At 34.8% G+C, this 131,192-nt stretch overlaps 3 protein-coding genes across 4 annotated transcripts; 1 reads left to right on the top strand and 2 right to left on the bottom strand.

Moving 5' to 3' along the window:
* The first annotated feature begins 48,752 nt into the window (after positions 1–48,752).
* On the top strand, positions 48,753–78,267 carry LOC110114555. Its single transcript, XM_020847476.2, has 5 exons — positions 48,753–48,907; positions 65,955–66,093; positions 77,332–77,419; positions 77,516–77,596; positions 77,872–78,267. The coding sequence occupies exons 1-5, from the start codon at positions 48,874–48,876 to the stop codon at positions 78,007–78,009; spliced, it is 480 nt and encodes a 159-aa protein (XP_020703135.1). The 5' UTR covers positions 48,753–48,873; the 3' UTR covers positions 78,010–78,267.
* Positions 78,268–90,573: 12,306 nt separating this feature from the next.
* Positions 90,574–107,223, bottom strand: LOC110114545 (starch synthase 2, chloroplastic/amyloplastic). Its single transcript, XM_020847462.2, has 8 exons — positions 106,764–107,223; positions 97,061–97,532; positions 96,893–96,957; positions 96,671–96,748; positions 96,453–96,563; positions 96,244–96,288; positions 92,195–92,368; positions 90,574–91,784 (listed from the first exon to the last, which is right to left on the bottom strand). Exons 1-8 carry the CDS (start codon positions 106,959–106,961, stop codon positions 90,828–90,830), a joined length of 2,100 nt encoding a protein of 699 aa, XP_020703121.1. The 5' UTR covers positions 106,962–107,223; the 3' UTR covers positions 90,574–90,827.
* Positions 107,224–110,827: 3,604 nt separating this feature from the next.
* Positions 110,828–127,821, bottom strand: LOC110114539 (beta-1,3-galactosyltransferase GALT1-like). Of its 2 annotated transcripts, XM_020847454.2 has the most exons (9): positions 127,522–127,821; positions 124,862–124,996; positions 122,846–123,777; positions 122,436–122,671; positions 122,044–122,325; positions 117,300–117,428; positions 117,027–117,206; positions 111,886–111,993; positions 110,828–111,429 (listed from the first exon to the last, which is right to left on the bottom strand). In XM_020847454.2, exons 3-9 carry the CDS (start codon positions 123,624–123,626, stop codon positions 111,220–111,222), a joined length of 1,926 nt encoding a protein of 641 aa, XP_020703113.1. In that variant the 5' UTR covers positions 123,627–123,777; positions 124,862–124,996; positions 127,522–127,821; the 3' UTR covers positions 110,828–111,219. The 2 variants fall into 2 exon arrangements, with proteins under 2 accessions (XP_020703113.1, XP_020703115.1); XM_020847456.2 differs by lacking the exon at positions 124,862–124,996.
* Positions 127,822–131,192: the final 3,371 nt, after the last annotated feature.

Consider the following 131,192-nt stretch of genomic DNA (forward strand, 5'->3'; position numbering starts at 1 on the left):
TGGATAAGCGACACATTTCTTGGGGGCTTGGTGGTGGGAACATTTTCTTTTGGCAAGACCATTGGTTTGGGGATCAATCTATTTATTATATTATTAACACTTCTTCTATTATGGTGATTAAGGTGAACAATTTTATTTTTTATAACTGTTGGAATTATGTTAAACTTGTCAATGTTATTTCTGACTTTGTCATTCAACCAATTTTGAACCTTCCCCTTAACACTGAATCTTATGATTTATTATTATGCAACTTGTCCAAAGATGGGGTTTTATATTAAAGGATGCTTGGCATGCGTTTAGATCCAGGAATGATGCTACTAATATTTTTTATATGATTTGACATAAAAGTATTCATTCTATTGTGGCTATTTTCATCTATAGAATTCTAGATAAGTTCTTTCCTATTGATGCTAACTTAATTAAAAGAGGTTTTATTTTGTTGTCCAAGTGCCAATGTTGTTATCATGTGGAGAATATGCATCATGTTTTTAACTCTGGTCCTTTAGCTGTTAAAACATGGACTTAATATGATGATATTTTCAAATTAAATTTCTTCAATGCTAAATTGTCTATTAATGCTATGATTAACTCTTCGTTTATTAAGTCTAAAGACCATATCAAAAATGTTATTTCTCCTCTTATTTTGTGGTATTTATGGTTGGATATAAATAATTCTCTTTTTAATGGTATTGGTATGAACCATCATAGGATTATTAAAAATATGAAAGACAAGGTGCTGGGTCTTTTTTCTATTAAGTTTTAAGAATTATTTATTTGTGGTTGATGATTTTGGTATTAGGTTGGAGGATGATCATCCTTCTTCTGAATCAACGTTTGTTTACTAGCTCAAACCACCTAATAATTCTTATAAGCTAAATGTTGATGGTGTTGTCATTGGTTCCACCTCCTGGTGTGTTGGGGTTATTAGGGACAGTCATGGGAATTTTATTTTTTACTTTTTGGGTCCCTTACAGAGCTGTGATGTGAACCTTGCCATCTTCTCAGCTATTACTCATGGGATTATATTATGCATTTCTTTTAAAATTCTGAACATTAGTATTGAAGTTGTTTCCAATTATAGTATTCAACGTTTAAATACTTTTGATGATATTGTGTGTAATTCTGATCTTTTTTATTAGTAAGAGATATTAAACAGTTGCTGATCTTTATGAACCACTCCTTCTCTCATGTGTATAGGAAGAGGAAGGCTTATAGTGGGTGGCTTGGTAATTTAGGGTGTGATTTGGATGGTTTTACTAAATTTTCTATTTATAACCTCACTGTTCATTTAAAAGGTTAGTTAAGACTGGATAAAATTGGTCTTCCCTATGTTAGAATTTAATGTGTTTTTCTAGTTGGAGTGCGTGGCTCTTGCAATTTTTTGTTTGGGGTTGATTATATCTGGTTAGTTTTTGGTTCGGTGGTTTTGATCTGGTTTTCATTTATTTCTTTATTTCTATACATCATAGCTTAGTGTATTATGGTTATGGGCTTGAGCAATTCTTTCACCGGTTTATATGTTGAGAATTTTCATATTTGTTGCTCTCCTACCTTCTTGTGTTGGTCTGAGACTTGGTATTGGACATGATTTTTGGATGTGAGTATTTATGGGAGCTATGTTGGCCATTCTCACTTTCTTTGTTTGGTGTTGTTTTAGGTTTGTCCTGTGGTGGGGATGCTGGGTTTCATATGGTTTCTATTTGTTGTTACTGGAGCCTCTCTATTTATATGAGCATTATACAATTGGTTGTTTGTGTTGGAGTTGGGACCAGTTGGGGGGTCTATTGGTGGCAAATGTGCCTTTCATCTTTTCATTTTTGTTGGATTGGTTCTCCGTCCAAGAGCACTTATGCCAGTGTGTGGGCTGTTTTTTGTTCCTTTTTTATGTACCTTTTTTATTATAGTTTTGGGCTCACTGTCTGGGTGTGGCTGAGTGTTTTTGGAGGTAGGATTGAGTGGCATTTGGTTTACCCAAGTGATGGCTACTTTTTTGTTACTTCTTGAGCGTTAATAGCTTGTGCCCTTATTTATGTTTTATGTGGTGGTTTGGTTCTTACGGGTTTCCTTTCATCCTAGTACTCTGGTATTATTTGATTACTGCCCTAGTTGGTACCCCGTTCCTGGGTAGTTTCGGACATTCTTGCTACCTTTTCTTCCTGGCTTTGTTGGATCTAAATTTATTTATTTTTTACTGCTATCTTAGTCATTTATCTAATATGACTGTAGTTGTGTTCAATATGGTTGACACTCTGCTAAATTTCATTATTAAGCATTATAATTTCAAATAGCATAACCCTGTTTGATTTGGTAGATTGACCTACTCCTCTGGTTATATTTCATTCCATGTTATTATACTTTGTATTTTGTTAGTGTCCTTACAGGCCTTTTTTACAAGTTTTTTGAGACTAGTACTTATTTTGTGTAGGGTCCTTTTTTGCCTGACAAGGCTGAGCTGAATGTTGACTCCTATGCCTCTTCCTTTTCAGTTTTTAGAATGTTACTAGGTCCTTTTGTGTTTTGGCTTAGTGGGGATTGCCGGCTCTCAGGTTTTGTTTTTCTTTTGTAGCTATTTTGAGGTTTAGCGGGCTAGTAATCCACTTAAGGACCTATAACCCCCTTTTTTATATCAACGCAAATGGCCCTTCTGTGGGTTTGAACAAAAAAAATCTTTCATGATACTTTGTGTATGTTGAACCTAAAATGTTAGTGATGCACATAAAAAATATGCAGTATATAAAGCGTGAAAAACTAAATTAACATCCAAAAATATTTGTAATCCTCAAAACATAAGGATCATTTCTCGTATTATAATAATCTCCCCCATGTTTATGATGAAAATATTATTAGTTAGAATTACAAGTTAAATTTAACTTTATACTAAACACCCCCTACTAAGTGATTCCTTTTAAAAGTAAGGAGAAAATTTATTTATTTTATTTATTATGATTTTTAAAATTTTAATTTTATTTTAAATGAACAAATATAAATCATATTCATAACAAGTATTAAAAGCAAATAACATAAGCTGCATTAATGAAAATGAAATAGTGCAACCAAAACTACTTAATCCCCCTTTTGAAATCTCTAAAAAGAGGAACTATAGATAAACTAAAATACAAAAATAAAATAAAAGATATAAAATTGAATAAGCAATCAAATAGACATTGCGAAAGATAAATCATCACAAACTACTCAGAAGAGGGACCCTGATTAGGTGGTAGTGGTGGTGGCTAGAAGTAACGATAAATGGATGAGAACTACTCATCAATCCAAGCACGATGTCTCATTTTTTTATCCATCTTATCCCAATACCAAAAGGACTACTCGATGTGGGTGCCTACTTTTAGCTTTAATTAGGCAAAGTTCTTTGTCCATGCATCTTGAGGATAATGATAATTAATATGAGGAGGAGGATATGTTGGTGCTCCCTTTACTTATTCTTCTTCATCAAAATCTAATGCAGCTTCTTCTATTGTGGCCATAAAGTGTTCACTATATATGATATGAAAGGAAATATTTGTGAAGAAAGTAGGCAAGTGCTCTGGTGGTGCAGGGAAGCTTATATTATATTTGGATTCTAAAACACAAGAAATAAGATATCCTATGGATAAATTCTTATTTTAGAAGGCTCGTGGATTTTTAATAAATGTGAGGTTTTCAATGTATCAAATGATCATGTTGAAAGTTCATTAGGAATGTTAAGCCGTTATAACCAAACAAAAATTCACCACAAAGAAATTTAACGTGTGGAAATTAAATGCAAAAAAAAACAGTAGTAAAGAACATAAAAATTTATAGTTGTTTGATTAACTCGACCCTATTCACTCCCCGGAGGCATCCTCCGAGTATTGCACTAAACGTAGTGACTCTCCTTTTGCTCCCACAATAAGGCGGAGAAGCCTGTACAAAACATGCTTTCCACCGACACTTGTGAGGCAGAGAACCCAACTCCTTTTGCTTCCTCCTGAAGAAAGCAGAGAACCTTGATCGATTGCTGAAGTGGACCTCTCTCAAACCTCCAAGAACAAGGGATGATGATCGGAGAAGATGACTTGGATCCTTTCTTGGACTAACCTTTGTGAAACCCCTCACAAACTCCCCCTCACAAGATCCTCTCTCTCTCTCTCCCTTTCTCTCCCTCTCCTTTAGGCTCTCTCAGGTCAAGATAGCAACAAAAGATAATCTCTTGGGTAGAAAAAGAGCTCTTAAATAGAAGAGTTTTAGAATAGCTCTTAATTTATATAAACTGACTTTATCATCCATATAATATAAATATCATCCTGGACGATCAGCACAAATTTTGCTCAATCAGCCCGGATGATTTGGGACAATTAGAAGGTTTTTGTTCATATCATCCAGGTCAATAGAATATTATCCTGTACGCTCTGTACAAATCATTGAATATTGTCCAAATAATTGCACTGAATGGATGTCTAGACGATGGAAAAATAGCTTCATTGTCCAGACCAATCTCACGATCGTCCCAGATAATTAGTTCAAATCCGTGAAGATCGTCCAGAGCATCGCCCTGAATAGCCGCTAGCCGATATTTGGTCATCTAGGAACAACTAAGGTTTGTGAACTGATTGTCCCAGCCGACCCTGCGATCATCCAGGACAATATGATTGAGCAAGAAAACCTTAATTGCTTTCCTTAATTATTAGATTAATTTAGGCATAATTATGTTACAACATCCACGACGATGTCCTGGATGATGCCCAAAAATAAACAATACCTAAATTGAACTTGCGGCTGATTCTTTTTTATTTGAGCCTATCGTCCCGGCTGATACGAATATCGTCTAGGACGATGCGCTTAATGACGTCTGCCTTAACTAGGATTGCCTAATTAGGGTTTCTATTTTTAGTTGATCAGCCAGACCGATTTGTGGATCATCTCGGACAATGTGACAAAAAATAGAGAACTCTAAAATTAGACAAAATTTTTTCCCATGTGTGTGTGCAAGATTACTTAGCATCAGGAACCACATCGTTTATAATAGACTCAAGAAAGGGAAAATTTTACAAACTGACTCGGACCTAGTATACCGAATCTTAAGCTGGTGTAAATTGTAGTTTGATCTTGTGGACCTAAAATGTTAGTAGGTAAGGTAGTCGTAGATAAATAGAAGTGTTTACTATCATCAAAATTATACTTCTTGAAAGCAGATTTGCAACACATGTCATATACGTTAAATTGCATGCCAAAAATACAAAAGTAAGTGACTAATGGAAATAAAGGAGTGATATTCACACTCTGGTACACCTCCCACACTCATCTCATGTCATTTCATATTATTTAAAGGTTTTCTTCTCTTTTTACTACTATCTCTTATGGTTGAATCATTTCTTATTCTCTTCCTACTCATGTCCTGTTTGAACATTAGTATATCTCAACCAACTCTAAAAACTCCTAAATTCTTAATGGTACCAATGGGTTCTAGATTCATCCTTTAGTCCTCTAAAACATGTAACATTTTGCTTTCATCGTATTAATCAACTAGGGAGCGTAACTTTCCATTATAGTAAATTCAGCTTCATACTACATCATGGTTGTGCCTCCCTGCTCCAATCTTATAAAAGCATCCAATATTTACTATCAGATGGATGGAGGTACAAACCAATTTTTGAAAATAGTAATAAACTACACCTAGGTAATCTCTACATTTATCATTCCCCATAATTCCTCTCACTACTATCCTCTCTATCATCTCTCTGCTTCACCATCAAACAAAAAAACTATTAGTGGTATGTTTCTACTCTCAGGGTACTACACATTGTCAAATATTTTCTTTGTTTTTAACACTAGTGTTTGCTAGTTGGGGTTCAACAACTCCCTTAAATAATAACAATTTGAATTTATGGAATATCTGAATATGTCTATCCACTTCTAGCTCTCTATGTCCAATCTACTTACTTTATACGTCACTCATTATCTATGCAACTATACTAACAAGCTATATCAAGATATCATAAATAACTAGAATTATTGTTTTACTCTATTCATTATATATATATCCTAATTAGTATGGTCCATCTATCCATTGATAAATTTTCTGTCCTAATCTAAAAAAAATCAAACCCAATACACATACACGTGTACACATGTCCAATTAATTAATCAAATATAAAGAATAAAATTTACACAATCCACTTCTACCAAACTCATAATCAATCTTATTTCTGTGGTTATAATTCAATTTTATTTCAATAACCATTGCTCTAATACCATTTTGCCACACCTCGGGATCTAAAATTGGAAGAATTGCATCTTTCATCCCTTATTTAATCTATTAAATCTTCTATTAAATCAATTATATAATTTATTCCAATCGATGTAAATCTATAAATCATATTCATCAAAATCCTTCACTATATTTATCAAAATCTAATTTATAATGACCAAGATATTACATAGAATATTCATCTATGTCAATAAACTCCTGACTATAAAAGAATAAAGTAAAATATATAAATCAAAAGAAAAACCTAAAGATATTGATAACCTCACTCTATAGTATCTTAATCCCTTCCTTGACCTAAAATCTATCAAATTGATATATTGAGCACACAAACATCAAGAAACCAAAAACCATAATTGTATTCAATATGAGGTTTCAAGAATCAATATGCATGCTTAACTCAATCAATATACAATTGGGGGTCATTGGTATAAAATTAGTTATTAATAATAATTCATCAATAAAAATTAATATTATAAGTAAAACAAAATAACCTCAAGAAGTATAAAAATCCATAAAAATTTTAATAAAAATCTATAAATAAATGTCATGTGTCATATAGTAAAATATATATTGATTATCTATCAATGATATTCATGCTACTAACTCTATCATATGTTTTCAATTAATGATATGCCATGTATACATGTCTATCAGCGTGTCATACTAATGTACTATATCAATATGCCTATCAATATCTATAAGTACATCTATTTATGCCATATAATGTTCTACATATTTCAATACTAGCTTTATTAGTTCTATCTATTGTTTAATTCATGTGATATCATGTAAATGCAATCATAAATGTGATTATGAATAATAAGGCAAAATACCTTACTTTAATGTAATGTTTTAATTCTTTTATTCGTCATCCATGAGTCATGTTAATTATTCATTATATCATTATATCATTATCATTACATCATCATAACTTATTGTTTTTAATAATTTATAAAGAGTTGCCATTCTTAGCCAATCGATGTAATTCACTTAATTAATTATATGCTAATATTTAGGAATACATCACAAGTATTTTATTTTAAGGAAAGCTCATTGGTCCACCCTCCTTCATATTGTATTATGTTTTAAGTACAAATCCTTATTAATTATAGTGTTAATAGCTAGCCTTCCTTGTTACACACAAATACCACATTTATTTTGTATCAGTCATATCATTTTCACTATACATTAAAATTCAATATTATGTATGAAGTGCACTAATCTATGAAATGTAGAAAATCTAAACACTATTTATTTACTTCAAAAAATCTTAACTATTTATCCAGCAAGCAAAATTTAATGATATTACATTCAAAATACTCATACATTCTATATCTATCATATAAAAAAAAGTTATATGGTGAAATGCAGTAAATTAGGAGAAAATATATTTTTTTATCACTTTGGGGAAAATTATATTAATCAAACTCAAAATTATTGAAAACCATAGTAGGATTCAGGTTGTCTACCATGATTATAAGAATTCTCATGATAGAACTGACATATGAAAATGCTTCAATCCCATTTTCTCTCTTTCTGTCCTCCTCCTCTCTCCCTCTCTTATTCATTACATAGCATAATCTACAAGAGGGTTGAGTGATAGAAGAATTCTGGAGTTCAATGAGAATCCTTTAGAAGTTATCAATGTATAAGATTTTGTCCATGATCGTGGAGTGGTTTCTTCAAGAGATGCTAGCTTGAAGTCAGCAAAGGTTATTAAGTAAGGTGAACCTAAGAAATATTATTATAATCATATGTCTATTGAAGTGGTATGTGCAGTCAATTATGTTTCAAATGCTAAGTATGTGGTGAAGTTTTTTTGTGAGGATTCAAAAGAGACAAACTTTGGAGTTAGTATAACTATAGGGTTGTTATCATCTGGATTGTCTAAGGAGAACATGTTGGGCCTCCCAAGATTTTGTATTGATGGCTTGAAACAGGTTCATTTCCCATCAAAGGATCAAGGTGTGAAAGTTAAATCCATGTTGTGGTTGGGTGTAATTAGCTGCCTACTGATTTGAACAGTGGGGTTAAAGGCACTTCAAGTTTTATAGGTGGTGTGGTGGTCTATCACATAGAATTGGAGAAGCTGAATGCTAGAGTAATTGTAGCAGTTGGGATTTAAGAAGATAATGGTTGAATTCCAAATTCAATATGAGAATTGCATATTGTTAGTTTAAGAAGGTAAGATGTTAGAAAGTGATAACATTTTTTTCTTTCTTATGTTTATGGACATTGTTTGCGCCATACTTTATCGTATTTGCATTTTCTTTTCCATTAGTGATTCCTCTCTCTTTTCTTTTGTAAAGGGAGAATTAGTCTCTTGCTTTGCTTTTCTTCTTGCACTTATGGTTTTCATTCCTTTATTCAGCCTGTAAAATGCTTCATGCAATTCTTCCAATAAAAAAGCTTGTTTAGTTTTATTACAATATTATTTATAAACCCAACTATACCCAACCTTTATTATTCTTTTGCTTAGCTCCATGTACTATTCTCTTTTCTCGCTTGATTATAAATTTCCTACTTTAACTTTTTTTTTGAAGTACGGTTTCAATGAAAATCATATATTATGATATGTTCTAAAAAATTTCTATCAATTTTAGTTAATTGATAATCAACCATGAAATCAATTAGATAACTTATTTTAATTAAATTATATGATCTTGGAGCTAATATTTAATAAAAAAATATTTTCTTTATATCTCCTTGGGGAGATATAGAGTTGAGCATATTAATATTCAAAACATGCAATTAATTCACATTCATAATATGGTTTGTCTCACTGCATATAGTTAAAGCCCTTCATATTAAGGATAAATAACTTTGCATTAATAACATGCCTCCTAGAATACATCATGACTTAATGATAAGATTTACTTAAATATACGTAGTGGATGTATAGCACTCTAAGTAGTGGCAGTCTTAATCTATATATAATTGTAAGTTCCAATTGAGTTGCTCACGTAGTTAATTACATCATAGGAAACTTGAGTTTTCTACAAAAAGTCTTGATTGAAATAATGACAGAAATTTTATTTTGAGATTTTTTAGTGATGTCAAAGACATGAGGCTTAAATTTTTAAATGGGATTGGATAAAATTTTGACAGTTATTTCTGGAGGTTAAGGGAAGAGAAGTAGGAGGTATTTTAGGATTCTGAAAAAAATCGAAAAATGTATCATTCTACCCTATGTTTTGGGCTTTAAATTTTGGATTGAATAGAATTTTAATTCAAATTATCATTTTCTTAGAAATGTGGGATTGTATTCCCAAAGATGAAAACTTATGATTTTGGGTATGCCCCGGATCCTAAGTTTAATTTTGGCACTAAACCATAGTGTCCCGAACCTAGCTAATATAATGTAAATAAGGACTTACCCCGTCCTAGATTGTGGCTAACCACCTAGGCATTTTAAAATCCATGAATATAGTCTATTATGAAAAATTGATAGGCCATTAATTAAGTTTTGAGGAATTAAGACCGACGTCTAAAAGAGACATAAGGCTCTTTGACTTATGTAGGGTGATTGATGCTTGAAAATAAATACAATTAAATTTTTGGATCTTTTTAATTTTTTTCTAATGTAATACATAATGATTGACTCTTGAATGCATAAAATTGATATGAATCAATTTTAAAAAGGCTTAAAAATAATTTTTTTCTTAGAGATTGCATAACATCCCCTTAACAAAATTGCATGCTAATATGTCAGATGGTTTGTCATAACTCGCATGCAGGGAGGTGCCTAATAAGAAAGATAAGAGTTAATATGATACATGCAAACTCCCGGGTCATTCTTGGGCTTACTTCTAAAAATCATTAGATTTTTATATCAGTCTAAAAATTTTTAATTTGATTTGAATAGAAAATTTTCAATCTCATCCATACTTGGTCATACTCTTTTAATTTTTAGGGTTGGGGGGCTTAGCATGCTTAGCACCTACAAAACATTCATTAATTTAACTTTGATTTTGCCCCTTTATTTTTAACCTTATATGAGCATGACCACATGCAAAAAATTATGTAAGTATCTAGATCATTCCTAACCTAAGGGTAATCTAACATCCATCAAATCAATTCATCGATTGTATTAAAATTTAAATAAATAATCAGATCAATTAATTTTAGTAACCAGCATACAGTAAAAACTACAAAAAAAAAAATTGCACATAAGAAGCCAAAAAGTAAACATCAGCCTAGCCTAAATTAGAGTTTGTTGTCCTAGCAAACCATCTAAAGTGTGTGGAGTATGTTGTGTGGCTTCGATATGCCATATATTGGGTAATTTGTTAAAGTTGTTTAATATTTTGATTTATTTAAAGGCTTAAGAGATTTTAGTTTGAGTTTAAGTATTAATATTTTAATGGTAATTTTAAAATGTACTTTAAGTGTTAATTGATTACTAACTTTATTTACATCAGGGCCACAAAGTTTATTTCACCTTTTTTGGGGCTAAGTTAATAGCCTCTTAGGCCTAGGTTACCGAGTAGTAACCAATATAAATTAATTGATTTAATTGGTTGGAATTTAAGGGGTTAATAAATTCTTAATTAAGTTAGTTGATAACTAATTTTAATGTTTGAGTTGATATTTTCTAGAATTTAAAGATAATTATTAAATTTTGGATTTTTTTAAAATTATTTAATGTATTAAATCAAGGAGTCAAAATTTGTCTTTTTTATTTAAATCTAAATCTATAATTTTGATATTTTCCATAAATAATAGACTCTAAGATGAGTAATTAGAAACTAAGTTTGATGGAATAGAATCCTTCTATATTAAATTATGAATGTTTGAAGTTTTGACTCAAATTTTAACTACAATTGCCTAAAATGTTGACTTTTTTAATTTTAACTTATTTATGGTGGCTTTGTATTTTTAATAGATATTAGGCCCTAAGTAGAGTCTAATGCCTTTACATTTTCTTAATTTAGAATTTTTTGAAATTAGTTATGAATTTTTGAAGTTTAAATATTTAATTAAAAATTTTAATTAATTTATTTAAAGAAGTTTTTTATGGTTTTAATCCACATTGATTCCAAACTTCTTGAAATCAATCCTAAGGGTTAGGAATGACCCATGGGATTTTTCTCAAGTGTTTGAGAATTATTTGGAATTTATAAATAATTTTAATAAATTAAATTATTTAAATAATATTTTAAAAAAATTAAATTATGCTCAAAATTGAAGTCTAGTCAATGGAGCTTTTATTTTTTTTTTTAAGTTAAGGAATTAATTCTAATCAATTTGATGTATTTTCCTTCTTCTTCTCCGTTCTTCCCACTCTCTCCCCGGCTCTCTAGTCCGAAATCGTCTCCCTCTCTAGAAGCCGAAGAAGATGCCTCTCACAGCTCACCCGATTCACACGACCAGAAAAGGCGAATCCCTGTTTCGCCGCCTCCATTCGCCGCAGCCACTTTGTCGCCTTTACCTGTTCGTGAACCAGGCCAAGTCCTGTTCATCTCTTCCTCACCTTTACCGACTCCTCTTGCTTCCTCAGCACCAGGTATTTCAATTAATTTCAATTCATTTCGAAGAAGAAAACGACGGCCGTCTTGAGAGCTCTGCTAGGGTTAGGGTTTTTTTGACGACTCGCTTGGTGCTTCCTTGGCATTGTGATCAGAGGGATCCGTTCCGATGGATCCCTCCAGCTTCGAGGAAGCTTTTCCTCCTCTAAAGAGTCCTCTCCTTCCTTCCACTACTGCGGGAAACAAATCTTCTCGCTCGTGGGATCGCATCCTCTCCGGACCAACTTCTAATGCATGTGAGTTTCTGATATCTCCCTTGCCAACGGAAGAGGAAATCATCAATTTCCCCTCTGAAGACATTGTTGATGCTGTTAATGAGTGGGATCTGGCTCTTGTTGGCTATTCTCTTGGTAAGAGACCTTACTATGAGGCGTTGCTGAACTCGGTTAAAAAGTTATGGAATCTTAAAGGTACTCTGAAACTTATCTCTCTTAGCGATGGATTTTTTCTGTTCAAATTTTCAAACGCGGAAGACTACGATCTTGTCTGGAGTAGAGGCGCCTGGTTTATTTTTGGAAAACCTTTTGTCTTTCAAAAATGGAACTCTCACTTTTCCCCAACACGTGAAGAACTTACTTCTGTCCCGATCTGGTTCAAGATTCATGATTTACCTTTATGTTGTTGGACCCCTGTTGGTATATCTAAAATAGCCACTAAAGTTGGTCATCCGCTTGCGGTTGACGCTCTTACTGCTTCAAAATCCAGGCTTACCTTTGCTAGGGTTTGTGTTCAAGTTGATGACAAAGCAATTTTTCCTGAAACTATTCCTATTTGTGTTGAAGGAAAACTTTTTAACTTAAAAATTCAGTATGAATGGCGTCCTACCTTTTGTGAATTTTGTGGCTCGCTCAACCACTCTTCTGCTAAATGTTCTGACAATCCCAACCCTGAAATTAACCAAACAATGGATATTAAAGATATGTTAAAATAATTTTTGTCAAAATTTTAAATTTATTTTGATTTATAATTAATAAAAAATTAATTAATTAACATATATTTAATATTTAAAATTATTTAAAATGTACAAATAATTTTTAAAAATTTAAATTTTAAATAAACGTATTTAAAATTTTGAGTAAATTGATTTATTAAATTTAATTTTTTGAGAATTTTTTTTTTATTTTTAAAAATTCTCTTAGTTAAATTATTTAAACTTAATTAAAATAAATTAAAATTCAAAATGGTAGGGCGGCAAGGGGATGTGTGGCACATTTTTATTCACAAATCCAAAATGTGCACTAATCATTGCATACAATAGCATTAAAAACTAATGATCACCGCCAGCAATCATTAGCATTTATTATGCAATAATGATGATGTCAACGAGGTTTAACTAATCTACACCAGCGCCATGCAGACACCATTGTATCAAGCATGATTTTGAATAAACCATTGAGATCGTATTGAACGATGATTCCAAATGACAAAAGAATACATGTTGTTAGATCAGACGACAAAATAACAAGATCCAAACCATTGATCAAGGAATCAATGAAACAGATTTTATGCATGCGCATGGACTATCGTTTATGCCATAGAAATGAATAAACACTTCATTCTCTCAATTCAGCCTACCAAATTAAATAAAATTTTAGACAGAGATTATAGATGTGAAAAATATTCATGGGGAAGTGAATTTATGGTATAAAATGTGCTTAATCAAAAGTTCATTTTTTTGGAAAACCCTCTTTGGGGCCTATACGTTAATATAAAAAAAATATTAAAAGGTCCTTAAAGGGAACTTTTAGCTCGCTAATGCTTGAAAGAACTACAAATAAAGTTAAAAGAAAGCCTATGATCTGATGATTTCCTATTCTAAAATTTATAAAATAACCTAGTAACATTCTTGGGTGGCTAGAGGCATGCACCCAAAAAAGGAAGAGAATAATCAAAACTTTCGGCACAATCTTCCTACAAAAAATATACATCTTGTCCACAAAATCCTCAATCCCTTGAATATACATGAGAAATAGACTACAAAAACAAACCATGTATAAAAAGATGTAGAGAAGACTATAAATTAACAAAATGAGATATCAATGGATGTTGAAATCTCTAATGGAAGCCTTCTAGAATCTACAGAACCATAGAGCAAACAATACTTAGACATGATGTAGTCCTCAATGAAATAGAATAGCACAACATTAAAGCATTGATAAATGCAAGAAATAGGACTAATAAAATGCATACACACATTCTGACCAAAGTAAGAGTGATCCGAGAGCAATAAAAGCCCATAATTCAACCACCGGTGCATGACAATGGGATCACCCAAAATTTGTAACCTGTGGAACATAATATGTAACAACATATTACCAGGAGAATGAAAAATCCCAGAGTAAATCCAACCCCAGGAAGGGTACCAGACATTAACACCATTCCCATACTAGCCATACACCCTATGACTGAAAGAAGTAAACATAACAAAATAGAGTCTGGACCCGTGACATTTCCAAAAAAAAGATAAACAAAAAAATAGCGATATAAATATGACTCGGCCCTTCAAAATGGACAATAGCAATAATAAAAGTCCAAACCATCCTGTAGATATAACAACCCAAAGGAAGTTGTAAAGAAAATAAAGCCAGCCTTAAGTAAACCCATACAATAATGATGCCCCCCCCCCCCCCCTCTCAATAGGAGGAGATAAATTTATCCAACTAATAAAAGGGCTCAACTATAAGAACATTAAGTAAAAATTAAGGAATGATGCAAACATAAAATTAAACATCTAGCAAAGGAAAAAAGTATTCAACAGAAAAAATAAAGACACCACAAGAGAGCCAAAAAGGAAAAGGCCCAAAAGAAATAATCTAAGAAACTCTAACATAAGGTATGCCTGAACAATAAAGCCTAGCTAAACCCAAAAGCCATGGCGGAAGAGAGCACCCCACAAATTCCACATAATCTAACAAGTTACAACCCAAATCAGCTAAAACATTAGCAGCATCATTTCCTTCCCTATATATGTGAGTTATAGAAAAATTGATAAGAGACAACCATTATTTAATCTCTCTAATAGTATATAAATAAGAAGGATTAGTAATGAACGTATTAGAAATATAATGGATCATAAGCATAACATCAATTTCAATTCAAATATTAGTAATCCCAAGAGAAATGCATAATTATAACCCATACTTTAAAGCTTAAATTTCATGCCATAATCACAGTGTTAATATGGGAGGGACATACAAAGCTACAATAATATGGCCATTGAAGTCTCGGCTTAGACCACCCCAACCAGCTTTCACACTTTTGAATGCTCCATCAGTATTAAGTTTGTAGCAACCCACACAAGGTTTAATCCATTTAATTAAAATGTCTTTAGAGACATGTCTATTAGCCGCAGCACCATAAATACCAAATTGCTCAACAATTTGAAAACAACTGTTAAAATAATCCAAAGTAATCAACTTAGCCAAATATAATTAACTCACTTTATCCTTAATCTTGAGGATAATGGTCGAGGATTTCATAGTAATGTTCTCATGCTTCATCTCATTCCTAGTTTTCCAAAGGAACCAATAAATAATGACGGGTAACACAATCCGAATATGCCTCTTAATAGGAACCACCCAATCATGCATGATACTATTAATGTTGGTATAGATCTTACAAAATTGAGAATTAAACATATTGTCAAAATATAACCAAACTTTAAGAGCATTATGACCATTAGTGAACATATAATTAAAATCCTCAATATGATAATAACATTGACATTTGGAAACAATATAAAAACCTTTTTTATCAAGATAGTATCAATAGGCATATAATTATTGAAAATTCTTCACACTAATATAGAGTAAGAAGCTGGGATACCTTTTGCCAAATGGAACAAAAAAATCTTAGACTTAGGTTGCAAATTCCTAATATAATGGCAAGCCTCTTTGAACACAAAGCTCCCATCATTGGATCTATTAAATAAAATGTAATCTTTCTGATCAAGTTGTAAAGGCACTTTCAAAATGATATTAATAACAAAATTAGGAACCATATCAACAAGATAATTCAAATTCTAGGTCCCATCTTAAATAAAATGAACCACTTTACAAGCACTATTAGTATGAGTATTGAGCAAATTATCTATTAAAGAGAAACCAAGCCAATTGTCTTGCCAAAAGAAAATGTCTCTACAATCCAAACCCCATTGAATGAAATTTTCAGCATCCCATTTAATCAAATAAAGCCTTTTCCAATTGAAAGAATCCCTTTTTTTTTTAAAAAAAAAGCAATTGAGATGATTCTTCCCAACATAATATTTAGTAATCATAAACTTTGACCAAAGGTTATTTTTAGACCTTAAATTAAACCAGGGTTTATAGGAAAAACTAAGAGCCATGTCACTGAAGTTCTTAAAACCCAATTTTCCTTCATCTTGGAAACTAGAACATCTATTCCAAGAGGACCATAAAATAGTAGATTTATCTTCTTTGGCCCCATAGAGGAATTTGTTAAAAATTCATTCAAGTCTAGTGAAAATATTGATGTTTAGATATAAAGTGTCAAATAATTATATAGGAATAGAGCAAAGAACACTTTTAATTAAAACTAATCTTCCCCCAAAAGAGAGAAAACTAAAGGCCTAAGTAGAAAGCTTTTGTGAATATTAGAGAAAATGTCCCCAAATAAGTGAGATATCTTGTTTACCTTTAAAAAGAGGGGTGCCTAAGTACTTAAGGGGTAATTGCTTATGTAAAGAACCAAAGTTTTTCTAAATAGAAGATATTATGGGTTGAGTTATGGATTTAGTAGTGATAAGAAGCTTTTCAGAGGATTAAAAATTAACCCACTAGCCATTTCAAAAAGACCATGAATCTTAAAAAAGGATATTAAGCATCTTCCTGGAACCATTCATAAAAATAATAAAATTATTAGCAAAACTTAAATGGGACACTAAAAACCCACCAATAATATGATACTATAAGTTAGGAGGATTTCTAAATAGATCATTAAGCCCTCTAGAAAGAAATTTAGCAGCTATAATAATCAATGCAAGGGATACAGGATCCCCTTAGCATAGACCATGAGTAGATTTAAGAAACCATGACTCCTACCTTCAATAATAATAGAAAAAAAAGTAGTGTTCAATACTATTCTTAATGATCCTGATAAAGTCTTTATTGAAACCAAATAAAAGAAGCATAATGTAAAGAAATTCCAAATTCATATCATCTTAAGCTTTGGTAATATCAATCTTAAAAATTACATTTCATCTAACAAATTTAGCCTCCTAATCATGCAAAAGTGCTTGAGCTAATAAAACATTATAAAAAATAGAATGACTGTTAACCTCATTTTTGTATGAGGTCTCTAATGGGATCCTAAAATCAATTCAAATTCAATCCCACTCAAACACTTATGATCATCCCAAATGATCATAGATGATTTGGGTAACTCAAACTTAATCATTTAAATCCAAAACCAAATTCAAATCCAAGAGTTCAAACTCAAACTCAAGGCTAAAGGTCCAAATCCTGAAAGTATTTTCCAGTGAATTTTTAAACAATTTAAAACCCTGTCAAATGACCTCTGATTCAGAGTCTCTCAGTTTCATGCCGATTGGACATGTCTCTAGAGGCAACCCTCCAAATTCGAGCCCATTCTGAGGTCCCTAACCCCAGAAACCCAATTAAAATCCAAAGGCTGTAAAATCTTCAAATATTTACAGCCCACGCCATTGGACCTTTCATCTAGTGGATCCTGACCCTGGAGCTTCCTCCAAAGCTCCCAATCACTTCCAGACCATTAATCATGACATGTTGATCAATAAACTATATTTTTTTGGATTCATTTCAGCCTCCAGTGGACCTGAGGTCAAAATGACTGAAATGCCCCTAAGGGGTGTAAATAATCATTTTGAACCAAATAACCTCCAAACTGAATGCAACCACCTCCAGCAGATTTCAAATGTCAAACCAAACCTGTTGGACCCATTCCCAGACTCTGGGTCAACCTGGTTGACCAAGTCAACATCGCTGACCTAAGAGGCCCTTTAAGAGTCCAAACAGGTGATTTGATTGAAATGACATATCTAGACCCTGGGACCACATCCAACAGCCTCTAAATGTCATTTCAAATTGATCAAACCCATTTCCAGACCCTGAACCCACCTGGTTAACCTAGTCAACTCAGGGTGACCTAAGAGACCATTTAAGGATCCAAATAGGTGATTTGATCCAAATGACCCATTTGAGCCCTTAAAACACACCTACCAGATTCCTGATATGATTTCAAATTTGTCCAGTCCAGACCCCCACCCTGAGTTAACCTGGTTGACTCAGTCAACCTAGCTTGACCCAGATGTCCCTTAAAGCCCTTAATGGGTTATTTCAATCTATTTAATCTATCTAACCCTTTCAAGTCTTCAAACCAATGTCAAAGCTTGAGTCAAATCTATTCAAGCTTATTTGGAGTCAAATCACACCAAGTTTGACTTGGTCAAACTTCAATTCTTAGTTAAAAGTCTTCCCAAATATTCAAATTCCAAAACCAAGCCATCAAATCTCCTTTGAATTGACCCAACTAGTAAACAATGCTTTCCTCATATTGACCTAAGCATAGGTTGACTGTTTGATCAGTCAAACAGTCAACAAATGCTTTGAATAAGGTTTTAAATGGTCAAACCCTATTAAATCTTCATTTCCTTTGCTTCGGCATTGAGTCTAATGTACCCAAACAGCTCACTAGACCCCTTGGCTTCCACCTCAGCAATCAACTTTTATTTTGACCAGTCAACACATGGTCAAATCCTTTCAAAATCCCTTCCAATTCATCAAAACTTCAATCTTTAAGCATTAAATTCTCTTCAAGTCCTAAATCCAGCACCCAAAGCCCCTTTCCATGCCACCTCAGCTTCCATGTGGCATGGGGACTAGTCAAACAGTTAAACCAAGGTTTTATATGAGTCAACCTTAGTCAAATGACCCCTTAAACCTAATCCACCTTAACTCAAATCATTCCAGCTGTTCAAAACTCTCTCTAGAACCTTCCTGCATTTAATCTAGACCCTTAGATCAAGATCTAATGGCTCGTAATCAATTGCACATGGCATAGAGGACAAAACCCACTTTACACATGGGATGTCCTTATTTCCTTGATTCCCTCTGCTCCTACCTACTCCTAGGGACACATGGAAGCATCTGGGAGTCCAGCCATTTGATCCCAACCGTCCAATTCACCTGAGGATGTTTGAATAGGGCAAAACCTCTCAAATGGCTCGGATATTGCAACCCTAAATTTCTCTCACTATCCAGATCCTCTCAAACTTGGTTCCCTGTTCCATTGAGCTCCCTAGAGACTCTTTCATACTTCCCAAGTTGAATCCAGCCTGTCAAAGTGGTGGCCGACCATCTTCCGGCGAGATCTAGCTTAATCCGTTCAAGAAGCTTTTCCGTCTGATCCAAGCGATACCAGTTCGTATAGTCTTCTACAAATTGGAGTGTGGACAAACTACAACTGCAACCGAATCAAGAAATCCAAAATCTATCGGTTAGATATTCTTAAAACCCAAACCCTAGTTTAAATCACTTAGGCTAAACATCTTTTTATTAAATGCATATTAAGTCATTAGAACACTTCCCCATTGTTTATGTTCATTAACCCTACCTATGTTTAAATTTTTAAGTCAAACCATTGAGTAGATTAGGAGAACGAGCTCAAAAACTTGTTCTAGGGTTCGGTTTATGTAACCCGCCAGTTACGTAAGATCAGAACTGTTGATCTTATGGCCAACGGTTCATATCCAGCCCATCAGCGGCTTAGGAAAACCGCGAATAATATCCCGTGGCTAGTCTCTGGTTTAGGTTTAATCTGGGTCATCCGTTAGAAACCACGGAATCAAAGTTGGCCGTCCGATCTCTCTTTGCGAGATCAGATCACATCATCTAATCTGAGCCCTTGGTTTCAAATCATGGGATATCCAACGGCTCGGTGTGAAGTTGCATTGGATAAGTGAGCGGGCCCACTTGACCTCCGCCATCTGATGATTGGTAATCATTGCCGGCCGCCGCCGCCGCGGTTTGAATCGCCAATCAGAGCCCGCCACGTGGTCGCCGGCGCCGCCATACTTTATTTAATTAAAATAAATAATTTTAAATACTTTTAAATAACATAAACTTCAAAAAATTGTAATAAATAAAATATAAACCCAAAAAAATGAGTATAATAGCTCATTCTTCTCAGTTTTTCATCCCCTTTATTTTAAAAATAAAATTAGATAAAAAAGTGAACATTCATTTCTTTAGATATAGTGCACTATGCTCATGATTGCTTTATGGTTTGATTGTAATTAGTGTCCAAGGGTTAGAAGAAATTGATTGTATCCTATAACCTAGTGACATGTAAGGACAATAATTAAGGACCTAATCTTAGCTAAACTTAGTCAAATCTAAGGAGAACTACACACATCCCTTTTGGGATTAAACAGAAACTTAGAAAACTAGTGACATAGCCCCTTGATCAAATACACACTGATTTGACATTAATCAATTTCAAAACAACTAGTAGATTAAGGATCCTTTCTTTTTGTTTTAACAAGCCTAAATAAGTCTAATGAAATTCCTAAAATTCTAAAATCAATCTTAATCAATTCTAACTAGTCTAAGATCAAACTTACAATCATGTAAAACCAAAACAAAAATTCAAATCTCACTGATTTTATTAAATCTGTAATTAACCTTTAATTAAGCCATTAAAACTTCTAAAAAAATGTAGTAAATCAAATTTAAATCTAAAAAATACAAATAACCCCTCTAACTGACCAAAATTCAATCCTTAATTAATGAAAAATAAAACCAATTTGATTTGACAGTAGATTGAAGTTTAATTTAATTTTAAGAGAAATTCAATATTTAATTAATTTAAATAATTAATAATAATTAAAAATTCCAATAAATTCTCAAACACTTGGGAATCCCTCCTTAGGTCATTCCTGACCTTTGGAGCTGATTTCAAGGAATTAGGAACTCATTTGGAGCAAAACCATAAAAAAGGCCCTTTAACTAAATAATTTCAAAAATTCATTAAATACCTCAAACTTCAAAAATTCATAACTAATTCAACAAAAATCCAAATCAATCAAACTCAGTTGCATTCAACTCATAATAATGTCTATTATTTATTAAAAATATTAAATTTCCAGAAAATCATTAAATTCAAAAAGTTAACATATTGGTCAATAGTAAGTTAAAAACTAGTTCAAAACTTCAAACCTTCATAACTAAATCCAAAAAATCCAATTTCAGCATACTTACCTTCTAACTGGTCGTCTTAAGGTCTAATATTTTAATAAAATGCTAAATTTCCAGGATACACCCTTAAATAAAAAGTCAATTTTGGACCCCTTTAATTAAATGATTAAAATAATAAAAAAATTTCAAGAAATTCAAATTTGTTTTAAAACTCCAGAAATGTCTAACTAACTCCTAAAACCAACAATCAAACACTTATTAATAAAATTCGTTAACTCTCAAACCTTAATCAACTTAAGCTACTTAATTATACCTGGTACCACTAGGTAACCCAGGCTAATAGCCCCAAGGAAGGTGAAATAAACTTCACGGCCTCTGTGAGAAACAAAGGTGATATCCAACCAACAATTAAAATCAACCTTAAAATCAAATTCAAATCATTAAATATTCAATAAATAATTCAAGATTCTAAATATTATAATAAAATTCATTAAAAATTAAATTAAATTTTGATTCATCTAAACTAAGTTAATTTAATAATTTGATTGATTAAAATAAAATTTATTTTAATCAATCAAATTTGATTATTAATTTAGATTAAGTGAATCAAGGCTTCTATGCCTAAAGCCCGATTCCTTTTGTAGAGCTTTAGGCATTTTGATTTAAAGAAGCCTTTAATACACATAAATAACAAAGAGATCTCCTATGTGTTGTGCATGACTCCTTTTAGGAAGGCACTAAAACATTTGGATTTGGAGATCTTCAAACAAATATAATAATACACCGACCTTATACGACGTGCTAGATTCCTTCGAGAGGGCACGTAGTATTGCATTCATAAGGTCCCTCTCTCTCTCTAATAAAATTTTAGGGACTCAGATGAATACCTATCTTCCATATAAGATGGGTGTTAAAAGAAATAATCTAAGAAGCTCTAACATAAGGTATGCCCGAACAATAAAGCCTAGCTAAACCCAAAAGCCTTGGTGGAAGAGAGGACCCCACAAATTCCACATAATCCAACAGGTTACAACCCAAATCAGCTAAAAAATTAGCATCATCATTTCCTTCCCTATATATGTGAGTTATAGAAAAATTGATAAGAGACAACCATTATTTAATCTCTCTAATAGTATATAAATAAGAAGGATTAGTAATGAAAGTATTAGAAATATTATGGATCATAAGCATAACATCAGTTTCAATTAAAATATTAGTAATCCCAAGATAAATGCATAATTATAACCCATACTTTAAAGCTTAAATTTCATGCCATAATCACAATGTTGATATGGGAGGGACCTGCAAAGCTACAATAATATGGCCATTGAAGTCTCGGAACCCACACAAGGTTTAATCCATTTAACTAAAATGTCTTTAGAGACATGTCTATTAGCCGCAGCACCATAAATACCAAATTGCTCAACAATTTGAAAACAGCTGTTAAAATAATCCAAATTAATCAACTTAGCCAAATATAATTAACTCACTTTATCCTTAATATTGAGGATAATGCTCGAGGATTTCATACTAATGTTCTCATGCTTCATCTCATTCCTACTTTTCCAAAGGAACCAATAAATAATGACGGGTAACACAATCCGAATATGCCTCTTAATAGTAACCGCCCCATCATGCATGATACTATTAATGTTGGTATAGATCTTACAAAATTGAGAATTAAACAGATTGTCAAAATATAACCAAACTATAAGAGCATTAGGACCATTAGTGAAGATATAATTAAAATCCTCAATATGATAATAACATTGACATTTAGAAATAATATAAAAACCTTTTTCATCAAGATAGTATCAATAGGCATATAGTTATTGAAAATTCTTCACACTAATATATAGTAAAAAGCTGGGATACCTTTTTCCAAATGGAACAAAAAATCTTAGACTTAGGTTGCAAATTCCTAATATAATGGAAAACCTCTTTGAACACAAAGCTCCCATCATTATATTTATTAAATAAAATGTAATCTTTCTGATCAAGTTGTAAAGGTACTTTCAAAATGATATTAATAACAAAATTAGGAACCATATCAAAAAGATAATTCAAATTCTAGGTCCCCTCTTAAATAAAATTAACCACTTTACAAGCACTATTAGTATGAGTATTGAGCAAATTATTTGTAGAAGAGAAACCAAGCCAATTGTCTTGCCAAAAGAAAATGTCTCCACAATCCAAACCCCATTGAATGAAATTTTCAGCATCCCATTTAATCGAATAAAGCCTTTTCCAATTGAAAGAATCCCTTTTTTTTTTTGAAAAAAGCAATTAAGAGGATGCTTCCTAACATAATATTTAGTAATCATAAACTTCGACCAAAGGCTATTTCTAGACCTTAAATTAAACCAGGGTTTATAGGAAAAACTAAGAGCCATGTCACTGAAGTTCTTAAAATCCAATTTTCCTTCATCCTGGAAACCAGAACATGTATTCCAAGAGGACCATAAAATAGCAGATTTATCTTCTTTGGCCCCATAGAGGAATTTGTTAAAAATTCATTCAAGTCTAGTGCAAATATTGATGTTCAGATATAAAGTGTCAAATAATTATATAGGAATAGAGCAAAGAACACTTTTAATTAAAACTAATCTTCCCCAAAAGAGAGAAAATCAAATGCCCAAGTAGAAAGCTTTTAATGTGAATATTAGAGAAAATGTCCCCAAATAAGTGAGATATCTTGTTTACCTTTAAAAAGAGGGATGCCTAAGTACTTAAGGGGTAATTGCTTATGTAAAAAACCAAAGTTTTCCTAAATAGAAGATATTATGGGTTGAGTTATGGATTTAGTAGTGATAAAGCAGCTTTTCAGAGGATTAAAAATTAACCCACTATCCATTTGAAAAAGACCATGAATCTTAAAAAGGATATTAAGCATCTTCCTAGAACCATTCAAAAAAATAATAAAATCATTAGAAAAACTTAAATGGGAAACTAAAAAACCACCAATAATATGATACTATAAGTTAGGAGGATTTCTAAATAGATCATTAAGCCCTCTAGAAAGAAATTCAGCAGCTATAATAATCAATGCAGGGGATACAGGATCCCCTTACCATAGACCATGAGTAGATTTAAGAAACCATGACTCCTACCTTTAATAATAACAAAAAAAAAAAGTAGTGTTCAATACTATTCTTAATGATCCTGATAAAGTCTTTATTGAAACCAAATAAATGAAGCATAATGTAAGGAAATTCCCAATTCAAATCATCTTAAGCTTTGGTAATATCAATCTTAAAAATTACATTTCATCTAACAATTTTAGCCTCCTAATCATGCAAAAGTGCTTGAGCTAATAAAACATTATAAAAAATAGAATGACCTTTAGCAAAACCATTTTTTTCAAGAGAGTTATTATTAGGGAGAATTAAATCTAAAATGGACATTATTAATTTAGTAATAAGCTTGGTGAAAAAAGAGCATAGACTAATAGGGCGTCACTCCCAAAATTAGTAACATTACTCTTGGGAATTAAAATAATAGCTGTAGAGGTAAATAATTTAGGGTAAGGATTACCTTTAAATAAATCAAGAACAACATTAACTAAATCCTCGTTAATGATATGCCAAGTTTTTGGAATAAATTAATTGTAAAACCATCCGGACCATCGATAGAGTCAGAATTCATCTCTTTAATAATTAACCAAATCTCCTCAGACAAAATTCTAGTGAGCATAATTTTATCCTCTACTGACACAAATGACGGAACAAAAGAAAAATCCAAATATAAAGCAAGAATAAAGTTTTGTTAAATACATTCTTAAAATACTTAACACCAGAGTAAGAAACCAAATCAGAAGAATCAACATGAGAACCCTCAGTAGTGGAAATCTTGTGGATGTAACTAGCAACTTTTTTATGATTGGCAATATTGTGAAAAAATGTAGTATTTCTATCCCCCTCAACTAAGAATTTGCAGGCAACTTTTTGTTTCCAATAGGCTTCTTCTTACTCTTGAAGATTCACTAAGAAGTCTTTAGCCTTAGTCAAAAAAGCAAGGTTATCCGCAGAAGGAAGATTCATGTAAATATTATCAGTCAAATCAACTTCTTTCTCAGCTTCCATAATATCAGCAAATAAATTCTTAAAAACATATTTATTCCACTATTTTAAGTTTTGTTTGAGTCGCTTGAGCTTAATACAAAGTTGAATCATACCAACACAATTATTAGTGGGAAATAACGGATCGTGCCAATTGGCTTCAACATTACTAAGAAATGAATCATGCAAAAGCCACATATTTTGAAATTTAAATGGAGAAAAAGTGGATTTGTCATTCAAAGTAATATTCAAAAGCAAAGGGGAATGATCAGAGAGAGTTCTAGATAAATGCTCAATATGGGTATTCTGGTACTTAGAAACCCAAACACTACTGAAAAGAATATGATATAAACGTTGCCACATAGTAGCTTGATTCCACATAAATGCTTTGCCAGAAAAGCCATTATCATGTAAGTTAGAAACCAATAAGATATCATAAAAGTCCTCCACAGCTTGGAAATTTGGAGGTTTCCCCCCAACTCTCTTTGAAGCATTAGTGATAGTATTAAATTCACCACCAACCATCCAATATTTGAAAATATTATAAGAAAAATCCAAAATTTAATTCCATAAAATCCTCATATCAAATCTAGAATAGTAAGCATAAACAAAAGATGCAAAATAAGAAAAAATTAAGATAATTAATATTAGTATACACAATTTGAGGGAAATCATTAAGAATATTTAAAGAAATCAAATGTTTCAAGAATATCAAAATTTTATTCAAGAAATTACTAAAAGAGCAATCAAAACCAAGTTTAGTACGCATCAAGAAAATCTTGGAATCAGAAATTAAAGGTTTAAGCAAGACCAAAACATTAATATTATAAATTATACATAAATTCTTCACGCTATCCCTAGAAGGAGGGTTACCCACACCCCTAATGTTCCAAATAAGGGCATTAACCATTGGAAGAAGAAATATGAGAAGCTCGTGCAACTCTTGAAGATTGACCTTTAGAGAGTTTATTATTTTTAAATTTCTTCTTTACCACTTTGGTATAATCCTCTTTAGTATTATTAGCATGTAGTTTTTGAGGAGTGGAAAACATATAAACATCACTCATACCTTCAAATTTTCATAATAAAGACCCATCCTTGTTAGAAACAAATTCTCCTTCCTCCCTATGCACCTCCTCATCACCTTTCTCATTCTTCAATTGATCACCATTACTTAGATTTAAAATACAATTTTTATGTATCGCATCACCACAAACACTAACAATGGGAGGATCATTATCTCCATTTTCAATTTGGACTAATTCCTTCAAAGATGATCTTGTAGAATATGTCGGTTCCTCTGTTGTGTTTAGATCAACCAATCCATCTGTTTAGGGTACTACATGAGATTCCTTTAAAGGATGATTTCCATCTTTAGCTTCCACATCAATACTAGGATTATCTGAAGGTATTGTAACAATGTTGTCTTAAACAACCATATTGAAATTATTCACCTCTATAGGGATGTGAACCTCATTATAAATAAAATCATTCTTAACAGAATGATTCACATTTTTTCCCTCTTTGATCCTTTTTTTAAATTCGAGTGAGCCATAAAGCATTCACTAAATAAATGTCCATGAACTTTACAATGGGAACAACAATTTGGTAGGTTTTCAAAATCAAACTTTTGCAAATAACCTAAAATTTTTAATCCAAGACATACCTCACGCGGATGCTTTTTTGTAATGTCCAATTCCACCAAAATCCGGGCAATAGAAGGCTAAGATCTTGAAGCAGTGGCCTGATCAGATTGAAGAGCTCTTCTAAATATGGATCCCAAAGCGTGAAGAACATGTACACTAAAGAAATGTAATCTGCACATTCCTCTTTAATATGAAAGTAAGGAGTCCACTTCAAAAGTCTCACTTGATAGTTATTAATGTAATAAGATCGCCTCACAAAAATCTGACTATAATCCAAATCATTAGATAGTTGAATCACTATATGATGAGTATCAAGTAATCTAATTGAGAAAATACTAGATATTTTAAGGGCACCATAAGGAATGACCTAATCGAATCAAGATTAGGGCACCATAAGGAAAACTTCCCTACCAATATAAATTGATAGGGAGAAGAAAGTTTCATAATATTTTCTTCAAAAATCAACAAAGCAGAAAAACCTTTAACTGATGACTTAGTAAAAGAAGAACCAGATTCGTTCGATGATACATCACCCATGATAACATCAAAAAAGAGCAATATTTAGGGTTAGAATTGTTACTAACAAAACCAAAAAAACCTTTATGTTAACCACCAATACCAAAGGTGGATTGCCCCAAGGAGAGGGCTTTGAAGAAGATGGACCAGCCGCCATGATGAAAAATCTGAAGGAAAACTAAAGGTGGAATGGCCTTAGGTCACCAAAAAAGGAAAAATAGGATCGCAAAATTGAAAGTAGTAACCAAAACCATAAAATCTATAATAGAACGCACGAGCTACAATATAAGAAACCTGATTTCTAGAGCAAGAATGTGAAGAGGAGAAAGAATGTATACATGGTTTCGTTTCTATCTTGATTTAATGGATGGTTTAGACTATTTAGGATATGTCTGAGCTTGTTGATTGTCCATGCTTATCTTCCTTGAAGAAATTATGGTCTGAAATACACTTGATTAGGAGTTCTTTGAGTTGGACAGATTAGTTGCTTGGGTGGCTAGAGGATCATTATCGACAACCTTTTAACAGTTAGATTTTACTGGAGATGTTTGAAGGAAGATATGGGGAGATCAAATGAAAAAAGAGTTGGCTGGGAGAATTTGAGTGTTGTGAGGGAAGGCTAGGTCAAGAGTGAGCTCATTTTGGTCTTCTTGGCTCAATTCAAACTCCCTGAGCTGATTGGATGGTAAAGATTCCTCTAGAAGCTTGCTATAATGATTGACAGTGGTCCACAGGTGGATAAGAAGGTTGGATGAAGGATAGTAGGGTACAATGAGGTGTAAAGGTCATTTTATCTTCACATGGAGATGGGGCACCATCTAGTTAGCTAAGACTTTAATCTAATGGTTAAGGATAGTTTAGTGGTGTTTAAGAAGACTCTAGAAGGAGTTTAGATAGCTAGGTTTAGAAGACTTTGGAGGGAAAATGGCTTGACCAAGTGGTTTGACCATATGAAGTATTTTAACCATTTGTTGACTAGTTTGACTAGTCAGTCAATCAAGGTGGATGAGGTGGCACATTAGGAGGTTTAATGAGCTGGTGAGGTGAAATACCATATGTTTATAGCTATGGAATTGGATTTTGAGCAAGGGTATGAGAATATAATGGGGTTTGACAAAATTTTTTGTGAGTTTACTAAGATAACTTAATGATAGTTTGACCCATGATGACTTTGTATGTGTTTGAATCATACATTTATGGTGATCTTGATATATTAAAAGGCTTGGTTCAAGTGTATGCAAAGAGTGGGTTCAATTTGACCTAGGTTTGATTAAATATAGGTCCAGCTGACCAGGTAACTGATGATTGAGCTAGGGTGACCAGTAAGGTCCATTTCACCAGGAGAATTGTTCAAGTGAATTTAACTAAAGTCAAAGTTGATTTAAGGTTGTATTGAGGTAGAAGGGGTTGATGATTAATTGGTTTAGCATGATCTATCTCAATTGAGTTAATTTAGGTCGATATTAATTGAGGAGCTAGTGATGATTGGTTTTATGTCTAAAGCTTTGAATGAAATGGTTTTGGATATAATTAAGGTTATAGGAGTTAATGTATTGAACTAAATAGTATACTAAACTCAAAAGATTGAATTTGTCAACCAAAATTAACCGGGTCAACTTGGTCAGACCAAGAATTTGGTTTGGGTCCAACATGTCTAAAATGGTACTTTGGACTAAATGGAGGTGATCCCAAGCAACGGTATAATCATTAGGGTTGAAATGACTATTTAAGTCCTAAAGGACAATTAGGTCAAAATATGGTGACTTAGTCAACTATGCATGAACAAGGCCTGGATTTAAGTTCAATACACTCCAAATGGTGTTTTGGATGTATTAGAAGAGGTTACATTATTTGATTTGACTTGGTTGTGTTGAAGTTTGAATGAAACTTCAATTTTTCCCTTAAGGGACATTTTGGTCATTTAGGCCCCTAGTCAACTGTGTGTTACAAATCTACTTTTGCATGTCGTATGTTTTGATGATTGACAAACACCGTTTCTCTTGTACTACTTGTTGCTTCTAACTTTTCAGGAATCGAAGATCGGACGATCAAGAGGAAGCCAAGTCCAGGATCCCATAAATTTAGGGTTGAGTCAGTCTGTAACTTTATTTTTCACCTTTTGAGTCTTCTTGTAATAATCAAAAAGACTGATGCTAAGTAACCCTTCACACACACACTTGAGAGGCTTAGAAATTCTAAACCAAGTTTAGTACGCATCAAGAAAATCTTGGAATCAGAAATTAAAGGTTTAAGCAAGACCAAAACATTAATATTATAAATTATACATAAATTCTTCACGCTATCCCTAGAAGGAGGGTTACCCACACCCCTAATGTTCCAAATAAGGGCATTAACCATTGGAAGAAGAAATATGAGAAGCTCGTGCAACTCTTGAAGATTGACCTTTAGAGAGTTTATTATTTTTAAATTTCTTCTTTACCACTTTGGTATAATCCTCTTTAGTATTATTAGCATGTAGTTTTTGAGGAGTGGAAAACATATAAACATCACTCATACCTTCAAATTTTCATAATAAAGACCCATCCTTGTTAGAAACAAATTCTCCTTCCTCCCTATGCACCTCCTCATCACCTTTCTCATTCTTCAATTGATCACCATTACTTAGATTTAAAATACAATTTTTATGTATCGCATCACTGCAAACACTAACAATGGGAGGATCATTATCTCCATTTTCAATTTGGACTAATTCCTTCAAAGATGATCTTGTAGAATATGTAGGTTCCTCTGTTGTGTTTAGATCAACCAATCCATCCTTTTGGGGTACTACATGAGATTCATTTAAAGGATGATTTCCATCTTTAGCTTCCACATCAATACTAGGATTATCTAAAGGAATTGTAACAATGTTGTCTTGAACAACCATATTGACATTATTCACCTCTATAGGGTTGTGAACCTCATTATCAATAAAATCATCCTTAATAGAATGATTCACATTTTTTCCCTCTTTGATCCCTTTTTTAAATTCGAGTGAGCCACAAAGCATTCACTAAGTAAATGTCCATGAACTTTACAATGGGAACAACAATTTGGTAGGTTTTCAAAATCAAACTTTTGCAAATAACCTAATTTTTTTAATCCAAGACATACCTCACGTGGATGCTTTTTGGTAATGTCCAATTCCACCAAAATCTGGGCAATAGAAGGCCAAGATCTTGAAGCAGTGGCCCGATCAGATTGAAGAGCTCTTTTAAATATGGATCCCAAAGCGTAAAGAACATGTAGACTAAAGAAATGTAATCTCAAATTCGGGAAAGAGATCAAAATAAGGACAATAGGAGGCTCCTCTTTAATATGAAAGTAAGGAGTCCACTTCAAAAGTCTCATTTGATAGTTATTAATGTAATAAGATCGCCTCACAAAAATCTGACTATAATCCAAATCATTAGATAGTTGAATCGCTATATGATGAGTATCAAGTAATCCAATTGAGAAAATACTAGATATTTTGAGGTTACCAAAGAAGGACTTAATCAAATCAAGATTAGGGCGCCATAAGGGAAACTTACCTACCAATATAAATTGATAGGGAGAAGCAAGTTTCATAATATTTTCTTCAAAAATAAAAAAAACAGGAAAACCTTTAACCGATGACTTAGTAAAGTAGAACCAGATTCTTTCGAAGATACATCACCCATGATAACATCAAAAAAAGAGCAAGATTTAGAGTTAGAATTGTTACTAACAAAACCAAAAAAAACCTTTATGTTAACCACCAATACCAAAGGTGGATTACCCCAAGGAGAGGGCTTTGAAGAAGATGGACCAGCCGCCATGATGAAAAATCTGAAGGAAAGCTAAAGGTCGAAAGGCCTTAGGTCACCAAAAAAGGAAAAATAGGATGGCAAAATTGAAAGTAGTAACCAAAACCATAAAATCTATAATAGAACGCACGAGCTACAATAGAAGAAACCTGATTGCTAGAGCAAGAATGCAAAGAAGAGAAAGAATGTATGCATGGTTTCATTTATATCTTGATTTAATGGATGGTTTGGACAATTTAGGATATGTTTGAGTTTGTTGACTGTCCACGCTTACCTTCCTAGAAGAAATTACGGTCTCAAATACACTTGATTGGGAGTTCTTTGAGTTGGATTGATTAGTTGCTTGGGTGGCTAGAGGATCATTATCGACAACTTTTTAATAGTTAGATTTTACTAGAGATGTTTGAAGGAGGATATGGAGAGATCGAATGAAACAAGAGTTGGCTGGGAGAATTTGAGTGTAGTGAGGGAAGGCTAGGTCAAGAGTGAGCTCATTTTGGTCTTATTGGCTCAATTCAAACTTCCTAAGCTGATTGGATGGTGAAGATTCCTCTAGAAGCTTGTTATAATGATTGACAGTGGTCCACGGGTGGATAAGAAGGTTGGATGAAGGATAGTAGGGTACAATGAGGTGTAAAGGTCATTTTAACTTCACATGGGGATAGGGGACCATCTAGTTAGCTTAGACTTTAATCTAATGGTTAAGGCTAGTTTAGAGGTGTTTAAGAAGATTTTTGAAGGAGTTTAGATAGCTAGGTTTAGAAGACTTTGGAGGGAAAATGGCTTGACCAAGTGGTTTGACCATATGAAGTATTTTAACCATTTGTTGACTAGTTTGACCAATCAGCCGGTCAAGGTGGATGAGGTGGAACATGAGGAGGTTTAATGAGTCGGTGAGGTGAAATACCATATGTTTATAGCTATGGAATTGGATTTTGAGCAAAGGTATGAGAATATAATGGGGTTTGACCAAATTTTTTGTGAGTTTACTAAGTTAACCTAAGGATAGTTTGACCCATGGTGACTTTGTATGTTATTTGAATCATACATTTATGGTGATCTTGATATATTAAAAGGCTTGATTCGAGTGTATGCAAAAAGTGGGTTCAATTTGACCTAGGTTTGATTAAATATAGGTCCAGTTGACCAGGTAATTGATGATTGAGCTAGGGTGACCAGTAAGGTCCATTTCACCAGGAGAATTGTTCAAGTGAATTGAACTAATGTCAAAGTTGATTTAAGGATGTATTGAGGTTAAAGGGGTTGATGATCAATTGGTTTAGCATGACCTATCTCAATTGAGTTAATTTAGGTCGATATTAATTGAGGAGCTAGTGATGATTGGTTTTATGTCTGAAGCTCTTAATGAAATGGTTTTGGATATGATTAAGGTTATAGGAGTTGATGTACTGAACTAAATAGTATACTAAACTCAAAAGATTGAATTTGTCAACCAAAGTTAACCTGGTCAGCTAGATCAAACCAAGAATTAGAATTGGGTCCAACATGTCCAAAATGGTAATTTGGACTAAATGGAGGTGATCCCAAGTAAAGGTATGATCATTAGGGTTGAAATGACTATTTAAGTCCAAAAGGACAATTTGGTCAAAATATGCTGACTTAGTCAACTATGCATGAACAAGGCTTGGATTTAAGTTCAATACACTCCAAATGGTGTTTTGGATGTATTAGAAGAGGTTGCATTATTTGATTTGACTTGGTTGTATTGAAGTTTGAATGAAACTTCAATTTTGCCCTTAAGGGACATTTTGGTCATTTAGGCCCCTAGTCAACTGTGGGTCAACCTTGGTCAAACAAAATGTAGTCTAGTGCTCAATATATCATAACAAAGGCTATGGATATGATCAAGGGTCTTTGGGAAAGTCCCAAGGTCAAATTTCATAAAGTGGCTTTCTAGTGGTATATGGTGTAAATATTTAAAGATTTTGAAGCCTTAGGATTTCAATTCAGCTGGGGCTAGAGGTCTCAGATTGAGCTCAAATTTAAAGGGTTAACCCTAGGGACATTTCTAATCAAATGAAACTAATAGATTATGAATTAAGTATCATTTGACTAGATTTTGAAGTGATTAAAACACTCAAAATGGTTTCAAAATAAGGGCCCTTCACCCTAAATTTTGCTCTAGAATTCTAGATTTGAGCTAGATTCTAGATTTGGTTAATTAAATTTGAATTATATACATCAATAACAATCAGTTGGACGATTATTGATGATTGGATATGATTGAAGCTTGATTAAAAATTGATTGAGGGTTGGATTAGAGTTTAATTAAAGATTGGATTAAGGTTTGAAGTAAATTTTAAATTGAAGTTTCTATTTAAGTCTAGTTTTAGGTCTAGATTGAGCTCTGGATTGAAGTTTAGGTTGAAGTCTGGATTCAAGACTTCATTGAAGTTTGGATTGAAGTCTAGATTAAAGCCTGAATTGAAGTCTTAATTTAAGTATGCATTGAAGTCTAGATTGAAGTTTAGATTAAAATCAAGATTAAGTCTTAAATGATTGATAATTGGACGATTGTAGACCACCAAATCAATAAGAAGGGGTTTGGAATGGTCTTGATGACCTCTTACATAAATGAGGTCAATAAAGGGATCCCTAATATGTGTAGTGGCTTAAAGTTATACTGCACATATTTGCATTGACCAAATAGAAAGGTAAAATCTATAATTTTTTTATTCCAATGAATGGAAAGACCTCACCTTAGAAGATTAAGATTGAATTGATATTAGGGTTGTACAATGAAGGGCGTACTCTTTCACTAGTGGGTCTAATTATAAGGCAATGAAGTATGGAGACTCATACCTAAACTTATGAGCAAGAAGGCTAGATTCTAAAATTGAAATTGAAATTAGGATGGTGCCATAAAGGGCTAGCTCCATCACTAGGACGTCTAATCCTAAGGCAAGAAAATATGATGACTCACATCTAATCTTAGCAAGAAGAAAATTGGACGATCGTGTGGGAAGAAAGCATTCCTCTCCATAGAGGATCAGATCTAGATTTTGAAATTAGGATGGTGCCATATAGAGGGTTCTCCACTACTAGGATGTTTAATCATAAGGTAACAAAGCACAATGACTTACATCTAACCTTAAGGAGAAGAAAATTGATGATCATATGAAAAGGAAGCATTGCTTCCCATAGAGGATTAGATATTTATTTTGAAACTAGGTTGGTACCATAAAGGGTGTTCTCCATCACTAGTGGATGATCATATGGGGAGGAAGCTTGCTCCATAAAAAAGATCAAAACTGGATTAAAACTAGAATGGTGCCACATAGCACGTGCTCCATCACTAGTTGATGATCATGTGGGGAAGAAGCTTACTCCACATAGAGGATCGAAACTAGATTCAAACTAGGATGGTGTCATAGAGGGTATTCTCCATTACTAGTGGATCTAATCCTAAAGAAAGGAAGCTTTGGGACTCACACTTAACCTTAATGAAAAGGGGGATGGATTTTTATTTTGGATAAATATTTGAATTTGGAGGACTTCTGAATTTGATTTGATTTTGATTTTTGAATTTGATGAGATTTGAATTCAAAATTTTTTAATTTGAAGAATTTCCTTTGATGTTAAATTTGATATTCATCAGGAATGGTACTTCTTGAATATTACTAATGATTGTGTTACCGATAATCATTAGAATTTAATATGAGGTGGTGGTGGGGTATACATAATTTAACTAATCCATGTTAGGGCCACATGGACACTGTTGGATAGAGCGGGGTTTTGAATAAATCACTAAGAATGTGTTGGACAATGATTTAAAATTATAGAAGCATGGATGCGGTTGAATCAGATGGAAAAAAGGAAAGATCTAAATCATTGATCAAGAAATTAAAGGCTCATATTATATGCATGTGCATGGAGTACCATTTATGCCTTAGAAACAAATAAGCACTTCGTTCTCTCAATCCATCCAAACAAATTAAATGAAATTTTAGATAGAGATTATAGAAGTGATAAGCCTTCATGGGGAAGTGATTTTATAGTCTAAAATGCACTTAATAAAAAGTTATTTAACACTTAAGTGTCCTAGGTTAGGGTTTCATTTTTACCTTGATTTAATGATTGGTTTGGACTGTTTAGGATATATTTGAGCTTGTTAATTGTACACGTTTATCTTCCTTAAAGAAACTACTATATGAAATGTACTAAATTAAGATGATGAATGCCTATATAATTGGTGATGAAGAAGAGGCATTGGCCTTGATGCACATTAGTAGACATCGTTCTTAGTAGCAATGAAAAACATGAGCATTATTATCAATGGCAAACATATCTCCCATTTGTGATGGTGAGATAGATGTTCACAACAGGAAAACAAGTTGTTACCAGTAGACAAAATCCACCGGTAACATGCAAAATTTGCTAGAAAATTCTTATTTCTGGCAAATTTCTGTCAAAACATCTCTGATGGTAATTTGCACCTCGAAAAATCGATACCATTTTTGCCAGAAAATTTTCTGCATATTTTTCTACGAGTTACCTGCACAAAATTTGTGGAACCAACATTTTTTATATTAGCACATTCTGGCATTTTCCTCCGTCGGTATTTCTGGAAAATATGGTATGTCGAAATAACCAGCGGATAATCCACCAACCTATCATCGCACTATTATCGGTGACATTACCAATGGATAGGCCAGCGGAAAGGCCGGCAAAAATGTACACCATAAATAATGATTAAGTATTGTCATATCGTGTTGCCAGTGGTGTTTCTGATGGTTAATCCACCAAAAACCTACAGCATATACAAAAAAAACATATGACTTCTAAAACTGATTTTCCACAAACCTGAATAGACAAAAAAATAATATTATATACATTCAAACATCCGTCTCTAATCAAGAACATCACTAAACATGTACTCAATAAAAAAATAAGAATAATATCATCAACAAACATCAATAAATATCTAACAATAAAGAAGTGCATATGCCCATAAGAAAAACAAATAAACATGTCCACAAATACATAATAACATATTTCCACAACATTAAAATAAACATCTACTCTGATTCAGTCTCCTCCTCTACTGATGCAATTGTATTCTGCCCACTTAACTTCTCCCTCATTTTTCACATTTCCTCAAACATTTGAGTTTGCTGTAACTGCACCTGAGTGTGCTGCATCTCCATATGTTTCTAAATCTACATGTGCCAATCAGCTTGTGCTTTCCATACCTCCTCTAGCTCAACTGTAAGGGAAACTACTTGTTGGTTATATAAAGACTCTTGGGTATTTACTGAGAAGCTAAAGCCACCATATGTCAGAACCTCATAGGCATAGGCTTGTGAGCCTAAACTGTATACTCTATCATATTGCATTTCTCCTTGTCATTGGCCTCCCCCTCCTATTCCCAACCGCCACCCCCTTCCCTCTCTCCCAAACCACCAGCCAACCCTCCTCCTGAAACTGCTGGTCAAACACCCCCCAATTTTAAAAAATTTCCTTATTCAATTCACAATTAATTTGAATTACAAAGGAGAGATTTGTGCCTAAGAAGATCCATTATCTTCCACCATCTCTTTCCTAATCAATCCATTTCCTTATTCAATCCACATTTATCTTCAACCATCTCTTTCCTAATCAAGTTTGCCAAGATTGGAAACCACTTTAATCCCAAATCAATTACCACTCTTGTGCCTAGTGAGAACATCCGTTACAAAAGCAAAAGCAGACACTAAGATTCATTCTCTTGAAAATTTATAGAGAGAACATTCATACAAAAACCAAAATGCATACATCAAGATACCTTCTCTTGAAATTGTCTAGTTAGAACATCCAAAATTAAGGAAATGAGATAATACCTTCTCTTATCAGTGGAGTTCAGTGTAGCTTTGGCAAAAGTCAGACAACAAACTCTCAGACAATCAGCGTCGGTCAGAGTCAAAGCAGCTGTCGGACGACGAGCGAAGTGGGTTTGGCCGGGGAAGCTATCAGATGCGAGAGAGGAAAAGAAAGCGAACAAGTTCTAAATGAGAACTCAGACAATGGATGGGTCGAAATAGTGCATGTACCGGCATCTTTTCGACAGATTATTCATCGGTTAGGTTATCGACGGATAATGCGTCAATAATGTTTAGTTGAGTTTAAGTATGCCGGCTCAATATTCGTCGGTAATTCCGCCAATAATTATCGGTGATAAAATGTGTATGAAACCTTTAAAATACCAGTGAATATTCGGCAGAATGTGCATCGGTGATTCAATGAAGGAAATTGCGTTGGATAATTCTCTGTTAAGTTTCCAGCGAGTAATCCGCCAATAAAACTGCCGATTTTACCAACGTAACTATGTCAGTCAGAACTTTCGACGATAATAGAGCATTTTCTTGTGGTGGTTGTTAGAAATGACAAGCATTAATGTCTCTGATGATGACAAACATTAGCCTTTGTGATGACAATGATCATTGAGTTTTGGCATGCAAATCTCTGAACTCATTATCTAGAATTCTTCTTTTGGCCTCATCTCAAACTCCCAAAATGTATGAAAGTATGATATATTCATAGATAACTTGAGAGGGATATTTTAGTCATTTCAACTATAAATTAAAATACTCAATTGGATGATAATATATTATTTTAGACATTTTACTGCCTTAATAATTTTAGAATTCTATGATCATGTGCTCAATGGATATATTTGCCAAGGAATTTGTTCGATTATAAGAACATAAGAATCCTAGGGTACCTGGTAGCTAAAATACTCTTAGAAAATTTTTAATAATGCTTCTAAGTACTTTATTTAGGTCCATTTGAACATGAATCAATACATGTTTATTTTGGGGTTTTCTCATATAAAATTATATTTTAACTATAAGTTTGTTGAAAATGAAATTCATATGGTTCCAAAGTTGGTTAAAAAATATTCTAAGTTAAATATTTGGGTGCATTGATATATATATATATATATATATATATATATATATATATATTCCTCCTATTTTTTGACATTAAAATATTTAAGTATAAAAATAATTTGAATCTTAAAATTTTGGGATGTGAAATCATAATTTTGAAAAACATTGAGGCATGATCACTCTCTTGAGTTTGGGCCCTAATATAAATCTTCACTTGAAGAAATGAATTAAATAATTATCAAATGATCATAGTAAAAATACAAGCATGTATAAAGAATTAGAAATAAAAAAAATATATATAAAATGCATGTCGAGCACACATCAAAATTGCTTCAAAGTGATGATGGGCATTATCATCACTAGTAGGGCTAAAAGCCGACCCTACTCACCTACGTAGATTCTAGCCTTGGTAGAATTTTTAATATTTCATAATCAATTTTGATACTTTTAACAAACAATAAACCTTCTCTCTAACTAACTTTAGGTAATTGTGATTCTAGCCCTGGTAGAATTTTTTAATATTTCATAATCAATTTTGATACTTTTAACAAACAATAAACCTTCTCTCTAAGTAACTTTAGGTAATTGTGGGAAGTTTAGAGATAAAGCTTTGATAATTTTTGTTAGAAAGAACATACAATTTTAACAAATTGAGATGATATAATTGAGGGATACTAATTTAGTTTGCTGCCACATAAGAGATTCACCTTAACATCTAAGATGTGGTTGTGGCTGATAATGTTCCCTAAAATTTGATTTCATGCCTAATTTTTTTGAGAATCCAAAATATGGAAAAATTCATCAAATTAAGCAAATATTTTTATGCATTTTAATCAAGAACTTCATGAATGGGCAAAAAGACTATGTTAACTCTTTTTTAGCAAAAAATAGTTAAAATAAAAATATTGATGAGATGGACCTAACAATACTATGAATGATTCAATTAAAATACAAACAAATTTAAATTAAGCACTTAAAAAAAAATTAAAACTTTATGGGATTATTTTATGGGCAAATGTCCTTTAATTCTCACATTCTTATAGTTGAAGCAAGCATCTTGATGAGACAAAGCCAATGAGCTCAATATTAGTCATTTTTTATATAATTAAGGAATTTAAGGTGTATAAAATATATTTTATGATTAAGAAGAGTCAACACAAACAGAATAACAAAGTATTTTTAATTATGGTAAAAAAAGAATAAAATATCTATCATTAGAAATCTATAAATAAACTATACTTTTATACATTTGGAGAGGTTGATGAGTACACAAAAATAATTCTATAGGAGATAATTCAAAGCTTTACCATTCAATAACTGATGCCCACCATTATTGCCACTAAGGTTGATGAACGCCATCGACATTAATACCAAGACCTTACATTCACCATCATGGTCAACACCAACTATCATTTGTCATCACCACTAATGCCGATGCCTACCTTTAACAACATTGACACCTACCATTACCAATAAGGTTGATGTCTGTTGTGACAAACATTGCTAACTTTGTCATCACTTCAAAGGTTGACACACATTCTTTCCATCAAAGTTCAAGCTTGGATCACCAAAAACTCCAATTCCCAATGTTTTCAACAAAGGTAACCTCAACAGTCACTAATAAGATAGATACACATCATTTACACTTGTTGTCACTACCAAGCTAATGCTCATCATCAACACTAATATCATTGCCTGTCATAAACACTAATGCCAAAACACACGATCTCTAACTAAACAAATTCTCACCATTAGCATTAATATTGATGTCTATCACTAACAATAAGATATACACTTATCATTGGCAATGATACAAATATCTATCACTATATACCAAGATCACCCCTCGCCTTATTTGTTAATAGTCTCCTCACCTATAAAGAAAATGCTCGAACTAATCACTAATCATCTGTTGATGATAATTGCAAAACCTTAAAACTAATCCTAGTATCATGTATAACAAGTTAAAAAGGAAGGAATGTTTCAAGTGTCCTAAAGATGTCTTGATGTATGTTATTAGAGAGGAAGAAAAATTTTTGAAGTCTCAGGTTGATGCAAAACTCAAACATATTTCCAATGAACTAGAATAAAGTGTTTTGGATGGTATGATCTCACTTCCTATGAGTATGGCATTTTATGACAATGCCTCTTGCATTCTAGCACAAACCTTGCAAGAAATGATGAATTTGTGGTTCTAGTGCTTCCCTAGATTGCTTTAGATGATAACATTACTTGATAACATGCAAGAATTTTTCTCACCCAAAGATCTTTCGAAGTGGATGAGGGACATAACAAATGAGATTCACAAGTTTGATATACGATCGACATTTAAATTGTAACAAAAAAAATATATGATAATTACTTATATAGTTTGAAGAGTGTTCCATGTCATATTTGTAGTGAAAAATGAGGAGCGTAACCACTACAATACATAATCTATTGGGTTTCAAAGAAAAATCTTTTAAAATTTACACTGGAACACATACAATTATACACAGACCATCTATGTAAACCTATTTTTGTATCAATGTAAATCCATAGGTTCATTGGTAGATAGAAATAAAAGATTAAATTTGAAATTCTGAATAGGTTGTTATACCTAAAGCAATTGTCCCAATGCTAACTAAGAGGGAGGTGAATTGGTTATTTAAAAATTTCTTGGAATTTCTTAAAACCTTTTCTAGAAAATTAAATCTCTAAACTTTAAAATATGCAGTTATTTGAATATGATTTTCACAAAAGATTTTTCAACCACAAAACATTAAAGTGCGTAAAATAAAAATGCAAAAAATAAAAGAGAATAGAAGAACACCAAATTTTATAGTGGTTCGGTCCAACTAAACCTACATCCACTCCCTGAAGACTCATTCTTTAGGTATTTCACTAAACAATATTGACTCTCCTTTTGCTCCTGCAGTAACGCAGAGAAGTCCTTACAAACTCTCTCCCACCAATCCGGTGCGATAGAGAATAGTTATCCTTTTTCACCCTCCCTCTTGAAGATTGAGAACAGTCATCCTTTTTCACCCTCCTAGTGAAGGTAGATATCCGTCTTTCTTTTTTACCCTATTGGTGAAGGCAGAGATACGACCAATGTTGAAGAACTTTACTTAAGAGCCTCCAAAGGAGATGGGCAGAAACTTGAAGGAGACAAAGAGATCATCATTTGCTTGATCTCTCACACTTCACTCTCACAATCTCTTTCAATTACTCACACTCAATGGCCACTCTCAAGAGAAATTCACAAAGAAGGTGTTTAGTAACAGTTTTTATTACTCCTTATATAGAAATGACATGAAAATCGTCTAAAAATTGAAATTTTCAATAAAATTATCATACGACCGTACTGTACGATCGCATATAGTCCCATACAATCCGTCCATATGAACGTATGACATCCCATACAAACGTATAACATCCCATACGAACATTTCAAATTTGTATGTACGAATGGGTATGAACTCAATTTTGTCATATGTACGAAATGTATATGTCCCGTACGAACATTTCACAAATCCATGAACGATCCTATATGTGCTTAATTTCGTACTCTGTCAACTGTCTGTACGAACTGATATCGTATTGTACAAACAGTTCAAAAAATGAATAAGCTTGTCCAGCATGATTATGTACGACCCAATTTCATACTTTATGAGTCGTCTGTACGAACTAGGGGTGTAAGTGAGCCGAGCCGGTTCGTGAGCCGGCTCGAACTCGACTCGTTAAAGAGCTCGCTAGCCGAGCTTATCGAGCTTTGAGCTCGAGCCTACAATCGAGCTCGTATGATAAACGAGCCCGAGTTCGAGCTCAACCCGACTCGACTCGAAAGCTTATCAAGCTACTCGATATAATCTTATATATATTATAATATTGTATTTTTTTTTATAATATTTGAAAGCTTATTTTATAAAAAAAAACTTATTCGCAGCTACAGTTTTTCAATCGATCTCGATCTCGAGCTCGAGCTTTCGAGTTGAGCTCGAGCTTGGTATTTCCTAAACGAGTCGAGCTCAATCCCACTTATTGAGCTCGAGCTCGAGCTCATTAAGGATTAAACGAGCCGGGCTTGATAAGGCAAATACTCGACTCGACTCGACTCGACTCATTTACACCCCTAGTAAGAACCATACATCGTACAGTACAAACTTTTTAAGCAAATATAAAGTTTCGTCTCACTCCCCTAGTATGTGTATGCACCATTACCCAATTACAATTACACTCTCTCATATTCAAGAAAAATAAAAAAATTACAAACTTCATTACAATAAACCCTAATCTAATCTGTCTTAAAGTCTTTGGCAGTCTGGTGTATGATTTTCCTGAAATGTTAATATACATACAAAACAAGTTTAGAATGAAAAATACTATGAAATATAAAGATGTGAGCCATAATGTTTATTATCATCAAAAATATAAACTCGTGAGCTCGAGTCGCAACAAAATTATTTTATAAAGACATTTGTTTCCTTTTTTTGTTTGGATAGTTATTGCATTGCACTCTATTATGCTATAATTGTTAGATTGCACTATGTTAGTTCTATCTTATAATATAATATATTCTACTATTGTGATTGCAATTTGTAGTATCAACCTTATTGTATGTCATGTGAAAATTGTTTGATTGAATTATGTTACATCTACCGTAAGGTAAATCATGTTTAATTTTATTTGTTTGAATCATATTAGGACTTTGTTCATGTCATTTTCAAACTATGTTAGAACTATGTTCAAATCACATTCAAATCATATTCCAACAACGAGTTCGAACATTGTTTGAATAAAATTCAAATGCGATTCTTTGAAATAAGATTTGAATACAAATTAGTTCAAATCCATTTTTATTCTCAGCTAGCTTCGAATAAATAGTTTTCGGTTCAATGGAGCATTTAAGTCTTACATGTATATTTCTCTTAAATATATTTGAAAAATCATAACAATTATGAGATAAAAAAGTCAAAATTTTCTAAGGGGCTTCTTGGCAATGGGATTTAGGCAAGATTTGAGTAGGATTTAAAATAAATCATATCAATCCGAACTTAAGAATCCTGTAAATCACACGGAGAGATAAATCTACCGTTACCCAATTGTTAGCATAAATCCCGAATTTACTGAATCCTAGGGTTTGGCAAATTTATGTGATTTGGTTGAAGTGTGATAAAGGGAGAAAGATTGTTAACAAACACTAAGCAAACTCTTGTTTTCTTCGAAAAAGGTGAAGAACGTTGTCGAACAGGACGAAGGAACTACAATGAAGGAAGCAGGCGATGTTGAACGAAGAAGTGGAGAAGAGGAAAAGAAGGCGAAGTCGAATGAAGCAAAAGTGAACTCATGTTGTCGTCGAAGTCGAACAAAGGAGGCGAAGTGGAGAAGAGGAAAATAACGTTTAAATAATTAATTAGAAAAATATCTAGTAGTATAGGTAATAATTAAGTAAATAATTAATTTTAATAATAATTAAATAGATAATTAGTAATTAAATGATAATTAAAATAACATCTAAATAAATAATAAGATAATTAGTATTATAATTAATAATTTAATTATTAACTATATAAAAACTTAATTAAATAATTAATAATGTAAGTAACAGTTAAAATAAAATTGGTATGAGTAATTAGATAATTAATTTATTTAATAATTAAATTAGCATCTAATTATATTATTTATATTATCATTTATTAATAATATTCAAAATAAGAATTAAAAAGTAATTATTATTTTATTATAATTAAATTTGAATTTTTAATGACTTAATCATCTTAAATCATGAATAACATTATTAAACCATTTCATAAAATTTAACAGTACAATAAACTCCGGGTAAGGTACAAAAGTTGAACCTGAAACTTTAGTGCGTACCTAATCGGTAGGTGCATACTTAGGTATTTTTGAGGATTCTGCTTCTATTTGCAGGCCATGCCCTGTTCGCACGTCAAGCTCCAACCGTGAGCTCACACCCAACACTCGCCCATGTTCGGAGGCCCAATTCACATTCAAATGCCCCGCCTCATTCACACGCTGAGCTCCATCCACAACCTTACACCCACTCTATCCATGTCCTAAGGCCCAGTCTTCGTCCAAACACCCCGCCCCATCTGCGACCTTGCACCCATCTACATACGCGGCCTCATGCCCAGCACAGTCCACACGCTCAATTATGATCTCTCACCTATCTTTTGGAAGATGTTGAAAAAGCCAAATAAAAAATTATTGAATTAGTCCCAATGATGTGAGATCATCTCGAAGCCTAGCAAGACAAATCCTCCTAGTAAGTGTGCTATGGCACGAAAGCATGGCATGAGTGAATGCTCCATTTGGAAGGTGTGGTATAGTAGAGAGAAGATCCTTGAATGCTCTAAATTGATGTCTGAAGAACCAACAACAAAAAAAAAACATTTTGATCGTTTGTTGGTTGATTCACAAAGGTTGAAGATATGCTATTCATTTGGATTGATAGTATGCACCTTGTTAATTTATTTATACCGCCCTCTCTCACCATTGCCAAAGTGAAAAATATTGCCTCAACTCTTTCAATTTAAAATGCAGATTTTAAAGCATCTTGGCAATGATTGAGCCAATTCAGAGCACATCAATGTTTGCAAACGATGCTCCTTCATGGAGAGGGAGAAAAAGTCAACAATGATGATTGGAGTTGTTGGCAATGTTAAAGGATTTATACATGATTATTGAGCAATATGATCCTGAGAATGTTATGTGAAAATTGCCTGGGATTCAATAGCGCCAAGTTGATAAAAAATTCATTTATCAAGGTAGAGATAATGACACTAGAAGCAGATATTGATGCGGGTGATAAAGATGATGATTTGTGCACCAATATTCTTCAAGCCATGGAAAATTTAAATATTTCTATGGATCATACAAAATTGGAAGATTTCATTTATGTCGATAATGAAAATAATGAAGAATGCGCTGCTACCATATTGGAAGATATTGAAGAATTTTTGGAGTCAATGAAAATTATTGAGATTGCTAGTTCAAAAAATATTGTTGCAATTCAGGGCTTTAAGTCTTTCCATAATCAAGTTTTTAACTTAGAGGAACAACTGCTCTACCCTGAGGTACAAGAAGACGGTGGAGAAACTTTTGATGATCTTAGAAAATAATTTGAATGGTTTTAGAGAAATATGCAGGCGAAAACCCTCATTGTAAGATGTAAGAAATTACAAAACTTACGTCAAATGACCATTCATAAAAAGTTTAAGTTATAAATGTTGAACCCTATATTTTTGCTAAAATTTTGTATACTTAACTAGGATGCGTACTTAAACGGGTGTGTACTTAAGTTGAGGTTATTGTATTTAATAGCTATTTGTAAAATTATTTTCAAAATTTAACACATTTATGTTTAACTAAATTTTAATTTATAAAATTTCAAAAATCCTATTAAAATTAAATCCTAGCCAAACCACCCTAAGGGGCTATTTGGTATCGGATTTTCGTCAGATTTATAATAAATCATGCCAAATAATTATCGAGGGCTCCGTAAATCCTGATCCTTAATAAATCCTAGATTTACAAAATTATGATGTAAATATGGGATTTAGTAAATTCCTATGTTAAGCAAATTCAACAAGATTTATGCTCGCAAGAACTCTCTCCCATGACACCTCGTGTCGTGGAGTAGCTGTGAACGCCCTCATCTTGCTTCTCAATTTCTCGATTGAAAGTTCGAATATGTTGTTAGACCTAAAGATTTGCCCCAAGGCTAACTAAGAGGGGAGTGAATTGGTAATTTAATCAATTCTCTTAGAAATTTAGAAAAATCGATTTTAGATTTTTTCACAATGACAAATTTTCTCAAAAATATTTTTCCAACCACAAAATTAAAACTTGCATAAAATAGAAATGCAGAAAAAGTAAAGATAGAAAAATACATAATTTTATAGTGGTTCGATACAACTAGACCAATGCCCACTTCTTGAAGATTCAAGTATTATGCTATACCATATTGACTCTCTTTTTTCTTCCATAGTATGGTAGAGAAGCCCTTACAATAACATCTCTTCCACCAAACCCTAGTGCGGCAGAGTATTGTCATCCTTTCTCACCCTCCTAGTGACAACAGAGAACCGTCATTCTTTCACACCCTCTTGGTGTCGACAAAGTACTGGCATCCTTTCACATTCTCCTGATGTCGGTAGAGTACCATCATCCTTTTCACACCCTCATGGTATTGACAGAGTACCGACGTCCTTTCACACCCTCTTAGTATCGGTAGAGTACTGGATCTTCTCCAAAGATCTTCTCTCAAGAGACTTCAAAGAAGTAGAGAAGAGATTCAAACTTACAAAGAGATCCTCAGCTTTGGGCAACCTTATGAACCTTTCACAATTTCCACTAGTTAGATCTCTCAATCATCACTCACAAACTCTCCCAAAGCAATCTCACTCTCACTCCCAAGAGAAAATTCGCAAAAGAAATATGTTCAGTTAGTTTTTAGGACCCTTGTAGAGAAAGGACATGAAAAATAGTATAGAAAACTGAAATTTCAATTTGACCGCCTTGGATCATATAGTACAATCATACTTCATACATACGAACAGTTCAAAAAAATCCTTGTACTAACCTGGACGAACTGATTTCGTACCCTATCAGTCGTTTGTATTAACTGACATCATATAGTACAAATAATTCAAAATTGAACAAGTTCGACCAGTACAATTTCGTACGAACTCATTTCTTACTCTGATCATCGTCTGTACGAGCCCAACATCATATAATATGAATTGTTTATATCAAATCATGCTTCGTATGGTACGAACATGGACGAGTCCATTTCATACTATGGACGTCATTTATACGAAACCAATTTCGTACAATATGAACATTTCAAAAAATTTACCTGTTCGTAATGGACGAATTGGCACACACCTATTTCATATTCTGGACGTCGTCTATATGAAACTCATTTCGTACAGTACGATTAGTTCATAAAATGATGAGTTCGTTCAAGATGAACTGATACATATCCATTCCGTACTCTAAACATCGTTTGTACGAACCAATGTTCGTACAATACGAACAGTACAAAAGAATTTTTCAAGGCATGATTCGATTAATTTCTTTATAGAGGAACACTTAGGACAAATCTCTAGTATGCTTCAAGAATCGTATATTATGATTATTTTTAAAAATATAAATTTTGACTTACTCCCCCAATGTGTGCACGGCTACCCAATTACAATCACATTCTCTCAGACTCAAGAGAAGAGAAAAAGTACATACTTCATTTACAAGAAACTCTAATCTAATATGTCTTGAAGTCTTCGGCAGTCTGAAATATGATTTCTCTAAAACATTAATACACACAAACAACACAAACAAAATTTTCCCAACATGTGTTAGGAGAAACAGTAATCAACACAATAATATTTTGGTATCATAAAAAACTCACATGATATAAAAGCATAGATTTGAAAACTAAGTCGCAACATTGACTGCCACCCCAATGTCTTCCTCTGTGATTCATCTTCATCCGTAGTCGCTGTGAGCAGGGTTTTCTTGTCGCATAGGTAATGTGAAGAATTATGTTGGTCTAAAATGGGCAGTTTAGTTTGGATACATAATTTATTGACACCTCTAGTTAAAACTTTCAACCAACAGATCAAGAAGAGTTGCATATAAGAATTGAGCTTTTATTGAATACTTGAGCTCTGACCGATAGTAGGAATTACCTATAAGATATGAAGCTTAATACATGGAGTGAAAACAATAAGATTAAGCCTTACACGAGAAAATATTAGAAGTTATGTGAAATATGGTAATAGTAATCAGACTTTAATTCTTAAGATATTGAAATATATGTGAATTATCTAAAATAATAGCAGACAAGCATGGCAAAGAAAAGGGATCAAATTCACTATCAATAAGGCATACAAATATATAAATGAGTCTAACAAGAAACTACCTTAAATTTAAGTAGTACATCTAATCTAATTAGAAATAAGAAATTTAAAATCTCGGATGTTAAATAAATATAGAGTTTTATGAAAATTTTCAAAAATACAAACGATGTCAAATAATGATATTGAAATTTTACTAAAATATCTTCATTTGATGCAACCCAAAGAAACTTCTTCTTTAGGTTGATCTCTATTTCTAAGGTTTTATTCGGGATGACTTTTCTATTGTTTCTTAAATCATATTTTTAATAAATTTTTTTAATTTTTTAACTAAAAAATAGTTTTAAAATTATAAGAAAGCTGTTTCAAACGAAGGCTTCGTTTGAGACAGTTTTTTTTTGCTTCTTAAAGCAGCTTTCTAGTATAAAATTAAAAATATATCTAATTAACTTAAATGATATAATTTGAAATATAAATAAATAATTAGATAGTTAGTAATGTAAATATTAATGAATTAATTAATAATGGAATGTTAAAGTGATTAATGAGATAATTAATATTATAAAATTTTATTAAAATAACACTTAAAATTCATTAAAGAATTAATAGTGTAAGTAGTAGTTAAATAATTATTTTTTTTAATAATGATTAAATAATTACCATTGCAATTAATATTCAACTTGAATTTATGATATTATATGCACTTATCTTGCATTTATAGCTATTATATTGATGCAATTAAACATAGCTTTTTTATATTTAAATCTCTAAGTGTCATAAATTTTAAAATATATTATCAAATAATTTATCAAAATTTAACATTTTATCATACCAAATAATTTTTGGAATTTAACACCCTTTTAAATTTAAAAAATCTAAATTTAATTAAATTTACTAAATCCCACCCAAATTAAATCCATGCCAAACAGCTCCTAAATGCGACTGAAATCTTGTTTGAACCCACTAAGAAAAGTCATATCGGGCGGGTCCGACTAAGTTCAATACTCGAACTAAAAATTGGAGGGCAAATTAGGAAATGTGAGTTAGAACCGTTCAGCTTCCTCACAAGGAGGCAGGAGGAGCTTTCATTACACGCCTTACTCCCGTGAGCTCTTCCATTCCTCGAGGCATCTTTTCCTCGTTACAATGGCGGCTTCTTCCACGGTCTTCTCCCTCGCAGGTGAAATTTTTCTTCATTCAAATTTTTATAACATTTCGGCTGCATGCCTGATTTTTAGGGTTTCTATGTTCAACTCCGTTTTCCAATCGCATGTACTGGAAACCCTATTTGATTCATTGTTCTTACTACATTTTCTGTGACTTCGCCCCTTTTGGAAACATTAGTAAGTGGATGTGGAAGCTGGCTTCTTTTTGAGTATACAGAAGCTGATGCCAACTCGTATATTCTTGTACGAAACTGGCTGACAAAGATGCGTTTATATGGCCGAAAATTGCAATTTTTATTTTATTTATTTATTTTAAAAATAAGCGGCCATCTTGGGCTCAAGGGATCAGGGGTGGACCTTGTGTATTGATGAGGGTGGGCACTCAATTGCTCACCCTCAAAATTTTAATAAATTAATTTTCATAGAGGTATTTTAGGTATTTGAGAGAAGGTAACCTTGTTATTTTACCCTAAAGTCTAAAAAAACCCACGGTCCGCCTTTTTTGTGATTTGCTATTGGCATACGATTTGCAAATGAAGTCGTTGGGCACTGGGTGAGGCCGAGGCCGAGGCGATCGCTCCCTCAGTCTCTTTCCGTGTTTATCGGCTGCCTTCTCTCCACACCCGCTGAGCTTTGTTCCCACCATCCCACATCCAGCAGGTGTTGGATTGTCGCCTGCCGCAGCCGGAGCCTGCGAAGTGTGGCGAGGAGCTTTTAAGGTATGACTGCTTTTTTTTTTTTTCAGTGATTATAAATATTCTTATTTTTACTATTTTGATATCTATATCATTTTAAAAATATATAACTCTTAATGTTAGAGATGAGAAGCAAATTTGCTATGGAGAGAAGGCAGCCGATGTTAGAGATGAGATGTTTTGTGATTTTTCAATTTTGTGAAAAATCAATAATTGCTTATCTCGAAAATGCAATTTTTTGTAATTTTTCACTTTTGTGATGTTTCATTTCAATGTTAGAGATGAGATGTTTTGATATCTATATCATTTTAGAAATTAGTATGTAGTTAAATTATTATTATTCTATTAGTGTCATATATAAATTGTTTGATTGAAATAAATTAAATCTTTGAGAATTCTATTAATGTCTTAATGCTCATTATATTTAGCATACAATAGATGAATCGATATTTGAAGAGAAATGAACATGTTGAGGTTGATGTTGATAATTTTCCTGTCGACCTTAGGCTTTGACCTTCAATATGGATTTATGATATAAATGAGAGTGATAGTGTTCCTATAACATATTTGGTGAATAGACCTTATCAACCTAAAAATTATAATTTCCCACAAACAATAATGAGAAATATTAATCGTAGGTTTTAATTCTAAATTATTTGAATAATATCCAAAATGATATAAGTATAGTACACACAAAAATATTGCGTTTTATTTATAATATCACCTATTTAATCCTCAGGAACAGACAAGCATAAGTCAAGGCGGTGGTGATTCATTCGTTGAAAGATTTAAAAACTGGAATGAAAGATAAAAATTATTATCTCATATTAGGAAACATAGTAGTGCGCACAACAAAGCAAAAAATGTAAATGTTTAATAAATTTTAAATTATAGTGTTTCTTTTTTATGGCTCTTAAAGATGATAAAAATAAAAAAAAGTATCAGATCCTATTGATTACTGTTGTTGATTATGTAAATTTCTTTTAAAACAAGATTTATCATTTCATGATCACGATGAGACACTTGATTCGAATAATCAAGGTAATTATTTAGAGTTATTTCATTTTCTTACTGATTATAATGAATAAATTAAGAATATAAATTTTGAAAATGCTAGTACAAAATTGAAGTTGATATCACCTAAAGTTCATAAAAAAATTTGTTGTGTAATGTCGGCTGAAACATTGATTTGTATAATTAATTTTATATTGATAATTCTTTTTTGATCATTCTAATAGATGAAACTCATGATATAACAACGAAGGAGCAGTTAGCAGTGGTTGTGAGATATGTGGATATAAAATAATAGATTATTGAAATATTTATTGATATTATATATATTATTTCAACTAGTGCTGTGATACTTAAAATATCAGTTGAAGAAATGCTTGCCAAGCATTCATTGAGTTTATATGAGATATGTGGGTAAGATTATGATGGGGCATCTAATATGCGAGGGAAATTTAATGGTTTAAAGACACTTATTCTTAATGATAATTCTCAAATATTTTATATTCATTGTTTCCCTCATCAACTTCAATTATGCTTGACAGCAGTGGCAAAAAATCATTGGCAAGTTAAATATTCTTTTGAGTTTACTTTCAAAATTATAAATACTCTTAGGGTTTTCTGTAAGGGATCAGATGCTATGAAAACTATTCAACATGAGAAAATATTTTCACAGCTTAAAACTGACAATCTAATACGCGATAGAGATTTAAATTAAGAGATTAATTTATAAAGATCTAGTGATATTTCATGGAGTTCATATTTTTATACTTTAATTAGTCTCATGAGAATGTACGCTTCTGTAATCGAGGTGTTTGAGATTATTAAAAAAGATGTATATGATCAACAATCAGTCAAAGTATGTGCTTTGACAAATGTGATAAAATTTTGATTTTATTTTCATAATACATTTGATGATTGATATCTTGGGGATTACAAATGAGTTATCACAATCATTACAAAGAAAAGACCAATATATTGAAAATACAATAAAATTGGTGCAAATATCTAAATATTGTCTATAAATAGTACGGGAGAGCGATGGAGTGTTTTTGATGTAAAACGTACATGCACGAATGATTCAATTAAGGAAGTTTGCACGTTTAATTTTAGAAGCTACAATAATTATATCTTTTATATTTGGTTTTAAATGACAAAATAAAACACAAAGAGCGGTAAGACAAGTTTAGGCTAAATCACATGCATAGGAGTTAAGATTGCAAACTAGTCAATTAATGTGATGTTGCATACAGGATTGGTTTTCAACCATAAATCCCACTGCTAACAATAAGACTAGTCACTACGAGGAGATCCTTCACTCAACTCTTCTAATTACTAGGCTTTAACGGGGAAGAATTAGCAAGATTGTCGTGAATCAACATATAACCACAAGTAGTAAGTGCACTAGAAAGATAAGAGAGTTTGGAGGGAGAGTTTACCCACAAGATGCAGAGGACACGAAGCTTTGATGTCGCTGATGGCTGTTTTTTTTTTGTAGTGGGACAACAATCGGGGCCTTTTTACAACCCCGAATAGCTCCTAGGAGGGAATGGGAGTTCTTGGACAGCAGTTCGGTTGGATAGATAGCATCAGAGAGGTTCAGGATCCTCTGGACAACGATCTTGGCACTTTGGAAAACTCTGGACAGCAACCCCGCAGTTTCCAAAAAATCTGGACAGCAAATAGAGGCCTTCCGGATGGCGACACAGCATTAGGAACCTGCTGGAACCTTTGGACAGCAGCTGTGGATCTTCAGGACAGCATATCAGAGGTTCTAGGGGAGCCGAAAATTTCTTGGGCAGCAGCTACGAACTTTCAGGACAGCAAGCAGGAGATTTTTGGCGAGCAGGACAACTGTTTGGCCTGCTGAAGCCTCCTGGACAACACCTAGGAATTTCAAGAATTGTGGGGAAAACTGTGTGGGAGGGTTTGGGGTTGAGGGGAAAAGAAGGGAAATCAGGACTCTAAATTTTAATTCAGATTTTTGATTGGTTTTGGGAAGGAGTTAATTTGAAAATTCAAATTTATTCCTTAATGGAGGGAGGGCGGTAATTAGGAGAGGATTTGGGCTGATTTAGTGGGGGATTTGGGGGCTTTATTTGGGGAGAAATTAAGGGGAATGGGGCCGGCCATATGGGGATGGGAGAGCGGGGAAGTTATGTTAAGTATGTGGGCCCCAATGAAATCAATTAGTGATTTAATCAAATTTGAATTATATTTCAGATTTAATTCAATTAGGAAAATTTTCTAATTTAAGTTTGAGCTTGAGGAAAGTATTTGAATCCCAATATTTGATTGAGATCCAATTTGGAAACTTTCCTAATTAACTAGAACTCATTTTAGGCAGGGAAATAACCACCTTGGGAATTTCGAATTTCAAAATTTGTTGGAACGAAGAGGGGGCGGCGGCTAGAATAGTGGAGAGAATAGGTAAGAGGTGGAGGCCGGCGACTGCTGGGGTGGTGGCCGGCGGTTGGAGAGGCTAAGGAGACGGATGGTTAGGGGTTTTGAGGGAATACCTTGGAGAAGGCCGGCGGCTCAAGGTGGTGGCGATGACCCAAGGAGAGGAAGGGGGTGGGTGGCTTTGACCTGCGGCTAGAAGGCTTGAAGTGGCTGGCGGGTGGGGAATTTGGGGAGGTGGAGCTGGTGGGTGTAGGGAGATGGGGAAGAAGAAAATACTACGAATACTAACCGCGAGTCCCGGAATCCACCGGCTGCTGACGGGTGATGCGTGGCCCTCTCCTAGGGTTTCTCCTCTTAAGAACTCACAAAGAGATCCATAAGAAAATTGAAATTTATTTCATAATCATCATCCCCTCTCCAAGAGGAGGGAGAAGGCTTAAATAGCCAAATACATGAAGGAAAATAAAAAAATATAATTGCCCTAGGGCAAACATAAGACAAAGCCCTCAAGTGAGGGTAGAAAGGGAAAAAGAACAATAATAAATTAAATACATAAAATATATCAAAATAAATAGACACGATCGTAACCGTTGATCTTCGATGTCCTCATCATTCTCCCCGGGTAGGAAAAAACTCGACTCCGTTGAGTGGATGTCTCAAGAATTCTCGGGCATCTGGGTCGATCTGCCATAGCTCCTCGCGCTCTGACCATGTATCCTTTGACTCTGGTTTACTTCTCCACCTTATCAGATATCTTCTTCGTCTACCCTCTTTTGTAGGGATAATGTCATCACTCAGAATCATGTCATCCTTCTCCACTATAGGTATTTTGGGAATATTTTGGGAGTGGAGGTAGGCTTGGGGTTCTCACAAGGTGGGGTCATATAAGGCTTAATTTGAAATGTATGTGGGGTTTAAACTCTGGACCTTCATAGGCTACTACATCTTCTATGTTAGAAAAGGAATGAATATTGAACTCTGCAAGCAGATCCACCATGTAAGCGTTGTCATTGATTTCTTCGACTATTTTACATGATCCTGCACTTCTAGCATGTAATTCCCGGACAAGTCCGCACAATCACTGAATTACCAACCTCAAAAGTTTTACATTGTCATTTAAATTCAGCATGAAGCCTATAATTATTATTGTTCGGTTCAATTAGGCGTGCAATTTTCTTAAGTAGTTCATGCATATGCAATGTAAATGCGATATGTTTTATGCGAAATCATGTGTCCAAAATTCAAAACTCAACAAGATAAATGATATAGGAAAAATGTGATGCAAGAGATTTGATATGCAGGATGAATGAATTGTGGATCCACACACAAATTTAAAATAGAGGAAAATTTTGGAAGACAACATACTACAAAAACACACATAAGCACACTAACTCACAAGTACACATAGATATGAACAAAGATGGACCCGTCACAAAATGAGAGGACATAAAATTTTTGTATTTAAGGGAACTAGTGTAGTAGGAGCAATGAAGACATCCTTAGCTAAAAGGGAATCTCCATAGGGAGTCTCAGCTAGGGTCACAGACAGTCTTCTAGCGACGGTAGGGTAATCTAACAAAGTCATCCAACTAGGAGAGAGATGATCCTTAACAGGGAAGGACAAGGATATCGAGGGCATAATGTAGGAATTAAGAATATGATAAGATGATGGGTCATGACTCACTACCATAGTAGGATAGCCTAAAGAGTCACTAGCGGGTATGGGACTCAAGAAATGGGGTAGGGTATCATAACAGAATTGGGCACAACAGTTAGAAATGTGACATGAAAGTATGGGCTAAGACTCTTTCTAACACTAAGGTCGGTGAGATAAGTCCAATCAAGAGAGGTACACCCTGTCAAATGTAAATTTAAAGGAGCAACTCCTAAAATAGACTCCAATAAGACAAGAGGATGTTTATTGTTCAAATTAGGCTCAGAATCTTTCAAATTCAAATTACTATCTTCCAAACTCATATTACTATCCTCAAGGATCAGGTTTGGTTATAACCCTAAGATCAATGGATTCGGGGTCACTTAAATCAGGATTTAATTTAGGTAGGAACTTCATTTGACTCACTTCCAATTTGAAATTATCCACATTGCCATCAGAATTATTCAAAATTAAATCAGAATTATTTGGAGCCATCTCAGTAATTAAATCAGAATCTTCCGATTTTAATTTCAGTGTGTTCAAGGTCAGATCAGTTTCTTTCAAGATCAAATTAATATCGTCCAGGCAGACCTTATCCAAAGGGATATCATTAATGAGATTAGACTCCAGATGGGCTAAGGTATCAAGGTTAAAAGGTTCTAGACCTCCTAAATTAGGGTTTAAATCAGACAGAGAGTCTAATTCAATCACTTCAGTTTCATCCTCAAAGAAGTCCTCGTTATCAGTAATATCATTAGCATCCACGAAATGGATGCACTCAGTTTTAGGTTCAGAGGACTTTTTCTTGTTAATGCATTTCTTTATTAAAATCAGACTTGTAGGGTTAAGGACTGGGGAGGCTAAAGGTTGACTGGGATGACGAGAAGTCGGTCAAAGTGGGGAGTCATATGAGATTGATCAAACAGAAGACCCAATAACGGGTCAGCCATCAAGGCTAGGAGAAAACCTACGGGGTGTGGTAGCATCCCTTATGTTACTAAAGGAAGGGTGGTCTCGACCACAGTAATGTCCACGGTTTGTTCCAACAAAAGAGGTAGGGTGGTGCTCTAGATGGCGATCACTAGTAGAGGGTCAGTATTTTAAATTAAGTTCTCACCTCATGTCTTTCCAAATAGGATACTCACCGCGAGATTCTTTATGATCTTCCAATCTCATCCAAAATTATAGAGCACTACCGCTCAGGTGTGACCTAGCAATGCTAAACTGGCGGGACTTAGGGATATCATGCGATTCAAAATAGCCTCTAATTGTCTAACCCATTTTCTAAAGTAGTAAGGGTCCAAGGAACCATCAAAGGTGGGTAGACGGTCATGTGATTCTAGTCGTTGTGGCTTAAACTCAGGTCTAGGTTGATAAGCAGAGTGCGGCACGTACTTAGAGTGGGGATAGTCAACAGGTTTCTTTGTCATAATTCTAGTCATAGTGCCCACTAGATTAACGATGTCATCTAACCTCTTTTGAAGTCTTATCGGGTCCATTAGAAAGCGCTTGGAAACTCTTAGGGATGAATCTAGATAGGGGATAACACCTAAAGCGAAGCTAGACTCTCCAAATTTTCTCTAGAAGGTGCACTAAAGATGTGGACAGCAAACCCCATTAGTGGATAAAATAGTCCACGTGACTAGGAAGGGTACTGGGTCAAGGGCAGCACCTAAATGCTAAGGAAATATGCTCCTAAAACTTCTAAATGATTCTAAAATGAACAAGACAGCAAACTACAACAAAGATCTAAGTTTTGTAAGTGTTTTGGAGGGCTTCTAGAGTGTGGACAGCACTTAAACACAAGCTTAGACTCACCTAAATGCCACTAATTGGTGCTGGAAAGATTGGGACAACAAGCTGAAATGTTTGTCTAAGCAACCTAAGCAATTAGGGATGTTGTTGTGAGAAGGACAACACTTAGACAATGAAGTAGACTTGCTTACAATGATGAAAACGATGCAGAAATTTAGAGGGCAGCAAGCAAAAAACAGTGAATAAAATTACTATGCGGTGGTATGCATGCAAACAAGCTTAAGAAAAGGTTAATATAGACTCCTAGGAACTTCTAGCACATGTGAAGCATGCTAGCCATGCTCTGATACCAAGATGATGTAAAACGTACATGCACGAATGATTAGATTAATGAAGTTTGCACGCTTAATTTTAGAAGTCACAATAATTATATTTTTTATATTTGATTTTAAACGACACAATAAAACACACAGATCGGTAAGACAAGTTTAGGCTAAACCACATGGATAGGTGTTAAGATTGCAAACCAGTCAATTAATGTGACGTTGCATACATGATTAGTTTTCAACCATAAATCCCAATGCTAACAATAAGACTAGTCACTACGAGGAGATCCCTCACTCAACTCTTCTTATTACTAGGCTTTAACGGGGAAGAATTAGCAAGATTGTTATGAATCAACATATAACCACGAATAGTAAGTGCACTAGGAAGATAAAAGAGTTTGGAGGGAGAGTTTACCCACAAGATGCATAGGACACGAAGCTTTGATGTCGATGATGGCTGGTTTTTTTTTTTGTAGTGGGACAACAATCGGGGCCTTTTCAGAACCCCGAATAGCTCCTAGGAGGGACTGGGAGTTCTTGGACAGCAGTTCGGCTGGATAGATATCATCAGAGAGGTTCAATATCCTCTGGACAGCGATCTTGACACTTTGGAAAACTCTGGACAACAACCCCGCAGTTTCCAGAAAATCTGGACAGCAAATAGAGGCCTTCCGGATGGCGACACAGCATTAGGAACCTGTTGAAACCTTTGTACAGCAGCTGTGGATCTTCAGGACAGCAAACCGGAGGTTCTAGGGGAGCAGGACAATAGCTCATCTTGCCGAAAATTTCCTATGCAGCAGTTACGAACTTTCAGGACAGCAAGTAGGAGATTTTTGGCAAGCACGACAGCTGTTTGGCTTGCCAAAGCCTCCTTGATTACACCTAGGAATTTCAAGAATTGGTGGGAAAACTGTGTGGGAGGGTTTGGGGTTGAGGCAGCTAAGGTTGAGGGGAAAAGGAGGGAAATCAGGACTCTGAATTTTAATTCAGATTTTTGATTGGTTTTGGGAAGGAATTAATTTGAAAATTCAAATTTATTCCTTAATGGAGGGAGGGCGGTAATTAGGAGAGGATTTAGGCTGATTTAGTGGGGGATATGGGGGCTTCATTTGGGGAGAAATTAAGTGGAAGGGGGCCCCAACCATATGGGGATGGGAGAGAGGGGAAGTTATGTTAAGTATGTGTGCCCCAACGAAATCAATTAGTGATTTAATCAAATATGAATTATATTTCAGATTTAATTCAATTAGGAAATTTCCTAATTTAAGTTTGAGCATGAGGAAAGTATTTGAATCCCAATATTTGATTGAGATCCAATTTGGAAACTTTCCTAATTAACTAGAACTCATTTTAGGTAGGGAAATAACCACCTTGGGAATTTCGAATTTCAAAATTTGTTGGAGGCAAGAGGGGGTGGCAGCTAGACTAGTGGAGAGAATAGGTAAGAGGTGGAGGTCGGCGACTGCTGGGGTGGTGGCCGGCGGTTGGAGAGGCTAAGGAGGTCGGCGGTTAGGGGTTTTGAGGGAATACCTTGGAGAAGGCCGGCTGCTCAAGGTGGTGGCGATGACCTAAGGAGAGGAAGGGGGTGGGTGGCTTTGACCGGTGGCTAGAAGGTTGAAGTGGCCGGCGGGTGTAGGGAGATGGGGAAGAAGAAAATACTACGAATACTAACCGCTAGTCCTGAAATCCACCGGCGGCTGACGGGTGATGCGTGGCCTTCTCTTAGGGTTTCTCCTCTCAAGAGCTCTCAAAGAGATCCATAAGAAAATTGAAATTTATTTCATAATCATCATCCCCTCTCCAAGAGGAGGGAGGAAAATAAAAAGACACAATTGCCCCTAGGGCAAACATAAGACAAAGCTCTCAAGGGTAGAGAGGGAAAAAGAACAATGACAAATCAAATACATAAAATATATCAAAATAAATAAACACAATTGTAGCCGTTGATCTTCGATGTCCTCATCAGTTTTACTAGATGAAGTTTTTCATTTTCGTATTGTTTTAAAAATTGATATTTTTAATATAAATGCTACATATAAAACTCATCATTGAGCAGTATGAAGATGTGAACAAATGACAAACCTACATCATTATCGTGTTGAGCTGTTTTATATTGTAATCTACTACTAAGTTGCTTCTTTGTATGATATGTTTAAACCCAATTGATATCTTCCATGCTTATGATGATAGAAAATTGATACGTTTGACAGAGTTATATCCAACTGATTTTTTTACAATTTAGATTTTGACTCTTAAAAGTCAATTATCAAATTATATTATTGATATGCATACTAGTGATGAGTTATTATCTCTAAATAGTATTGTTGATCTTTTAAAACAAATTGTTAAGTTCAAGAAGAATGGTATGTATTATTTGGTTTACAGACTCATTAGTTTATAAGGCTTTAGCATTAACTTTAACAGTTGCTACTGCTACAATGGAGAGAACATTTTCTACAATGAGAATAGTCAAAACATCGATTACGTAGTATAATGAATGATGATTAACTCAATGACTGTTTGATGCTTTATATTTAAAAAGATGTGTTCAATTTGATTACTAAAAATTAACATCTTATTAAGATGAACTTCTTGTTAAGATGAATTAAATAATCATATAAGCTTATGCGTCTTTTTTTAGAATCATATTTACAAAAATTCGCATCTTATTAAGATGAACTTTTTGATGAAATATAATCCTATGATAGTTTTATTTTCCATAGTTTAAAAGTTTCTGAGTAGGGGTGAAACCATCCTTTCATTTTAGGGTGGACAAATTTTGCATATAAATAGACTAATATTAAAAAATAAAATAAAATGAGAACATGATTTAAAGCAAAATTATTACGATTGATAAATTGAAAATTAGTATCAGCTTAATAATCTATTTTGTATTTTTTTAATGATGCTGCATTACAACTTCATTGAGAATTAAATCGAACATATTTTTTTCAATATAAGGCACCAGACAATCATTGAGTCATTCATCACTTATTCTACTATGTAATCGATGTTTGATAATCCTCATTATAGAAAATACTATTTCCACTATAGTAGCAACAACTAATGAAGTTAATGTTAAAATAATGAGTCTGCAAACCAAAGAATACAAACTTTTTTCTTGAACTTAACAATTTGCTTTGAAGATTAATAATACTGTTTATAGAAGATAACTCATCACTAGTACATATATCAATAATATAAGATTTTTAAGCGTCAAAATTTCAATTGTAAAAAAATTACTTCGAAATAATTATGTTAGACAACAATTTCTTCTCATCATAAACTTGGAAAGTATCAGTTGGGTTTAAGCATGCTATACAAAGAAATAAATTAGTAGTAGATTCAGAAAAATTATTATTTAGCTCTTAAAGTTGTATATCAATTACAGTATAAAATAACTCTACATGTTAATGATATAGGTTTGTTATTTTTTTACTTCTTTATACTGTTCGACGACGAGTTTTATATGTAGCATTCATATTGGGAACATCAACTTCAAAAATACTACAAAAATAATAAACTTTATCTAGTAAAATACTACATCCACACTCTCTCAATATTTGTAGCCAATATTTAAATATTTGCACTAATTTCATTATATTTTTTAATGTCCTTATCTTTTCTTTATAATGATTGTGATAACTTATTTATAATTTTCAAAATATCAATTATCAAATATATTATAAAAATAAAATTAAAAGACTCCATCATATTAATCAGAGCATCTGCTTCGACTGATTGTTGATTATATACACATTTTTTAATAATCTCAAGCATCTTGATTATAGAAGCATATATTTTCATGAGACTAATCAAAATATAAAAATGTGAACTCTATCGAGTATCACTGGATTTTTATAAATTAATCTCTTGATTTAAACATCTACTATTTATTAGATTGCTAACTTTAAGATGTAAAAGTATTTTCTCAAGTTGAATAGCATTTATAGCGTCTGATCTCTTACACGAAGCTCCAACAATATTTATAATTTTGAAAGTGAATTCAAAAAGATGTTTAACTTGTCAATAATTTTTTACCACAACTAATAAGTATAATTAAACTTGATGAGCGAAGCAGTGAATATAAAATGTTTGAGGATTATCATTAAAAATAAGTACCTTTAAATCATGAAATTTCCCTCGCATATTAGATACTCCATTATAACCTTGTCAATGTATCCTATATAAACTCAATGAATGCTTGACAAACATTTCTTCAACTGATGCTTTAAGTATCATAGCTTTAGTTGAAGCAATATGTTTAATACAAATAAATTTTTTTATAACCTACCATTTTATATCCACATATCTCACAACAACTATCAATTGCTCATTCGTTGATACATCATTAGTCTCATCTACTAGAATGACAAAATAAAAATTGCCAATAAAATTAATGATAGAAATTAATATTTCAGCCGATGCTGCACAACAAATTTCTTTCTAAATTTTGTGTCAAATTAACTTCAATTTTGCTCTAGTATTTTCAAAATTAAATTTCTTGATTTATTCATTATGATTAGCAAGAAAATGGAATAACTCTAAATAATTCTCTTTATTATCTGAATCAGGTGTCTCATCGTGATCATAGAATGATAAATATTGCTTTAAAAAAAATCTAACACACTCAACATCAGCAGTCAATAGGACTTTATATTTTTTTTTATTCTTATCATCTTTACTGAATTATAAAGTAAGAACACTCTGTAATTTAAGATTTATTAAATCTTCATATTTTATTCTTGCGTTATTGTGCGTACTATTATGTTCCCCGACATGAGATAATAACTTTTTTGTTCTCTTCCAATTTTTAAATCCTTCACCAACAAATGAATCACCATTACCTTGACTTATACTCGTCTATTCTCGAGGTTTGAATAGGTAACTATAAATAAAAAGCAGAATCGTTGTGTATACTATATACTCCAACCATTTTGATATTCTTCAAACCATTTAGAATTAAACTTTCGAGCAATATTTCCCATTATTGTTTGAGAAAAAATATAATTTTTAGGCTGATAAGGTCCCTTCACCAAATATGCTCGAACTCTATCCCTCTCATTTATATCATAACTCCATATTGTAGGTCGAAGCCCAGGGTCAATATGAAAATTATCAATATCAACCTCAACACATACCTTTCTCTTCAAATATCGATCCATCTATTGTATGCTGAATATAATGAACATTAAGGCATTAATAGCATTATCAAAGATTTAATTTGCTTCACTCAAACAAATCGTACATAACACTAACAGAACAATAATAATCTAATCACATCTCTGTTTAAAATTGCGCAATGAGTGGCGCGCCTCTGTGCAATTTTGAGGAAAAACGCCTCAAGTCTTAAGCTTTTTTGGGGTTCCATGAGGCGTACGCCTCGTGCAATGTGAGGTGCGCCTTTGAGGCTGAATTGCGCAATTCAGCCTGAGGTGCACGCCTCTAATTTCGGGCCCCACTCACTTAAGTTTCAATGAAATAAAATTTCATTCCTCCCCTCCCCTGTCAGCCATACCCGAACTCGAGCAGGAAAAAAGCCGCAGCATGCTTGTTCGTTTGCACGCCGCTCGGCCTCCCTTCCCGCCGCCTCTCCCGCCGGCGCCGCCTAACTCCGGCCATCTTGAAGTGTTCGGCCGCCCTATAGGAGGAGTCCACAACCGAGTTTAGGTAATTTTTTAAAGTTTAACCTAAGATTTTTCAAGTGAAAGAAAACTTAGGGTTTATGATTTTTAGAATTTTTTTGTTTGTTTTTGGATTTTTACATTAGGAAACATGGTTAGAGGCAAGGAAAAGGCAATTACGTCATTGCGGCGTGACCCTTCATGGAAATATAGTATGCAAGTTGATGTAAGAGGCGGCGAGAAGACTTATGTTTATTTAAAATGCAATTTTTATGATAAGGTGGTGAAGGGAGGAGTAACTCGCATGAAGGATCACTTATCCGGCTCACACAAGAATGTAGCACCTTGTGCGAATGTTCCAGATAACGTGAAGGAGGAAATTACAGCTTATATGAAAAAGTCTACGACGGCCAAACATTTACAACAAGAGCAATTTGATGAAAGGGTCGAACATGGTGCTTACTTTGAAAGCGAGAGTTGAAAGGGCTCTTCCTCCACTATACATAATAGAGGTGTACGGGGTCTTATGGACCAGTACATGACTACTCCAGGAGAGGATAGAGGACTAGCCCAGATGATGCCTGCGGCTGGTACTAGAGAGGGTCGACGGCAAGTTTGCATGGATATTGGTAGATTTTTTTTGAGAATGCCATACCGTTTAATGTTGCGACATCGCCGGCCTACTTCAACATGCTGCGGTCTGTAGGGTTGTATGGGAGAGGGTTGAAGGCACCTTCCATGTACGAGTTGCGAACATGGATTTTGAAGGAGCTGCAGAATACAGAGCGGAGCATTGATGAGATTAAACGGACATGGATTGAGACTGATGTTACCATTATGTCAGATGGATGGTCTGACATGAAGAGCAGGAGCTTAATTAACATCCTTGTCAACAATCCCTACGACACGGTGTTTTTACGATTAGTTGAAGCTTCAGATGAGGTTAAAAATGCTGCATTCATTTTCAATTTACTAGATAGGTTATTGAGAAAATTGGGGAGAAATTGGTTGTTCAGGTGGTGACTGACAATGCTAGTGCATACAAAGCAGCTGGTCAGATATTGATGGAGAAGAGGAAACACTTATATTGGAGCCCCTGCACAGCACATTATATCGACCTCATATTGGAGGAACTTGGTGATTTACCTCAGCACAAGAGCGCTCTTTCTAGGGCGAAGATCACAAAGTTCATCTATAACCACTTATGGGTTTAGCCTTGATGAGAAAGTTTTCTAAGGAAATCATTCGTCCTGCAACTACGAGGTATGTTCTTACATTTGTGCACTACAAATCATTATCAATTCCTACTGTATGTTCTTACATTTGTGCATTGCAAATCTACAGGTTTGCCACATCTTATTTGACACTACAGAGTCTGTTAGATGTGAGGCAATCTTTGGAAGCAATGTTTACATCAGCAGAATGGATTAACTCTGAGTGGGGGAAGAAAAGTGAGGGGAAGGAAATAATAAAAATAATTCTAAATGATAAATTTTGGGCTACTGTGACCTATGCCATATTGAGCACGAGATCCTTAGTGCAAGTTCTACGTTTAGTGGATGCCGAGAAGAAACCAGCCATAGGTTTTTATTATAATCTTATGGATGAGGCCAATGAGTTGATTGCATACAACTTGAGAGGAGAGGAGATAAGTTATAGAGAGATTTGGGATATCATTGATGCTCGATGGGAGGTACAGTTACACCGTCATCTACATGCAGCAGCATATTATCTCAATCCTCAATTTTAATATTCAGAGAAGAAATCTTCAAACCCAGAGGTGAAGCTTGGTTTGTATCATTGCATGAAACAACTCATACCGGGTGTGAGCGAAACTGGAGTACATATAGTCAAGTGTAAACAAAGAGAAGAAATCAGCTTTCAACACTCAGAATGAACTCCCTTGTATATATTATGCACAACAAGATGTTAAGAGATAGGAGATTAAGAAATAAGGGGTTGAAGGATGATGAAGACCCGTTGGTGTGTGATGATGTGTCATCTGATAATGAGTGGTTCATAGATGATGAGACAGATTTGCCATTATCAGACTTACAGCTAGAGGAACTAAGCGTGAATGTCTTGAGGGGCGAAGCAGATCAAGTGAGCACATCCACTAGTACTACACCACACACATCCACTAGCTCTGTAGCACAACAATCAAATAAAAATATTGCACAACTTCTTATATGCTATTGCATTATATTTATATCAAGTGAGCAATTAACATGATAATTATCTTTTCTCTTATTGAACAGGGAAGAGAAAAGTGAGTCATATTGAAGATGATGATGATATGACATTCATAGATATAATTGGAGAAGAAGATTCCCTTGAAGACCCATTTAGTGATGGGATATGATTGGATTTTATATGTTCTTTGTACTTTGAGAGTTTTGTTAAACTAATATTTTGTGATTTTGTACTTTGGGACATGATTTTATTGCATCTATTTTCTTACTTTCTACTATTTTCATATATCATTTAGATGTTTTTATTGTATAATAGAATATTGCTATTATTTACCTGCCAAAACCCTTAAATTCTCCTTTACGCAATTCTGCGTCTGTGAGTCTTACGCCTGAGACCGCCTCGAGGCTTACGCCTCATGGACGAAAATTGCCTCGAGGCTTATTTACACAATTTTAAACCTTAAATCACATACTAATTTCCAAAATGATATAGATATCAAAACATCTCATCTCTAATATTAAGATGAAAAATCACAAAAAATTGCATTTTGGAGAGAAGCAATTTATTGTTTTTTCACAAAACTGAAAAATTAGGCAATCTGGCACCGGCTTGATGTGCGACAGCGGGAACAAAGCTCGGCGAGTGTGGAGAGAAGGCAGCCGGTGAACGTGGAGAGAGACTCTAGGAGCGATCGCTTTGGCCTCGGCCTCCCCCAGTGCCTAGCGACTTTGTTCGCAAATCCAAAGTGGTTCGCAAATCGCACAAAAGGCAGACCGTGGTTTTTTTTTTTGGTCATTTGGGTAAAATAACAAGTCTGCCTTCTCTCAAATACCTAAAATATCCCTAATAAAATTAACATATTAAAATTGTGATGGTGGGCATCAATACACAGGTCTGCCCCTGTTTCCAAGGTCACTTGATCAGGAAATAAGTATAGAGTATTATGTTAAATTAGCAATAAGTTGTATAATAATCATGAATGTATGGTGCATGCTAGGACTTAGTAAGAGTTGCTAACAAATTCCATGTGGTAGAAGTCTATGACCTTTTAAGAAGTGCTACTCATTACGACAAAGAAATCCATTGTTGTTGGGTGAATCTAGTGAGCTGATAAGACATGCAAGAAAATTACTACGCAAAATCTTGAAAATTTTATAGATATTTTTTCCGTTATATTTTATGCACCTGAATTGAGTTTGAATGACATTGATGTTGATGACGCCTGATAAATATTTCTCCAATAGCTTTATGCTTTTCCTTTCCTTTTTCTGGAAAATATATCCATCACCTTGATGAACCATTTAATCTTCTGCTTCAAGATAATAAAACTTTCAGCTTTCTGCATGATCTATTTTTGTTAACCTTTGAATACACTGCATTCATCTGTTTGAATAATTTAGGTGGAGTTCATATCAACACATGTAGTCTCCATTCAAATAAACTCAAAACGTTGGGTGGTTACCATTTACAATTGGAAAAGCTTCAGAGCTCAAAGCAGTCAAATCGTTTGCAAAGGTTTCCTATTCATGCTGAATATGGGTAAGGAATCCATCTTCATCAAAGAAGTTTTTCTTATATCTTCACAAATATCAATAGATGAATTTTCTCCACTCATGGAGATGAAATGCACTTGCCTATTTATAATTAAAAAGGCTTGTTATTGCCTTTGAGGAGATCCCCTCAAATATTAAAACAACTTTTGTTGCTGAACAAAAAAAAAGAAGAGTTTACAAGGGCAGAAAAGAATCACTATAATCTTAACTTTTCTAGACTAACGATTATGGGAAATTATTTGGGTTTTTGTTTCTCTTTGGAACCTAGATCACCAACACTAATATTTGCCCATACCTTGTAGATTTTGCATGGTTAAAAAAAGGTGAAATCAAGAATTGAGGTGTTTTACCTTAACAATGCGAGCTGTAGTCTTGGGGGTGGATCTAGTTATAACCCTTAAAAAATAATAAAAAAAATGACAAAAAATAACTACAATTTTAATATATTTACTCGATACATCATCATAAAGATACAAATTACAAATCTCAATATTAAATGTTATTACAAAATAAAAAATTGAAATGAGATTCATGGTAAGCATTCACTTTAAATTTAAATATGCCAAGAGAATCAAGATTCATGACAACGTCGTCCAAACTTTCATATTAGAATATCTATAATGAAATAACTCTATCATCCTTACATTCTGTCTTATAATCATCATCAAAATCTTTTTCAATTATAATATTTTTTCTCTTACTCTATTTATATGAATTTTTATTTGATTCAATATAATTTCATGTAAAACAATAAATTAATAATACAACAAAGTAATTCATTATAATTAAATTATTTTTGATTTTTTTGAAACTCTAACCATCTTTGCTTCTTTTTTTTAAATGATTGTAAAGTAGAAGCTACTCTCAATTCAGTAGTTTTTAATATTAGCATTAATATTTTCATTCTTCTCCACTTTAAAACCATTCCATTATCTTCAAGTTCAAATCTTTCATTATTTTTTTATGTTCATCATGAAATAATATATCATTAATAACAAAAGGATCCATTTCATTATCACCAATTATTTGTATTTGTACTTTCAGGTGTTTATATTTTAACTTTTTATTAAATATAACATAAACAATTCTTCATATAGTTAATTAGTTACTTCTTTTTATATAATTAAATGAAATAATAATAATAATAATAATAATAATAATAATAATAATAAACAAATTTGACTAAATTTAACTTAAATGAGGCGTCGCCTCAAAATTTCTCAAGGTGTATGCATATTTAAAGAAGTTGTAAGACTCACTGGCACCAATGAGCTCAAGCTTTGAGGTGCTACTTGTATTGCTTAATTTGAGTCGCCCCTCAAATGATTTTTTAAGCCATGAGATTTTATTTTTTAGTTTTTTTTTTATCTTATCAGGAAAATGGATGCCATAATTGTCATTTTGCTAAATAGGTTTATATAATATGTGTAATTAAAATTAGATATTTATAAATATTTTTATTTTAGGAATATAACTGTAGTTTTTTATTAGATTGATTTAGGCTTCATTTGAGATAGTTTTCTTATTGGTTTTTAAAGTAGCTTTCTAGTAAAAAAAATTTAGTTTAAATAAAATTTATACTAAAAAACTATTTAAAGTAGCAGTAAAAAAATCATCTCAAATGAAGCCTTAATTGCTTGAATCACTCAAGTATTTTCTTGTGTAATATTGTTTACTATTTATTTCATGAGCATAACCCTTGATGTGAAGGCAGGTAGTCCAATTAACTTAGTGTCAGGATAATGATCTAGTCTTCATCTCCGCCTTGTATTGGCCAAGTCCTAGATCTCGCAATGCTCTTCTTCTAGGATTGATCTCATACAATCCTAAGTCGATTTGTATTGGGCTTGGAAACACTAGCTCTCTACTTCTATTGCTCATCTGCCTGTGAAATCTGACATCTTCATCCCGGTCTCTTGTCTTGCTCGTGTTTTACTCTATCCCCCCATCTCCATCCCATGCTGATCTTAATTATGCTCACACATCTGTTCTGCTCATGTCGTCTTCGTCACATTAGTCTGAACATCTTGTATGGTTTTCTCAATGTATTAGGACTACTCTTCTAGTGCTCGGATCGACGCTGTCTTAAAAACACTCATGCATTCCCACGGTCGTCTTATAAAATCCTAGAATGGTTGTCTCTCGAGAGTGTAGGTGATCTCTTGTATCTCTTGCCAAGATTATTCATCCTCTATCTCAAAAATGTTCGCTCTTCGATCTCTCTTCAAGTTATTTTTAAATTGGTCTGGAGCTTGTTAAATTGGGCTAAATGTCTTTGAACTACATATGTGAGCGCAATTTTCTTTTTTCTTCCCAAAAATATTGTAAAGTTGAACTATTTCCAATTATATATATATGATTATCTCTTTTGGTAGTTATGCAAATCCATCCTTCCATCTGTGTTGCGGTAGCCCTCAGATTTCACATTGCTTTATCGTGCCTAGACCATTTATATCTTAAATAATTGGATTTTATGTGTATTTTTATGAAGTATAAGTACTAGTACTATTTAATTTGTAAATTGAAATAAAAAACATTTGATTTTAACAAAATTGTGATCCTGAATTAAATTTAATACAATTATCTTATATTCTTTAGGAATTAAATTACAAGATTAAAGAATTGTTGTAAATATTGGACGACTAAAGAAGTTGATAAGGTGGTAGTAGAATTTCATGAAGGATTTTATGATGCACACCAATCCGGTCCCAAAATGGCAGTCAAAATCATGATGATGGGTTATTATTGGCCAGTACTAGTAATAGATTGCATTTATCATGCTAAGAGGTGTCATTAGTGTCAGATCCACAGTGATGTTATATATCAGCTGCCAAATTCGCCGCACCCTACAGTTACATACTGAAAATTGAATGTTGGGGCACAAATATAATATGGTCGATATATTCGCCGTCATCAGTTTGACACCGCTTCATACTGGGAGCAACAGACTACGTTTCTAAGTGGCAAAAATGGCTCCATTCAAAAAAGTCACATCTGAACACAAGGTCAACCTCATTACCCATAACATTGTTTATAGATTTGGCATACTGCGCCATATAATTCAGAAAACAGTACAACATTCATGAGTACCAAAATCCACAAATTGATTGATCGACATAAAATTGTTTGGCATTATTTATCCATATACAACCCAAGAGCAAATAGCCTCGTAAAGGACTTAAAAAAACTCTAGTGAAGTTATTCAAGAAGATCCTTACAAAGAACAAAAGAGAGTGGCACACCGAGATGGTGGAAGTGCTTGAGCGTATCATACAATTTATATGATGCCAACCAAAGCTACATCTTGCACTAGTGTTTGGGGTTGAAGCAGTGCTGTCACTAGAAATTGAGCTACCATCACTTAGGGTAGTTGCTTAGCATGATCTTACTCAGGAGCAAAATGCTCTCCTGAGAATGGAAGAGCTCGACACATTATAGATGAGATGAGATTGCTAGTTCAGCAAAATCTAGAGATTTATTGAGCAAGGATGGCCAAATCCTTTGATTGGATGGTGCGTGATCGAGCATTCCAAGAATGAGAGTTGGTCTTGGTGCTGAGAAGGCCAATCACCCCATCTAAAAATTGGTGGTAAATTCGTATCCAACTGGAAAGTCCCTTTCGTCATCGAGAAGTTGTATTAGGGAGGAGCCTACCAGCTTATCGATATCAACGATCAAAGGCCCATGCCGTCGAGTAACTGTCGATATTTGAAGAAGTATCACACATAATTTATTCAAGAAAATTCTGTTTAATGTACTATGCATTTTATATATGTTTATCAATATATGCATTTTACATTCTTGAAATTCTCTTGTATTATAAGAAAGTATTTCAAGTATTCTTGCAAAAATCCCACTGCAAGAATGGCATTTTTTTTAGTTTTCTAATTAAAACTTGTTTAAAATTCTCCCACAAGATGAGAGATTCTAAATATTTTTTTGGGCCAACATCCTGCTACACGCCAAGATCCTCAAATAAAAATTTAAAATCATAAAATAGAAAAAAATTGACTGACCCTTCCCCGCAAGATGGAACATTTAACTATTTATTTAGGTCGATATTAAGCTTCGCGTTGAGATCACCAAATAATTATTTAAAATCATAACACAAACATCTCTTCAAACAAGGGGATATGACAAATTCTCTTGTGATATATATATATATATATATATAGACACACACACACAGGTGATTCCCTAAAACCCAGTACATTGCCTTCTTCAACTTACAAAAACTCTAAAAGTAGTTATTGACGTCGGACAAGTGGGTCTCAATGACTATTCGTTGGCGATCCGATAACTGTAGCCGAGCACAACTCCAATAATTCCTTCTTGGGGAAAGATACCACCACCTGAATCTATTTCAGGATACATAATAGAAACAAAACTAAACTCAAATCTTATTCATCCCCCATATTACAAGTATTATCTACATATTTATAAACAAAGGTAGCAACATAATAGGCTACATCCAACATTAGAAAACACTACTCCTATATAGCCATACAAACTACCGTATGAATTACTCTAGCCTAAAGTTAACAGGATTAAGCAGCTAAGCTCCGACGTCATTTTACTGGGGTAGGAAGAACTTTAGGCTAGTAGTAAGATGTCTGATTGGCCATAATAAGGAGACATGTTTGGTTGGCTAAATCGGCCTGGATATTTCCACTCGGTGTCATTCTCCCCATCTAGGAGAGACTTCAACATAAGCTATAGTCGATGACAAATGAGATAGTTGACAAACTCTGAGTACTTCTTTATTAGCACATTCAAATGGTACTCTTCAAGAGTTGATTTGAACCCAACACCAAATTGATCAACCATGTAAATATCGACAGTCACAGTCACAGCGAGCGCCTCCAAGAATTTTGTGTCGGAATGCGTGAATTTACCAAGATGGTTGTCATGGTCAAGTTTGGTCATACCAATTTCACGATCAATGATAGTGAGTATATTTGCTGGCTTATCAAGAATGCTATGAATGACTAACTCTGACGATTCATCCATCTTGCTCCGATCATCATCATCTTGCTCTGGTCATCGTCATACACGGGCTTATCAAAATCAAGAACTTCAAAAAACATGTTGTCATTATACACATCATACAAGGGCTCATCATAAACAGGTAAAGGCTAAGATTTCGTCAACAGATCTTTAAAACCATCAGAGCTGGACTCGATCGAAGGTGCGGAGAAAGACATTCAGTTTGGCTCTTCAAACACGTCTTCGTAGGAAGAAGGGTTCTGATGAATGTCTTCTCCTTTTTTTTTGACGTTCACCCGCTTGTCTTTGCTCAAGCCTTGCTAATCTTTGTTGCAGCTGTTGTATCTCCCGTTGCAGATCTTTCACGAGTAAATCTTTTATGGATCTTTGTTGATTTCTCCGAGGCGGCATCTTTACCGGCTCTTCTCGTTGGATGAAGATGTTGCAGGAAGAAGTCTTGATAGCTGGAAGAAGAACAATAGCTCCCAGAATTTCTTGGAATGAATCTGCCCTTCCCGCAAAGATCGTCCAGCTGGTTTAGACAATGGAGAAAACAATTGTCCTGCTGCCTGGAACGAAACACTTGCCCTGTTTCACGGATGAATCACACACGCGGATTTAAAACACACCCAGCTCTCTCCCTGGACGGACAATATGGCTGTTTGGCAGTCATAAAACAAAAAGATTGTTGGGCTTATTGAACTGGATGGTGGACTGCAGCTTCTGGAGTGAATCTTGTTGAAGATAGTTCAAGATTGCCTTGCAACCATCAGCAAGTTGGAACAGTAGTTTGGCTGGCTGATTTCCTTGTGGCGGTTAGTCAAAGCTCGGTTAACATTGTCTTGGATGATGGCTGGAACCTAAGGGAAACCTATTTCTTGAAGGTGGGCTAGTTGGAAACTGACCTAGAACCTAAGGGAAACTTGTTTCTTGAAGATGGGATGGCTAGAAACAGACAAAATGAGCCTTGACCGAGATTCCAAGGACTGAACAGTGGCTGTGGTGGTTGGAAAGATAAGATGACAAATGAGAGAGAAGAAATATGGTGGGCGATTGATGTTGGCAAAGTCCTAGACTCCCATACAACCCCTCCTCTTTCCTTCCTGTCCTCTTAAGATTTAGGGGAAATCTACCCCAAAGAATGTGATCTCTCCCTCCCTCTCAGATTTTCAAATTCTGAAATAAAGAATTCAAAAACTCTCTCTGCCCTGTCGGCAACACTAGTATCTTTTCGGCTCTGATACCAAATGACGCCGGACAAGTGGGTTTCGATGACTGCTCATTGATGATCCAGTGACCGTAGTCGAGCTCAAATCCAAGAATTCCTTCTTGGGAAAAGGGACCACCTGAATCTATTTTAGGATACAAAAATAGAAACAAAACTAAACTCAAATCTTATTCATCCATCATATTGCAAGCATTACTACATATTTATAGAGAAAGATAGCAATATAATAGGCTACACCCAACATACAAACTACTGTATGAATTACTCTAGCCTAAAGTTAACAGGATTAAGTAGCTTAGCTCTGGCGTCAGTTATGGCCCGAGAAATTCTCATAATTGATTGGAGAGTCAATATTACATTGGGTTTGAATGAGTCTCAATCAAGACAACTGATGAATGTGCGTAAGCTCTGAGATCTCGAACTGCGAAGGATGACTTCAAATCTGCAAAATTCACAAAATTTGGCTTGGGGAGCATGTTTTTCCATAGCTCAAGTCTAGAGACAGAAGAGCATATGATGTTGGACTCTATAAGCCAAGATATGGCTGAAACGTTGACAGCTCCGTCTACTCAATAAGTCATTAGAAGGATAGTAATAGAGGAACCCCCATTTCAGCAGTCAGATGATTAAGTGCTGTTAAATTCTAGCTCACTCAACCTGATCAGTTCAAGTGACTGAAATTGAAGTTTTCTTGGATGGTTAAGGGTCAAAGTATTAGCTACATTTGATACTATCGATGAAACCCGCATGATAAATAAAATAATGATGCATGATAAATAAAGTTAAAAATATAGTAAAGATGTACCTGAAGAACCTTCAAGAGGAATGGCTCTCTAGGAAGGATGCTGCGGCTACCGGGGCTAACTCTAAAACTTTCGGTGTGTATGACGGTACATCAACACCTGTACTGGTTAAGCTGTACCAGCCCCAGACGACTCATCGGGCCAAAGTGACCCATAAGGGTCTACTGGAAAAATGAAATCTGTGGAGCGATCTACCGTGTCATACCCGATGAAATTCGACATCCTCGCACCCTGGAAGCTCTCTCCAAGACCTTTGAAAGAAGAGCGTGGACATCTGAGCATCCATCGATGCCTCCTCTGGAGTCAGAGGGCATCGTGGTGCAGGGCTAGCTGTCTAGTCCGTAGAAGCACGAGGAGGCGTAGTGTGCTGAGAACTTGTATGTCCACGTGAAGATCGGGGTACCTCTTTGTGATGTAGATGAGGCTCTACATCTTGCAATATGACAGGGAAACATGTAGTACCCTCAGTAGTAGTATAACTCCCAGCATGTCCCCCTACATCGAAGATGAAGAAGATATAAATCCAAATTGCAAGGGAAATGTCAACAAATCAACTACTAACAAAAGGAAAGGGGGAAGGGGTAGGAAAGTTACCTCAGTTGTCTCTGACCTATGAAGAGTCCCATTGAGGTCTCTAGCCCTTGATACTCCCAGTGCCCTCACCTGCACTCATACTTTTGGGCACCTTGCTCCAAAGAAGAGGCAAAAGACAGCCGCACCTAAGTCAGACGTGTGTAACTTGCTTTTGTCTGGTTGAACGGAGGAGCCAAGCAAAAATTAGAGCAAATACTAAGTCTGAACAGGTGTAACCATGCTACAATAGCTACATAAAATCTGGTCTCCTAAGGAATGACATCCATGTGTCGGACATCTGCTAGCCCAGGAATAAATAACCGCCCGTCATAAGCTGTACCTGAAAGAACCCAAACTAACGAGCCACCCTGTTGGGCTGGTATCCCCCGAATGTCACAACGATGTCTGAACGGTGACATAGCCAGCTTAGGCGGCATGCTAATGAAATACTCAGCCACCCTCAAAGTATGTCTCCCACACATCAAAGCACATATATCATTTTGGTCGAGCCCATCAATAACAATTGTCTCTCAGGTGAGGTGGTAAACAAACAATGCTGGTTGGTGGACTAGAGAAAAATGGTCTACAACTAGGTGTGGAGCGAAGAAAAAGTGTCATACTCGCTCTGACTTTAGGGTAGAAGAGGTCTGTGATAGTTGATTGACCGCAGGGTATCCTCTCTCTATGAACTATGCAGGACACTCTAAGCAAGAAAAGCATCATGGATATGCAAATGAATACATCTGTATAAATAGTGACATGGTAAGACTAGTTTCCACAGCTTAAGAAAGCTTGCCTCAAGAAGCTATGCTCAGAGCTCTGTATGTCCTAGCAAGTATAGACGAAGCCAAAGAGAGATGTTACCCTTGTGAAAACTAGCTGGCCGCTAAAAGAATACTACACCCCACAGACCCTGCTCTGAATGGAAGCACAAAAGTATTAGAGCTAAGTAACCAAAAACCCCGGAAGAAAAAGATCCTTGCCAATACCCGGTAGTGTGTGAGAAATGTAGCCAGAAGAAGAAGGCGGCTCGATAGTCTCCTCTGACAATGGAGCCCCGCGTTGCAAGCCATAACTAGAAGGGTTATACAGTGACACAGTAGCAAAGGACAGGTAGTCTCTCTGATGGAAGATGCAGACCCAAATGTCCACATGCATGGCAACTCAAGAACGTGTTGATAGACTCGACGATCTGTATGTTTGATGGTACTGACGAAGAGGTGTAGGGTATACCTTTGACAGAACTAGTCTCCCTCGTCAATGCCCATTTGTTGAAGGCACTCTATGACTAAGCTCTTCATTAGGATGATTACACTCCTCGAAGCAGTGGATGAAGACAGGTAACCCAGATACCACCTACAGATCCAAAAGTGTAACTGTCTGCTCATCTAGCTCAATCCAACAGGTGTTGTTTCCAGCATCCCAAAACTCAACTAAACCACGAGCCCACGAAGGGGGAATGTGCCCGAAGTAAAACAGTGAAGCATACACTGCCTTATAAATCTATGCCTTCTATAAAGTGTCTATGTGGGCTTGTAATACATATCTAGCCCATTGAACATATCCACCAGCTAGACTTTGGATTTGTCTAATTGACGAATCTCTTGGCCACTCTAAAGATGTCGACTATAGCTGATGGTGGCTAAGTAACCTCGATTGCCCTATTTGCTTTGCTATATCCGTTGTGGGCACTAAGATGTCACACATGCCACAACTTATCTGATCAACGGTACTGTCCAACGGGATATACATTTCTCACTTCAGTCTGATGCTGCTCACCCAGTCACTGTGGTCCTCAAACTCAAGAGAATATACAGGGCATGTCGGAAGTAGAGGGGAGCGAGCAAAGAAGCCGTGAAAGATATCATGCTCTCATAGCATGTCCTGATGCTCATCGATCCTATCAAAGGCATCAGCGCCTCCTTAAGGATCTTGCTGGTCTATAACATCCTAAATAGCAAACTCATTAGGCTCACTGAGAGGCAAGTCATCAGGCATACCTGTTAACGGCGAATGGCGCACCATGGCGCAAATGTTCATTTAGAGCCATGGCGCATAACGCACGGTGCGGCGCGCGCTATTTTGAACATGACGCAAGCTATATAAAAAATAATAAGCATTAAATATGAAATATTATTAAAAATGAAAGACAAGCTATCATAATAATAAAAGACAACCATAACATATATAAATTCGACTAAGTAACATCCAAATATCTCATAATTTAAATATTACAATCTTTTTTTAAAAGATCAAATATGAATTTAATCTACTCTTCTTGGGAATCATCATCATCAGCAAATGTTAAAAAAGCTTCATTATCTTCTTCAGCATTGTCTCTTACTTCATAATCCTCTTCATCACCCTCCTCATCATCATTCTCAATAGCAACATCATGCCTAATTGAAGATTCTTTCTCTTTCCCTTTAGATATTTCCCGAATATTATAGCTTTTATCATAAACACCAGTAGCTTTAGCAACACTTGTCTAAGTTAAATCTTCCTCTCCAACAATAAAGTCATTTTCTTCATCAGACTCATCATCTAATTTTTTTGTTAGCCATTCATTTGCATCATCTATCTCAGTCAAAGAAATAGGATCAATGACATCACGATGATTGAATCTCCGAATCAGTGCTCTATTATATTTAACATAACTAAATGCTTTAAGTGACCATGATCCAATTTGCTTCTTCGTTTGCTATGAAGATGCAATTAAAATATTATTACATTACTATATTATGAACATATATAAAAAATCAACACATACATTGTAAAATACTTACATGTTCAAAAATACTCCAATTGCATTTCAAATCATTGAGTAATAAATCAATAGAATATGACCGATAGGGCACAAAACCCTCTATTAGCTAAGGTGGATTCAAAATTATCCCCTTACATAAATATTCACTCTAGGTCTACGAGATACTCTTGGACGAAACAACTCATGGCTGGGGTTGACTACCTCCTTTGACTTAGTAGACCAGTGTCATGATGACTCGGGACGACGGAACCATGGTATCTTGATCAGGTCTATCATCATTCCTCCCACCATCCGCTTTAAGTGCAATGTGGTAAATTTTCATTTTAAATATCAAAATTTTAAAATATCAAATCATGTTGGTACAATATGCCAGATACTCTGTATTTATTTGACAACTTGCCTTAATCGAAAGTTCTTTCTCGTTACTGAAGGGGTAATTAACTATAGGGGCTTGCATCTATAGAAAACCTGAACTCAAATCATAAAGTCATCGTAAAATGAGGGCGAAACCTCTAGGTAATATCTTATTCAAAACCCAAATTGCCTTCTGAAAGTTGCTGCGGAACTTTCTTGTTAAAACTCTCCTCGATGACCCTAAAAAGAGAAAGGGGCCGTGGCGAGGCCAGGCCATGAATTTTCGGAGCCGGCAGATGTCTTCTGAGCTGATCTTTTGTTTGCCTCTAGTCTCTTTGCATGGCAACATATGACCTACTTTTTTTTTCTTGCTTGTTGTAATATTGGTCCTGGCAGGCCTTGACTCTCAATTGAGATGTTTTTTAATAAATTGTCTTTATTCTGATTTCAAGTGGATGTCATCTATCTTCAAACATTTTATGCTAACTAACTTAAAACTGTGTCCGGAGGTAGTTCTCGAGGAGGGGGTGGTGATTTTATTGCTGGTTTCCTTCTAGGAGGGGCTGTGTTTGGAACTTTGGCTTATGTCTTCGCTCCACAGGTGATCATTCCGGGCAAGCTTTGGTAGTTCACCTTTTTTGTTTTAACACTTTCTTCACTATAGTCTATTTCAATCTTCACCTGGTTACATGTGCAGATAAGGAGATCATTGTTGAATGAAGATGAATCCGGGTTTCAAAGAGCTCGGCGGCCAATATATTCTGACAATGGCCTTGAGGTAACCAACTTTCATTTCCATATTCATTTTACTATAGTACTAATTATTCTGTGTTCTCATCTGTTTGTTTGAAATTAGAAAAATCTTTTAAAAAAGTATAGAAATATAGTAAAGTATCATTTGATTGGATATAGTTAGAAACCAATGTCTAATAATCTTATTTTCACACAATGAGTGGAAACAAAATCACCATTTTTCTTAAAACATGCTTTTCTGTACTTGCAACCAAACGAGCCCTGAGAAGAAACTTAACTTCTATAAATAATTCAATGCAGAAAACTCGTCAAACTCTGAATACAAAGATTAGCCAACTGAATTCAGCCATAGACAATGTTTCTTCACGTTTGAGGGGTGGAAATAACTCTGCTTCTGATCTCGTTGAAGCCGACTCTGAATTAGAAACAAACCGTTAGGGCTGTTTCTTCTTTGCATCAATGCTATTTTAGATTAAGAAGTCTTAACTTTGAAATCCACCGTTATGTTGATTGATACTTAAGCAACAAGCTATGATACAGTTGGAGAGAAAAGTCCTCTGCGCCACAGATAGTGATGAAATCTTGTTGTTTTTCAGTAATTATACTGTTGATGATATTAATTAAGTAATTATATTTTGGCAGATTTGTTATTCAAACTTTGAACAGTTTTGAATAGTCTTTTTTAACTGGTCTCAACTCAATTGAGCGCAAATGTTGCTTTAACGTATACTTTTTACTTGTTGGTATCATTAAAATTAAATATCAAGAACTTTCCATCAACATTTTTTTTCCATATTTTTTTAGCGTGGAATATATGCTAAGACTTGGTTTTTGTTAGATTTAGGTTTTGTTTGGGACGGTATTTTTACTGTTTTTTAAAGTAATTTTTAGTATAGAAATTAAAATTTTTGTATTAAAAAGATGCTTTAAAAAGAGGTAAAAAAACCTAATGATTTAAAATTACCATCACTCCAAACTTAAAATAAAAAAGATTAATGATGTCATGGTTGACCACATCACCTTAGAATTCAAGCATGGAAACTCCATCTTTCTTTCAAAGCTAGGTGTCCTATGCACATTCAAAGAAAAAAAAAAAAAAAAAACTCAAAACTCTTTCCAAGTCCCCTTATTTTGGCCCTCCTTAAATGGACATGATGATTCATTGCAATTGGAATTATTTTCCTTTCTTTTATGGCACGATTAACAAAATACTTATTTTTAACACCATCATTAGAGCAATGCACGTAACAAATAATTAGTAATTAATCACAAAGTTTTTCAAGTCGTCGTTGGGATCAACCAGCATGGATTATTGCTGCTCAAAAATGTGTTTATCACTCGCACCATAGCCTTCCACTAGAATCAAGACATTCACAAGAATGAAGCTAGCAAGCTCATGTGGCTCTTCACAGAGAGAGAGAGAGAGAGAGAGAGAGAGAGAGAGAGAGAGAGAGAGATGAGCTTGTCACTCTTCTCTGTCTTCTTCTTGGTGATACTTTTGGCTCCTTAAAATGGATGTAAGCCAACATGATCAAACTAGTTAAATATGTCCTACTCTCTTTAGCTTAATTATTATTATTTATTCACTAGCCCCTTTCTTAAAGAACAAAAGCTCTTCAACAGTGGAGTAACCCAATTCAAAGAGAATTATTTGTAGCCATGTTTATGCATCAATATTTAGTGCTCCCATTGAGATTATTTTGAGTTGGTTGAAGAAAGCTTAATGTATAATCATCCTACTAATTGGGGATATTTCTTATCCATTTGGCATCCTTGCATGTGACAGAAACCAAAAATAGTGTGTAGGGCTCCTAACAAGGGAGCTATGTTAGCATGGCTTTGTTTGTTAAGCTTTCCAAGAAAATGGATGCCCTACTACAGACACTTTCCAGCTGCTCCATGCCTTCTCCCTCGGTTCTCATTAATACCACATTTCATGTGACTCCTGTTTGCTATAAGGGGTGTCATCATCATGAGCAATTATTACGTCCGGTCACCGAATGCGTTCAGAGACCAATAATCACGCACCATATCACTTAAAACTCGGTATTGAGGACTCGATATTGCTCGGCATACATTCGGATTTCACCGGACGTAATAATTATTCCATCATCACCTCCAACAACAACAATCAGTCAAGCCATTATTGTTGATTGGTCATCTCTTGATGACATAGGCATATCCACATTGATGTCAGGGTGGGCAAATGTCCACCCTAAAAAAAATAATTAATGTATTAGTGGGGTCTTTTTGGTATTTTGCCCTCCCTCAAGAATACTTTTTTGCTCTAATTTTTATCATCCCAAATGTCCTTGCCCATCCCATAAGTTTGCATCCCGTAAAATTATTAAGCATCGATTGCATAGCAAAATGGCTGATGTATGGCTCAATGAGTGTCTAATACCATATATTAAGAAAGAAGTATTTGATTATGTTCCGAACAAAATTATTATGCAATATTATCAGAAAATGTAAAGTATAATGCAAAATTTGTACTTTTTTATTTCATAAATTATAATGAAATACAATGTTTACTTAGAATTTTGCTAATGAAGAAATATACATAATTTTTTATATTTATTAGTATAGAGAATGCAAAAAGATCCAAAATAGTCCAATTCATCTTTTATTGATAGAGACTTGTTTTGATTGAAAAAAATATATATAGTTTTGAAAAATGATTAATTTTCTTTGGGAATATTAAATTTTTTGAATTTTGAAATTGAACACGTCATTATGAACAGTATATCACCTCAAAAGACGAACATATTGTTCTCTAATGGGTTCAAATTTAAGAATTTTAAATTTATTCGGATTAATATCATAGTCAAACTCAGGAAAGAATCACATTTGACCTTGGAGGGTCAAAATGGTATTTAATCGAGTGTTTGACTATGTTAATCTGGATAAAATATCATTAATTTCATAATCAAAACCACGGCAATAATTTATATATCTCTCCGAAAAAAGAAGATATCAATCACTATCGATCGTTTAAAAATGACGATAATGATCATCGGGTTTGATTTTCCCAAAGAGAATTAATTGAGGTTTTGAAGAATTGATTTTGAAAATCTGGTATGGGCTTCTAAATCTCTTACGAGCGCAAGCCCTCATAGTTAATTACATCGTAGGAAAATTAGAATTTTCCTATGAATACTCTCGATTAAAATAACGGTATGAATTTTATTTAGATTTTCAAAGCTTGATGTCAAATGAAGTAAATGTTGGAAATTTCAGGTAGGATTGGTTCAAGGTTGAGCATTTTATTTTTAGAGTCAAAGGAGGAGGAGTAGGGAGTGTTTTAAGATTCTGAAATGATTTAGAAAACACTTTAGCCTATCATATGTGTTGGGTTTGAATTTGATTGAAAGAGATTTTTTTATTTTAGCAATCAATTTTATTAGAAAGTTGGAATTCAATTCTCGGAGTTTGAGGTCTTATAGCCCGATCCTGCCTCAGAACTTAAGTCTAAATTAGGTACTGAAAAGTGACCCGAACCTAGCTAATGCAGTGCAAATCCGGACTTACCCCGGCTAGGATTGGGGAGCGAGCTAACCACATAATTGATTTAAAATAAATGAATCCGGTCTTTTATGAAAGAGTGGTAAGGACATTTTATTTAATGTTTTGAAGAGTTGGGGCTGACATCTAGAGATTTTCTTAATTGGCCCCTTTGACTTTATGTTGGGTGCAAAATGCTAAAAACTAACGCAATTAAAATTTTTACTCTTTTAAATCTATTTCTAATGCAATACATGCTAGTTAACAACCTCATATCAAGTATGCTTGAAAGTTAAAAACAGTCTTAGAAAATAATTTTTTAGAAAACTGGACTTCCCCAGGTCCGACACCTCGTCCTCATAGGTCAGACCTTCCGGACTCTACCCGCAGGCAGAGAAGGGTCTAAAACAAGGAGAGAAGAAGTATAGAAATATGCATGCGACCGCGGAGTCGATCCATGGCTAATTCCCTAAATTTGTTATCTTTCTATGTTGTTTAGACCCGCTAAAATCTTAAACTTTAAAGTTATGAGTATAAAAATTTTTATACCCTTACGAGTCTCACGAGTCCAGGTAAAACTAAAAGCGGCATATAAACGCCAAAAAAACTATGAAAAGCAGGTAATTTTATACGCAATCACATCAAACATCAAATATAAATGAATTAATTAATAAATGTCTATAGGCAAAGTTGCCTTGCATATTACAAACCAGGGTCTGCTGAAAGTAAAGTGGCCGGGAAGCACTGACAAAAACCCGGGTTTCTAATCCTAAGACTCAAGTGACTTTGAGATTTGGGATTCTTCCCGTTATCCACTTCTTTATCTTCTCACGAGCATCTTAATTCGTCGGTTCCGGATATCCAAATGAAAAGAAACTCCCCCTTGAACGGGGTGTCATCTTTCCTCTTTGGATATTTGAAGAGCATCCAAACTTGATCTTCCAAATTAACGAAAAATCTCCCCTTTAGGGATGTCTTCTCCTCTTTGGTATTCAAGTTGGATCTAAACATCTAAACTCAAATCACTTTAAGTATAACTCAAATTATATCAAATTAAATTAATCAAAATTAAAAAATCTAGACTTGATCTTGTAGGGTTATCATAATAATCAGTAGTTATATATAATCCCAAGCAGTTATAATTGAACTCAAGCAATTTATATATTTGAAATTTAAATGCTCAACAGAGTGTAATAAATAAATAAACAGACAGTCAATCAATTCAAAGCTAACAACTAGCATGCAGTGAAAGCTCGAAAACCAGGCACACAGCAGAAAAGTAAACACCAGCCTATCCTAAAATTAGAATTGGTTGTCTTAACAAATCATCTAAAGTGTGTGACGTAGGCCGTGTGGTTTGGATATGTCCTATGGTGGGCAATTTGTTAAAGTTGTTTGAAGTTCTGGTTGGTTGAAAGGCTTAAGGGAAGATTTAAATTTGATTTTAAGTATTAATGATTTGAAATTGATTTTAAGGTTGATTAAGGATTTCTAGAGTTTTAAGACAATTTTCTAAATTTATGAATTTTCTGGATTATTTTAATAATTTAATTAAGGGTTCAAAAATTAACTTTTTGATTAAGAATGTTTTCTGGAAAATTAATATTTTATTAAAATATTAGACCTTAATGCGATCAGTTAGACAGTAAGTACGCTAAAATTAGATTTCTGAATTTTATTATGAATGTTTGAAGTTTTGAACTAATTTTGACTTAGGTTGACCAAAATGTTGACTTTTCAAATTTAATGGTTTTCTAGAATTTTTATATTTTTAATAAATATTAGACATCATTATGAGTTGAATGCAAGTGAGTTTGGTTAATTTGGATTTTTCTGCATTTAGTTATGAAATTTTGAAGTTTGATGTATTATTAAATTTTGAAATTATTTAATTAGAAGGGTTCTCTTTATTTTGCTCCAAATGAATTCTCAACTCCTTGAAATCAACTCCAAAGGTCAAGATTGACCTAAGGAGTGATTCCCAAGTATTTGTGATTTTTTTGGAATTTTTATCTATTTTTAAGTAATTAAATTTTTTAAATATTCAATTTCACTTGAAATTAAATTAAATCCAGATTTGCTGTCAAGTCAACTTGGTTTTATTTTCATTGATTAAGAGTTTGATTCTGGTCAGTTTAAGGGTTTTTTTTTGTATTTTTTGGATTTAAACTTGATTTATTGTAATTTTTGGAAGTTTTAAAGTTCTTAATAAGGCTGATTTTTGATTTGCTTAATTTTCAAACTTAATGACCTCCAAATTAGGTGAAATTTGAACCTAAGGTTTAAAATGTCACAATGTTTAATGTGTTCAAGTTTCACCCCTATTTTCGGTGTGTATAATGCCCTAGGAATTTTCTAAGTTTTATAGATATTTTCTTAAATATTTTTCCTAGGTGTCTCTACTATTCAAATTGCCCTGAAATTTGGTGTATCTAGCCCTGGTGCACACATTCACACCACAGAAATTTCACAGCAAAACACTAAGAGTTTAGAGAGTTATGAATTTTCAAAATTTAGGGTCCAAAATGGACCCTTTACCTTTAAAATTCACATCATAGAAATCCATTGGGTATCTGACCCAAAAAAAATTAGTGAACATGTCTAGGATACCCAATAATCTTTCACCAAAATTTGGGGCTCAATTGACCACTGGATTATGAGAAATTCATAAAACATTTATTTTAAATAATCAACCATATCTCATAACATAGTGACCAAATTAACATAATTTTAATTTTAATAAATACTACATAAAATTTCCTTTCCAACGAACCCAAGAAAGTCAAATTTGGTAAAAAATTAAATTTCTATGAATTTTGGAAGATACGGGCATTTTTCTGAATTTATTTACCATTTCTGGTCAAACTGACTACCGGCGCCAACTGGATTGGTGGTGCCCAATGGGAACGCACCACGTGGCGGGCTGGGGCCTGCCACTTAACCACGTTAGACGGCATCCAGCCGTCCGATTGACCGCAGGAGGAACCGATGGTCCAAATTAAGACATGTCAGCACTCGCGGTACGAAACAAAGAGGGTTAGAACCCTGGGGAAGGAACACGTGGTCGGAGAGGGGTGACGTGGCGGTTTTTGGGCCGTCCGATCGTGCTGAAGGTGCGATCGGACGGCTCTGGTTGAGCCAGACTTAATAATTTTAAAATGCCAATAACTTTCAAAATACTCAACAAAATTGCACAAAATTTGAACTGTAGCAATAGGGCATTGTGATCTAATAATGCATGGAGTTTCGAGGATCCATACATTGTAGATTTTCCACAGTTTCAAATTGAAATTTAATTTTTGAATGAGCATAACTTACAATCCAACTGTCGGATTGTCGACTTCTTAGGCTTGTTGGAAATCTACTAAGATCCTCTTTAACTTTGTAGAAGACCTCAGGAGGTGGATCTGGCTGGATTGGAGTTTATTCTTGAATAACCAGATTCTCTCTCTAGATTCCTCTCTCTTCACCAAACAAGGCCTTGGAGGCTAGATTTTGGTGGGGGAAGGCTTGGAAGGGCTAGGGAAAGGCTTGGAGAAGGTTTTTGAGGGTTTTGGAGGTTGGAATAGCTTTTTGTATGAGAGGGATTGAGTGAGAGAGGGCTTAAGGTTAACCTTGGCTTAATTAAGATATTTTTCCCTAATCAAGCCTTCTTGATGCATTTGGATGGATGAGATTAAATGGCTGAGCTCCTACATGGTTGCCAAGTGCCCATGGAGTTGATGGGAGCAAGGAATCAAAGGACCAAAAGGATAATGAGGTGTAAAGGGATTTGTCCTTTGGCACACATGGGGAGGAAAGATCAAAGCTGTTTGATCCTAATCCAAGGGTTGAAAATAGCCTAGGAATGTTATAGATGGAGTCTTAACATTTGGGATTAACTAGGATTTCAATTTAACTAGTTTGATTAAGGGTTTTAACCATTTAGAAGCTCCTTTTACCACCCATTGACAGTTTGACCAGTCAATGGGTCAATATATGCTGAGGTGGAAGCTAGAGTGGCTAAAGGAGCTAGTTGAGTGAGTTGGAAGGGATCTAATATTTGAGGATTAAAATTTGAGAAAGCTAAAGAGGGTTTTGACTGAGTATATTAAGTTGACTTGGTCAATGCCACTTGGATTTGATTGGCCATGATTTAAGGCATGATTAGGCTATATTTTAGAGTTGATTTGAATCTTGAAAGGGGTATGGGTTGAATAGGTTAAAATAACCTATTTAAACATTAAAGGGCATTTAGGTCAACATAGGTTGACTTAGTCAACTAGGTTGGCCAGGGACCCAAATTTTGGCTCAACAAGTTTGGTTTGATGTTTTGAGTCTATTGGAGGTGGTTCTAAGGTCTGGGAAGTCAAACCAGTCAAAATACCTATTTTGAACCTTAAGGGTCTGATTGGTCAACCTAGGTTGACTTGGTAAACTAGGTTGACCCTGGGAAGGATTGGCCCTAGTGACCTCATACAGAAATGAGGTCAATAGGATTCAAGAGCTATAAAAAGGCTGAATTTGTAAAATGAATAAAAAGTACAAGTTTGTTGACCTTCATTGTATACCTAAAGAAAAAATGCATACAAGCGGAAATCCATCGGGTCTGTGAATCCTTGCCGAAATCATGCCGATTCGATGTCGTTCGAGTCGCATCCCGTGATTCATGCTCAGAACTGGCCTCGGACAAGCATCCGCAGAGGTCGTTAAATAGCGAAGGAATGAAGGCTTCTAACTGCTCTGCTGCCACACTTGATCCCAAGCTCCTCCCTCTCCCGTTCGCTACTTCTCTGTCCGAGCTCCTTTTCATTCTTCTAAGCCGAAGCCAGTCCCAAGCTCCCACCTCATCTCCCTCTCTAATCAACCCCCATAGTCAAGCTAGGACTGATCTCCTTCCCTATCGCAGATCCCAAACTCCTGCTTGCTACTGATCCCATCCCAATCTCCATCAAACCCAACGACCCCATCTGACCCTTGCCTTCCTCCTCCTGTATCCTCTACCTTAGCTCCCGCAGTTGCCTCCCAATCCTCAGAGAGAGAGAGAGAGAGAGAGAGAGAGAGAGAGAGAGAGAGAGTCTACAAAAAAACCCTTAAACGCTCACGTAGTGGGTAGGGATAAAAAAAATACATTTTCATGGTGTCATTTTTGACACCTACCTGAGGCGCTCACGTAGCATTGAGGGGAAGGTTGCCTCTTGGTTTTTCCTCTAAACTGGGGAGACGCCGGGAGGCTGCCAAAATTTAGATTAAAAATCCAAGGACTTTAAAAAATATTGAATCTCATTTGGACATCATTTGAACTAAAATCAAACTTGGATAAATAAGGAAAGGGCTTAAGCAAAACTCAAACAAGAACTTGATTGAACTCAAATGAACATGAACTTGAGTTGAACAAGCTCACTTGAAACTTATGAACTTGGTTTGAACCAAGTGAGGACTTAGACTTGCCATATGAACGAACAAAAGTGAACCTGAATGTGGACGGAAGCTGACAAAGAACTCAAAACAAGATATGGACTACTTGAACTCAAAGGAGATTGGTGGAATGAGTTTTGAAGTTGAACTTGAACAATGGACTATGCTTGGACTTAGACTCAAGCTTGAACTTGATTTGGACCACAAGAAATTTGGACTTGATTCGACATAATTAAATGATTTAGAACACAAATTAAAATAAAACTTGTGATTTGTCAAGTTAACCACTTCGATTGGATTACAAATGAATAATGATGTTGAGATTCCTCACACACAATGAACTACCTTTAAAGATGAGGACTTGCAAGCACAACATGCTTACAAGTAACAAGAAGAAGTCAAAAGATATGTTGTGGTTACAAATTCATGGCCTAAAATACTTTGGAAGGAGCTCCAATGGGTGTCATAATTGACCCATGAAAGCTACCCTAGTAAAAAAATGCAAATCTCTGATCGAGCATAATACTAATGAGTGCCATTGGCTATGTGATAAGATATCTATATTGTGTATCAATAGTTGTTGGTGAGTGATGGAAAGGGATACACCAACAATATATACATGAAGAAGTTGATGGCGAGATATAACTCGATCGGTGGTTAATGACAAGTCATAGATGATGCAATTGATGGAGAAAAGAGAAATGTTGCTGAAGCCATAATTTCTAATGCTTGTAAATATTTATAAGAAATGAATGATATTGAATATACAACATGTCTATAGAAAAGCAGGGTGGTTGTAAAGAAGATAATTCACCTCTGCTCGCAATGTCACTTAACTGTATGTGAAAATACATGCTTCCTTAAAAGTATACACAAGAATCATGCAATGAAAGATAAATATTTTTATGAGCAAGATATGAAGGGTATTTAGCAGATGAAGCAACTGCTCTACAACACTCAGGTAATCGACGACAGAACACAAACAACCATGTTTAACCTTGCAAGTGATGAAATAGGAGAGGGTGTATGATTTAGCTGCGAACTCCTATGAATCACTATCGGAGACTTGTTACATACACAAAGTTCCATCTACGAGTAAATATAAAAAGAGAGTTGCAACACATATGAGCTCCCATGGGCTACTGTAGAAGACATCTATACATTCAATGTACCACTCACAAGCAAAACATAAATATTGCAAAATACCCCCACACATACACTGCAGTTTATATACACATAGGTACACTAAAACGGTTAAAAATAATCATAAAACCCGCAAGGGCCCCGGCGAGTGTGTTATTGGTATACACATGACGTCTAAGGATGCTGCGTGGGTTATTAAATTTGGATCCAATTTTCCTAAGCAGATAAAAAGAGTGGACAGGGTTCAATTATAAAATGCCCCCAAATAACCGCAAGGGCCCCGACGAACGTGTTATTGGTACACACGTGACGTCTAGGGATGCTGCACGGGTTAACAAGTTAATTCAAGTTCAATCTGATCCTTTTATACAGATCAATAGAAGTCGACATGATTCGAACCATCAAACAAATACATGGTTGTGGTGACCGATTTATTTGTTTTAATACATTCATATTAGGCCTTTAAGGCCTATAATCAAGAGAATTCACTAATAAAGGCACAAAGCCTACAAAACCTGATCATCTATAGACAGCTAGATATAATCGACAAGGTTCAATCAACAAAAGAGAAATGACCTCGAACACCCCGATGATGGCCGTGTTGAATGCATATCTCAACCGGAGCGGTTCCCAAATATTTTCAAATGTCTCCTAAATATCTAAAGTTCATTTCAAATATTCCAAAGATCCACCCAAAATACCCATAAAAATCCAAATACTCCACAAAAATCCTAAAATCCCAAAAATATTTAAAAATGAAACTATCTATCCCAACGCTTAAAGAAAAATTCATCCACCCTTCACAATAGTTTGCCGAGGTGGATAAATTTAAAACTACTTAAGCTCACAAAGAGCCAAATGCCTGGTCAAAAATATTACTAGGATCCATTCTAAATAGTCTCCCATCGATAAGAGCATGGTACGTGTCCTCTAACCGACGGTCTGCCACCAAATGGCACCGCAGGATAAACTGTTATTACGACCCGGGGCCCTCTGAACCTAGTGGTTTTGCCACCAAATGGTACCACGATATACCGATTATGGCCAGAGCCAATATGCTCCTTAGTGGCATCAAATACTTGAGATATGAATCAATAGGATATAATCGATAGGGCATAAAGCCCTCTGTCAGCTAACGTGGATTCAAATTTGTCCCATTAGGTAAACATTCAACCCAGGTCTAGAAGGTCCCCTTGGACGAAGCAACCCATGGCTGCCGATAAGGATCCTTTTGTCAGGTTGGGTTGACTACCTCCTCTGACTAAGTAGACCAGGGACCACGATGGCCCGGGACGACGGAACCATGGGATCTTGATTGGGTCCATCATCCAGTCCCCCACCATCCGCTTTAAGTGCAAGATGGTGAAAATTTCTATTTTAAATATTAAACCTACAAACTCTTCAATATCCAAACCTTTCAAATCCTAATCCCAATGCTGCTACTATATGCCAGATAACACGTATCTCTACGTATCTGATTGAAGACTAGCCTTAATCAAAAGTTCTCTCTCGTGATCGGGAGGGGTAATTAGCTATAGGGGCTTGCACCTATAGGAAACCAAAACTTAGATCATAAAGTTCTCGCAAAATGAGGGCGAAATCTCTAGGTAGTGTATTATCTACAAACCCATCTGCCTTCCAAATATTACCTCGGAACTTATTCAGTTAAAACCCCCTCGCCGAATAAAAAGAAAAAGCGGGCGGAGGCCTTTGAATGGAAAGATGTCGTAGCATTCATTGCAAGTTAATGTGAGCGGTTAGGTGGGCTACATTCATCACTGATCTCCCCACATTTGTTGGTTGGCATGTTATTGTATTCACTTGCAAATCTTGTATACACACTTGTAGGCTCCTTGTAGCGGCTTGTGAATGAACTGTTGTGTGTGTCATAAAATCACACTCATGCTTGTAAGCCAATTATCCTGTTCACTACATGTCTACTGCCTACACCCATGAGGGTTCATGTTCGTTGTAGGTTCTTGGTCTTTGCTTGTAGATAGTGTGCGCGCTTATATCCACAGGGGACCCATCATACTTATGGCATATCCACTTTTGTTATTTACAAATAGATCCATCAGTCATCGTCACACACAGGGAATGATTGTAATTGTCTACAAGTGAACTGACATTGATTGTAGGGATATCACAACATTAACGTATGCTATTTTTTATCATCCATATACAGACTATGGGGTCTTCGAGGGTGCATACTTGAAATACACAATTCTTTTCCCGCATGCATGATGACACATACACGAGTACTTAAAGCCGTCCCCGCCACGCTAGAGAAAAGCGTGTATATGGCTTACCTGCCTCGACGTAAGCTTCACACTGGATTCCCTCCCACCATGCTACAGAAAATCGTGTATATGTGATTTTCTTGTGCACCGCGAGCGCATAAAGTGAGGTTTGAGGATTTTGGGAATTTTGAGACATTTTTGATGTGACGACAACGACGACAAAATTGCACAAAAAAATCCCCTTTTTTCTTCTTTTTAAACTCTTTTCTTTTTTTTTATAATTCTTTTCTTTTTTTTTTGGAGTAAATAATAATAATAATAAAGAGAGAGAATTTCTCTCTATTAAATGCTATTGGAATTTTACGAGAAGACTGTTTGGATTTGGGAAGAAGAAATAGAAAAGGCTGCTATTTGGATTTTATAAGTGGAGTTTGGTGCTGGATTCAGTGTATAGAAGGCGTGGAGAGTGACTGAAAGAGCTGTTATTGGGTTTGGTAGTTGTTGGATGCAGCTGCTCCGAATAACTCAAAATAAAATTGCAATCAAGATGTTTTCATTTTTTATACTAACTCAAATTAAGAGTATTAAACAAATTTAAATTGAATTAATTTGAAGCAATTAAGCAAATAGAAAATAATATTTACTTGTTATTCCTTTATGAATCCTACTTAAAACTTGTTAACAGTAAAAATAAAAATAAATCACGAACACTATTCCATTGGTTCGCTCTTCAATTTATTGGTTATCCCTTCATACCAAATAATAAAAAACACAAAGAAGTTGTAAGAAGACGTTTTAGCAGGAAGCCAGCAGGATCACTGAACTTAATACAACTTATCATACAATATACAGCATAAATTCCTGCTCTATCTAATATCTAATGGAACAAGAAACTGCTTTCAGAAAAGCTGCAATAACATACAAAAAATACAGCATCTCTGTTCATCAGCTTAAGAAAGAACGGTCTGAAACTCACCATTGATACTTGGCAGCCACAAGAACTTCCTCATAAATCTTAGCAGCATTGTCCCAGCTGAGATCCTGCGTCATTCCTCGCATCTGAAGACCCTCCCAGCTACTTTCATAGTTCCAGTAAGTATTCAAACAATTACCCAGTGCATTTGTGAGCTTCCCAGCCTCAGCTCTATCGAAGGTCCATCCATGCCCAGTTTCCTTAAAAGGATCATACTGAGTGACAGTATCCCTCAATCCTCCCACGGCATGCACCACTGGAACAGTTCCATAGGTCATCGCATAGAGCTGGTTCAGTCCACAAGGCTCGAATCTCGATGGCATGAGTAGAATGTCAGCCCCTGCAGTGATTCGGTGCGCCATTTTCACAGAAAAACCAACCCATCCTCTCACCTTGTCATGGTACTGTTCCTGAAACCTTCTCAACATGTCTTCAAGGTCTGGTCTTCCTGATCCTAGCATGATTAGCTGCACATCTTGACTAGCAATCCATGGCATAGCATCTCCTATGAGGTCCACTCCTTTCTGATGATCCAATCTCCCAATGAAAGCAATGACTGGAACCTTGGGGCGGAGAGGTAGACTTAATTCTTTCTGCAAGGCAGCCTTGCATTTGGGTTTGCCGGTTTTAAGTGTTTTGAGGGAGTAGTTGGTGTAACCATCGGATTGGAGGTAAACGTCGAACTTCGGGTTCCAATCGTTGGTGTCGATCCCATTCACGATACCTCGAAATTTCCAGTCATTGTGGTTGATGATCTCATGGAGGCCCCAGCCACCTTCAGAGGTCTTCAGCTCCCATGCATAGCCATGGCTGACGGTAACCACCCGGTCAGCGGTTTTCAGGCCAGCTGCAAATATGTTGAAGTGATCACCACCAACTGGATCATAGAGCTTGAAAAGGTCCAGGTACTGTTCTGGAAGATCCACATGGAAAAAGTTTTCCACAGGACCGCGACCCTGATTACATAATTTACTGTTAGAAACTCTGAAAATAATACCTATTAAGATCTTGGAGGATAAAACTCAGTTATTGCCATATATGTATGGAATGTAAAAGGCTTCAGACAATATGACATTATTCCTATGAAACTATAAGGAAGATGCGTTATCAAACATGGCTAAAGTCATCTAAAAGTTAAGAAAAACATTTGGGCTTCGTTGGCTTGAAGGAACTGAAAGGGGGTAATAAATTGAATCGAAATTAGTAAATCCAACAAAATACGAATGACCTGTTTAGGACCTTTTTTTTTTTTTGTTATTGTTTTTTGTTTTCACTTCTATTTTTAAAAATATTTTTGTTTTTTTTTAAATAACAAATAGACATATGTTGGATCACACAAAAACTCTAAAACATAGAGAACACAAACCTGATGAGCTATGTTGTGTACGACCAAAACAGATCGAGCATACTTCATCACTCCATGGTCACGGTAATAGGCTTTCAGATAAACGGGTAATAGTGCGGTGTGCCAATCATTAGCAATAAAAACTAGATTTCCATCTCCATAACAGACACCTCCACATGGAACATGCCAGGGAACCTAAAAAACATGAAAATTATCCATCTTAAGCAGCATATAAGATCAAGTTCAAGAAAACTTAATTAAAACATTTTCTGAAGCTCTAAAGCACATAGAAATATAACTTCTAATGATTCTTAGAACCATAATCCTGTCTTGATATGTAACATTGAAACATCGGACATATGGAAGGATGCAACTTTAGCGTGTATTAGAGATAATTTTTTCACAACTTTCTTTTCCATATCGTTATTGTTGAATCCATAAATGTGCATGAAACACACCCAAATATATTAAGAATATTGAGTGAAAAAGATTATATAGAAATGGAGAAAGAAAGAAGAATACTTAAGAAAAAAAAAAGCTATGAGATTTATATAAAATAAACTTGAGTACAGGATATAACATCTTAAAGGAAAATTGCATAAAATTATACAACTTAAGCTCACCTCTTGATCCCATATTTATAGATTTGAGTTGGGATTTGAGCATTATAAAATAAGCTATATATATGACTATATAAAAAATAAGAAAAAAATATATAATAGTTGTATATTTTGATCAAAATCTCTAACTTGATGAAGTTTTCCGACGAGTTCCTTTGATGTTGCTGGCTTAGCGTGTATTGATAGTAAAATAGTCGACTAGCCGATCAATGGTGTCTTGGAAAGTCATCTTTCCTTGAGTAGTCGCGACGGATGACTTCATAACTAGTAGTTGCTCGGGCTAACTAATTGGTCAATACTCTTTTAACTAAGAAGAGTTATTAGATCATAGTTGCTTTCTCGAGGAAAATTCTCTTATAGACTAGCAAGTCTCTTTTGGGCTGAGACCAAATATAATGAATTAACATGGCTTCAACCTGCTTGATTTAGCTTTAACTAGCTGACTTGACTTGAACCCTCTTTTCTATTTGGATGTGTATTTAGTTCCCTGATTCGAAAATATTTTTGAAAATTTACTAAAAAAGAATATATATATATATATATATATATATATATATAATTATAAAACCTTCATAAAAGTTTATTTTAATGTTGAATCTTGGTCAATCAATTTGATGTTTACTACTGATATTGACCTTTCGTCCATATCATCAGTACTTAGCTTATAAATATGAGATATCATTTGTCATTCAAATGCTTCTTCTACATCGCTTACTTTCTTTTCACCCTGCGATCACCTATCCTTGTAAAAGATAGAAGTTACTAAGGATAAAATAAACATTTTCGAAGATGATATCATTTCAAGCCTATTTGGCAAATGAATGAAAGATAGAACTTCTAAGAAGAAAAAAAAAGTGGGTGAAAACAAAAGAGATGAAGTCAAAAAGCAAGATCCAGAACTCGCTGCCTCTTCAAAGTCTTTTAGTTGATCAACACTGTTTCTCTCTTGCGAATATTAAAAAAGATGTTCCAAACAATTATTGCTTTCTCTCTCTCTAATTGAAGTTGAAATCAGAAGAGATGGTAAAAATAAAAAAAAATAAAAAATAGAAAAAACTAGCTTAATAAATTGTGCAAGTTTAATTAATGTCAATTTTTTTTCTCAGAGGATCTTAAGGGAGATGCTAACTATTGAACCTCCAACTAGCCAAGAGTTTATTAACGAAAGAGTATAAATCAGCTAAATGATGGTTCTTTTAAAAAGAGATATTACTCAGCTTCCAATTGAGATAGATGAGGATTGTGGGCTTCGAAGATTCATGCCCCAGCCTCCCCTCTCTTTTGGGAAAGTTTTAACGGATTAAGTTTCGAGGTAAATTTTCAGAAGGCAAATTGGGACTTTAGATAAGACACACCCAAAGATTTTTCCCTCATTTTGCGAGGACTTTATGATTTGAGTTCTGATTTCCTATAGGTGCAAGCCCTTAAAGTTAATTACCCCAACCGATAACGAGAGAGAACTTTCGATTAAGGCTAGTCGTCAATCAAATATGTAAAGATATGTATAACTGGCATATAGTAGCAACACGAGTTTAGGTGTTTGGAAGTTTGATATTTAAAATTAAAAATTTCACCATCTTTGCACTTAAAGTGGATGGTGGGGGAATGGATGATGGACCTGGTCAAGATCCCATGATTTCGTCGTCCAAAACCTTCATGATTCCTTGTCTACTTAGTCAAAGGAGATAGTCAACCCAGCCTGATAGAAGAATCCTTGTCGGAAACTATGGGTTGCTTCGTCCAAGGGTACCTTGTAGACATGAGGGGAGTATTTATCTAAGGGGATAAATTTGAATCCACATTAGTTGACATACATTGAAGGCCTAATATAAACATATTTAAAATAGATATCTCGATCGACACCTTGACCGTATATTTGTTCAATAGCTCAAGTCATGTTGACTCCTATCTACTTGCATAGAAGGATCGAGCTCAAGCTTAGCTTCATTATTTGAACCGCACGGCATCTATAGATGTCACGTGTGTACCCATAACACGCTCGTCAAGGCTCATGCGGGTGTATGATTGCATATGCATTTCTTTGTGTTTGTCTGTATACATATTATAGTGTATGTGTGGGGGCATTTTTTGCTATTTGACGTATTTTCTAAGGTAGCTTGTAGAGGTTCTTATATGTTGTGTTTGTCATTGCCCTTCTATATTTGCCTACCGGTGACGTGTTGAGTACACAACAGGTCTTCTATAGCGGCCCGTAGGAGCTTTTATCTGCTGCATATTATCCAGTGTTTGCTTGCATATAGCATGTAGTGCTTATGACAGGTATCCTACAACATCGTAGATATTTGCACTTTGCTATGCATCATCTACTCTTGCTTGTAGGGAGCCGATGTATTCAACTGATGTTAGATAATCGTTGGTTGTGAAAGTTTTATAGTGTCTTTGCTACAACGACTGATAGGTACTTTGAATATGTTGCGGACATGTTGTCTTTGCCTGCATGAGGGTCGGTATATTCGACTGTCATTGTATGATTTGTTGAATACGAGAGTGTTGTAACAACTCGTTGGTGCCTCGCATACATGTACTGTAGATAGCCTTGTAGATAGCCTTTGACTACATAAGACGTATTGTATATACATCTGCATCTTGATGTTCATTGCAAGGTGTTGTTATGGTTTCCTTAGATGTGTTGGTAGGATAATTGTCATATCTGCGATACATCTAACATTATCACTTCTAGAGAAACTAGGAGAATTGATGTGTCCCTTGAAGTTGAATCATTGGTGATTACAATTAGGAGACACTAGTCATATGCAGGTGTATCAATCATCTTTATTCATGGATGTTGCATTGCATTCATCGCCTCTTCTCCCCATTTTGCTTATGAGCATATCACTACATATTTCTCGCTACAATTCATGCATATTTTAGTGATTGTGTTACCATTGATATGCCTATTGCTCTTGCTCATAGACGATGCAATTATCACTGGTTGTATGCAATGAGTCTTTGTTTGCTCATTGATGCTTCTATCTTAGTTAACATGTAACCTCTTGATATTGATTAAAAAAATTGTATTAATAATTGCAAGCATGGCATTATATTTTCATCTGATTATTACTTGTAAGTGAGCAAAGTCTAAGGCTCTTTATTTATCACAAGTTCCATATTTGCTTGTTTGTATTTGATTACTCATCATTTGACAAATCATGGATTCATTTTGTACTAAAAAACTGTTTTAGAAAGCAATGAAAAAGCTATCCCAAACAAAGCCTAAGTGAGAAGTTACAATTAAATAATAAGCTCAACATGATTTATGGATATTATGTATAAAGTAGATTTGAGACCGCAAGGGCAAGAAAAACATTTCATGAATTTTTATTTCTATATACAGATATTAAATGAGAAGAATCATGAAAGTATGCGCAGAGCTTTCATCTTGCATGAAATAAATTAGATATATTGAACAAACAAAACATGCAAGATTACCTCTACAGCTGCTTTACAAAACAAAATCATCCGTTTCAGTATCTCCTGCACGTGAGGAGAGTGGAAAGTTATAAAATGACTACCCAAGTAACAAAGTTTTGGTCAAAGTGAGAAGCCTGATAATGATGAACAGAATAAATCTCAATGAAAAGGCTCATTCTTGCAAAGTTCGATACAGGTCAGTATATACAAAGAGTTCAACAGCTTACCAGCCTATCTCCACCATATATGTTATGCTGACAGTGCCTAAACAGCGAACACTCAAGAAATACAAAATCTACCCCATCAATGTAGGCATGGTAATAGGATACTTCAATATCCTGTGTCACACATTTTGCAGCAACAGATAAACTACACCATAGTCTGCTACGCTGCAGGAATAATCTCTTGCAATCTGCATCTACTTCATTCAGATTAAAGTTCTTACCTGTCCATCAACCTTATACCTTTTGCGCACTCCTGTGTTTTCTGGTTCAGGATAGTCACCATACATTGGTACCACAACCTAAAATGTAAAATCATAAATATATGTGAATTGTTGCCAACAATATTCATTTAGTTTATGTTTCAGATGGATCAAATTGGTCCAGTTTATGCACTTAATATCATAATAATCTCATTTTCATCCCAACTGAGGAAAACACAGTACCATCACCCGATGGCCTCGCCTAGCTAAAGCCTTTGGCAAAGCTCCAGCAACATCTCCAAGCCCTCCTATGATATATAAAAATGAATAATTGATGAGCGCACAGTGATACAGATATGTAAACACAAATTGGATGAGACGCCAATGAAAATGATTGTGAAATTTCCTCACCTGTTTTGGACCAAGGACCACATTCTGCAGCTACAAATAGGATATTCATGACATTGACCCCAGCCAAAGGAAGAGAAGGCTTGTTATCTTCCTCTGGGGCTAAATCATTCCCAAAACCTAAACTAATGGCATGTGGTTCTATCAGGTCCTCCAATTTTACATCTTCTGTCTCATACTTTTCACTAACTTGTAGCTTAGATTCCTGAGGTGGTGCTACAGATTTGGGGGTCAAATTGGCCTGTTTGAGTAATCCAATATCTCCTACAGAAGCCTTTCCATCTGGTAACCCACCATCAAGTTCATTTGATTTATCACGAAAGTTTCTAGAGGCACCAAGAAATGGAATTTCTGATGGTTTGGCTTCTGTTGCATCTATATGCACGTTGAAGCTGGAATGAATGTCAAAAAGTTCTTGCTGCACCGAGCTAATAGAAGAGCCAGCTTCCCCTTCTTCAGCAATTTGCGGAAAGCTCTAAAAACCAGTCACCACAATGTCAGTCAATTCATAATTTTAGCATTGTGATGGAATTAAAAACAATCTAGCTATATGTGACAGAACTACTTGAAACTAAGATGTTTTTTAATGAATCAATCTATGGCAAAAGTAATATTCAAGGCCTCAATATGAAACTTCAAGTAACTTTCAAAAGTTTTAGAAATGCTTGTCCCAGTGTCATCTTATGCAGAGAGGAGTTGAAAATAAAAGCCATTTCATATGATGCTATAGACAGATATACTAAGCTCCATTCATATCTACCTTTCTAGTGAATAGGTACTGACACAACATGAATACAATGGCAATTATAATGATACATTAAAGGCAAGAGAAACTGACACTCAGCCAAACTCAGAAAATCTTACATGCATAGAATGCCATGTAATGGTATGATTGCAAGATAATTTTATTACTACCTATCAATGATGTCAATTACCGCTACAAACTGTCAATGAAAAATACCAAAATATATCATAATCAAACGGTTCCAACAAAAGACATTCACTGTATAAAACAGCACTGTTTCCCTGTTTATTTCTTTCCTGCAACATAGGCATTATCATTCTCCACTAACGCCCCCAAGTGTCGTTCTGAACTATATTTTAGAGAGCCAATAAATATTAGTTTACACTATTAGAAATCACAAATAAAAAAGTTCACCATCCAAGATACTATCATGGTATTGGCATTGTATAAGTCCATCTTCTGCATGTAAATTCTTTACATTAAGAAATAATGAGCATGTTGCAATACTCATAAAAAAGTTCAGAATGAAGGGTGGAAAAGCTGTTGGACCTGATGATATTCCAATAGAGGTGTGGAAATGCTTAGGAGATGAAGGGATTTCTTGGCTTACTAAACTTTTTAATACTATTTTGAAGACTAAAAAGATGCCAGATGAGTGGAGAATGAGTGTGTTAATTCTTATTTTTAAGAATAAAGGTCAGGTGGATGAGTGGCTTTACCCTTAGAGATAGGATACGAAATGAGCATATACGTGAAAAGGTTGGAGTAGCTCTAGTAGAAGATAATATTAGAGAAAGTCGCCTAAAATGGTTTGGTCACATAAAACGGAGGCCTTCCAATGACTCGGTTAGGAGAGTAGAGGTATTAGATTTGACTTATGTTAAGAAAAGTAGAGGCAGATTACAAGTTCGTTGATCGGCACAAAATAACTTGGCGGTATTCCTCTATATACTATCCCAGAGCAAATGGACTGGCAGAAGTCTTCAACAAGATGCTGATGAAATTATTGAAGAAGATCCTTACCAAGAACAAAATAGAGTGGCATACAAAGATAGCAGAAGCGTTATGGGCGTATCGTATAACCTATAAAACGCCAACCAAAGCCACTCCTTACTCTCTAGTGTTTGGAGTTGAAGCAGTGTTGCCACTAGAAGTTGAACTCCCATCTCTTCGAGTTGCCATCCAGAATGAGATTACTCAAGAACAAAATGCTCGCCTAAGAATGGAGGAGCTTGATGCACTCGATAAACTCAGGTTGCAAGCTTAGCAGAACCTAGAGATCTATCGAGCAAGAATGACAAAATCTTTTGATCGAATGGTGCGTCCTCGATCATTTCAAGAAGGGGAAAAAAAGGGGAATTGGTCCTGCTGCAGAGAAGGTCAATCATCCCACATAGAAAAATCGGTGGTAAATTCATATCCAACTAAGAAGGAGCTTTCGTCATCGAGAAGGTATTTCAAGGAGAAGCCTATCAACTCATCGATCTGAATGGTCAAAGGCCCATGCCGCTGACCAATGGCTGATACCTGAAGAAATACTATGCATGAAATTGCCTAGAGAAATGTTATGTTTAATATGCTATACATTTTCATATATGATTTAGCATATACATTTCATATTTTGAAATTCTCCTGTATTATGAGAATGTATTTCAAAATCCCCCATCAGATTGGGGGCATTTTAAATATTTGTTCGGGTCGACATCGCGCTGCATGCCGAGATCCCCAAACAAATATTTAAAATCTCAAGAATTCAATTCTATTCTATTCTGAAATGTCCCTGCGAGACAGGGGGCATTTTAAATATTTATTCGGGTCGACATCGCGCTGCATGCCGAGATCCCCGAATAAATATTTAAAATTATCAATTCAATTGTTCTTTTGTGCTAAAGAATACAAATACTTATTTTTCAAAGCCTATGCAGGTGATCTTTCGAAATTTAGAGACACCACCTTCTCCAACAAACCAAGACTCAAAAGTCAAGAAAGAGACTTTTGTGGCTACACACTCCTACAAAATTGAACCGAAAAAGCTCGAAGTCTTTCGACAGCCTGAGCTTAAGGTTCTAATGGGTGTAAAAAGTCGGATCCAACAAGCCCACCGGATCGCTGGCAGCTCCATCTACTCAACAAGCCATAAGAAAGGCCGTAGTAGCGAAACCCCCACTTCGTTAACCCGTTAGTAGGGACTGTAGAAAGTACAAAGGCAAATTTGACTCGACAAGTTCAAGTGATCGTAGTCTACCAAGTTCTCCTAAATGATTGGATAATCAAAGTTCCAGTGGAATGATGAGTCTCGAACAACCATCGAATGTTCGTAGGCTCCAAAATCTTCAACCACAAAGGATGACTCCAAATCTACTAACTTCAGTAAAATCAGCATTGGAAAGCGCAATTCCCATAGCTCAAGTTTGAAGCCTGAATGGGTGTAAGAGGTCGGATCCAACAAGCTCAAATATGGCCAAATCGCTGGCAGCTCCATCTACTCAACAAGCTATAAGAAAGGCCGTAGTAGAGGAACCCCTATCTCAGCAACCAGAGGATAAAGAGCTGTCAAATCCTAGCTCTCCCGATCTAATGAACTCAAGTGACTCAGATTAAAGTCTCCTCAAGTGGTTAAGGATCAAGATACTACCCGCGTTCGGTACTATCAACTGAATCAAGAACCTGGAAATCTTTAAACAAATCCTTCAAGCACAAAGCGAGAATCGAAACAACTTTTCTTCAAGTCCGTCAAAGTACAAAGCAAATAACAGAAGAAAATTATCCCAAAGTTCGTGAAAAGACTATGGCTGAACTAAGTGGATTTCGTCATCAACAAGTCCGCTATGCACAAAGCTCTGGACAGATGACTTCTTGCCACCGACCTAGTATAAACTTAAAGGGTTTAGGTCACCGGCATCTACCCCTTCAACAAGCCCGCCAAAGCTAGAAGCAGTGGGCAGAAGGCATACAAATCTTCTGACAAGTCAGTAAAGACAAATCCGATAACCCTTCAGCAATGTCTGCAGCATAAAGGACAGGACAAAAGGAATCAAAATCTCAGGACTCAAGCAAAAGCTGTAGAATGAGCACCCTGAATGATATCTACAAATATCTCTAAAGATTATGAGCATTTTAAATATTTATTTGGGTCGACATTGCGCTGCGTACCAAGATCCCCAAATAAATATTTAAATTTTCATCAAGATACAACCAGATGATAGAATACTATTGAACATATACATAAGAGCTATAAGCTAAAGTGATTCTGGTGACTAAAGAAAGCAAATGGTGGCGATGTTATCCGCTAGTGTCAACCTACAAAGACAATACATCAGCCGTCTATGCATACATCTAAAAGAGCCGTGAAGAAGGAAAGAATAGTGTGACATTCAAATAAACTTTTGAAAATCCACTAAAAGAAAGTAGTGTGACATCCAAACAAGTTTTGAAGATCTGCTAAAAGATAACCCTTGTGTGACATCTAGAACAAATATCTAGAGATCCACATGGTCAATCAGCATGCAATAAACATGGCTCGCTTCAAGCGCGTACCACATTTGTTGAGGGCATTTGTCGACCTGTACAGATTAAAAAAAAATCAAATCAAAATAAAATCTCATACCTGCTCTGCCCTTCGCACGTCGTCGTTGCTCTTCCCACGATCTTCGTGTAAGGCTCGCACGACTCGACGTCGCATCCGCCACTTGCGTCGTTAAATTACCGAAGGAACGAGGCCTTCGGCCTCTTCTTTTCCTCGCATTCACTCACACCCGATCTCTCCTCTCCCGAGCGCTGCTGTCACTCCCGCTCTCGCTCTCTTCTTCTTGTGAGATCAGAAGTTACGACATCTTGACCGGAAGCAAGGAACATGAGCTCGCCAATTGTGAAGTTAACTTTCTGCCTTCCGCTGCTCCTTCAACTCCTCCGTGGACATTCGACTTCGTTCCTCCTCCGGCGTTGTTCCTCCGACGCCGCCTCCTACCTAACGGATCGAAAGTTAAGACACTCTGGTTGGACGGAACAAGGGGAGCTCGCCGCCTCCTGTGTCGCCGTTCGGCTTCGCTCGATCGTCCGATGTTCCCTTCCGATGGATCAAAAGTTACAACATTTTGACATGAAGTAAGAACGGGAACCCGTAATTAAATATGTTTAATTATATTTAATTATTTTTCAATTATAATTAATTAATTAAGTAAAAATAATAAAAAATGCTTCTTTCCCTCTCTTGCCTCGACAAGCGTGTCGAGCCGGCGGACCACCTATGCATGCCTTTATTGAGCGTGGTAGGAGGAAACCCGGTGCGATACCTACGACGAGATAAGCGAGCGACCCCTTGCCCTCTTACCTCGACAAGCGTGTTGAGCCGGCGAACCACCTACGCACGTCTTTGTTGAGCATGGTAGGAGGAAACACGGTGCGACACCTATGACGGGGTAGGCGAGCAACCTTTCGGCCCCCAAAGTCCTGTCCTCTGTGTGTGTGCCGAGCCGGCTAACCACCTATGCACGTCTTTGTTAAGCGTGATAGGAGGGAACCCGGTGCTACGCACACAACGATACCAGGTAAGCCTGGTACACGCTTTTATTAGTGTGGTCAGGACAACCTTTAAGTACCCGTATGCGGCTCTATACCTGCGGGGAAACAACTGCTTTCTTCTCTTGCAACAGGTACCGAAGACCGCATGCACGCCTTTGTTGCGCATGGTGGGGACAAAGACTTTACACGACCGTGGTGTCCTTGCAAGAGGGCACCTACCATGCACGCCTTTGTTGCGCGTGGTGGGAAAGGCCCAGTTTTCTCATAGTTTTCCCCTAAACGGGGGAGACGCCGGGGGGCTGCAGAAATTTCGGGTGAATGTACGATCACACTCGGACATGTTTGAACTCAAAAGAACAAGCATTGAGACTCAAATGGACAACAGTTGACTCATATTTGTGGACCTTTGAACTTGATTGAACACGAGCAGGGGACCTAAACAAAACTCAAATGATTAATAAAGGCCTGAACCAAATAAAATAAAATCAAAGTTGGAACCAAATTCAAGTCAATCTGAACATAAAATTGTACCTGCAAAAACTCCAGAAAACTTTGAACAGTCATTTGAACATACACTCGGGCTCAAATTCAAATATACTAAGTGTGGAAGACACTAAAATTGAACAAGACTTAGACTGCAGAGGACTTATACTTGGACTTGCATCCTGGACTCAAATTGAACATTAATGACTTGAGCAATTCGAACTCATGTGAGAACTTGAGTCGGACTACAGGGGACATAAAACTGAGCTTGCACATTAAGCTTATGAACCTGATTTAAATTGGTCCTGAAAGGACTTGAACTTGAGCCTGGTTTGAGCATCATTTCCCTCTCACGCTCGATGCCAATCAAACTACAACACCTTTCACGGATGTGTTCAATGAAGCTTACAACGAATGTAAATGCCCGCCAGTGTCAACAATCATCCGATCGAAGACAAATACACATGTCCCTTGCAACTAGAAGGTAGTTGATTAGCAGACTAAGTGCAAATGTCTACGAATGTGAAGTGACAACAATAAAGTGTAAATCTCCTTACAAACAAATGTCTATTGATTGAAGAAGGCAAACCCGTCATTTGGCAGCGGAAGACTCACCCCTATAAGCAAGTGCAATCATCGACCCACCTGAGATTGGTGAAAGGTGGATATGATGCAACAACAACGAATATTCTACGAACATCTCTAGGAGCTCGTAGTGGATTCAACAATTCCCTGCAAATAGATACTTGTGGATAACAACAATGTATTGTAAGTACATAGAATCACTGTGAACATAAATACAGATATCACCTACGACAGTGGTGATCAAGATCTTCAAGTACGACGGGTATAAAGGAAACTCGATGTATGAAAAAGTACAACCCCTAGCAGAATCGGAAAAGAAGTTTGAACAAATTAGAATTAAACTTCCTGCTGTTCTAAAGTTTCTTTCAACCCTATATTTAAGAAGAAAATAATGCTTGCATCTACAAATATCAGAAATAAATCTACTACACTACACTAAAGACCCTGAAATTAATTCTTTTCAAAGCAACGATCTCTGACTTCAAATTCCAGAAAAAACCTTCCCCGGTGAATGAGAAAGGGGCAGTCAACATCAAAACGCAACGCCACCGGATCTGCAATACTTATACAAGCAGACATAAGGCATCTACAATCTACAACGCACCGCCATCGGATCTGTAACACTCGTACTAGCAGACAGAAGGCGTCTATAGACTCTCAAATGAAATGTTATGCATTCAAATGACAATTATCCGCACAACCAAAATATGATAAAATACTCCTGCACGTGCACCATAAATTGTATACACATAAGTACACTAAAGGGTATATAAAAATCACCCGCATGGGCCCCGGCAAGCGTGTTATTGGTATACATGTGACACCTGGGGATGTTACAAGGTCAATAAGTAAATTCTAGTTCGAACCTGATCCTTCTATACGGATCAATAGAAGTCGGCAAGGTTCGAACCTTCAAATAAGTACACAGTTGTGGGAACCTGTGTATTTGTTTTAATACATTCATATTAGACCTTCAAGGCCTAAAATCAAAAGAATTCACCAAACAAAGGCATGAAATCTACGAAACCCGATCCTCCTAGGCAGATAAATAAGAGTAGACAGGGTTCGAATCATCAGATAAATATGTGGTCATGAAATTGACCGGAATATTTATTTTGTACATTCATATCAGGCCTTCAAAGTCTTTATCAAAGAAAATTCATAAACAAAGGCATGAAGCCTACGAAACCCGATCCTCTATCAGCAAGTTGATAGGGTCGACAAGGTTCAATCAATAAATGAAAATGACCCCAAACATCCTGATGATGGCCGTGTTGAATGCTAATCTCAACCGGAGGGATTCAAAAATATTTTTAAATGTCTCTCAAAAATTCACATAAAATCCAAACTCTACGAAGTCCAAAACCCAACAAATCTCAAATGCCAAGATATTTAAATTCAAAATCATCCATTAACACTTAAAGCAAAATCCATCCATCCTCCGCAACAGTTTTTCGGGGTGGACAAATCAAAAACTACTTCAGCTCACAAAGAGTCAAATGCCCAGTCAAAAATATCACTAGGATCATTTCTTAAATAATCTCCTGCCAGTAAGGACGTGGTACGTGTCATCTAACCGGCAGTTTTGCCGTCAAATGGCACCGCAGGATAAACGGTTATGACCCGGGGCCCTCTGAACCGAGTGATTTTGCAGCCAAATGGCGCCATGAAATACCAGTTATGGCCAGAGCCAATATGTTCCTTAGTGGCATCAAATCCTTGGGATATGAATCAATAGGATATGATCGATAGGGCACAAAGCCCTCTGCTAGCTAAGGTTGATTCAAATTTGTCCCCTCAGACAAATATTCACCCCTAGTCTACAAGGTCCCCTTGGACGAAGCAACTCATGGCTGCCGACAAGGATCCTTCTGTCAGGTTGGGTCGACTACCTCCTCTGACTAAGTAGACCAGGGACCATGATGGCCCGGGACGACGGAATCATGGGATCTTGATCGGGTCCATCATTCATTCCCCCACCATCCGCTTTAAGTGCAAGATGGTGCAATTTCTATTTAAATATCAAATCTTCCAACCCAAATTCCAAATCCAAAAACCCAACTTTTCAATTCTCAAATCCAAACTTTTCAAATTCCTATGCCCATTGCTACTACTATATGCCATATAACATGTATTCTCTACGTATCAGATTGATGACTAGCCTTAATTGAAAGTTCTCTCTCGTGATCGGGAGGGGTAATTAACTATAGGGGCTTGCGCCTATAGGAAACCAGAACTCAGATCATAAAGTCCTCGCAAAATGAGGGCGAAAACTCTGGGTAGTGTCTTATCTACAAACCCATCTGCCTTCCAAAATTTACCCCGGAACTTACTACATTAAAACTCCCTCGCCTAAAAAAAAACAATCAAATTTGCGTCGTGCGGGGGGGAGGCCGGGGCCGAATTTTCGGAGCCCACACGAACATAATAGAACTAGATATTAAAAATTGGCCTCACGTGGTGCCCAATAGGAATGAATGGAAATGAGGAACCACAAAGCCAACCATGAATAGTTGGAATAAGCCCAACCACGATAATGATGACAACTAACAAAAAATATCTTCTATACACACCAGCATAAAGACATAAAGCTTAGTAGAGGTAATATAATGGAATCCTTAATTAACATCCATATGATATGCAATCATTTTCGCCAATTGTCCATATCTTAGTAGAATTGCAATAACAAACTTGATCACCTCCATAAATGAATTGCTTTCCCAATCTTTCTTTTATTTTCATTTTCTTTTCCCATTAATACCCCTATAGAATCCTCAGCATGCATAAGCAGTCCTATGGTTCTTGAAGAACGCCAAATTTCAAAAGAGACAGAAAACAAGTGCATATTAGTATTTGCCACAAATCCTTGTTGATCAATTCTATTTGTGCTCACAGTCACACTTTGTCTATGTATGATGAGCAAAAAAGTTGGCTGATGCCGGTCTCCGGACTGCGTTATACCCACATTTCTGGAGCAATCAGGTAACACAGACTACCTTCGCCCCAAAAGTAAAATATGTACCCCTTCCCCGCTCAAATTTTCTAACTTAATGCATATACAGAAAAGATTCATAACCTAAGCTATGTGTCACTGACCCCAATGGAAGGAAAAACTATTGCTAAATAGCCTGGAAATGGAAGGCATTCAAAAGAAATGAGAATAAATGATTATTAGATAAATTAAACTAAAAAGGAGCTCAAGGTCAAAGGTAAGGCTTCCTAGTACAAAGCTAGCTTCAAATTCCCAAGCCAAACCACAACGAAAGGTTCCCAAGAAACCAGATTCCAACTTGAATCAACTGAAACCAATATCCCCCAAAGAGATTAATGACAAAACAATAGAATCGCACCACAAAAAACAAATAAAAACACCTTCTGAACAAGCTTCCTTTGCAGTGACGAAACCTCAAAACCCTCCTCACCCGCACCGCAGCTGACCGAGAACTGACGATTTTCAGCTTTCAAAGACCTAACTTTCAGGACGCCCCCGCTAAAATATGAGATCCTCTGCTCGGCTTTGTACAACGGGTAGACGTCCAAAACCAAAGAGAGAGTCCCCAAAGACGCCATTTCCCTCACTAGATGACGTCAAGGATCTCAAGCGATGAGTTAAACTAACCCACAAGGAGAAATGTGGAACGTTAGAGAAAAAGAGGAAGAGTTCGAGATTGGAGAAACAGCCAATGAGCAAAGTTGGAGCTTTTGAAGAAGTGTGTCCATGGAGAGGGAGATGAGGGACAACGCACACAATGGAGTAGCTCAGATTTGGATTTGCTGTCGTGGCTATTGATTAGTGTGTGCCAGATGATATGCGAGGTTTCCTCGTCTCTGTACAAAAATGCTTTTTTTTTTAAGCCCTCATATTTCCCCGAGAAAAAATGTAATTGTTTTAGTGGTCCATGAAGAAAACGTGGAGACATTGTGTGGTCTGCATTTACCTAGAATAGTATAATTTAAATTAATAATAATCGATGTAAAAATACTCTTTTTTTTTTTCCTTTGAGATTCGCCTACTTTTGTTTTTCCTGAATTCCGGACGCTTCGGGTGGCAGCAGCCTCTCCGCAGTGTTTTACTGTTTTTTTAAGAGAAAAATAAAAAATGTTTAGATTTTATATTATTCTGAATTTTGTTATATATTATTACATAATGAATAATTTGTGATATTTAATATTCTGTAAATATATATATAATGTGTAAAATATTTTTAAAAATTAATATATTGTTTTATGGATCTTTCTTCGTGTGACTTTAGCTCTATGCCTTTATGTTGTATTTTGTTTTAGATAATATTTTATTGTGTTTATTAAAATATTTAAATAATAATATATTAATATAGAGCTAGAAACTATATAAGTAACTTCGCATCATCACTCATTTTTATATTAAGTTGTGTATATAAATATTCATATATAGTATATGTTTATATTAAAAAATTTTCAATAGAAATTTATTTGCCTAAAAAAATCACTTGATAAATGTGCATTTTAATGAAATATTTATATTAAAAATTTTCAAAATAAAATACAAAATCATCCGCGGTTCAATTTTAATAACTTACAATCAAATTGAGAATATTAATTAGATGATTCCAACGACATCAAATGAAATCAGAACTGATTCCAAATAAGTCAAAATCAAGCAGTTGAAAGATAGTCAAAATTTTTGGGATATTAATTGGAGGACGAAGCACTGAATCTTGCATGCTTATAGTCGAGCGGCTTGATGTGTGAATTAAAGTACCTATAATCACTCTATTTTGAATTCATTAAAGTACTTAAATATTGAATAAATAATTTACAAGCAAACGATTTAATATGAGCAACCCAACGAAAATTTGGCAAAAATCATAAAAATGTCCATTTTAAAATAACTATAAATAGACCTACATCTCCACATAAAAAATGAACTTTGAGTTTAGAGAGCTTAGAGATTTGAAGAAATATAAATCTCTTCATGACATTAGACAGTGATGATCATTGCCAAACATCATGTCACCTTTTTTTTATTATCTAAGCTAAATCGCCTCACTGGTATCATGCTATTGTTGTCTCTTGACCATTATCGTTTTAATGTCCTTGTTTGACTACCATCACATAACAGCCATCATCTAATTGTCATCTCCTGACCACATCACCTAACGTCCATTATCTGATTGTCAATTCTTGACTCTCATCATCTGATCTTAGTCTCCTAATTTGTCGTCTCCTCATCATCGTCATGATCTGATTATCACATGTTCATTGTCATCACTCGATTGTCATCATTTGACAGTAGTCTTCCAATTGTCATCTTGCAATCACCATTGCCTGATCACTATAATCAATTTTGTCAAAACCCAACCATAATATGACAGGTCCTATCGTGTTGAGCTGTGACAGGTAAATCTCAAAATCTAGTTTTGGAATTCAAAATTTTCTGCAAATATTCATTGAAATATACTACATAGTATAGAACTACTAAAACATTCAAAAATGAATATCTGACGGTTCCAAAAATCTAACTTGAACCAATATGTGTCAATTTCTTAAAAAATTTCACCAGTGGCCAAAAATTATGAAAACATAGGATAATTAAAACACTACACTATAAATATTCTGGCGAAGACATTTTGTGATTTCGATTTATAATAACTCCTAAAATAATTATTGACTCTTCTAAAATGATTTCTAAAATTTTTAAGGGTTTTCACAAATTCAACATCACCAAACTATTATCATCAAACTATCATAACTTGTAATCTCATGTTCTCCAATTGAGAGGAAGAGTGAACTCTTATAACATATCTACATATTGATCATTTTATATGCGTCAAGCCTCATGATTTTTTTCCTTTTAGATTTTTCATATAAAACTTATAACCCCTACTATATTATTTATTATTATATGTGTACTGGATCATTATGAAAAACTTAGGCATAAAACTTCTATGTTCATCACAATCAATTTTTTCACAGCAACAAAAATAAATAAATAATCATGACTTTCTTATATAAATTTAATTTAAAAATACCTTATATAATTTTTTTTATTGCAAAAAAACTAGATAGTCATTAGTCAATTATTAATTTAGTTTATTTAGAAAATCATAAGAGCACAATCATTTTCAAACTATGATCGAATTTATTTGAAGGTATAGCACTACTTTTAGGATATTAGACTGTTTTGCCAAATTGGAATATTTGCATACTTGTCATTATAGTACTCATTGCACATGATAGTTCTTCCTAGTGATACAATAAGGATAACTATTTCTTAGATTTTATTTGGGACAGCTTTTTTATAGCTTTTTAAAGTAATTTTTTAATACAAATTTTTTTTAAACTAATACAAAAAACTTCTTGAAAAAGCAATAAAAAAACTATCACAAACTAAGGCTTCATTTAGGACAGTTTTTTTGCTGCTCTAAAACTGTTTTTAGTACAAAAATTTCTAAGCAGCAAAGCTGTCCCGAACGAAGCCTAAACCTTAATCTATAACAAAGTTCTTATTATTTGATAGCTCGGTAGGCAAAACATTTACAATTGGATGAGTAAACGCCACGACAAACTTCTAGAATTCTTTTTTCCTTGTCTATTTTGAATATATGTGCAACATCATACATTACAAATATTGACTAGGGAAATAGGATTGTTATTCTTTTACCAACTAATACTAAAATAGCTTACTTGATACTTAGTGACATGATAGCTGACACCTCAGCAATAATTTCATTTAAGAACAAATCCAAGACAGTTCATTTTGCGTATTTGGATTGATGGCCTCTTCCAGACAATTTTCTTACTGTTTTATTTTTCAGATCATAATTATAATTTTTATTTGATTATACATTTCCATTTTTTAATAAATTTATGTGCTGAAAATTTATTTTTTATAATAACTTTCAAAAAAAAATATTTTCTCTACAACAATTATAACTATCTTAAATAAAAAAGCTAAAGCTATTCCAAACGGATCCTGAATATGATTACCAAAGTAAAGCCAAGAATATAAAGCAAAAGAATTCCTGGCTTATCTTTCGAGAAATCTTTTCACTACACTGATTTCCTTTTCTTTTTTGTCCTCTATGCGATTGAAGACAGCTCGACTATGACATCAGATGTAAACGTTTTAGCTACCTAATTACCTCAGTTATCCGTATGAATGCAATTCTTCAAGATTTAGATTTCAAACCTCAAATTGTAGAGATAATTCCCACTAACAACCTTGCAGTCTGTACTAATTTTGATCCTTTAGAATCATGATGCAACATAGGTTTCATTTGGGACGGCTTTTTTTCTGCTTCTTAAAGCATCTTTTTATTACAAAAATTTTAATTTTGTACTTAAAATCTATCTTGATCAACAATCCTCAGTAATATTGAAGAATAAGTACTGCAAATTAAATATCTTAATTTGAATGAAATGATATAAACAGTAATCACCTTACTGTGGCTTCTCATCTTTAGAATTTGATTTACAAAACTTCACAGAAAATTTTTCAGATAAAAAAAAAAAAAGGAAAAGCAATCAAATTTCACATAACATCATAACATTTCTTCTGATAAACCATATTTACAATAGGGTTGCTTCTGTACACTCTTAAGCCTAACCATCATATACCAGTAAACACAAGCCTCTTGGCATGAACACTCCATAACACATCTAATTCTAAAATCCTAACGATAGCCAACAAATGGGAAAACAAAAAGGAGTACTGGTTAGTCCAATCGGTTCACTGTCATCAATTTCATCGATTCTTCGTATTTGGTCAGAATATCCGGCATCAGTTTGCAGCAATGAAGCCCGTACGTGTCGAAAACGGTTAAGTGAGTTCTACTTGCTGATTTCATTATTCGCCACAGCAACTCGCCCGGTTCGTCTCCTGGAGCTTCTGCCAGAGGCACAGCATTTCTCTTGGCTGCTGGTAATGGGCAACAACATACCCAGTCTCACACCCTTCAATCAGAATCCTGCCATCATTGACATATTTAATATCCATCCCTCTTTTCTTCATATTATTTGTCCATATGCCCATTGCCACATCTTCTAATTTGAACATCTGCACATCACTATACAGTTCAGTTTTCTTACAGGAAAAAAATGGAATGCAATGGAAAGATTTGATGCTAGGAATGTAATTCTGAATAATTCAGATAGGTGAAAAGCAGAAGATGAACAAGTCTGCTTCAGGCTTCGTTTGAAACAACTTTCTCATTGTTTTTTAAAACAGTTTTTTTTTTAAACAAAAAATTCTAATTCAAGAAATTTTTTAACTAAAACATCGTTTTAGAAAGCATTAGAAAAACTGTCCCAAACAAACCCTCAGTAAGAATAAATAGTATGCTATCAGAGGCAGTCAATTTCTTTTGAATTTTGTTACATTATGTCCTTGGTGAGGGTAAGAAATGGTTGAAAATAGTAATTAAATATATAAAAGAGAGCAGTTCATGTTAAGCTAAAAGGAAAACCAATTATGAAAAGAAACACATATAAGAGAAAGAGTTAGGCATCTAACCTTTAATCTACCTTTCTTATGTTGCTTGTAGACAGCTTTTGCTATGTCTCTGGACACCACATAGCCCGGTCCATGAGCCCATGGAGGATAAGTTTGACCAGGCCATTCCTTTAAAAATTAGCTATCATTAGATCCTGGACTCTTAAATTGCAGGTTAAACTAAAATCAATCGTATTTCAAAAGGAAAATGACAACAGACAACTTCTAAATTTAAATCCACATGTAAGCAGTATAACATCTGTTTTTGGAGATACTGTATAGGGAGAAATTTTGGGTTAGGATATTATGACTTAAATTTGATCATAATGATCTTTATAGGCTTATAGCCATTATATTTGTATTCAAATGAGTGCAATATGTGAATAAATAATAAAAATATGTATTGCACTCATATAAAGTAAATTTTATGATTATTGATACATCGCCAAAAATCGAATTGACCAAGAATCTGGATGCATATTTGAATTGAAAACTTTCAACATTAAATTCAGGAGCCATCCGAACTTTAATCTCAACAAACTTATAGTCAAACTGAACATCTTGGCAAGACAAACCCAATAACACCAAAATTGTTCCAATTCGAGCCCAAATAGGCTCAAATCAATGGCCTGAAGTATATTTGGAAGCTTCAACATACTAATTGGATGATCAAACGATCTCTAAATGTGGCATGCTTATAGTCGAATCGAGCGGCTTGACGAGACGAATCCAACAAGCCCAAGATTGCTTAATTCTGATGTCATTAAGGCACTTAAATACTGAACGAACACTATGATCAATGGATCAATATGAGTCATTCGATGGAGCACTCCGAATTTGTCACGGATCTTTTCCATATTTACAAAACATGTGACTCTCAAAATCTATAAATATACCTCTACTCCCTACATAAGGTGAGGAGGTTTGGAGGCTTGGATATTTTGCTAGAGATTGGAGAGGGTTTTGAAGCTCCAAGTATCCTAGAGCTCCACCCAAGCACCACCGCCATCAAACGTTTGTCAGCTGGTCATCATAGCTAGACCTCCCCCGGGCCATCAATCAATGTCAAACCACCACCAGCAAACCTTCTCTGCTTACTTCTATTGATTCTCTAATTCATGATATATAGAAGCTGGAGTTAGAAATCACGAGATCCATGGACTCATATTCACATTTCACGCACATTATTTCAAATGATTATTCAACCTACTCTATAAGAGAAGATTCAAGAAGCTTAGAAATAAGATATAGAGTATCTAAAGTTGATTGAGTAGATTAAATCGGGTAAAAAAATTGCACTGCGCATATCAAATTCAGGTGTTATTTTTTGCAAGAATAGATTGTGGGTTCCTATTATTGGAGATCTGAATATCGAGATTCTGCATGAGGCACATTATTCAAGTAATACGACTCATCTAGGAAATAGCAAGATGTAAGACAATCTGAAAGGTATGTTTTGGTGGCCCGAATTAAAGAGAGATATAGTGGATTTTGTTTTGAAATGTGAAGCTTATCAATTAGTGAAAACAGAGCCTCAACAACTAGGTGGTCTTCTGCAATCATTACCTATTCCAGAGTGGAAATGGGAGGAAGTAACAATGAACTTTGCTAAGAGTTTTTTTTTAGGACTAGGTAAGACCATGATGCTTTATGGATCGTGGTAGATTGTCTAATAAAATCTTCACATTTCATTTCGATCAGACAGACATATTATGTAGACAGTTTAGCTCAGATCTATAAACGGGGCATTATTCGGCTGCACTGTATTCCAAGGTTATCATTTCCGATCTTGATGGCCAGTTTACCTCCAAATTATGGGGAGGCATTCAGCAATGTTTGAGTATGAGATTGCACTTCAATACAACTTTTTATTCATAGACTAATAGACAATCTGACAACACTATTCAAATATTGGAGGACCTTCTGAGGTTGTGTATTCTGCATTTTGATGGAAGCTGGGAGGATACATTCCTTTGATTGAGTTTGCCTATAGTAATAGCTTTCAGTTAAATATAGGTATGACTCTTTACGAAGCTCTATATGGTAGAAATGCATGACACCTTTGTCTTGGACAAAGATGGTAGAAAGACAATTGTTAGGTCCAGCTTTGGTGGATGATGCTACAACAAAGGTCTGTCTCTCCAAGATAGATTATCAGCTGTGCATGATAGGCAGAAAAAATATTATGATTTGAAGCACTGTTCTATGAAGTTTTTAGTATGTGATTTTGTGTATGTTAAAGTTAACCCAATAAAGGATGTCAACAGATTTGGAAGAATCAATAAGTTAAGTCTAAGGTATATTGGACCTATTGAGGTTATTAAAATGATTAGTAGTTATGCTTACAAGTTATTGTTGTCTAACCATATGTTTAACATACACAATGATATTTCATGTGTCTTCTCTGAGGAAGTGGATATCTAATTCAGGGAACATATTATTTGCATATGAGCTTGAGGGACGTTCAAATCTGAGCTACAAGGAAGAACCAGAAATGATTCTAGCATATGATGTTAGAAAATTAAAAAATAAGCAAATTACAATGTTCAAGTTGCAGTGGAAGCACAGATCTGAAAGAGAAGCCACTTAAGAGAACGAATCTGAGATGAGGAAGTTATATACTAATCTGTTCCATTTATCTGAATCCTAAAATGTCGAGGAGAATATTTTTCTGAGGGAAGAATTGTAACACCTACTAAATTATGATATAATTGCACCTGTTATGACTTGATTTGAAAAAAAAAGGTAACTCACTAGATATCTACATTTGAACCTATCTGCATGTGTTTGAAAAAGTTTTGTATGCATGTGTTCTGAAATGAGTTCCGAGAGTCTGTGCGCATGTTTGTAAAATCTAAATTTTTTTCTCCTAGGGCACCACAACGCCTGAGTAGGCAACGCTGCGGCACTGAGCTCTCTGAAATTTTGCAAATAAATTTATGTTGAGGCACCGGGGGTGGCGCAACGGCGAGCATGATTTGTCACTGCGACGCTCGGCCTAATTTTTTTTATTAAAAATATATATTTCCATTAAATCAAGCCATTTCACCCAATCAAAGTAGTCGATTAGAGAGAGAAGGATTTATAGAGAGAGAAAAAAGTTTTGGGTTGCTTCAAATCATTTTTTGATGACAGCTCAATTCTGAAAGTTATTTGGCTTGAGATAAGTTGTATTTTGCATATCTTAGTTTTTAATAATTCGACAATTTTGAGATTTTCCTAATTTAAAATATAAATTTTTATTGTTCAATTTGAGATAGCTTTTAAATGGGAAAACTTTCACCGCGTAACTTTTGATATATTGTAGAAAATGTAGTTCTGGACATTTAAGTATTTTTCTACAAAATTTCGGCCGAGTAATTTTGTGATAATGCTTTTCTATAATTATAGAAAAATAATAAGACACTGGAAAATATTACACCAGAACAATTAAAGTCCCAAAACATAGTTCTTCACAATTACTGATAATTTAGTAGAATTCTGAGTCCGTAAAATTTAGCTGCACTGTGTTGGGTCTGACTGCTAAAATGTTGTCCATGGGGCAAATCTCTGAAATTCTATAAATAGTCCAATTTATGTTCTTAACTGTAATGTCACAAGAAATAACTTATATATTGTGCATTTTTTAATGATATTTTGTATGTATCAGAGGAGTTTTGAGGGAGTTTTATTTAGAGTTCTATTATATATCCACGAAATTCTGTTGCGAAAATTCTAAATGTGCTGAGAGCACTTGAAGGCCTGAGGGCCAAAACTTCTGAATGGGAGGCCAAAGGGTCTGGAGTTTTAAATGAGAGACATAAGGGATGGAGTTTTGTTACTTTATGTTATGCATTGTATGCTTATTTATATTCCGTTCAACATACTTTACATAATATTCTGTAACATGACTAGTTATCGATCCTTTATTGTAAGGTTACTATTAAGCTAGGAATAATTGCTTTATTTTAAGTTATTGATTTTATAGTTATTAAAAAATGATTTGGGTAATGTAACCTGCTAAGCTATTGTATCTCATTCTGTATTTTGCATTTCATTTTCAGGTTAGGGTAGGGGAAAAGGGCAGATTGTGTAGCTAAGATCGATTTTCTATGTTAACTGGGGTATAGATACCTTTTCTATTTTTGTTTTAGACTTTTTTTTTATAGTCCTGACACTTTTGTATGTCTTGCCTCGTGTATGTCCATTGCAAGGAACTGTTCTAGCAAGAATCTATACTGTATATTTTTGTAGATAAATAACAAGAGAAATTTTTGAAGATGAGTAAATTTCTGTATAGTAGAAAAAAATTTAGAAGTTCGGGTGTCTAATATCTAATATTTCTTCAAATCAAGATTTTGGTTTGTTCTATTCCGCCTCTGTTCTGTCACCATCCAAAACGTTGTGACCTGTATTTGTGCCCGCGTCATATGGGGTTGGATTGTGACACCACCATCGCCAGACTACATTCATTCAACCTTTGTCGCCCATCGACTATAGTCCTTCCAACTTCTGTCGCTCATCGACTATGGTCCCTCCGACCACCGTCACCCGACTATGGTCCTATCGACCAAATGAATATGCCAACATTCTATTTAGAATATCTCTCATGTCATTGGATTCTTATTAACTCCAACCATGTAATTTGCCTTATACGACGTACATTTGCTAGAGTAAGTCAACACCTTCCCCGAGGAAGAGCATCATTTGTAATCAACAACAACCACTAGTGGAATAATTTTAATTGGGCAAGAGCCTGCGGTTTTTACCTTTCCTGAGTTTTTCACGTAAAAATTCGATGTCTCTTATGATTATTGTACCTCTTTCTCTTATCTGTGTGTGCGTGAATCTTTGTACAAAGGAAGAATGATAAATACTCTCTACCGTCGTGAATGTTCCAGCACACAACAATTATAAAGATCATTCTGATCAAGTCAAGTTAACCTTACATAAAATTTTCCTTTATATGATGCTAATAATGTCATAACCAAAGGCATCTACCGCAACCTAGGTTCTATGCATAGAACATAAATTTCTTGAAGGCCAGAGAAAGTTTTAGCAACACGATGTCAAGCAGCTAAAAATTGCATAACTTTGGTGGAGAACTTGTTTCAAAGATTTTCAATCAGAATTCAGAAATATTATCTATGCTTAATAATACCGTCGTCGGTAAGAAAAGCTACCTCGGGGCTTATATACCACTTGCTGTCGGGGTCTCTATTAGGTTGATCATCGTTGTTGATCTTACCATATAACAGCCCGCGAGTGACATTCGTACTATTCAAAGAAGAAAGCACTTCATCGATGCGGACAAAAGCATCATCATCTGTCTTCATAACATACTTGGCTGATACAATATTTATCTACACTAAGAAACATGAAGGGTATTCAGGAAGATTGAATATTGGAAAACCAAACAAAATAATTTAATTCGGATGTAGGATAGAGAGATTTACCCCGTAAAGGCATATGGCTACAGTTTTTAATGTAATCAAGCTGTAATAATCAACAAAAGGCATCAACTGAATGTCTCCATAAGTGCGCGCTTCATTCCATAGTTGCTCATTCACCAGTTGGTTTTTATGCTGTAAGAAATCAGAAATTTATCTTTCGATCCGAGCTTTAAAGCTAGTTCTTCGACCACAAAACTTGAATTTGCGGAGATCTTTATTTAGTTTTCAAAGTTACAAGGCTAAAATAATTCTCATGTTGACAAAAAAGAACCATAAAAGATGTGCGGCTGTATTGTTAACAAAGTCGTTTCCTATAAGGCTGGCATGTTATTTTTGATGCAGAGTGTTTGCGTGAGTTAATACTACTCTTTGTAAATTATATTGAGCAACATCTATTACAAGTCGCAAAGAATGAGCTTGGAGAATAAAAAAGAAAGGTCCAAATAATAAAAAAAAAAATTGATGATGAAAAAAAAATATTAAATAAAAAATAAAAAAAGAAGTTTTGTCGGGCCACATCTTGTAAAATAGTAAAATCATACGGTAACAATGAATCAATAAAATGTATTTTAGTAGTCACACTAAACAAGTAAGATGTCTTAGTTTAAGCAGTGTTTTACCAATAAGCAATAATCTGTATCAATATCCCGTTGGCTTAATAAACAAAGTCGTCACTCTTTGCTCATTTGCACAGTAATTATCTCCTTATAACTCTAAATCACTATACATGAATCAATATAGAATACACCAAATTACAGTATTTAAAGGAAAGTCTGTCGGCCCGCATCTTATACAGGTCAATCAGTCTCCAACCAACATCAATGAAATCAGCTTTTATTTGTCCTCACGCGTGTCAAGGATAATCAATACAATAAAATACAAAAAAATGTGCGGTGAAGTTCAATAAATCCAAGGAAAAAGTAATAAAATTAGTTCTATGGGGAATCAAAGTTAAAATTAAAGTCTTTGAAGATAGAGACAGAATTAGAATCACCTACAGTGATCTGAGCATTTTCTACAAAAGAGATATTATAATAATAATAACAGTCGACTATTACTCAACTACATATCCACATTTATTTCTAATGTTTATATTAACAGTATGCTTATAGTAAAAATATTAGTTATTTAATCAATAAAAATAGTACAAACTATAGTAAATTTCATTTTACCATGTGAAATTCAATAAATGTTATAGTTAAAATGTCAAGGATAATCAATACAATAAAATAAAAAAATTGTGCGGTGAAGTTCAATAAATCCAAGGAAAAAGTAATAAAATTAGTTCTATGGGGAATCAAAGTTAAAATTAAAGTCTTTGAAGATAGAGACAAAATTAGAATCACCTACAGTGATCTGAGCATTTTCTACAAAAGAGGCAAAGCGACCCGACCGCTAAAAAACGGCTTTTTCTGTTTCTCTCCACTACGCTGCAATTCAAGCATGAATTCAGATTTTTTTTTTAATTCTAATTATTTTTAGAAATTCATATTGTTACAATCTAAAACGTGTACTCTCTTCAATGACTTGATCATCAAAAGTCAAAATCCCCCCACTAGATCTATTACTAATAAAATTATACTCCATGATTTTAAATTTACTCAAACAAAAACCTTTAAACTCTACGATTGACCACCATAATTCAAGTTTTTCTTCAACTCCCTCTCTAGTCTTATCAATAAGAACAACAAGAAGAATATCATAAGCAAAAAATAATTCATCAAGGTACATCCTCTTATAAATGTCTAGAAAGAATATCCATGATTAAAGCAAAAAGATATGGGCGTAAAGCTAATCCTTGACGTAATCCAACTAAAATAGGAAAATACTTGATCAAACCACCATGTGTTTCAATACAAGTAACAACTCTTGCATATATTTCCTTAATGACTTGAATATAAGTATTTTTAAACCTTTTTTTTCTAGAACTATCTAGAGAACTTATTTTGGGATTTTATCATATGTTTTCTCTAAATCAATAAATATCATATGTAGATCTTCCTTATACTATCTAAACTTCTCCATCAAATCTCCTAATAAATGTATAACTTCCATAGTAGATCTACCCGACATGAATCCAAATTAATTTTAAGAAATATTAACATCACGTCATAACATATGCTCAATTACTCTCTTCCATAATTTTAATGTATGACACATTAACTTAATTCCTTTATTGCATCATCTTTATTCTTAAAAATAAAAACTAACACACTCGTTCTCCAATTATCTGACATCTTTTTAGTCTTCAAAATAACATTAAAAAATTTTGTAAGTCAAGAAATTTCTTCAACTTCTAAATATTTTCAGACCTCTATTAGAATATCAATCGTTCCAATTTCTTTTCAACAATTATTTTTAAATATTTAATAGTTCGATGATAAAAACAAAAGTTTTTATTTTTATTTAGGATACTAAGGTCATTAAAGTCAGTTGTATTCTCACAATCTTTATTAAAAAATTTATTGAAATATCACATCCACCTATGTTGACTATCTATTCCTAATAAAAAGACTTTTTAATCTTCATCCTAATGCACTCCACTTAAACTAGATTTTTACTTCTCCTGTCTCTTTATTTGGCTATCTAATCTATTATATAAATCATTAAAAACTAAATTATTTGCATCACATATTGCTTTCTTAGACTCTTTTCGGGCCCCTCTAGATCTATTTGAATTTTTAAAATTTTTGCAACGAAACAAATTTTTATAATAAAGCTTTTTTTTCTCTTGTATGTTTTGATTCCACCAACTACTTGTACTATTAGAAGCCCTTCATTTTGATGCTACAAGCACATAGTTTGCAATACTCTTAATATCTTTTGCTAATTTTTCTCACATAATATTAGTCTCGTCATACACAATCAAAATCTTAAGACCTTGAACATTACTCTCAAAAACATTTTTATTGGCATTCTTTTAATGTCCACATCTAATCTTAAGATAGTCTTTTATTTTATTTTTTATATTCTGTCTCTTTATCTCAAAAGTCCAAAACTAATAAACAATGATGGTACATAAATTTTCACACATAATGACTTTACAATCTTTGCAATCTAAAAGATCTATTTTTTATAATGAAATAATCAATATGAGTTTTACTATATTCATTATTATAAGTGATGAGATGCTCCTCTCTTTTATTAAACTAAGTATTAGTAACTACATAATTATAAGCTAGAACAAAATCTAATAGAGTCCTTCATTAGTCGCTCCAAACTTATAGTCATCATAAATACTTTTAAAATCATCTACTACTCTACAACAATTTAAATCTCCTCCAAAAAAAGATGTATCATTTGTATTAATTCTTCTAAATCATTCTAAAATTTTAATTTTAAGCGCATATCCAAACATACTAGATAAGCATAAGCCTTTGTAATATAAATAATTTTAGCATCAACAACAATCTTTAAAATTATAATTCAATCTTCAATTCTATTAATTTTTATAATATTATCCTTCAAACTCTTATCATAATCACACCTATATTATTTATAGCACGACTCCTACCTAAAAATCATACTTTAAATCCTAACTTATCAATCTCCTTGGTCATCTCTTCGACCCATTAAATTTTCTGAATGCATAGAATATTTATTTTTCCATAAATCATTATATTTATTAATTTTATTAATTTACCTGTAAGAGAACTTATATTTTAAAATCGTATCTTAATTCTAATTTAAATGACTAGCTTATTTGCCCACATTCACTTATGATGTGAAATTTCTTGCTTATTTAATACTGCATTGGGCGTCGGTGCAATGACCCTTGCACAGTTCTTGTTGTATTCAGACCATAAAATGTGTTGTTTCCATGGGACTCCCTAGTTTAATACAAAGTATTAAATGATTTATGTCATGATTGTTTGACAAGTTTTATGCCGGTTGTCGGCTGCCTAAGCAATCCTTTATTTTTTCCATCCACGATTTGCTACCCAACAATGGCAGTGTTTTATTTAACCATAAAATATTTAAAAAAAAAAAATATTTAAGCTTGTTTGATTACTTAATCAAACTATCACAAATGAGCTATAATCAAGCCAAGCCACGAGTAGCTTATTGAACCTTAGTTTATTTATAGCCTTATCTAAATATTAGCCATTAGAAGATAAGCATAAAATTGAGTTAAGTGTTGCAGAGATGAGGATGGTCATGTGGATGAGTGGCTTTACACTTAGAGACAAAATGCGGAATGAGTATATACGTGAAAAAGTTGGAGTAGCTCCAGCAACAGATAAGATTAGAGAGAGTAGCCTTAGATGGTTTGGTCACACAAGACGTTGGCCTTTCAATGATCCTACTAGGAGAGTAGATATATCATATCTAAGAAAGTCAAGGTAGACCTAAAAAGACTTGGTTATGAAGTATTAAAAATATTTTTTTTATTAAATTTAAATGAGAATTTGAATGATTTACATAACCAACCTCACATTTGTTAACATCTATTCATGTATATTATGTCTTACGTCTATTATTTTCCTTCTTAATCCTTTGACACTAATTTTAACTACAAATCTAATGAGTGCATGTTCTATACTTAATTGTACTGGTCCAAACAATCTAAGTTTAAGTTTATTTATAAAACAAGCATAAATTAATGAAATGAATTCAATTTTAAAATGCGAGTCAAAATCTAAAATAATCCGCAACCAGCTAAATGAAGATGTTACATAAAATGAGAACTGGAATTTCATCAAGTAATGATAATAAAGTAGACACAAGAACATCACTAATTGCTTACCAGACCAACAAAAAAACGTACAGCAACAGCTCTAGATCGCACAGCATCATATTGCATCCAAGTTCTCCTAACAGCCATTCTCCGCATGAAATTATTTGCAGTGGAAAATACACCAATGAAGAGATCTATGCCTTTATGAATCGGCAAAATAACAGACTTGAGAGACTCCAAGTCAGCAACATGCTCAAAATCCTCAGAAGTTGGCAAACCACTTGCAAGGATAGAGAGCAGTTTAATGTCACCTGAAATCCTTGCTTCATTAACAAGCCATGGCTCCAATGTCTACTTTCACAGAAGGAAACAGAAAAAAGAACCAATTCACCAAGGGCAGAGTTAGAAAGAGCTCTCAGATTTTGAAGCTTTGAAAAAGAGCATTGTGGCGCTGAAAATACCTCACGAAAAGCAAAAGAAGTTATATGCTTCCCATTAACACTCATCTGGATCCCTTCAGCCCCTATTCTCAGGGTAGAGACAGCAAGATACCCTTGCTTAAAGGGAAAATATCTTCTAGGTTTAACAACTTTCTTTTTAGAAGGGTTCACTGCTGAAGAATTAGAAGATATTTTTGATGCAAAGATGTGCTCATCATCTTCACCCACAGCTTTACTGCATTGATGTAAATCATCCACTGTCATAAAGAACTGATTCATGAGTGAAGACGTACTTTACAAATATAAAATGTAACAAGAATCTAGAACTAATATATCTTACAGGAATAGAGTACTTTAGATGTTTGAAGAAATAAGCTCTGTCCAATCATTTTAAACAAACCAAACGTGCAGATCATACTTATAGATAGTACCTTTTTGGTTATTTTCAGTATCTGGAAAAGGGCAACGCTCCTCCAGACCCCAATCATGAGCTGAAGTCCAAGTATTTTGAACAATTACTGGATCCTCTGTGATTTTATCACCATGAAGCCGGACATTGTAATGCAGGATTATGGGAGGATCTTGTTCACCTGGTATAGCCGTTCCCAACAGATCAATCTTGAAATTTCCTAGAATTCCATCAGGCGTGCCAATGATAGTCAGGGAAGACCCCTGAACCAGTCCGCAAGGAATCCTTAGCCTGAAATCACTATTTGAAATTTCTGAAACATTCATCCTTATAATAAAATAGGGACACTGCTGCTCTTTCCGCCCTTTGCTTTTACTTCTATTACCTGACCTTTCTAATTTTTCATCTTCAATTGATCCCCTGAGATCTTCCCATGCAGTAACAGCTTCCTTGACAGCCTCAACTGCCTGAGGTAAGCCTTTAGACTGATTGACCAAGTGTGCCATATGTTTCCATGTCTGCAGAGAAACCTCTTCTTCATTTGAAAGATTATGTGGTATGGAAAGTTGTGACATTAAGGAACCAGTTGAGACTACTTCGGATTCATTCTTTGGATTCTGAGAAACCAGCACATTTCCTCCACCAGTCATCCAATAAAGATGTTCAGAGTTATTTCGATGGTAAGGGCTCGGAAACGAAATTTCTACTAATGGGTTTTTCACAATGACATATCTCAACAGCAGGAATGTAAAGATGGCAAAGAAGGATGTTAGAATAATGAGACCTCTGAAACATTTCTTCATGTTTCATGAACTCTCTTTTACCAGTACTTTGAGGTTGAAACTGAGCTTCAAGCACTCAGGTTTAATGACTGATCAATAGCCATCAGCAAGGCAGTTGGAATTGGAAAATATGCAATAAGGTATGCCAAAAAACTCATCGTTGAATGTCACACTGCAAATTCAGCAAGAAAACAATAATATCAGTATGATAGATCACTCTAATTCAAGCAAAAGAAATTTCAAAAATGATTTACTTTGTGAGAAGACAAATGCATCATTCAGACTGTACAAAGATTCAAGGATTAAGAATAGAAAAACAAACACACACACACACATTTTATATATATGATGTAAAATGCCTATTTTGAATCCAAAATTTGCAACTCTTTTCATCGTGTGCTTGTTAGGCCGGCACTTGAACCGGCTGGACCGGTCCAAACCGGACCGGTCCACACCTACTCGAGGCGGAAACCAACAGGGCGGGCGGAACCGAGCGGAGCGAGCTCATTCGACGGGGGCCAAGGAGGAGTTTTGGGAGGGAAATTTTGGATATATTGATGTCATTTCCAGCCTAAATAAGATAAAACTTAATCAGCTCTAACTGATTGTTTTATTTAATTGCATGTCATCCCATTCAACTAAAGGATGTCGACTCATGGAGCCTAATTTTTTACTAGAAATACACCTTGTGCAATCTTAACATTAGATAGACTTTCACAGTAAGGTTGTTGTGGGTTTGGGAACCACCCTCTTTGGGTTTCGGGGCTTGAGTCCATCAAAGATTTTCAATATTCTAAAGTACTTTATTAATGGTATTTTGGATATTTTACTATTTCCTAAACATTTTTTTTATAAAAGGGGTCTTCAATCTTCATCTTTAGTTGTTATTGGTGTGATTAGGCCGTAAATGCAACAACCAAGAGCACTACATCACTAGAAGGAATGCCAAAATAAGGGGAAAAAATCTACAAATCATCTTTTCAAGGCATTAGAATTTTTTAAATCCAGATTTTAAAAAATTTTGAAGCTTAGTTTGCCTCCCTCTCTTTATAAGCATCGCTGAAAAAAAAAAAGGTCCACACGGAGTGGTTCTAGAAGTCATGCATGTGGCTGACCAACTACTTAATTATCATTTCTAGTACTTAGTTTGGCCACTTAAAGCATCATATATGAGAATATAAATATAAGGCCATCTGTATGAGCAAGTAAAAACAAGGATAGGCCAATTTTTTAGATATTTTAAAGGGTCATTTTACATCATTTTGAAAAATCAAAGCAGCTTCTGACTTGTCCAGGGCCTCGTAGACTTCCAATAAATCTTAGTACTGTTGAGGGGCCCCTTTTTAGACCATAATCAAGGTGATTAGTCAAGTTCCCAACACACTCAAGCACTGCAAGATGAAGATGGTACGAAGGTCAACAAAGAAAAAAAAGAAGAGAAGAAAGAAAAAAAAAAATAGTTGATAAGCAATTTTCATACTCGAACAAAGACATTATTTCTTGTGCAATACTCCAAGCAACACGTGATTAAGGATTATAATCTCAAAAAATGAAAAATTATTTACGCATTCAAAGAAAGATTTTACCAAGCACTCATTGTTCTTTTACATTTTAAAAATTATTTACGCATTCAAAGAAAGATTTTCTTTCATTAATTGATATTTCACAATAAAATGGGCTGTTTTTCTTTGATTTTTCCTCTACTTGTTGAGTATTCTAGCTAATTTCGTCAAGATCGTTATGTTTCACTTGAGATCTTCAAGTGTTTCCTATCAGATAATTAACTATAGGAGTTTGCGCATATGAAAAACCAAACCTCATATCATAGGTATTGGTTTGAATTATAATCATAGTGATAACATCAACAAATAACCCCTTACAGAGTAACTGTGTCATGTTGTTCAATTAATTTAAATTAATATGCATGAACTATTCTGTTTCAAAATCACAGAAATTTAGATTCTAACACAAATTTGGTTCATATATGAGCTCATATTAAATTCAACTTCAAATTCAAAATATTAATACTTGTTTAATCATATATGTAAGTACACAATAAGTTTTGGTGTTGACTCTAGTGAATATTTAGAATTATAATTTAAAAACTTTGGTTTACAAAATACCATACAAAAGCATGAATCTTGAGGACAACCAACACAAATCTTAATATGAACACTACAATAATCTAAAGAATTTGTTGAATGACAATCATTCCCTGTTAAACCCTGCAAATATGACTCTTGGCCGAGCTCAGACATCATCTTTTTCAAGAACTTCAGCTAGTGTTTTCCAACAGTATCATAACCAACAATCATGGGGCTACACTAAGGCTATAAATGGCACGATCAACAACGAAAGGCGCAGGCCACGTTTATTGTTGGTGTGCCTTCAATTACTTGCAAGCAATAAAAAAGACTTCTCGAAACTATAACAAAACCTTCAAATTGCTTTTGTAAAACTAGGCAAAATCTAATATCTTTTAGGGAGCAAGAGAGTCTGTATTTACAAGATTTGAATAAGTTAATGACACTCATTTTAAAAAATTATCTGTTGATCCAATGCATGAAATTTCGAACTATCACTATGAGGATATAACGATGCGCCTAATTTCCAGCATTCTCTTTTATGTGTTAGAAGCTACTGTGGTACCAAGGGAAGCTAATCACCATTGGCCTCTTCACAATTCCCAAATGAGAATTGAGCACCTTTAACAAGTAGCACCTTTTTGAATAAAATGGACGAAGGGTCCTGAGGCATTCCATAATTACTCTACTAATTATTTTAACAAATTTGTTAGGTGTGATCACAATCAACTGTTTTAGATAAGTATCATTCAACTTTTTTCCATATTAAAAAAGAGCGACTAATCAAATCTTGAATTAAGCCTTAAAGTCGATTATTTTGGTTTTTTAGTCTTTCTTGTTCATGAAGAGAGCTTTGGAAATTTGAGGAGAGCCACCAATTGCCAAAGACTTCCCCTTTGAATCATTGAAATTTGTCTCCAACCTTCAAGACCCCCCTTAGTTATCAGTATTATTAATCAAAGACCTATTCTCGAACCGAACAGCATTACCAAGCCCAAGCTACTGAATTGAGTTTCGAAGGGTTTGCTCGAGTTGAAAATCTTTGGGATGGCCATTGAGCCCTAGATTTTGGTCGCTGGTGTGCAGAACTTGGCTTCAAGCAAAGAAACTTTCACCATTAGAACCTTGCTGTCAACTACATTCCCTCCAAGCACGCAACAGAAACTAAGAGAAATTGAACACAGAAAGGAATACATGCAAAAACTAATAAATGTTTCTAATTATAGCAAGTTAGCAACTGCAGTATTTTAACCATGAAACCCCTCCTTCCAGCCTTCGTCTTTCTCCACAGAATTTTCAGACCTAAAAAAATTAAAAACACCAAAACTAACCCAGAAAACAAAAATCCAAGAAAAAGACTACGCCCAAACACCAGATTTACTGCCATTTCAAACTTAAAACCTTATTACTTCATCCCTACACAATCCAACTTGGACTGTAAACCACAGATTCAACCAGAAGACCCAGTTCCCAGATCTTTCTATGTAAAACCCTAATTTGACCTAAATAAAAAAAAGAAATTTTGACTAAGCACTTACTAATTCCAAAAAGAACCAACAGTTCCAAAGTTTCCAGAATAATAATCTTCAAGCATTCCAAGATTAGAGTAAACAAAATAAACATGGACAAAACATAAATTAGAACTATATTTCCAATTTCAAAAATACAATAACATCATTTATTTCTCGGACAGAAGACGTAAACATGGAGATATATAAGATGAGCAAAACGCTACAAGCCCACGAAGTTAATTAAGAATACCCCCTCATGTGTGCCGAGAGAAGGCAAAACAGAAACAGAACAAAATAGCCGAAATGCCGAACGAAATCTACCTCAAAATGCCGCCTTTGTTTAGAAAAACCAAAGCATAAGAAACAAAGCCAATGCCGCTTCAGATCCACACCGCATTTCTGTACGAATTCCTGTGTCTTGTGTTTGTCCGTCTCTGTGAGAGAGAGAGAGAGTGAGGAAAAGGAGTAAGCTTTGATCCACTTCAATCAAGAGAGAGATGGACGAAGAATAACTTGAACTCTACGCCATAGCAGGGAGAGTGAAAAAGTTAGCGCAATAAATTTGTCTCATTGAAGATCAAGCTTTTGAGCTTTTCCTTTCAAAGTTTAACCGAGCGGTTGCAATCTAATCTCCCCGGCAGTTGACTGGCAATAAACTTACCCGGTTATTTTTCCTCTATTAAGCGCTTCCCATTATTTTCAAAATTTTCTGCTATTTTTTTTCATTTTTTGCCGGCTAATCCCAGTCAAGATGAGCCTCGTTGAATAATTATAATTAATACTTATTGTAGGCGCCTAAGCTGCTATAGTATTAGACTCTTAGGTAAGGAACTTTTATTTCGTTCGGTTGACCGGATGCAAGAAATATCCGATCGTAGGTAAAAAAAGCGCGGTACCGAGGTATACCGAGTTTTTCAAAAAACTCGGTACACCTCGGTACCGAGTTTTGTTTGCCTACGAATAACGGCTCCTTAGGTAAGAGGGTAAAACACTGTTAATTTTTTGGTTGAGAAAATAAGAAGTAAAAATCTTTCAAAAGCAAATTTTAGAAAAAAAAAATACTAATATTTTTTTAATAGAGTACTACTACACAGATGCATATAATTTCATATTTTTTATAAATAAATTTTCAACAAAAAGCGCCTAAGCTGCTATAGTATTAGACTCTTAGGTAAGAGGGTAAAAAACTGTAATTTTTTTGGTTGAGGAAATAAGAAGTAAAAATCTTTCAAAAGCAAATTTTAGAAAAAAAAAATACTAATATTTTTTTAATAGAGTACTACTACACACATGCATATAATTTCATATTTTTTATAAATAAATTTTAAACAAAAATTATTGTTGCGTCCTAGAATATTCGTAGAGGTAGAGAAATATGTAGTTTAACGTCTTAATGTTATACGAAGATCCAGCACACAATCAGATAATAGAGAGGGTGTAGCGTTCATAAGAGACACCAGAATTTTTACGTTAAAACCCCTGAAAAAGGGGAAAATCATGAGGTCTAACCCAGTTTGAATGAATCCACTAGTATTTGTTGTCGATTACAAATGAGACTCCTCTTAGGGAGAAGGCCTTGGTTTGATGTCACAAATGTACATTATATAGAGCGCATTACATGATGGGAGTTACAATAATCAACATAAGCATGTTTGTTTGGTCGGCAGGACCATAGTTGATAGGATAAAGGTCGGAAAGACCGTAGTAGGCAGGAGATCGGGGTCAGAAAGATGATTGTCCGACGATGTAGGCCGGAAGGACCGTAGTATGCAGGAGAACGAGGTCAGAGAGATCATTGTCTGGCAATATCGGTCGGAAGGACCGTAGTAGGTGACAGAGGCCGGAAAGACCATAATCGGTAAGAAACAGGGGTCCAAAAGACCATAGTTGGCCAGAGATTGGGGTCAAAAAGACTATTGTAGTAGGTCAGCACTCTGGTAAAACTCTAGGCATCAGGTGGTGGCCTGACAAAATTCTAAGCCTCAGGTGGTGGTCCGGCAGAAGTCCAGGCCTCACAAGGTGGCCCGGCAGAATTCTGGGCTTCACGTGGTGGTCTGGGGGAGAAGTTTGGGCATCAGGTGGTGGTCTGGCAAAAGTTTGGAGCTCAGGTGGTGGTCCGATAGAAGTCCGGGTGTCAGGTGGTGGTCTGGTAGAAGTCCAGGCCTCAAGTAGTGGTCCGGCAGAAGTTCGAGTGTCAGGTGGTGGTCTGAGAGAAGTTCCGGCCTTAGGTGGTGGTCCGGTAGAAGTCCGGGTGTCACGTGGTGGTCCGGGAGAAGTCTGGGCATCAGGTGGTGGTCTACTAGAAGTCCGGGCCTCAGGTAGTGGTTCGGCAAGAGTTCGGGTGTTAGGTGGTGGTCCGGGAAAAGTTCGGGGCTTAGATCGTGATACGGCAGAAGTTCAGGCATCAGGTGGTGGTCCGGCAGAAGTCAGGGCCTCAGGACGTGGTCCAGCAGAAGTCTGACGGTGGTCGAGGAGGAGCGAGGAGGCAAGAGCGATCTTCAATCTTTCTCTTGCTCTCTTGCTTGGAGCCCCCTATTTTCAAGAGGAATGAGAGGTCTATTTATATATTTTTAAAGTGGCATGGCTCGTAAATAGGTGGGAGATCAAGGGCAAATGGGGAGTGGTTGGATGGACGGGTGATGTTGAACCATTTGATCGTAGAACATTTGATGGACATTTGAATATCTTAGTGATGTCGGAATTCAGTGATTTTAGGCTCGTTGGATTCCTCTCGTCGAGCCGCTCAATTCGACTATAATCACTTTATGTTTGGAAACCGTTTTGTAATCCAAATTGTGGTTCGAACCCTCCAACAACGCTTCAGACCCTTGATTTGGACCCATTTGGGCCCGAATTGGGTTGAATTTGGTGTCGTTGGGTTCATATTCTTGAGACATTTAGTTGGAGTATAAGTTAGTTGAAATCGGAGTTCAATGATCCCAATTTTAATTTCGGAAGTTTCCAACTTCATTTTGCCTCGAGATTCGTGCCCAATCAAGATAATTTTTCGAGGAAGTATCAATTATAATTAATTAAGGATCTTTGATCGATATAATTTGCTTCCATTGATATTGTAATTCAAATATTACGGATTGAACTTTCTTCTTCTACGTATAATTAGGTTGGATGGAGGAGTCTTTTTCTGATTAATAGCTCAGTTCATTTTATAGATGTTCAGTTTGGTCTGACCATATTATCTTCTTTGGTTCTTATTTTGTACAAAAATGATGAATTTAAAAATAATCGTATCAATAAAAAAAATTAGAGCGACTTCTGCTAAATTTAAGATTTTAATTTTATTTAGGATGATTTTTTTATTCCTTCTTAAAGTAGATTTCAATATTTAAAAAAGTTGTTTTAAGAAGTAGTATGAGATGGCTTTTTTAGTGCTTCTTACAGCAGCTTTTTAATACAAAAATTAAAATTTTTGTACCAAAAAGTATTTTAAGAAACATTAAAAAAGTTATCCCAAAAGAAACCTTCTTAAAATAGCTTTTTTAGTACAAAGATTTTAATTTTTGTACTAAAAAGCTGATTTAAAAAACAACAAAAAAATCATCCCAAACAAAGACTTATCTTAGGTTTCATTTGGAATAACTTTCTTATTATTTTTTAAAATCAGCTTTTTAGTATAATTTTTTTAAAATTAGTATAAACTTTTTTTTAACTAATAATTTTTGTAAAAAAAAATTACTTTAAAAAAATACTAAGAAAGCACTTCGTTTGAGACCGAATTTTTATTTTTTAAAGTACTTTTTTTATAAAAATTTTTAATTTAACAAATTTTATACTAAAAATTTATTTTAAAAAATAATAAGAAACTTATCCCAAATCAAAACCTCAACACAAGAGTAAAAAATATATTTGTTATACAAATTGATAAAATTAATATTAGAGAATCAGAAATATAAAGTGACTATGCTTTATCTGAACTTGGTGTTAAGATGACCTCAATTAATTCTCATGCGACATGCTTCACCAACGTCAATTTA

The sequence above is a fragment of the Dendrobium catenatum genome, unplaced genomic scaffold (genome assembly GCF_001605985.2).
Source record: "Dendrobium catenatum unplaced genomic scaffold, ASM160598v2 fragScaff_scaffold_157, whole genome shotgun sequence".
Taxonomy (NCBI): domain Eukaryota; kingdom Viridiplantae; phylum Streptophyta; class Magnoliopsida; order Asparagales; family Orchidaceae; genus Dendrobium; species Dendrobium catenatum.

What these genes read in the sequence shown, in the direction of transcription:
- LOC110114555 (XM_020847476.2), top strand. Translation starts at nt 48,874, where the DNA reads ATGGCGGCTTCTTCCACGGTCTTCTCCCTCGCAG. An exon ending in CACGGTCTTCTCCCTCGCAG is followed by an intron (nt 48,908 to 65,954) that starts GTGAAATTTTTC and finishes TGAATAATTTAG; the next exon opens with GTGGAGTTCATATCAACACA. An exon ending in ATTCTGACAATGGCCTTGAG is followed by an intron (nt 77,597 to 77,871) that starts GTAACCAACTTT and finishes AATTCAATGCAG; the next exon opens with AAAACTCGTCAAACTCTGAA.
- LOC110114539 (XM_020847456.2), bottom strand. Translation starts at nt 123,626, where the DNA reads ATGAAGAAATGTTTCAGAGGTCTCATTATTCTAACATCCTTCTTTGCC. An exon ending in CTTCTTTTGCTTTTCGTGAG is followed by an intron (nt 122,326 to 122,435) that starts GTATTTTCAGCG and finishes CTGTGAAAGTAG; the next exon opens with ACATTGGAGCCATGGCTTGT. An exon ending in TACGTTTTTTTGTTGGTCTG is followed by an intron (nt 117,429 to 122,043) that starts GTAAGCAATTAG and finishes GATTTCTTACAG; the next exon opens with CATAAAAACCAACTGGTGAA.
- LOC110114545 (XM_020847462.2), bottom strand. Translation starts at nt 106,961, where the DNA reads ATGGCGTCTTTGGGGACTCTCTCTTTGGTTTTGGACGTCTACCCGTTG. An exon ending in AAAGGAAGCTTGTTCAGAAG is followed by an intron (nt 97,533 to 106,763) that starts GTGTTTTTATTT and finishes ACTGGTTTTTAG; the next exon opens with AGCTTTCCGCAAATTGCTGA. An exon ending in TGGTCCTTGGTCCAAAACAG is followed by an intron (nt 96,958 to 97,060) that starts GTGAGGAAATTT and finishes TATATATCATAG; the next exon opens with GAGGGCTTGGAGATGTTGCT.